At 56.1% G+C, this 125,301-nt stretch overlaps 2 protein-coding genes across 3 annotated transcripts; one reads left to right on the top strand and one right to left on the bottom strand.

The window, feature by feature from the left end:
* Nucleotides 1-40,123: 40,123 nt before the first annotated feature.
* Nucleotides 40,124-59,489, top strand: ELP4 (elongator acetyltransferase complex subunit 4). The gene is made up of 10 exons (XM_061566547.1): nt 40,124-40,334; nt 42,552-42,587; nt 43,364-43,485; nt 46,438-46,557; nt 47,219-47,361; nt 47,592-47,679; nt 48,097-48,333; nt 49,383-49,494; nt 50,345-50,451; nt 58,628-59,489. The coding sequence occupies exons 1-10, from the start codon at nt 40,124-40,126 to the stop codon at nt 58,730-58,732; spliced, it is 1,281 nt and encodes a 426-aa protein (XP_061422531.1). The 3' UTR covers nt 58,733-59,489.
* A 2,004-nt stretch (nt 59,490-61,493) lies between these two features.
* On the bottom strand, nt 61,494-102,820 carry LOC133351377 (paired box protein Pax-6-like). 2 transcript variants are annotated; one of them, XM_061566524.1, is made up of 11 exons: nt 102,429-102,820; nt 83,304-83,404; nt 77,956-78,086; nt 71,761-71,976; nt 70,902-71,049; nt 70,040-70,228; nt 68,720-68,802; nt 67,357-67,546; nt 65,893-65,990; nt 64,299-64,437; nt 61,494-63,998 (listed from the first exon to the last, which is right to left on the bottom strand). In XM_061566524.1, the coding sequence occupies exons 2-11, from the start codon at nt 83,326-83,328 to the stop codon at nt 63,913-63,915; spliced, it is 1,305 nt and encodes a 434-aa protein (XP_061422508.1). In that variant the 5' UTR covers nt 83,329-83,404; nt 102,429-102,820; the 3' UTR covers nt 61,494-63,912. The 2 variants fall into 2 exon arrangements, with proteins under 2 accessions (XP_061422508.1, XP_061422506.1); XM_061566522.1 differs by lacking the exons at nt 70,902-71,049; nt 71,761-71,976; nt 77,956-78,086; nt 83,304-83,404; nt 102,429-102,820 and having other exon boundaries at nt 67,267-67,546; nt 70,040-70,181.
* Nucleotides 102,821-125,301: the final 22,481 nt, after the last annotated feature.

The following is a 125,301-nucleotide window of genomic DNA, read 5'->3' as shown; positions in this document are numbered from 1 at the left end:
GAAAAGCCAGAGGACCCGGAGAAAAAATCCACGCGACCACGGGGAGAGCGACACGCAGACTCTAAATACAGCAGCAGCCGCAGGCGCCAGGGGAGGTAGTTAATATCTCGTAGCCACCGTTGCACCCCGGGATGAGGTTGTATAGAATCACCACAACCCTGCCAGCCAGGCCGCTAAGAGAGCCTCGCATGTGACGACTCGACACGCGGAGCTCGGGGCCTGGCAGCAGACCGCCTACCCCACGATCAGTGTCAGCTTATTGTGAAGCAATCTTTGAGCTCGGAAGCTCTTGAATCGGGTTCCATCAACAAAAGCATCGGTTCCCTGGCAAACACAACCCACGCCGCTGCTACAACAAACGAGGCTTCAGTAAGCCCGACTGCTGATGAGACACGGGACATCGAATCTAGTCCAGAGTTTTGCTTGTGGTGCACTTCTATAGAAGGCCGTATGGCTGATGAGATGTGTCAAAATGTACTTTCGTCTTTTTTTATATATATAATATGTAAGGCGGGACAGATGTGGGAAGGAGGCGAGTGTCGTCTGCTTATTCAGTCGGGGTCGGGTGAGGGTCGGGGTCGGGTGAGAGTCAGGGTCGGGGTTCTGTGATGAACACGGTTGGGAAAACTGCGCTCATGGCTGTCGCAGACGGCAGAGAGAATCGAGGAGACATCTACCATGCCATAGCTCTATGAAGAAGGGCCATTTCCCGAAACGTCGCCTGTTAAAGACAGTATGTGTCTTTCAATACGGGACTTGTGCTGAACCGTCAGTCTCGTTGGCGGGTCCCGGTTTGTGATGACGGCGCCACCTCGTGGCTGTGAGACCACCGCCGCTGCGGCGCTCCATCCTCCTCCTCCATCCTCCTCCTCCTCCTCCATCCTCTCACGCCAGGGCCCCGGGCTCGCTGACCCCGGAACAGCGAGCATCAACAACGAGCACATCAACAGCGAGCACATCAACAGCGAGCACATCAACAACGAGCACATCAACAGTGATCAAGTCATTGGACTACGGAGGAGCGGTGGCGCAGTGGTTAGCGCGCTGAACCCGGCGACCTTGACTTCGAGTCGCAGCCACGGCTCTCATCAGTGGCGAATATTCTAACCGGGTGCTTCCGCCCAGCCCCGCTTCGAACGATGCTCAAACGCAACCGACTTTCCAATGGGAACCACACAGAGGCCATCAGCATCGTCATCATGTAAACCAGCAGAGACCAGCGTTGTGAAGTATGGTTAAACAACCACCCATGACCGACACGGCGTGTGGCTGGATGCCTTCATCCAGCAGTGGATTGACAACGGGCTCTTTACATTGCCTATTCGTTGTACTAATGGTGTGGAAAGCACGCGGGCAGATCGTGTAAATAAAATATGCGTCGTACACCCCCCTCCACCCGACACAGCCAGCTAATAAAGTTGTCACGTGGTGGATAAACGTGCCGATGTATTACTGCGTCAGCACTCCACGGGCAATGTTGGCGAGCTGGTCTATCCAGCAGTGGATTGACCCTGGCCGCTGCTGCTGCTGATCGTGCCCCCCGTCCACACGCGGCTCTGCACGGAGGAGGCGCCGCGAGGGGGCGCTGCGACCTCGCGCACGCAGCGCCACGCGACCAACAACCACAGCCTCACCCTCACCACAGCCTCACCACACCCTCACCACCCCACCACAGCCTTACCACCCCCTCACCACACCCTCACCACAGCCTCACCACAGCCTCCTCACACCACCTCACCACCTCACCACACCCTCACCACACCACCACAGCCTCACCACACCCTCACCACACCCTCACCACAGCCTTACCACAGCCTCACCACACCACCACACACCCTCGTCACATCCTCACCACACCACCTCACCCTAACAACACCCTCACCACACCCTCACCACACCCTCACCACAGCCTCACCACACCCTAACCACACCCTCACCACAGCCTCGCCTCACCCTAACCACACCCTCACCACACCACCTGACCACACCACCTGACCCTCACCACACCCTCACCACAGTCTCACCACACCCTAAACCACACCCTCACCACACCCTAACAACACCACCTCACCACACCACCTCACCCTAACCACACCCTCACCACACCCTCAGCCACACCGTCACCACAGCCTCAACACAGCCTCACAACGATCCCCACGCCCGAACCCTTCCCGAACCACGACTCTAACCCAGACCCCATCTCTCCCCCCACACAGTGTCCCGCATCTCAACCCTCCATCCTGACCGCAGCCCTGAACCTGACCTTCACCATCACCTAACCCCCACTCTAACCACGACCCTGGCCCTAACCCTGACCCAAACCCTGACCCCGACCCTGACCATGACCCTGACCCTACCAATCCAAACACTATCCAGGCTCGAAACTGCTGAGCTTCCGAGATCTGACGAGATCGGGCGAATTCCCACCACGCTTCGACCGCCTTTGTCTCCGCAGTGCGAGCTGCGCCGCACGGAGCCAGCCGCGCTAATGGGAGGCGCGGGGAAGGACAACAACAACAACAACAAGCAGCAGTTCTACAGAAACGAGTCGTCAATCTAACCAGCTCCCGGTGTAAGGCTGAGTCGACCTAGGGGGAGGACCTGGGCCGGATCAGATATCACTCGCCACTGATGTTAGCCGTGGCCGGAAATTGGACTCGGATAGTAGTGCGCTAACCACTGCGCCACCGCTCCCAATACACATAACACGCGTGTGTACAAAAAAAGACTAAGAGCCCGTATAGCCTCAACAGACCGCTGGGGCAAGTGCTGCTAGCGAGCACCTAATAATGCCGGCAGCACCACGCCCGGCCGCCTTTGTCTCCCCAGTGATGATGTTTACGCACCCCACCAAATGTCTATTTCATGCTGAGTCGACCTAGGGGAGGCCCAGAATCGCCCCAGATATTCGCCACCGATTTTGGCCGTGAGAGGAAATCGACATCGGTTCGCCGGGTTCATAGCACAGGTGCAGCGCTAACCAGTGCCCCACCGCTCTCACACACACAGCAACAAAGACACACGTGGTCACGCACCCAGACACGGATGTTTGACGCACACGTTTACTCACGCACACGGGGATCACAGCTCACCTGTGTAGAACAAACACCTGAGAAGGGGGCGAGGCGTGGAGGGAGGATGGGGCGGGGGATGAGAAAGGAGGAGGTAGGATGGAAGGAGATTCTGCAGATCAGTGGATAAGAAATAAAGAGGGATGGAGGAAGTTGGAGGATGGAGGAGGTGGAGGAAGTTGGAGGAGGTTGGAGGAGGTTGGAGGAGGATGGAGGAGGATGGAGGAGGATGGAGGAGGTTGGAGGAGGATGGAGGAGGTTGGAGGAGGATGGAGGAGGTTGGAGGAGGTTGAGGAGGATGGAGGAGGTTGGAGGAGGATGGAGGAGGTTGGAGGAGGATGGAGGAGGTTGGAGGAGGTTGAGGAGGATGGAGGAGGTTGGAGGAGGATGGAGGAGGATGGAGGAGGTTGGAGGAGGTTGGAGGAGGATGGAGGAGGTTGGAGGAGGATGGAGGAGGTTGGAGGAGGATGGAGGAGGATGGAGGAGGTTGGAGGAGGATGGAGGAGGTTGGAGGAGGATGGAGGAGGTTGGAGGAGGTTGAGGAGGATGGAGGAGGTTGGAGGAGGATGGAGGAGGATGGAGGAGGTTGGAGGAGGTTGGAGGAGGATGGAGGAGGATGGAGGAGGTTGAGGAGGATGGAGGAGGTTGGAGGAAGTTGGAGGAGGTTGGAGGAGGTTGGAGGAGGATGGAGGAGGATGGAGGAGGATGGAGGAGGATGGAGGAGGTTGGAGGAGGATGGAGGAGGTTGGAGGAGGATGGAGGAGGTTGGAGGAGGTTGGAGGAGGATGGAGGAGGATGGAGGAGGATGGAGGAGGTTGGAGGAGGATGGAGGAGGTTGGAGGAGGTTGGAGGAGGATGGAGGAGGATGGAGGAGGTTGAGGAGGATGGAGGAGGTTGGAGGAAGTTGGAGGAGGTTGGAGGAGGTTGGAGGAGGATGGAGGAGGATGGAGGAGGATGGAGGAGGATGGAGGAGGTTGGAGGAGGATGGAGGAGGTTGGAGGAGGATGGAGGAGGTTGGAGGAGGTTGGAGGAGGATGGAGGAGGATGGAGGAGGTTGGAGGAGGTTGGAGGAGGATGGAGGAGGATGGAGGAGGATGGAGGAGGTTGGAGGAGGTTGAGGAGGATGGAGGAGGTTGGAGGAGGATGGAGGAGGATGGAGGAGGTTGGAGGAGGATGGAGGAGGTTGGAGGAGGATGGAGGAGGTGGAGGAGGAGGAGGTTGGAGGAGGATGGAGGAGGATGGAGGAGGTTGGAGGAGGATGGAGGAGGTTGGAGGAGGATGGAGGAGGTTGGAGGAGGATGGAGGAGGATGGAGGAGGTGGAGGAGGATGGAGGAGGATGGAGGAGGTTGGAGGAGGATGGAGGAGGATGGAGGAGGATGGAGGAGGTTGGAGGGATGGAGGAGGATGGAGGAGGTTGGAGGAGGATGGAGGAGGATGGAGGAGGATGGAGGAGGATGGAGGAGGATGGAGGAGGATGGAGGAGGGTGGAGGAGGATGGAGGAAGTTGGAGGAGGTGGAGGAGGATGGAGGAGGTTGGAGGAGGTTGGAGGAGGATGGAGGAGGATGGAGGAGGTTGGAGGAGGATGGAGGAGGATGGAGGAGGATGGAGGAGGATGGAGGAGGATGGAGGAGATGGAGGAGGTTGGAGGAGGATGGAGGAGGTTGGAGGAGGATGGAGGAGGATGGAGGAGGATGGAGGAGGATGGAGGAGGATGGAGGAGGATGGAGGAGGTTGGAGGAGGATGGAGGAGGATGGAGGAGGTTGGAGGAGGATGGAGGAGGATGGAGGAGGATGGAGGAGGTTGGAGGAGGATGGAGGAGGTTGGAGGAGGTTGGAGGAGGATGGAGGAGGATGGAGGAGGTTGGAGGAGGTTGAGGAGGATGGAGGAGGTTGGAGGAGGATGGAGGAGGATGGAGGAGGTTGGAGGAGGTTGAGGAGGTGGAGGAGGTTGGAGGAGGATGGAGGAGGATGGAGGAGGTTGGAGGAGGTTGGAGGAGGTTGGAGGAGGTTGGAGGAGGTTGAGGAGGATGGAGGAGGATGGAGGAGGTTGGAGGATGGAGGAGGAGGTTGGAGGAGGATGGAGGAGGTTGGGAGGTGAGGAGGATGGAGGAGGATGGAGGAGGATGGAGGAGGATGGAGGAGGTTGGGAGGAGGTTGAGGAGGATGGAGGAGGATGGGGAGGATGGAGGAGGTGGAGGAGGTTGGAGGAGGTTGGAGGAGGATGGAGGAGGATGGAGGAGGTTGGAGGATGGAGGAGGAGGAGGAGGATGGAGGAGGTTGGAGGAGGATGGAGGAGGTTGGAGGAGGATGGAGGAGGATTGGAGGAGGTTGGAGGAGGATGGAGGAGGATGGAGGAGGTTGGAGGAGGTTGGAGGAGGATGGAGGAGGATGGAGGAGGATGGAGGAGGGTGGAGGAGGTTGAGGAGGATGGAGGAGGTTGGAGGAGGATGGAGGAGGATGGAGGAGGTTGGAGGAGGATGGAGGAGGTTGGAGGAGGATGGAGGAGGTTGGAGGAGGTTGAGGAGGATGGAGGAGGTTGGAGGAGGATGGAGGAGGATGGAGGAGGTTGGAGGAGGATGGAGGAGGATGGAGGAGGATGGAGGAGGTTGGAGGAGGATGGAGGAGGTTGGAGGAGGTTGGAGGAGGATGGAGGAGGATGGAGGAGGATGGAGGAGGATGGAGGAGGATGGAGGAGGATGGAGGAGGTTGGAGGAGGTTGGAGGAGGTTGGAGGAGGATGGAGGAGGATGGAGGAGGTTGGAGGAGGTTGAGGAGGATGGAGGAGGTTGGAGGAGGATGGAGGAGGATGGAGGAGGTTGGAGGAGGTTGAGGAGGTTGGAGGAGGTTGGAGGAGGTTGGAGGAGGTTGGAGGAGGTTGAGGAGGATGGAGGAGGATGGAGGAGGTTGGAGGATGGAGGAGGAGGTTGGAGGAGGATGGAGGAGGTTGAGGAGGTTGAGGAGGATGGAGGAGGATGGAGGAGGATGGAGGAGGATGGAGGAGGTTGGAGGAGGTTGAGGAGGATGGAGGAGGATGGAGGAGGATGGAGGAGGTTGGAGGAGGTTGGAGGAGGTTGGAGGAGGATGGAGGAGGATGGAGGAGGTTGGAGGATGGAGGAGGATGGAGGAGGTTGAGGAGGTTGGAGGAGGATGGAGGAGGATGGAGGATGGAGGAGGAGGTTGGAGGAGGATGGAGGAGGTTGGAGGAGGATGGAGGAGGATGGAGGAGGTTGGAGGAGGATGGAGGAGGTTGGAGGAGGTTGAGGAGGATGGAGGAGGATGGAGGAGGTTGGAGGAGGATGGAGGAGGTTGGAGGAGGTTGAGGAGGTTGAGGAGGATGGAGGAGGATGGAGGAGGTTGGAGGAGGTTGGAGGAGGATGGAGGAGGATGGAGGAGGTTGGAGGAGGATGGAGGAGGATGGAGGAGGTGGAGGAGGATGGAGGAGGATGGAAGAGGATGGAGGATGTAGGAGGAGGTTGGAGGATGGAGGAGGTTGGAGGAGGATGGAAGAGGATGGAGGAGGTTGGAAGAGGTTGGAGGAGGTTGGAGGAGGTTGGAGGAGGTTGGAGGAGGTTGGAGGAGGATGGAGGAGGTTGGAGGAGGTTGGAGGAGGTTGGAGGAGGTTGGAGGAGGTTGGAGGAGGTTGGAGGAGGATGGAAGGAGGATGGAGGAGGTTGGAGGAGGTTGGAGGATGGAGGTTGGAGGAGGATGGAGGAGGATGGAGAGGATGAGGAGGTGGAGAGGTGGAGGAGGTTGGAGGAGGTTGGAGGAGGTGGAGGAGGATTGGAGGAGGATGGAGGAGGATGGAGGAGGTTGGGGAGGATGGAGAGGTTGGAGGAGGATGGAGGAGGTTGGAGGAGGATGGAGGAGGATGGAGGAGGTTGGAGGAGGTTGGAGAGGATGGAGGAGGTTGGAGGAGGTTGGAGGAGGATGGAGGAAGTTGGAGGATTGGAGGAGGATGGAGGAGGTTGGAGGAGGTTGGAGGAGGATGGAGGAGGTTGGAGGAGGATGGAGGAGGTTGGAGGAGGATGGAGGAGGTGGAGGAGGTTGGAGGAGGTTGGAGGAGGTGGAGGAGGTTGGAGGAGGTTGGAGGAGGTTGGAGGAGGTTGGAGGAGGTTGGAGGAGGTTGGAGGAGGATGGAGGAGGTTGGAGGAGGTTGGAGGAGGATGGAGGAGGTTGGAGGAGGATGGAGGAGGTTGGAGGAGGATGGAGGAGGATGGAGGAGGATGGAGGAGGATGGAGGAGGTTGGAGGAGGTTGGAGGAGGTTGGAGGAGGTTGGAGGAGGTTGGAGGAGGATGGAGGAGGTTGGAGGAGGTTGGAGGAGGTTGGAGGAGGATGGAGGAGGTTGGAGGAGGTTGGAGGAGGATGGAGGATGTACATGTTATTGTTAAACACGTGATGCACCTATCCCGGCACGGGCCTCTCGCTCATTATGAAGTGGGGGGCGGGGGGGGGGGGCAGTGGTGGTGGTGAGGGCGGAGTGGGTGGGGGGGACATTAAAAGTGAAATAATTAAAAACCCAATTTCCGAGGGAGATTACGGGACACGAGATCGGGCGACCTCTCCTTCCTCGCGCGTGATTTACACGTTCCCTCCCCCTCCCCCCCCCTCCCTCTCTCTCTGTCTCTCCCCATCTCCTCCTCGTCATCTCACTCCACATCTCCTCCTCCTCATCTCTCTCCATCTCTCCCTCTCGTTTCATCTTACACCCCCCCCCCCCCTCTCTACCTCTCTCTGTGTACCCCCCCACGAGGTGAGAGTGTGCGCGTGCCGGTGACAGACACACGAGCGGCGATGCCAGAGTTCGATTCCCGCTCACGGCCAACAGCGACCGGTCCTGGGCCTCCCCTAGGTCGACTCAGCCTGTAACGAGCGGCTGCTGCGATGTGCAAACATGAGCGCCGTGGAGACGAAGGCGGCTGGGAGTGGAGCTGACCACGCCAACCCCCTCGTGCGCTCGCTGACAGCACTTGCCCCAGCAGTCCATGTAGGCTACCCGGGTGCCTTTGTCTACGTATCGCTCGCCCCCCCCCCCCCCCGTACACCCCTCTCCATCCCGCGTCCGCCCCCGCAGCCCCCCCCCCCCCCCCCCCCCCCGGTCCCCCCCCCCCTCCTCCCCCCAGCATCACCCCCCGCTGGGACGATTTGCAGCCAAATTACACGCTATTTTCCCATGAGCCATCGGGATACGGACAAATTAGCATAATTAACGTGTTTAGGTATAAACGTCCCCCCCCCCCTCTCACCTGCGCGCGGTCGTCCGTGCGCTCGTCCGCTCCGTCGCCCTGATTCAGAGTCTCCGAGTTGTGTTTTCTTCGTCTTCGCTCGCCGCCTCTCTTCTACAGCCCCCCCCCCCGCGCTTTTCCACTTAATTGCGCGTGAGACGCGGTTCGCCCCCCCCCCCCTCGCCCCCCCCTCCCCCAAATGCTCGCTCGGGATAAGCGTCTTGGCAATTTTCTGCCCCCATTAATGCATTAACATTCAGAAGTTTGGGAGTTCGGGCTCCCTCCTCCTCCTCCTCCGCCGCCGCCGTCAACATCACCGCACGCCCCATTATCCAGTCCGCGCACGAGTCCCCCGCACGGCACCCACCCCCCCTCTCCCCTACTGCGCGTTTCGTTCATCCACTCGAGTCGTTCATCCACTCGAGTCGTTCACCCGGCCGAACGACTCGAAGGGCGTCTGCTCGTCGTGCTCCCGTGTCGACCTCTCCCCGTGTTCACGCGGGACGTGCGGGAGTGGTGGAGGTGGTGGTCGACTCGGCCTCAAATGAGGACCTGGCGGGTAGTGCAAACATCGACACTGGGGAGACAAAGGCGGCCGGGCGTGGTGTTGGCCACCCACCGCCTCGGATGCCGTGCCGGCCTTCATAGGTGCTCGCTAAGAGCACTTGCCCCTACAGTCTGTTAAGGCTACTCGGGGGATCTTTGTCTTTAGTGGTGGTGGTGGTGGTAATGATTAAATTGATTCGCGCGTCGTTCGAAAAGTTGAGTTACTCGTTCCCTCGAGTCATTTACGCGCCCGAAGTGGAGTTCGTTCAGTCGAGATGGAAGCGATTCAGTCCCGAGTTGAATTCGGGTCACACCTCTCTCCCACTGCTCGAGGTCGGAATCGTGTGGGTCAAAGTCGTTCGCTTGACGTCGAGTCATTCACTTGAGTCATTCACTTGACATTGAATCGCTCACTTCAAGTGGACTCATTCTCTCGAGTCATTCAGTCGAGTCGCTCACTTGAGGTGAAGAGGTCGAGGTAATTGCTCGACTTGGCGTGGGGGGGGGGGCAGAGGGGAGCAGGGGGGGGGCGGCTCAGATGAAAGCAGCAATCAGACCTGGTCCATTAGCCCCCCCCCCATCTCCGCCCCCCCCTCCGCCCCCCCACCAGCACTCCCACTCAATGTATTCATAACACACAAAGACCCCCCCCCCCGCTGCGCAATTGACACTGTTTAAGCAAGCGCTGTTAGCGAGCACCTGTTAAGGCCACCAAGGGCGCACGTGAGGGTGGCTGTGACCAAAACACCACCACGCCCGGCCGCTTTCGTCTTCCTTAAGTGCCGTTGTTTTCACATCAAAGGGCCGCTGGCCCGAGTCCCGTTCAGGAATCACTCGCCCCTCGTGCTCATCCGTGTGGCCGGGACTCAAACGCAGATTTGTAACGCAGCGCGCTAATCACTGCACCACCGCTCTATATACACACCCACACACACAAAGACCCCCCGTACAGCCTTAAAAGACTGAAGGGGCAAGTGCTGTTAGCAAGCACCTATGAAGAAGGGAACTGCACACGAGGGGGTGCTGTGATTACTACCACGCTCGCCCGCCCGCCCGCCTTTGTCTCCCTCGTGCTGGTGATTACACAGCGCACCCGGGTACGCATTTAAGGCTGAGTCGACCTTCGGGAGGCCCAGGACCGGTTTAAACATTCGCTGCCTTCGTTATTAGACTTGAGCGGGGGTCAAGCTGGGTCTGTACCGGGTTCGTGGCGCAGAACAGCGCTAACCACTGCGCCACCACCACACTCACACGCTCACAATCACTTACACTCACTCTCACACTCGTACATACACACACACTCACACACACGTACATATTCAATTAATAACGCGCCCAGCTAAACGCGTACAATGTCCGTGTGTAATTGGCTTTTAAATTATTGCTTATTTCGGCTGCGAGCTCTCACAATAAACAAAGTGCGCGGGTCCGGGAGGGGCCCGCGTGTGTGCGTGTGTGTGTGTGCGCGTGTGTGTGTGCGCGTGTGTGTGTGCGCGTGTGTGTGTGCGCGTGTGTGCGTGTGTGCGCGTGTGTGCGTGTGTGTACGCGTGTGTGTGCGTGTGTGCCTGTGTGCGCGTGTGTGTGCGTGTGTGCGCGCGTGTGTGTGTATGCGAGCGCGCGTGTGCGCGTGTGTGTGTGCGTAGCGGTAGTTTTTATGTTCACTCCCACACTGCGTTGGGAAGACAAAGGCGGCCGTACGTGGTGCTGGCCACACCATCAGCTCTGGCCCCAGCACCCTGCCAGCGCTACGCGGGGAGCAGCGTCGTCTTCGTGGCATTCGTTCGCGCTGTGAGCCCGACCACCAGGGTTAAATTCCCGCTCACCTCAAACTACAGGTTCAGCAGATATCTGAACCGGTCGACTCAATCTCAAATGGGTACCTGGTGTGGTGTATAATAAAGATCAGCACTGGAGAGACAAAGGCGGCTGGGCGTGGTGCTGGTCATACACCTCTTCGTTTGGCGTGCGTCATAGGTGCTCGCTAACAGCACTTGCCCCAACAGTCCATTGAAGACTTTACGGGGCATCTCGGCGCGCGCCTTTGCATTGCGTACGCTCGAGTGGACGCGCGAGGAAAGTGCCGCTGCGATGGAGAACTCGAGTCGACACGCGCACCGTGTCTCTGGGAGACCCACGCCGACAAGGTGCTCGCCACACAAAGTCTTCTTTTTGTTTACTCATCCCACCAGCCACACGGCCCCGTTGGGAGTGCATCGCGACTTTGCGTTATGCGCGGTTGTGCTGGTCTCGGATTGTGCCGCTGCTTCGTGTGATGTCCAACGTTTCGCTCCACGTGTCTGGGAGCTTCTACGATAACTGAAGAGTGCGGTTTAAAATAAAAAAAAAATATTTGAGCGTTGTGAAATTATGTTCCCGAAGAAGCTGCCAGTGCGTGGAGCGAAACGTCGAATAACAGCACGCGGTCCCACGGAAAATGCGTGGGAGATCTGAGCAAAACGCATGGCCATGTTCTCCGAATTAAAATACGCGCTTACAGCAAACGTAATGGGTGCGTCTTACAAAGCGGTACGTGTGTGAGCGCGTGTGACGAGATATGTGTGTGAGATGTGTGTGAGATGTGTGTAAGATGTGTGTGAGATGTGTGTGGTAGCACTTCATTGAGACCGGGCACTGAACGTTGTGGGTGCGTCTTTCTTTCCGGAGCGCCCGATAATACGGAGAATACGGTAACCGGGTTCGAACTGCGGGTCGCCACATCGCACCTCCATCCCTCTCCACTCGTTCTGATTCGCAACCTCCATCTCTCCCTGAAGCCTCCCTCTCTCTCCTCCATCTCCTCCTCCATCCTCTCCCCATCCAGTTCGTTCTCCCCTTACTCCCCTTGCTCCCCTCTACCCCATCCATAGCCTCTGTCTCTCTCTCTCTCTTCCTCTCTCCATCAACCCCTTCTCTAATCCCTCTCCTCCCCGTCTCCTCCATCATCTCCGTCTCCTCCTCCCCCTCTACACGATAATCGCAGAGGCGTACCACCACGGCACGAGGTATAGGGGGGTGGGGGTTTGTGTGGGGTGCGAGGGGGGATGGGGGGGGAAGCCGCCTTGTAATTTGCGTCCCTTCCCCGGGCCCGCGCACCGCCAAATGCCACAGGTCTAATAACAACGCGCGCGCGCAGCAGCTTCACGCTCATTTGGATCGCCGGGCGCCTCCGCGGACAAAACAATCGGGGCCGCTCCGCGCCTTTGAAGCACCGCTAATGACCGACTCGGCAGACAGAGCGATTTACACAAAGTCTCGCTGCTACAGGGGAGGGGGCGGGGAAGATGGGGGGCGTAGATGGGTGAGAGTGTTGTTGGTGGGGGGCCGCGATAAGGGGAGGAAGGGGGGGGGGGAGATGGGGGTACGGGGCAGTCAGGCGAGAGGATCTGCGCAAAGTTTGTCCCCCGCTGAGCGCGGATAGCTGGCGAAAAATCGCGCTGTAATGTGCGCTATTACGGGATGCGTGCGGGGGGCGATGGTGTGTGTGTGTATGTGTGTGTATGTATGTATGTGTGTATGTATGTATGCCTTCGTAGGTGCTTGCTAGCAGAACTTGCCCCAACAGTCTGCCAAGGCTATACGGGGCATCTTCGTCTTTGTCGGTGCCTACAGACAGATGCTTGTGAACAACACTTGCCTTAAGAGTCCATTAAGGCTGTACGGGGGATCTTTATATCTATACCACTTTGTTGGTACCAATGGGTGCTTATGAAATGCACTTGCCCCAACAGTCTGCTGAGGCTACATGGAGGGGATCTTTGTCTTTGTGTATGCGCATGTAGGGAGGGTACCAGGAGTTGAGCAGTCAGCGCTCTGCGCTACGAACTCGGCCACCCCACTTCTAGTCCCGTTCACGGCCACCAACACCAGCGGCGAATATCTGAAGCGGCCATGGGCCTCCCCTAGGTCGACTGAACCTCAAATGAGTACCTGGTGCGGTGTGTAAACATCGCCACGAGGAAGACAAAGGTGGCCGGACGGGGTGCTGGCCTAAACAGGTGCTCGCTTACAGCACTTGCTTCATAGGCTGTTAGAGGCTTCACGGGGGACCTTTGTCTTTTTGCGGGGGATTCTTCTTATGGGGCCCGCGAGGGACAGAGGTGGGGGGGGGGGGTGAAAGGTCACGTGGCTCAGGGTGCGCGTGGCGAGCGCGGCTGGGCGAGGCTCGAGACACTGAGCCCTCGATGCTCACCGCCTGAGTTCGCGCCGCGTCGATGGTCTCAGCTTCGTTGCCAACGGCCTGTGCTGCATAGAGACCCGTAGACTCACATAGAGACCCATAGACTCACATAGAGACCCATATACTCACATAGAGACCCATAGACTCACATAGAGACCCGCAGACTCACCTATAGATACATGGACTCAAATGGAGACCCACAGACTCACATTCAGGTCCGTAGACTCACATAGAGACCCGTAGACTCACATAGAGACCCGTAGACTCACATAGAGACCCGCAGACTCACATAGAGACCCATAGACTCGCATAGAGACCCATTGACTCACATAGATACCCGTAGACTCACATAGAGACCCATTGACTCACATAGAGACCCGTAGACTCACATAGAGACCCGCAGACTCACATAGAGACCCGTAGACTCACATAGAGACCCGCAGACTCACCTAGAGATACATGGACTCAAATAGAGACACACAGACTCACATTGAGGTCCGTAGACTCACATAGAGACCCGTAGACTCACATAGAGACCCGCAGACTCACATAGAGATACATAGACTCAAAGAGAAACCCATAGACTCACGTAGTGATTAAACCGGGTTGTCACGTGTAGCGAGTTGATTATGGACTCAATCTGGTCAGCAACCACTCACATAGAGACATGCATAGACTAAATTAGTTCCGAGAACGTGCCGCGAAACGTCGGACATTAGGCTCGTAACGATTCACCCACAATCACCCCTCCACCGTCCTCCATATACCCCCCCGCCCCCAACCACGGATAGATAAATTGTATCGCGTGTTGTTCGGCATGATGTCCGACGTTTCGCTTCGCGTGCCGATGAGCTTCTTAAAAAACACATCTGAAGTTGTTCACTGAAGTTCTTCGGTTCTGCAGCTCTACCGAAAAGCCCTCGGCAGGTGGAGCGAAACGTCGGACATCGTGCCGAACAACGCATTCCGCCAACAAACGAACACACGCGCAGTGACAACCCCCCGAGAGGACATCGAACAACTCAACTGCGTTGGGATGCGCGGATGGCGCTGTGCTGGCACAGTGGTGGTGGGGGGTGGGGGGTAGGGGGTGGGTGTGCGATGCGTGGCAAGGATGAGGGGGGGGAGAGAGAGGGGGGGGTGCAGGGACGGTCGGGGGGGGGGCATGACGAGTGCTTCATTATCGGCGGCGTGCTCACGGGAACCGAGCTCCGGGGCGCGCCGCGCCGACTCGCGCCATGAAATGCCAGCGAGCATTAATTCCGCACAGATAGACAGAGCGCGGAGCGAGGGGTGGGGGGCACCGGGGGGGTGGGGGAGGGGGCAGGGAGGGATGTTATGGGGGGCGCGGGGTGGGAGAGACGGGACTGAGAGGAGGAGGAGGCCGCTGGGTTTGGAACGTGGAGTTTGGAGCGCGTCCGAGTCACGCGAGCTGCTGCGAGCGCGCGCGTCCGTGTCTGTGTGTACACGTGTTGTTGTGTGTCAGTGTCCGTGTGTGTCCGTGTGTGTCCGTGTCTGTGTGTACACGTGTTGTTGTGTGTCAGTGTCCGTGTGTGCCCGTGTGTATCCGTGTCTGTGTGTACACGTGTTGTTGTGTGTCAGTGTCCGTGTGTGTCCGTGTGTGTCCGTGTCTGTGTGTACACGTGTTGTTGTGTGTCAGTGTCCGTGTGTGTCCGTGTGGATCCGTGTCTGTGTGTACACGTGTTGTTGTGTGTCAGTGTCCGTGTGTGTCCGTGTGTGTCCGTGTCTGTGTGTACACGTGTTGTTGTGTGTCAGTGTCCGAGTGTGTCCGCTTCTGTGTGTACACGTGTCCGTGTGTGTCCGTGTCTGTGTGTACACGTGTTGTTGTGTGTCAGTGTGTTAGTGTCCGTGTCTGTGTGTGCACGCTTCTGTGTGTACACATGTTGTTGTGTGTTTGTGTGTCAGTGTCCGTGTGTGTCCGTGTCTGTGTGTACACGCTTCTGTGTGTACACGTTTTGTTGTGTGTCAGTGTGTCAGTGTCTGTGTCTGTGTGTGCACGCTTCTGTGTGTACACATGTTGTTGTGTGTTTGTGTGTCAGTGTCCGTGTCTGTGTGTACACGCTTCTGTGTGTCCACGTGTTGTTGTGTGTTTGTGTGTCAGTGTCCGTGTGTGTCCCTGTCTGTGTGTGCACGCTTCTGTGTGTACACGTGTTGTTGTGTGTTTGTGTGTCAGTGTCCGTGTGTGTCCGTGCGGAGCGGTGGCGTAGTGGTTGGCGCACTGCGCCACGAACCCAGCAACCGGGGTTCCATTCTGACTCACGGCCACCAACACAAGTGGCGAATATCTGAATCGGTCCGAGTCCTCCCCACGTCACCTCAGCCCTAAATTGACACGTGGTGCTGGCCACGCCACCCGTCGTGCGCCGAGATGTCCTTCACAGGAGCTCGCTAAAAGCACTTTCCCCAACTGTCTGTAAAGAGCACACGGGGGTCTTTGTGTGTAACCTTGTGTCCCTGTGTGTGTGTTGTGCGTGTCTGTGTGAATGTGTGTGGGGAGCGGTAATGTAGCGGTTAGCGCGCTGCGCTATGAACCTGGCGACCCGGGTTCGACTCCCGCTCACGGCTAACACCAGTGACGATTATCTGTACCGGTCCTGGGCCTCCCCTAGGTCGACTCAGCCTTAAATGAGTACCTGGTGCGGTGTGTAAACATCGCCACTAGGGACACAAAGGCGGTCGGGCGTGGTGCTGGCCACCCACCCCCTCGTTCGTGTACCGTTCCGGCCTTCATAGGTGCTCGCTAACAGCACTTGCCCCTACAGTCTGTTAAGGTTATACGGGGGATCTTTGTCTTTGTGTGTGTGTGGGTTGCAGTGTCCCCGCATGTATCCACGTGTCCCTGTGTGTCCCTGTGTGTCCCTGTGTGTCTCCATCGTCTTCATCCACGCGTCTCTCAACCCCCCGGCCCAGTGCTAATTGAGCCCCTCCCCCTTCCCCCCGCCCACAAACAAACAAACCTCAACTCCAGCACAACTCAACTCGGGAGTGAGAGCGAGGAAATGCCACGGCTCGAGTTTGTTTAGTAAATTAATAAAGACGTGAGACACATTGAAGAGGAGCGGGGCAGAGTGTTGACGAGAGAGAGTTCATACCCTCTCTTCTCGCTCTCTCTCTTCGCTCTCCTCTCTCCTCGCTCTCTCTTCTCGCTCTCTCTCTTCGCTCTCCTCTCTCCTCGCTCTCTCCTCGCTCTCTCCTCCCAGGTGGCCTCGGTTCGGCCTCATGGAACTGAATTCGTATTATTCGCCCAAACACATTTCAATTAAATTTGCCCACGAATTATTGTATGGGGGGGAGGCGAGAGAGAGGGGGCGAGAGAGGGGGGGGGGGGCGACAGAGGGGGGGCTAGCGGGGGGGGTGCTTGAGGACGAGGTGGGGGGCGATAGAGAGGGAGGGGGGCGAGAGGGGGCCGTCGTTGGATAATTCGGGAGTTGAGTTGGAGAGAGGTGCGTGTGTGTCCGTGCGTCATATCTGCTACTCGCTAACAGCACTTGTCGCAAATGTCTATTAAGGCTTTCCGGGGGATCTTTGTCTTTGTCCGTGTGTGTGTTTCCGTGTGTCTGTGTAGCGGCTATCGCGCTGCGCTACTAACCCGGCTAACCGAGTTCGATTCCCGATACCGGTTAAACTGGTGACGAATATCCGAACCGGAGTACCTGCTGCGATGTGTAAACGTCGCCACTAGGGAGACAAAGGCGGCCGGGCGTGGTGCTGGCCACCCACCTCCTCGTGTGCCGTGCCTGCCTGAGCAGGTGGTCGTGCGCTGCACTTTGCCCAATAGTCTGTTGGGGAATCTGTGTGTGTGTAGTATGTGTAGTGTGTGTAGTGTGTGTATCGTGTGTGTGTAGTGTGTGTATCGTGTGTGTGTGTAGTGTGTGTGTAGTGTGTGTAGTGTGTGTATCGTGTGTGTGTAGTGTGTGTATTGTGTGTGTGTGTAGTGTGTGTGTAGTGTGTGTGTAGTGTGTGTATCGTGTGTGTAGTGTGTGTTAATGTGTGTATTGTGTGTATTAATGGGTGTGTATCGTGTGTGTATTGTGTGGGGAGCGAAAGTGTAGCGGTTAGCGCGCTGCGCTAAGAACCCGGCGATCCGGGTTCAATTCCCGTTCACGGCCAACACCAGTGACAATTATCTGAACCGGTCCTGGGCCTCGCCTATGTCGACTCAGCCTCAAATGAGTACCTGGCGCGGTGTGTAAACATCGCCACTGGGGAGACAAAGGCGGTCGGGCGTAGTGCTGGCCACCCACCCCCTCGTGTACCGTTCCGGCCTTCATAGGTGCTCGCTAACAGCACTTGCCCCTACAGTCCGTTAAGGCTACACGAGGGATTTTTGTCATTGTGTCATTGAGTATCCCAGCGTTTTTAACGTCATAATTAAACATACAGTATATACAAAAACAAATATCCCCCTTGTAGCCTACACGTACTGCTGGGGCAAGTGCAGTTATCGAGTAACAATGAAAGCAGCCAGTATGGCAAACGAGGGGGGTCACGTGGCAGTCGCCACGTCCGGCCGCCTTTGTCTCCCCCAATACGCACCGCATCGAGGGTGACTCAGATACATCCGAACCTCGAGCGGGAATCGAACTCAGGCTTGGTAGCGCTGCGCCCCCCCCCCCCCCCCCCCCACACGCACACAGCTAAACAACCACAGAGACAAAGACCCCCCCTTGTAGCCCTCACAGATTGGCGAGGCAGGCGCTGTTTGCGAGCTCCTGTTCGGGTCGCACACGCACCACAAACCAGATAGCCGAGAGGGGTTGTTGGGGGCGGGGTTGAGGGGGGTGGGAGGGAGAGGATGCGGGTGGGGGGGGCCTGGGGGGTAGAGGATTGAGTGGGGGGGGGCTCTGAGCCCATATCCCAGGTGCGTGCCGCGACCGTGCCTAACGCGAGGTCCCCCGGGTGTGGGTGGGGGCGGGCGGGCGGCACCCCTCCCCCGCCTCCCCCCTCAGGAGATTTAAACTTTCACGAGCTTAGGAACACAAATAAAAGTAGCAAAACATTCCACCCACAGAATCTCCCTCCCTCCACTCCCTCTGCCTCCTTCTCCCCCATCCCTCCTCCTCTCCTCCTTCCTTCTCCCCTTCTAAACTCGTCCTTTCTTTCTCCTCCTCTTCCTTCTACCTGCCCCCCCCCCTCATCCCTTCCTCCTCCCCTTCCCTGCTCCCTCCCTCCCTGCTGCCCCGTGTCCCGCCTCGTTGTCCGCTCTCCCTCTCTCGCCCCAAGCAAGACGCCTCGGTCTTTCCCTGCCGGCGTTTCGAGACGACGGAGCCAATCGGAAATCTTACAGAGCAGTGGCGCGACCCCTCCTCCGTGTTGTTAGAGAACGGTCCGTGGAACAGGCTATCACGCAGCTACCTCTGAGATGCCCCGCTTACCACGTGACCTCTGATCAGCACTAGGGGGCAGCACGTGACAATACGGAGCTTTTTGTGTTCTATGAGCTGGAATTGAGCCAAATTAAGCGCAGAACCAAACGTAATGTGACGTCGTTTTTTTGTGCAGGCATTGGTGCTGCAGCTGAGACCATCAACTCACTACACTAGAGACACCACGTGAGCTTATGTGTCTCTATGTGAGTCTATGGGTCTCTATGAGAGTCTACGGGTCTCTATGAGAGTCTATGGGTCTCTATGAGAGTCTATGGGTCTCTATGTGAGTATACGGGTCTATATGCGAGTCTATAGGTCTCTATGTGAGTCTATGGGTCTCTATGAGAGTCTATGGGTCTCTATGTGAGTCTATGGGTCTCTATGCGAGTTTATGGATCTGTATGTGAGTCTATGGATATCCATGTGAGTCACTGGGTCTCTATGTGAGTCTAAGGCCTCCTGTAGTTTATAATTTTATTTTACACTACATATTAGTATATTTCGTGAAATATTGTTGATTATAGAACGGTTTGTATTTTCCTGAATAGCTCGGCATAGTGTAACTATTCATGTGCCTATTTGCAAACCTTGTAAATCAGGAAACATACGAAATTAATTCAACATGCAAACATACATGTTGTTGTTCACGAGCACGTGCAGTCGACAGTTTGCCGACCACCCTGTCTCTCCCGACTGATGTGCCATCAAGAAGGGCCATTGCCCGAAACGACGTCGCAAATTATTGACATTTATTTTAAGGCCACGGTGTTATCGACGAGCGCGTTGAGATGCGTTGGGTTGTTGTTGTTTGTTTGTTTGTTTTCTCTCCTGCTTGTGAACCGCTGTCAACGCAGCTCACGTGTCGACTCGATCACGGATCGTAAGCCTAAACACCGATGTGATCAATACATCTATTGATTACTGCGTGCCAATTAACACGAACAGCGCATCCACTCGGACTCGATCAGCCTCCACGCCAGTGAGCGCGTGGGTTGCTGAGTGTGTGGCAATGTGTGGGGAGCGGTGGCGCAGCGGTTAGCGGTCAGCGCTCCGCGCTACGAACCCAACGGTCCGAGATCGATTCCCGCTCTCGGCCAATACTAGTGACGATTATTTGAATCGATCCCAGGCCTCCCCTAGGTCGACTTAGCCTTAAATTAGTTCCTTGTGCAGTGTGTAAACATCGGAACTGGGGAGACAAAGGCGGTCGGGCGTGGTGCTGTTCACGCACCCCCTTGTGTCCCGTGCCGGCCTTCATAGGTGCTACTCGCTAACAGCACTTGCCCCAACAGTCTGTTAAGGCTACACGGGGGGTCTTTATCTGTGTGTATGCATCACAAACTTGACTTGGCGTCCGTATGACTCTCTGCGTCCGTGAGTCAGCGCGCGCGCGCCGTGGTGGGTCCGGGGTGGGGGTGGCGGGCTGGGTGTCTGTGACATCGTGGGGGGAGGGGGGGGAGGGGGGGTATTGGGTGGAGGGGGGCAGTGGAATTGTCCGAGCAGGGGCAGAGCTCCGGGTGTCCGTGTATCTAAAGATCCGTGGGGACTTGAGGAGGGAGGAGGAGGAGGAGTCGAGGGGGTGAGTGGGGTGTCCAGGCCGCAGGGTCTGCTGGCTGTGGTGGGATGGATGGGGGGGGGGGGGTGAGAGGGGGGGGGCTGTGTGTGGTGTTGATCTCCGAGGTCCGCAGGCGACGCGCCACGTATGGTCCACTTCGCTGCAGATCCATCACCCCGACGCGCGCTCACCCAGAACGGGTTCCAGCGACAGGGATATCGGGGGGAGAGGGGGGGCGCGTGTAGTGTGTGTGGGGGGGGGGGGGGGGGTGACAACGGGGTTCGGCAATAGGGGCTCGCCTCTAGGGGTCCCGTACGAGTGCTGTTATAATCATCGTCGTCATCGTCAGACATGGTCACTCCACTGCTGGATGATGGCGTTCCTTCCTCCACGCCGTTATCGCCGCCTCTTGCGACGTCAAAATCCACCGACACCTGCTGCACATGAACTGATTTAATCATCATCATCATCAACAGCAGCAAGTTCCCGTACCTGGGCAGTGTGCTCATGACCGGCTCCAGTTTGGCAGCAGAGGTCTCACTCCGAATTAGTCGAGCGGCATTATCTTTTCATGAGCTGCGTACCGCTGCTGTGCGGAAGCTACCTGGCCTGTCGCGCCACACGAAGCTCCGGCTCTTTTCAGCTACTCATACCCTCATCTTCTCTATGCTTGCGACTTGGAACATTGAGGTGTGTAAATATTAGCACCGGGGAGACAAAGGCGGACGGGCGTGTTTTTGGTCACACCACCCCCTCGTACACCCTGCCGGCCTTCATAGCTGCTCGCTAGCAGTACTTTCCCAAATAACCTACTGCAGGCTATCTGGGCGATCTTTGCCTTGTTGTGTGCAGTGCGCGTGTCTTCATACGCGAATGTCGCTGTGTAAAGGGAGCGGTGGCGCAGTGATTAGCGCACGGCGCTACAACCCTAGACCATGGGTTCGATTCCCGGCCACGGCTAACATCAGTGGCGAATATTTAAACCGCTCCTGGGCTATCCTTAGTTTGCCTAGGCCATGAAGGAAGCTTGAGTCTCTCCTAGGTCAACTCAGCCTCAAATGAGTACCTGGTGCGGTGTGTAAATCAATCAGCACGGGGGAGACAATATATTCGTGTGTGTGTTTATCTACGTGAATCGTACGTGATGTTTGGGGTGTGTGATGTGTGTGTGTGATATGTGTGAGTGTGTGTGATGTGTGTGTGTGCTCGCTAACAGCACTTGCCTCTCCAGTCTGTTAAGGCTATATGGGGGATCTTTGCTTTGAGTGTGTGATGTCTGTGTGATGTGTGTGATGTGTATGTATGAGTGTGTGTGTGATGTGTGTGTGATGTGTGTGTGAGTGTGTATGATGTGTGTGTGTGAGTGATGTGTGTGTGTGTGATGTGTGTGTGTGTTATGTGTACCCCTCGCCTCGTGCTCAGTGTGGTGCAACAAATGCGACACAAATGACGCCTCGCTCCCTCTTCGATTTCCGATTCTTCTGTCCAGCCAACAACACCCCCAGCCCCGCTCTCCATCCCCCGCTGACCTCAGCCCCTCCCCTCATCTCCTTGTTGTTGCTCCCCCCCCAACCCCCCCCCCCCCCCCTCCGTGACTCGCCTCTCCCGAATGCATCCCTCCCCAGGTTTCCCAGAAAGAGCTGTCCAGCACCCACAATCCGCCTCACCGCATGCGACCTGCCGGGCCACCAACCGTGATGGGTCGACAAGCCGAGAGGAAACTTGGGCCGTGAGTTCAACTGCCGTCCCCGGAGATCGAACCGGCGACTTTCAAGTCCTGTGCGTTAATCATGACAACACCGTGGCGCCATTCATAGACGCCACTATCCCTCGTCATCATCGTTATCATTGTCGTCCTCGCCATGACTGTCATCATCTTCATCTCTGCCATAATCATAACCATGAAGACTAAAAACATCTCTGCCACCTCCATCATCATTACCACCTTCATCATCAGTATCACCACGTTCATCACCTCCATCACCACCACCACCATCATCATCACGTACCATCACCACCACCACCTTCATCGTCATCATCACTACCATCATCACATCACCATAACTATCACCACTATCACCACCTCTATCATCACCACAACCTCCATCGTCAACATCACTACCACCATCATCATCACACCACCATCATCACCATCATCATCACACCACCTCCATCATCACCACCTCCATAATCATCATCGCCACTTCCATCATCACCACCATCATCATGCATCATTTTCCCCGTGACATTATCATTCTCTGTACAAGGCCATTATGTACCTTACACCTAATCCCAAAATTTCCCTCCCTGCCCCCCCCCCTGTAAAATTAATGCCCCCTCCAAATTGTCAAATTAACGACTCCTCACAGCAGCAGCAAAACCGCAATGAATCTAAGCGACTCCTCACTTGGTTAATATCATTTGCATGTCAATACATGCCATTTAAATCTCCACGGGGGGTCGTGGGGGGCGAGCTTGCGGGGGGGGGGGGCAACCGCACCCCCAGCAACCCCCATCATCAACAGCATCAGCAACCGACTAAGAAGCAGCACGGCAAACGAGGGGCGGAGTAGGTGACTACGGTCGAGGAGGAGGATGATGATGGAGGAGATGATGATGATGGTGATGTGAGGTTTTGGAGTGAGGACGCAGGAAGGATGTGGAGGAGGGTGGGTGGAAGTGGAGGGAGGCTGAGACGGCTTTGGTGGTGGTGGTGGGGGGTTAGGGAATTGGGGGGGGGGGGTAGTGGAAGGAGAGAATAAAATCGTTACAACTCATCAGCTCACTCGCACGCTCCGCATTGTGCGGCCGCCAATTACAGGGGACGAAGTCGCCGCGGCTCCCTCGCAGCCGCGGCGTCGCTCGCGTGCGGGGGCGCGTCTCAGCTGCCACGTGTGGGGGGGGGGGGGGTAGCAGAGTAACTCCCTGTGTGTGTGTGTGTCTGGGTTCGTGTGTGTCTGGGTGCGTGTCTGTGTGTGTGTGTGTCTGGGTGCGTGTCTGTGTGTGTATGTTTCTGGGTGCGTGTTTGTGTGTGTGTGTCTGGGTGCGAGTCTGTGTGTGTGTTTGTGTGTGTGTGTCTGGGTGCGAGTCTGTGTGTGTGTGTGTCTGGGTGCGTGTCTGTGTGCGTATCTGTGTGTGTGTCTGGGTGCGTGTCTGTCTGTGTGTGTCTGGGTGCGTGTCTGTGGGTCAAGTCAGTCTCAAATGAGGGCCTGGTGCGGTGTTTAAACATCGCCGCTAGGAAGACAAAGGTGGCCGGGCGTGGTGCTGCCGTTCCGGCGGTCTTAGGTAATCGCTAACAGCACTTTCCCCAACAGTTTGTTAAGGCTATACGGGGGATCTTTGTATCTGTCTTGCAGTACGAACTCGCCGACCCGAGTTCGATTCTCGCTCACGGCCACCAACAACAACACCAGTGACAGGGATTATCTAAACGGGTCCCGGGCCTCCGCTTGGTATTTAAACTGGGGAGACAAAGGCGGCCGGGCGTGTTGCTTGCTCACAGCACTTGCCCAAATAGCCTCGTACATCTTTCGGGGGATCTTTGTCTGCGTTGTCTGTTTAATTAATTCGCAGCTGTTCCGCATCGTGGCAATGATTGGGGGGGCTGAGCAACAGATACCCCGGCGAGACCAAACAAACCCCCAAACAGCGACCTTCTCAGGGGGCTCGGGTCCCCTTTGTGTCGGGCTCAGAGACAGCGGCGGAGGCTGGACACCAACTCCGATGAGAGGTGAAGTGAAGCGGAGGAGACGGGGGAGGGAGACGGGGGAGGGAGACGGGGGGAGATCACAACGCGGAGAAGACGATCGATCGGGGATGCGAAATTACACCCCCCCTCAACCCCCCCCTCAACCCCCCCCCTCACCCCCCCTCAACCCCCCTCAACCCCCCTCAACCCCCCCCAAACAACCCGGCCCGAGCGCTCCACATCATCACAACACGCACAACGGAAACAAAGATCCCCCAGGTAGCCTTCAATAGACTGCAAGGGGCAAGTGCTGGTCGCGAGCAGCATCTCTAAAGGCCGGCGCGGCACGAGGAGGGTGCTCAGTGGCGAACACCGCGGCGCCCGGCCGCCTTTGTCTCCCGGGTGCTGATGTTTGCACACAGCACCAGCTACTACTCATTGAAGGGGAGGCCCAGGACTGAGGCAGATTTTCGCTGCCACTGCTGTTGGTAGCCGTGAGCGGGAATCGAACGCGGGTCGCCGTTGGGTTCGTAACGCAGCGCGCTAACCACTGCGCCACCACTCCAGCAGGCGTGTACACGCGCACACACCTGCAGCGGTAGGCACATGGGCGAACAAAGACACGCGACAACATGTCACTGTGTCACGTCTGCGCCCTATCGCCCGCAACGCGTCCGGTCTCGACATGAAAGATGTGCTGAGGCTGCATCGTGCTCGGATGGGCGACTCCCCATCGCACAGACAGGCTGCGGTGAGCAGTGCAGACTCATCTGTTGTTGTACTATCCTCCTATGCTACCACATCTATGACTCCCCCGAGTTCACCAAACGGCGTGCTGTGCAGCGTGGTGAAATATGGTCAACTCACCCCGCCCCCCACGACCCGCACCGCGTAGAGGCTGGTGGGAGGGGGGGGGGGGTTGGTGGGAAACAATCATCCAGCAGTGGATCGACAACGTCACTGTGCATTCCCATTGCTTCGTCGACGTTGTGCCACGTGACGTGACCCCTCGGCACTGCCCGAGCTGGGACACCGGGGGCTCGAACCGTGGCGACGTGGAGAGAGCAGGAGGAGGAGGGGGGGTCGGGAGGGGCTGTGCGGGTCACGGAGACTCGCGATCAGTGGCCACGTGCGCCTGGCGAGCGACGAAGGTTGGGGGGGGTGGGGGGTTAGAGTTCGGGGTAGGGCCGCACTTACAAGCGCGTCTGATTGGTTAGTCGGTTATGGTTAGGTAGATGGGTAGAGATTGCGGTAGTGGTTGGTTGGAAAGTCAGGGAGGGTTACGCGTCGAACGAGTTGGTTCGGGGTAGAGCTGGTACTCGTGTCTGGTAACTGAGAGGTAGGGTTAGGGGTAGGGTTAGGGATAGGGTTAGGGGTAGGGTTATAGTTTGATTGGCTCACGCAGCTTTGCTCCTAAACTTGTGGCTCCTCCTGCCCCACGGCCTCGAGATTCTCAACAGCGGCTCCACAATTTATCTCCATCTCCCTCGCCTCCCTCCCTCTCCCCCGCTCCCTCCCCCGTGGCTCCTGGCGAAGCGGAGGGGCTCACCCAGAGCCCCGCGTGATCTATACGCGGAGAAGAGAAAGAGAGGGGGGTGGAAGAGGACACGCAGAATAAGATAGCTCACGGCTCCACTCTTCCCCCGCTCTCCCCTCGCTCCCCCCCAGAACTCCGCTCTCCTCACTCCTCCCTGGCTCCTGTCGCCCTCTCCTATGTTTGCCATGTCTCTCGCTCCCTTTTTTTACGATCAGAGGAAACAAGAAGATGCTCGGTGTAGTCGGCACTTTGCGTCGTTCATCATTTCGTTTTTTTAATGCTTTGCTATATGTAACCCCCCCCCCCCCCACCTTTTTAAATAAAAGATGTAACTCTCTCTCTCTCCCGCTCGCTCTTCCCTCTTTCACTCCCTTCACTTTCTACACTCTCTTTCGTCTTCTGTTCGCTACCCCTGTCACTCTCCCCCTTGTCCCTAACTCGCTCTTCCAATCGTGTTTCAATCCCCGCGTCCTCTTGCATCCTCTCTCCAATGTCCTGCTCTATCAGTCGTCCGCTCTCTCTCTCGCCATCTCTCAAATATCTTGCAGATCTCGCTCTCCCTTCTCTCTCTTGTTTGTTCTCTCTCTGTCTCGCTCTCCCTTCTCTCTCTTGTTTGTTCTCTCTCTGTCTCGCTCGTCTTTCCCATCTTACTTTCCTCTCCCTCCTTGCCCTGCCCCCCCCCCCCCCGCTCGCCCCCGCCCCCCGCCCGTGCAAGGCGCGGGGTCACTGGACACGCGCCGCGTCCCTGCAAATGTCACCGCCTCGCGCTCTTGGGCCCGGGTCGCGACGTCGCCCGACGCGGAGCCGAGAGGGGCCACTGATGCCCTATCCCCCCGCCCCCGATCCCCTCGGCCCCCATCCCCCCGGCCCCCATCCCCCCGTGCCCCCATCCCCTCGGCCCCCATCCCCCCGTGCCCCCCATCCCCGATTACGGCGAGGTAGACTGGACATGGTACATGAAGTCGAGGCGGGGTGGGGGGGGGGATCCGTGGAGACTGAACTGTAAATGCGCATGAGATCCACACGCAGTGAGGATTTGGGATTAATTAGAGATTCTAATGGGGGTCTGGGAGGGGGGGGGGGCTGCCACCCACTCCCTCCATGGACGTCAGTCGCTCCCAGCACCCCCACGAACTGTTGGAGGACGCAGCCTCGACGCAGCAGCAGCAGCTGGTGGTGGTGGTGGTGCTGCTGGTGGTGGTGGTGCTGCTGGTGGTGGTGGTGCTGCTGGTGGTGGTGGTGATGCTGCTGGTGGTGGTGGTGCTGCTGGTGGTGGTGGTGCTGCTGGTGGTGGTGCTGCTGGTGGTGGTGGTGCTGCTGGTGGTGGTGAGACAGCGAGGATGGCCGTGGCAGGCCGTGCCGACTGCGTCACGAGAAAGACCTTTCGCAGTAGTTGAGCGTAGCGCCAACGGCCCAAAGCGGCCAGCAACAAGCAGCGCTGCCGATGTTGTAATAAACTATAAGAGCGTAGCACGGGTGGAATTGAGCGAGGCCATTGTTGTTGTTGTGAGAGCTTGAGGGGGAAAGAGATGATGAGAGGAGGGAATTACAGAGTGGAGCGGAGCGAGGGTATACGCAAAACGAGACACGAGGTGGCCTGCAGTGCAGTGAGCGAGTGGTTGAGTGAGTGAGCGAGTGGTTGAGTGGGTGGATGTGTGGGTGGGTGAGCGGGTGGTCGTGTGAGTGAGCGAGTGGTTGAGTGGGTGGATGTGTGGGTGGGTGAGCGGGTGGTCGTGTGAGTGAGCGAGTGGTTGAGTGGGTGGATTTGTGGGTGGGTGAGCGGGTGGTCGTGTGAGTGAGCGAGTGGTTGAGTGGGTGGATGTGTGGGTGGGTGAGCGAGTGGTTGAGTGAGTGAGCGAGTGGTTGAGTGGGTGAATGTGTGGTTGGGTGAGCGAGTGGTTGAGTGAGTGAGCGAGTGGTTAAGTGGGTGGATGTGTGGGTGGGTGAGTGATTAGGTGAATAAGTGGATGGATGAGTAAGTGAGTTGCTGTGACCTGCAGTATGGTGGTGGTTGGACACGTTGGTGGAGGTTAAGATGAAGCACGCTCTCCTGGGTTAACCGGCGAAATGATCACAGCGGCGATCCGAGCGCGTGCGAGCGTCAGTGGGAGCCTGGTGATGGTGACAGCCGCCGCTAGAGGGCGCCGTTGCATCAATTCGGTTCCATTCTCCATCCTTGCGCACGATGGCAGCAGAAGCAGCAGCAGCGAACTGGTGCCGGTGCCAGATGCCCAACGTGAAGGTTCCGCTGCTGCTGCTGCTCCCCACGACGAGAGGGCTTCAGCAGAGAGAGAGAGTTCACGGAGTGTCGCTGTTGTTCCACCTCCTCCGTTGAAGGCGCGCAGACCACAGTGTGGGTTTACTCTGCGGTCCAGCGTGGGTTTACTCTGCGGGATGCATGGCCACAGCCGCGCCATTGCGGCTAGTGTCTTGAAGGGGATGTGCGCATCGGCCTGTTGATGATGTTGATGATGGTTCCACCTGTGTCTCTTGGGAGGAGTGTCAAAGCCAGGACGAGGTGCGATGCTGTTTCGCTCTCGAGCGACAAGGTGTTCATTCCATAATCGGTTGCGCTGAGTGGCAGCGGGAGGGACGTCCTCCACTCTCCACGCCGCGTTCCCAGTTCCCCGAGATGTCATCATCGTCGTCGATCACTTCCAGTGCTAACACCACTAGTGCCAATATCATGAACGTCAACATCTTCACGATATTCACCTCTATTGATCATCGTGAATGACGCCACCAATTGAATCATCAATACGGCAATCATTATCATCATTACTACCATCACACATACACTTATCATCATCATCATCTCCACCACCAATGCCATCATTATCACTACCACTGTTAGCTGTACGCATTAGCAAAACAATCATCATAATTAACTTCATCATTATTACCACCACCACTGCCATCACTCCCGACTACAACAATCACCCTCCCCCATCTCCCCCCTCCCCCTCCCCCGGTGACGCGGGACTCTGGGAGCCTCCGGGGTTTGCACGCACGCCCGATCTGCGCTCCGAGTTAATTGGCGGAGACGTTAATTAAGATTAATCACGTAATTCCGCACGCGGCGGGCGCGGACACCGCTAACGAGGATTTGGGGGGGCCTCTGGGGCCCGAGAAAGGGGGGCAGCAGGGAGGAGGAGAAGGAGGGGGGCATGTCACTGGGGACCCCGACTTGGTGATGTTTGTTCCAAGCCGCCGCGAGGGTTCCTCTCCCGCCGCGCGAGGTATTCAGCCTCCCGCTCGACCCTTCACCTTTGGCGCCGTGGAAGCCGCGACTCCCACTGCCCCCACTCACGCCTCTCCCCGCCACGTTCTCTCCACTGCTGCCTTTTCCCTCGCTGCGCTTTCAACTCGGGCGGATTCCATCCCGCAGAGCGCGCGCGATGTTTGACCTCAAAGTCAAATCGTCGTCACCCTCTTCTGTTTGTTTTATTTTCGTTTAGAAACGTCGAGAGCGATTCCCTCCTCCACCGCCGTGCTTGGCAGCCCTCTTCAGCATCCTCGCCATGCACCACGTGACCGCCGGAGGTGGGCCGCGCCTAATCGATGCAGGTCGGTATCGAACTCGCGTCTCACCAACTCAACACATTCGCCGATTACATTCTGTGGCTCTAAAAGGAAACGGAAAATAATATTCGACGTTTCGGACGTTCACCCTTTCTACATCACCACCTTAAAGAAGAAAGCCGCAAAGAAGGCCTTTGCCCGAAACATCTCCGATTATATTTGTTTCCTTTCAGAGCCACGCAGTCGTGTTGTTGACGAGTGTGCTGTCTGTGTTGCTGTTGTGCGTGTTGTTGACGAGTGTGTTGTTGTGTGTGTTGCTGTTGTGTGTGTTGCTGTTGTCTGTGTTGCTGTTGTATGTGTTGTTGATGAGTGTGCTGTTGTGTGTGTTGCTGTTGTCTGTGTTGTTGACGAGTGTGCTGTTGTGTGTGTTGCTGTTGTCGACTTTGTTGGTGTTGACTGTGCTTGTGCACCATTGCCAACGCAGCATCGCCAGATCATATCTCTGCTTATTATAGAACTCGGACGCATGACGTTTCATCACAAACTAGACGAGCAATGTCCCCTTCCCGTGTCTGCCTCTCCACGGGGGGGGGGCACCTTGACACGGCCATCGTGAACCCACTGGGACTGAGTCCCCTCCCCACCTCCCCCTCCTTCTCCCCTCGGGGCGAAGGGGAGGAGTGGGGAGGGGGTGAAGAGGCGGGGGTGTTGTAAGATTGGGGGGGGGGGCACGTTACAATCAATTAGCCGCGTGTTCTCTTCACGGGGTACACGACAACAGCAGCAGCAGCAGCCTCACGCCCATCGCCCCCGGGCAGTGCTAATGGGACGAGCGCCCCTCCGGGGTGGGTTCATCACGGCCAAGTCAGGGCCACTGAGCCCGCGCCGCTCGCGAGAAGCCTGGGTTGCAGTCCGGGTCTCAGCCGCGCGTCTGTGGTGGACCCGGGGGTTTCGTGCGTGGCGGGGATGGGTGAGAGGTGAGAGATAGGAGGGATACGAGGGTTGGGTGGGGGGGATGTGAGTTATGGTGGCGATGCGAGTGATGGGGTGGGAGGTGTGTGTGTGATGGGGATGGATGGGAGGAACGGGATGAGGAGGCATGGGAGTGGAAGGTGGTAATGGGGAGGAACGAGAGCGGTGGGGAGGGATGGAAGCAATGGGGAGGGATGAGATGGTTGCGGAGGGACGAGAGGGATGCTGTGGGAGTCATTGGCTGCTGTTCCCGCTGCTGTAATTGGCTGTTTGAAGCGGCGCGGCGCATAACAGAGACATTGATGAAAGCGTCAACCCCGATCAGCGCGGAGCACTCACACACGGGGCCTGTAGCGCGCGCGTGCGTCTGCCTCGAGGTCTGTGTGTATGTGTGTGTATGTGTGTGTGTACACGCGTTGGCACAGTAGGGGGCACAGGTGGTGCATCAGCCAGTCATCTCGGTCATCTCGGTCAGTCGACCCGTGGCACCTGCTGGGTCTGCCCCGTGACCTCCTGCCAGCGGGCTTTCGACACTTCACGTGGCCTCAAGGTGCACTTGGCCTGGCACAAGCATCGTGGTGACGTCACCGCCACTTAGTGGCGAATGGCGGTTGTTGTTGTTGTTGTTGTACACGCGTGCGTGTAGGTGAGTGTGTGCGCACGTGTGTGGAGGTCTGTGTGTGTGTGTAGCGCTTAGCGCGCTGTACTACGAACCTGGCGACCCGAGTTCGATTCTCGCTCACGACCAACACCAATAACGATTATCTGAACCGGTCCTGGGCCTCCCCTAGGTCGACTCAGCCTCGAATGGGTATCCGGTGCAGTGTGTAAACATCGCGACTGGGGAGACAAAGGCGGCCGGGCGTGGTGCTGGCCACCCATCCTTTTGTGTGCCGTTCTGGCCTTAATATGTGCTCGCTAACAGAACTTCTCAGTGCTGACGGTGGGTAAGAGTACTTATTTAAGGCTGAGTCGATCTAGGGAATGCCCATAGCCAGTCTAGATATTCAGAGCCACGATATTTTTTAGCCGTGAGCGAGAAGCGCTAACCGCTCCACCACCGCACCCTACAACAATTGCACACAGACATGAACTTACCTCACTCAATCACGAGATTGGGATAACATTACTCAGCGTGTTGTACCACTGATCCCGTCACCTCCTCAGCCCCTACATTCCCCCACCCCCTCCGAGTATACAGGCATCTCTAATTAACTCTAATTAACTCCCAATCAACAAGTCGAAGTCTCTGCCCATCGCTAACATCTGCTTGGAGCTGTCCCTGGTCCCCGAGTGATAATTCGCGTGATAGGAGGAATTGGGGGTGGGGGCAGGGGGTGGGGAAGGGGGAGGTATAGGGGGTGGGGGGGGTCCCATCAATTACTGGGATCCCTCCCACGGGGTATGGAGAACCCCCGTGTGATCCCCCCGGTGGAGTACAGATCGGATATGCATACATATCAAACCGGGATTAATCAGAGCTTCCCAGCTTATTACAAGGCGGCGAACGGACGCAGAGACACGCACACGTGAACACACACACACACGACAAGACAAAGAGCTCCTTATAGCCTTCAACAGATTGTCGGGGCAAGTGCTGGTAGCGAGTGGCACCCATGAAGGCCGGCACGGCACACGAGAGGGTGGGTGGGTGGCCAGTACCACGCCTAGCCGCCTTTGTCTCCCGAGTGGCGATTTTTACACATCGTACCAGGTACTCATTTGAGACTGAGTCGACCTAGGGGAGGACCAGGACCGGTTCAGATAATTGTCACTGCGCCATACACATGCATGGACATACACACGCAAACACATATACAATATATACACACACACGTGTACATGCACAAAGACAAAGATCCCCCATCACACATTTGTGGCAAGTGCAAATGATGTCGGTCAACGCGCCCCCGAGGAAGTGACGTGGCAGAACCACGCCCGGCCGTCTTTGTTTCCCGAGTGCGGTGACGGTGGTAATGTTGTTGTTGATGGTTGTGTTCGTTGTGGTTGTGGTAATATTGGTGGTGGGGTAGTGGCACAGAGATGTTGCTTTGGTATGTGGGGTTGGGGTCAATGTGTGTGTGGCCCCTCTTCCCACCCCCGCCACCACCTCTACACTGCATGGTGATGGAGTGGGAAATGAATATGGTGAATTGTGACATTGTAGTGATGCTGGTGGTGTTTGTGATGTAGTGTAGCGGTACGCGCGCTGCGCCTGGCGACCCGAGTTCGATTCTGGCTGCTCACGGCCACCAACACCAACTGAGTGTGTGAACATCGCCACCGGGGAGACAAAGGCGGCCGAGCGCGGTACTGGCCACCCACCCCCTCGTGTGACGTGCCGGCCGTCATAGGTGCTCGCCAACAGCACACGCCCCCCCCCCCCCTACAGTTTATTTAGGCTACACGGGGCATCTTTGTCTTTGGTGGTGATGTACTCAGTGGCAGTGGTGCAAAGAGGTGTCTGGAGTGCAGGTGAATGGTTGTGCCCCCCCTACCCCTCCCCGCACTCAAACATATCCCCCACAGCCCCCCTCCTCTCCACCCCCCACCGCCACACGCCCTCTATGGTGATTTAGAGACGTGATTATGGTGAATGGCAACAGAACCCCAGAGTAAACCGCGGTGCTCGCGGATTAACTCCACAATTACTCGGCCCGACACTCATCGCGACCCCCCGCCCGTCCTCACAAGCAGCAGTAATACCCCCCCCCCCCCACTTTAATACAAACACCCCCTGCCAACCTCCTCCTCCTCCACACACACACACGCCCCCCCCCACCCTCAAAGTGATTCATCTGCGCTCTCCGTCTCTCATCTTTACCGCGTGCGGCGCGGCCTCGGTTCGGAGTTGAAGGCCGCGCGAGTGAACGCGGCTCTCGGCGCTCTGTGGGACGGATCAGCACCGGCAAAGTTCACCGGCAAAGTTCACCGGCAAAGTTCACCGGCAAAGTTCACCGGCAAAGTTCACCGGCAAAGTTCACCGGACGGGTCCCGGCGAGGCTGCCCCTGCTGACGAGACAGCGGACATCGACCATGCCAGCAACAGTTCACAGCATCGCGATGTTAATGCAGACGAGGTGATTGTGCAGCAGTGTGGTTTTGATTGATAGTGTCGTGACGAATATGGAGTCACTCCGGCGCTTAGCGCCAGCTCAGACGAACTACGCGTGCTAGAGTCTCTCTCTGGCACCAGGGTGTGTATGCCATGGAGGGGGGCCCGAGGGGGGCGAGCGGGACACGTGACATGCAGTCGAGAACCTTCTGGTAGGATCCAGAAGGGGGCGTTGCCGTGGGCGGAGCCAGGCCTCGCTCAGGCGCATAGAAGGGAGGTCCCGAGAGCCGGTACGGGCTGTTGTCTGGAATCAACCCGCCGTGCTACGCTCGGCTCGTGGGTCAGGCAGTAGGTTACCTACCTAACCGGGTCACGCAGTACGTTACTGACTGACCAGTGATGTAGTTACCCCGTTGTGGTCTTAGTTACACGTGGTAGTCACCACCTATGTTGTTATCCCGTACGTGTATGCAGTTACCCTTTGGGGGTGTAGCAGTGTGTGTCTCCGTGGGACCCACTACGATAGTGAAGGTTTTTGGGGTCAGATCGTGTAAGTAAACATGCGTCGTACCCCTCCACCACCCGACACAGCCAGGAAGGTTTGCCAGGTTCGTCACGTAACAAACCTTGTCGGGTGGTGGAGGTTTACGACACATTTATACTTACGCGATCTAACCCAAGCACCGTTATTATTAATGATATTGGTCGCGAAGCCTGCTACGTGGTCACGTGGTTTTGATTGTCCACGGGTTTCGTCCGCAACTGTTTCCTTAAAATAAGCATGTACAGAACGTCGCCTGCCACGTGTAACATGTGCGTGGTGGGCGACGTTTGGGGCATTGGCCCTTCTTCATGAATCGTGGCATTTCACTGCGAGAATAACTATTCACTCGCCAATGTAAAAGTGTAAATACAATGTGAAATGTAATTGTCGTCAGGCCCTATGGTGCAGAGCGCGGCCCCCACCATTATCACCCACTAGGTCTCTCTGGCCTCTCAGTGTATGTGCTATGAAGAAGGGCCATTGCCCGAAACGTCGTCGATTACATTTGTTTTATTTCAAGGCCACGGTGTTATTGACGGATGTGTAGGGTTGTGTTATGTAACTGTGCCTGTGCACCACTGCCAACGCAGCAGCAGCATCAGCAGCAATAGCAGCAGCAGCAGCAGATTCTGTGGTTAAACATCCGGCAGTTCACCCGGCATTGGTTCAAGCGAGCCTGACTGCTGATGAGACACTGAGCGGCGAAACCAGCTGTCGCCTATTTTCACGTGGAGGGACAGATACGAGAAGGAGGCGTAGTGGTGTCAACTTCGTTAATTTGTTACTCATGTGTCCAGGTTGTTCTGAGAGCCTGGGCGATGGTTAAAGTGTGGCGAGTGGCGCGAGTGCGGTGAGTGCCAGGCCGCTTCCCACGGATGAGGAGAGCGATGCTCAGACTCCCAGAGCCGGGTCGTGGCTATGCACGCGGCTGCTGTAATCCAGCAGTAGGGATACAGCAATGAGGGTAGGTGGATTACCGTTCACAGATATTGTGAAACTCCCTTCTCGTGGGCGTTGAGGGGACGCCGTTCCCTGGCGAGCTCGGAGAAGGCGGTACAGCAAAGTGAACTAATCCCCATCTGTTTCCATGTGTACGAGTATAGAGTGTTGCCCCCTCGCGCGCAGGGCGTGGGGTTTCTCCGCGTGTTCCGGTTTCCTCTTCTCACGTGAATAGTAATAAACACGATTCATGAATTCACTGAAACATCTTACAAATAGAAACAGCCCAATGTAGCAGCAGCAGCAGCAGCAGCAAAAGGGCCCTCTTGAACAAGAGTCCTGCGACTCCGTGTGTCTCTCTGGATAAGTAAATCATATTATCATCATGGCATAGAGGCCCATGAGCTGACAGAGACACACAGACACACAGCGTATTGGATAGTCGGCGATGTAATCAGCCAAGGTCAGTCCACTGCTGGATGAAGGCCTCCCACCACGATCCATCTGGCGCCTGCGCACGAGCCCATTCCATCGCTCCATCTCTTCTCGGGCACGTCCCCCCCCTCCCCCTTGCCTGCCACTCCGTCACCAGTCTCGACCAGCGGGCACCATCCCTGCGGGCAGTGACGCGTCCTGCCCAGAGCTCCACTCACCTTCGTCACCGGTCAACGAGATGCCACGAGCTCCTCTCTCTCTCTCTCCGTGCACGTACAAGCGTGCGCACCTACACGCTCCGGTGCACAACTTTGCGGGCTCCGCGCGCCCTCCGTGCCGCGGTGTTTCACGTCCTCGTGTCTGCTCCGCGTCGCGGCGACACCGGGAAGGTGTCACAACAGGCCATTCGTGAGCACGGTTTTTCTTCCACGCTGTCATTATTATTCTTGTTAATGAACACTGCTGCTCGAGACCGAATCGCATCAATTGGAACCCCGCCAGGAGTCGATTTATATCCAAAACATTAAATACAAAAAATAAGATCAAATTATCAGCCCGCATGAATGACTCTCCCCTGCCATCGCCCCCCCAACACCCTAACACCCCCCGCCCCCTCCCCCAACCCCCCAACCCCCCCAACCCCCCACAACTCGACATGATCCGACCACATATGCAAGTGTTGGGGCAGCTGCAGCGGCAGCGGCAGCCGTGTTAATCCCCCCGCGTTAGCGGCGGCTGAACGCGCGATCCGTGATGACTCGGAGTCTCAAGGTCCCAAAGTCCCCCCCCCACCTCTCCCCTCCCCCCATTCACCCCCCCGCCCCGTGCTCCCGCCCGCCGGCCCGGCCCCTCCACAGGCACGGGCAGCGAGGCCCCCCAGGTCCCCATCGCCACGCGGGGTGGCGCAGTGGCAACACCTTGCGCCTCTCCTCCGTGTGTTGGGGGGGTCGATGTGCTCCCCCTGTTCTGCACGGGTTTCCTGCGGGTTCTCCTGATCCCTCATCCCGCAGCTAAAGCCACACACACACGCGTGCAGTGTCATTGGAATTGGCCCAAAGCATCTCAGTGCCGAGAGATTACCTGCAGATTATTCAATTGGCGTTAAAGAGCAGCGACAACTCGACAGGATCCTCCTGAAGAAGAGTCTTGAGACTCAGCGAGGCTTTCCTGAGTAAACAAGCAGAAATAAACAACAACAACAACACACACAGACGGACGGACTCACAGAGATACATACACACCGTTACATACGCATTGACGGACATATACACAAGACAGAGAACACATCATACACACACAAGAGACACCACATGAACACGGGTATTGTCAAACGATTTCGGCGCTCGTGCGAAAGCACAAACAACGAATGAACACATTCATCGATAACATTGCCAGCATATTCGAACAATATTTAATAGGCGACGTTTCGAGCAATGTCCCTTCTTCATAGCAGAGAACAGTCCAGACAGAGGCTCGCAGGGATACATACATTCAGACAAAAACAAAGACCCCCCTATAGCCTTAACAGACTATTGGAGCAAGTGCTGTTAGCGAGCACGACACACGAGGGGGTGGGTGGCCAGCACCACGCCCGGCTGCCTTTGTCACCCCAATGGCGATGTATACACATCGCACCAGGTACTAATTTTAGGCTGAGTCGACCTAGGTGATGCCTAGGCACGGTTCAGATAATTCTCACTGATGTTGGCGGCCGTGAGCGGGAATCGAACTCGGGTCGCGGGTTCGTAGCGCAGCGTAGCGTTTGCAGCTACGCGACCGCTCCCCCTAAACATGCAGACACAGACAGACATACACACAGACACACATGTAGACCTCGCTTGAACCACAACTCCCACCGCTCCTCCCCACTACACAACCACAACTCCCACCCCTCCTGTGCCACTGCGCAGCCACGACTCCCTCTAAGCCGGCACGCATCTCCGCCCATCACAGTGTGGGGAGATTAAAGCGCGGATCGCCCCCCCCCCCCCCTACCGCCGCGCTCTGTACCCCCCCCCCCCCAGCTCCACCGCATCAGCAGCTGCTGCTGCTCTAGAGATGGGAGATGGAAGTTTGGGGGGGGGGTGTGGGGGGCCGTGCCAGATGCCCGAGCGGATGGGAGACGCAGCGAAGCGCGCGCGCGCTCCCGCTCAGCCAGATGTTTGATATAAGCGGCGCGTCTCTGTGCGTCTCCCACCCTCCCTCCTCTCCCTGCAACCCCCTCGCTCCCTGCACCACTCCCTCCCCCTCTCCTCACCACTCTCTCTCCATGCACCCCGCCCCCACTCCCCATCCCTCCCTCTTCCCTGTAACCCCCCCCCTCCCCTTGTATCCCCCACTATCTTCCTATCTTTCTGTTTCCATCTCTCACTACCTGCATCCCTCCATCTCTCCCGCAATGTCTCCCTGCATCTCTCTCTCTCTTCCTCTTTCTCTCTCTCCGTCCTCTTCTTCCCTATTTGGCTGCATCTCATTCTCCCTGCGTCCTTCCGTTACTCCCGGAATCTCGCTTATAACCACCACCACTACCACCACATTCCACACACACACACGCCAATGGTATGTGCAGTGAGCGGCCATCAAGTTTGCCGGATTTGGTTGTGCAATGCCATAACCACTGTCCCACCGCCCCATAGCCCTGCCACATAGCCCTGCCCCATAGCCCTGCCACATAGCCCTGCCCCATAGCCCTGTCACATAGCCCTGCCACATAGCCCTGCCACATAGCCCTGCCACATAGCCCTGCCCCATAGCCCTGCCACATAGCCCTGGCCACATAGCCCTGCCCTGTGCCCTTGCCCAGAGCCCTTGCCCTGCCCCGAGCCATGACCTTGCCACCCATCCCACCAACCTTGCAGACTCAAACGATGCGCTTCGCTTTAGCAGCCCCGTGGGTGCATGTACCCACTGTCAGGCTCGCGTGAACCGATGCTGCCGGTGAACTTGGCTGATGTGTCCGGGCGAGCCTCGTCTCTGCTTCATGTGGCTCCCGGTTCGTGCAAGCTTCATCAAAACACCACCACCAGCAGCAGCAGCAGTCGGTAACGCACTACATTCTAGGTAGCAAATGCAGCTGATACCGGCCCGTGTGGCGAAACGTCGGACATCATGCCATCTTGATTGCAATTTTAACTTAGCCGGATGGCAGTGGTGGTGGCTACGCTGCACGTGGCTGCCGTAATGACCCAGCGCTGCGTGTGGAGGCAGCAGCAGCAGCAGCAGCAGCGAGGGTTGGTGGAGCACCGTTGACAGACGTCGTGAAACTCCCTTCTACCCGTGGGCGTCGAGGGGGAGCCGTGCCCTGGCTCGCCAGGAGACGGCGGCACAGCGAAGTGCGGACTCTGTGTACGGGGGGGCCAGTCGCGTGCGGTCAGGGGAGGCAGGGGAGGCAGAGCCTCTCACCTTTCATACTCAAATGAAAATAGCCGTCACGAAAAGTCACAAAATATTATAATCATGAAATAAAAATTAAGATTTATCCACTGATCTGTGTTATAAATGTACTTTCTGCATGATTCCAATATTTTTTTCGTCAAAATCGCCAAATTTGCGGAGTTCCGCTGCAGGGAGAGACGAGAGGCGATGAGGCAGAGACGAGCTCAGCCTCCCCCCTCGGGCACTGGGTGGTGCGCGGGCAACAAGCGCGTGCCTGTGACTATCTCTCTGTGTGTGTGTCGCCAATGTAATGTCCGTAGACCCCTTCATTACGTGTCCTCGCCTTCCATAGTCCAGGTAACGTGTATAAAGATATTTAGGCTCGCTGGCCTCGTCATAAAACTGCAATGAAAAGCACCAGGGGAGGCAGCTATCACGTCTGCCTCACTGAGGGGGCGTGTCTCAGCCAGTGCCTCCCCAGCCATTGACTTCACCGCACGTCACTGACGGGGATATAGTGTTCCCCCCTCGCACGCGTGTAATGGTTGTGGGTTCGCGTTCACGACAGCATTCTTTCGTATAAACAATATACGAGGGCTTCCTATGTATGTATATTGAACTTCTTTCGTACCGTACGTAGCCGACCGTTATAATCGGAGGTGCGGGGGAAGGACACCAAACTAAACACAACAAGAAGCAGTTCTAGAGAAATGAGCATTTAATAGAGACGCTTGAAACGCGCTTTAGCTGCGGTGTCTTCTGCATATCGGAAGGAAGAGCGTTCCAGACGGCCGCAGAAGCGCACCGCCGGCTTTTGTTCGATGGCTGAGCCAGAAGCCGCCGCCGCTGCGGTGCTGCTGCACTTTCATCACCAGCTGCAAGTCCACGCTGCTGCTGCTGCTGCACCTTCATCACCAGCTGCAAGGTGACGGTGCTGCTGCTGCACCTTCACCAGCGAGCAAGTTCACGCTGCGGTGCTGCTGCACTTTCATCACCAGCTGCAAGTCCACGCTGCTGCTGCTACTGCACTTTCATCACCAGCTGCAAGTCCACGCTGCTGCTGCTACTGCACTTTCATCACCAGCTGCAAGTCCACGCTGCTGCTGCTACTGCACTTTCATCACCAGATGCAAGTCCACGCTGCTGCTGCTACTGCACTTTCATCACCAGCTGCAAGTCCACGCTGCTGCTGCTACTGCACTTTCATCACCAGCTGCAAGTCCACGCTGCTGCTGCTACTGCACTTTCATCACCAGATGCAAGTCCACGCTGCTGCTGCTACTGCACTTTCATCACCAGCTGCAAGTCCACGCTGCTGCTGCTACTGCACTTTCATCACCAGCTGCAAGTCCACGCTGCTGCTGCTACTGCACTTTCATCACCAGCTGCAAGTTCACGGTGCTGCTGCTGCACCTTCATCACCAGCTGCAAGTTCACGGTGCTGCTGCTGCACTTTCATCACCAGCTGCAAGTCCACGCTGCTGCTGCTGCACATTCATCACCAGCTGCAAGTTCACGCTGCTGCTGCTGCACTTTCATCACCAGCTGCAAGTTCACGCTGCTGCTGCTGCACCTTCATCACCAGCTGCAAGGTGACGGTGCTGCTGCTGCACCTTCACCAGCTGCAAGGTGACGGTGCTGCTGCTGCACCTTCATCACCAGCTGCAAGTTCACGGTGCTGCTGCTGCACCTTCATCACCAGCTGCAAGTTCGCGCTGCTGCACCTTCATCACCAGCTGCAAGTTCACGCTGCTGCTGCTGCTGTTGCACCTTCACCAGCTGCAAGGTGACGGTGCTGCTGCTGCTGCTGCACCTTCATCACCAGGTCACCAGGCGGCTCCTGTGTTTCACGAGTGGCAAGCACTCTGTGAGTAACGAGTGGTAATGGCGCTAATAAACATTGTTTCTGTTGAAGGAGTGCCGTGTTGTCATTTGCGACATCTCTCTACGTTTTGTCAGAAATATAAAAAACAATGTTTCACAGAGTAACAACTCTGACTCCGACTGGCGAGATCTCGCGAGACTCTACCAGATCTCGCGAGACTCTGCGAGATTAACCCCCCCCCTCGCCTCTCCTCCCCCGCCCAACCAACATGGCCGCGCCCAGCGCCACGAGTTTTCGGCGTGGAGCGCGCGTGGAGTCGGGGGGGCCCGGGGGGCGTGGGGGGCCCGGGGGGCGCGTGGAGTCGGGGGGGCCCGTGGGGCGTGGGGGGCTCGGGGGGGCTCTGCGCGGGACGCGGCCCTGCGGGTCCCGCTCCCAGCTGCTCGTGTCAACAGGCATCCCCTCGCTCGACTCCGCGCTGGGTCAGTCCCCGCGTCTCATCTCCCGTGTTCCTCTATCTCGTGGATCGAGTCCCCGTGTCTCTGTGGAGTCCCCGTGTCTGTGTCACCCTGTCCAGTGTCTCGTGGATTGAGTCCCCGTGTCTGAGTCATCGTGTCTGTGTCACCCTGTCCCGTGTCTCGTGCCCGGTGTCTGCAGCCTGTTCCGTGGCTGGAGTGCTGTCCCCCGTGTCCCGTCCGGAGTTTCTTGTCTCCCGCGTGTCTCGTTTCATTGATGCCGATGTCTGTAATCGGTCACCCGTTGAATGGCGCAGTATCCCGGTACATCATTGAATCGCGTGTTCTCTCTGGCTGTACAAGTCTTCTCTCAAGTCAATCCCAAACACGCGGCCTCCACTAACACCACACCCACCACTACGGGCACACCCCCAATGCCAGTACGATTACTACTAGTGACACAAACTATCATCACATCACATCATTACATTATTATTGCATTATCATCAGCGATTCATCCTTTTTCATTCATCCGTTACCAGCAGAGCTGAATCTCAGAACGCTGCTCTGAGACATGTTGTAAAAATTATATTTGCATTGTTATTTTGGTTACAACCATGTTCACATAGTACTGTATGTGGTATGCTAAATTATTACGGATATGATAGGCGTACATTGTGGTCGAGTGGTAGTGCCTTATGTCAATAATCACTTCTCCAAGACGGCCAGCCTGGCAGTATTCTGGAAAATATGAAGTGAGAAATGAAATTTGGAGCCCTGAACATCATCGTTCATTCTTGTTCATCACCACCATCCGCATCGTGAACACCACCAACCACCACCACTCTGTGTAATTGTACTGCAAGCACGGTTTGTAATCGCGTGCAGAAAAATGAAGATGGTTTTATTATCACACACAGGCGACGATGTCGACGTTCGGCCAAACCGGTCAAGTCGAGAGGTCTTTTTCAATTCCTCGGTGACAATAACAAAGACACCGGCGGCCTCCCTCCCTCCCCCGTCAGTCGTAATTAACCTGTCGTTGCTCTGTGTAAGTTCACCGAAGCGGTGAAATCTGAAGCTACAATTCCACAGAGCTCCTTACGCTGGACGGGAGACGCACTCGGACAGCTCAATCACGGCGGGCAGTGGCGCGTCGTGCGGCCGCCGTGCGGACACGCGACAAATTAGCCATGTAACGATCCAACCCCCTCAACCCCCTTGCCAAAAGACAAAGATCCCCCGTGTAGCCTTAACACACTGTTAGGGGCAAGTGCCGTTAACAAGTAGCGCCTATATAGGAGGACATGGCGCACGAGGGGGTGGGTGGCCAGCACCACGCCCGGTCGCCTTTGTCTCCCCAGTGGCAATGGTTAAACACCGCACCCGGTACTCATTTGAGGCTGAGTCGACCTAGAGGAGGCCTAGGACCGTTTCAGATAATCGTCACCGGTGTTGGCCGTGAACTGGAATCGAACTCGGGTGGTCGGGTTCGTAGCGCAGCGCGCTAACCACTACACCACCGCTCCCCCCCCCATCCCACACACGAGCCACCGCCACAACGAGAATCATTCTCCGCGGCGCGTTGTTCAGCACGAAGTCCGGCGTTTCGCCCCACGTGCCAAAAGCTTCATAAACCGAACTCATCGGCTCACTTTCTCCCTCGATTCTGTCGAATGGCCCTGCTGCTGCTGCTACTGATGCTTGATGGAGGGCAAGACGATGTCTCGTGTATTACCATCGGCTGTTTATTAACACAACGTCACCCGGCCTACATCGAGCACCAGTAGCTGCCTGCGATTGCTGCAGAATCGATCGAGGGAGTGATGAGCCACTTCTGTTCGGTTCCTGAAGAAGCTCCCAGAACGTGTCGTGAAACGTTGGACATGGCGCCTAACACGCTGGCCACAGCAACCCCCACGTGCGTCGCTCCGGCCTTCGTTGGCGCTCGCTTACAACACTTGCCCCGACGGCCTGCGTGCGGTTTGTGTTTAACTTAACTCGTCGCAGAGCACAGTCACAGACCCAACGTGTCCAGGGGCCAGCAACAAACAGCACTGCCAAGGTTGTGACAGATGAGCGTTTGTTGCATTGAGCACTGTTGTCTGTTGTAAGGGGTTTGGGGGAAGCAGGCGATGGGAGGGAATTCCAGAGTTGAGTCCAAGCTGTCGGATACGCGCGGAATCGTTACGATTGTCAGCAGGAGTGGCAGCCCTCGTGTGTTGATGTTTGTGTCCGTTGCAGGTGGCGGGCTGGCGCTGGGGTCGCTGCTACTCATCGGTACGTGGGTGAAGGTTCGCCTCCCGGTCGTGGCGCGTGGCCGGCGTGTCGTAGCGGCGGAGGTGGGGGGTGGACGCGTGGTTTTTAGATCGCGGATGAATCACTCGGATCAAGTGGACAGAGAGTAGCCTCAAGCGCAGTTTAGCTTCACAGTTTGGTTTATGCTGCTTTGTTGTGTGTGTGGTGTATATTCTCTATTGATTTTGAACAGTTTATTTGGTCTATAATTTATTCCTTAGTGAGTGGGTCAGTGAGTGGATGGATTTGTGAGTGGGTGGGTGAATGGGTGAGTGGGTGTCTGAGTGAGTTGGTGGGTGCATGGGTTAATGAGTGGTAATTGAGTGAGGGGAATGGCTGAGTGAGAGGGTGTTTGTGTGAGTGGATGGGTGAATGAGTGGTGATCGAGTGAGTGGGTGAGTGGTTGACTGGCTGAGTGAGTAGGTGGTGGGTGAGTGAGTGGTGAGTGTGTATGTTGTATATTTTGCATTGTTTCAATTTACTGAGTAAAAATCTGAAATATCCCCGTGTTTTGGCACCCCGCGCTGTACTGATGAAGAGCGCAATGATTGATAATATTGTTGGTGATGATGATGATGACACTGATGATAGTGATGATGATAGTAATGACTCAGATGATAATAAAACTGATGACGATTTTGGCAATGACTCAACTGATGATAACTGATGAGGATGCCGATGAAGCTTGCGATGCTGATGATGCTGATGACGATGGCTGATGCTTCTGATGATGCCCGTGCGTGGTGGTGCCGCTTTAGAGGAGGATGCTTTTGGGAGTTTCGCTCGCCACATCCTCCGCTGCTTCCTCGCCCAGGGGATCGCATCGGGTCATGACCTCTACGTGGCCTCCGCCGACACTCACCCCGATGACATCATCCAGGTGAGGGAGCGGGTGAGAGAGGGGATGAGAGCAGGTGAGAGGGTGAGAGAGAGGGCATGAGAGTGAGAGTATGTGAGAGTATGCCGGTGCGGGTGAGAGCGTGCGGGTGAGAGCGGGTGAGAGCGGGTGAGTGCGTGTGGGAGAGAGCGTGCGAGAGAGAACTGGTGAGAGCGTGCGGGAGAGAACGGGAGAGAGCGTGCGGGAGAGAGCGTGCGGGAGAGAGCGTGCGGGGGGAGGGTGCAGGTGCAGGTGGTGCGTTGTGGAGGGGTGGCAGCGTGCGATGGGTGGCGCTGTTTCACCAAACACCAGCACCGCCAACAATATCACCAACCCCATCCCTCATCCAGCTCCCGACCACGAACCCCCCCGCCCTAACCCCAACGCTATCCCCCAACAAGCCTCAGGGTCACTCTGGCAAATGAGACTCCCGTCCCGGTCCCTTGAGGTCTCACCCGGTTCAACAAAACCCACTTGAACCTTGAGCACACTCTGTCCTCCACCCTACTGCCGCAAACCTCTTGCAGCCTCATCCTGAACTCTGTCCCACAGCCTTCGCCCCGACACTAACCCCCAGGACCTCACCCTCTCGCTCATCGCCGCCCTCCGTCTCCGCACCCCGGTTCCTCAGGCTGGGAACGGGCGCTCCCCCACCCACCCCCCCACCCGGTTTCCCGGCACGTTGCTCATCGCGCTGCGCTTGACTCGCGGGTTGTAAGCGAACCGACGGGCAGTGTTTGGGTATACGTGTGGCGATCCGCAGACGATCCCGTCGTGAGTTAGAGTCAGGGTCGCTCTCATCTCCGTCTCACTTGTTCTCGCTTGCTCCCTCTCCCCCTCTCTCTCTGCACTCTCTCCCCCTCTCTCTCTGCACTCTCTCCCCCTCTCTCTCTGCACTCTCTCCCCCTCTCTCTCTGCACTCTCTCCCCCTCTCTCTCTGCACTCTCTCCCCCTCTCTCTCTGCACTCTCTCCCCCTCTCTCTTTGCACTCTCTCCCCCTCTCTCTCTGCACTCTCTCCCCCTCTCTCTCTGCACTCTCTCCCCCTCTCTCTCTGCACTCTCTCCCCCTCTCTCTCTGCACTCTCTCCCCCTCTCTCTTTGCACTCTCTCCCCCTCTCTCTTTGCACTCTCTCCCCCTCTCTCTCTGCACTCTCTCCCCCTCTCTCTCTGCACTCTCTCCCCCTCTCTCTCTGCACTCTCTCCCCCTCTCTCTCTGCACTCTCTCCCCCTCTCTCTCTGCACTCTCTCCCCCTCTCTCTCTGCACTCTCTCCCCCTCTCTCTCTGCACTCTCTCCCCCTCTCTCTCTGCACTCTCTCCCCCTCTCTCTCTGCACTCTCTCCCCCTCTCTCTCTGCACTCTCTCCCCCTCTCTCTCTGCACTCTCTCCCCCTCTCTCTCTGCACTCTCTCCCCCTCTCTCTCTGCACTCTCTCCCCCTCTCTCTCTGCACTCTCTCCCCCTCTCTCTCTGCACTCTCTCCCCCTCTCTCTCTGCACTCTCTCCCCCTCTCTCTCTGCACTCTCTCCCCCTCTCTCTCTGCACTCTCTCCCCCTCTCTCTCTGCACTCTCTCCCCCTCTCTCTCTGCACTCTCTCCCCCTCTCTCTCTGCACTCTCTCCTCTCTCTCACGCACATGCTCCCTCTCACCTTCACACTTTCTTTCTCTCCCTCCCTCCCTTTCACCGTCCCCTTTGTTGTTTCTGGATTGCCGTGTCCGAATTTCATTTGCAGGAGCGAAAATCTAATTGTGGCAGTGGAATTGGAGTTGGTGGAGTTTGTGAAGTTGGTGGTGGTGCAGTTGGTGGCATTGGTGGTGGTGGTGGCTATGCATGCATCCACGCCCCGTGCCGCCCGACAGTCTCCCACCCCGTGTTTGCTCAGATGAGACCTCAGGCTCTCTGACCACGACTTAATGGCCAATTAGCCCGGCAGTGACAATGGTGGCGGCAGCAACGGCGGTGGCGGCCCGGTCACGGTAACCCGAGCCAACCCGCGAGCGCCGTTGTCCCGCGGTAACGAGGTTCCGCGGTAACGAGGTTCCGTGGTAACGAGGTTACGGCGCTCGGGTCGGGTTCCACCGTCACCCTCGCTGCACGGAGCCGTGGTCCATCCACTGCTGGATGACGGCCTCCTCCACCCCCTGCCCCACCAAGTCGTCGCCGTCACTCACGGCTTCCCGCGATGCAACGAATCGTTTAGTTCCCGCACGCCAGTTGATTTCATTCATCGCTCCATCTCAATGGGGGTGGAGGTGGGGACGTCCCCTGGAATGTTTCCCCTCCTCCAGCTGACGTTCCGTCATTCGTCTTCATCTGCAGGCCACCATCCACGCCGTGATGCTTCCTGTCCAGGCCCCACTCACTGTCTCGAACAGTCTGGGATCACCGCTTGTAGCGTGCATCCGTGTGTCCTCTTCTCTGTGTGTCTCTCTCTTGGTATCCAATGGCAAGCGTTCGTCTTGCCACGCACCTCTGCGCACTTTTCTTCCGTGGTGCTTGGAGGTGGTGCCGCGTGTGTGGTCCCCGCGTCACTGCGGGTGGCAACGCACACCGATTAACCCTTCGCACGCATGCACACACACACACACGCACACACACACGCACACACACACGCACGCACCATTCACCTGTCCCTCTGTACTCGTGCCGTTGTTCACCGCGTCGGTGGGCCTTGACTCAGCGGTGAAATATCTCGTCTCGTTTCATCCGCTTATGAGAAGAGTCACTCAAGAGTTGATTCCTCTTAGCCACGTGGTGTTTTTTAATCCGGAATATATGGCGACACCTGGCACACCACATCCAGTATTCCTTTCACCGTGGGCTGCGGGTGATTGATAGTCACCTGCCACCTGTGAGGGTCCGCCGGGCGCCCGGAGAATATCCGGAGAGAAACGAGGCCCTGGCTGCTGGGTCACAGGAGTGACCTCCCCCCCTCCCCCCACACCCCCTGGGCGGCAGGAGCTACCGGCCCCCGTGCTGGATGAGCCCCCTGCGGGTCGCGGGGGTCCCTGCGGGAGAGCGAGCGACGCGGAGGGCATGGAGATCGCGTGGAGATACCAGAACATGCCCAAAGTGGAGGTGAGCGCATTGGTGCCTCACCAACTCTGTGCGAGTGGGAGAGCAGGAGAGTGGGTGAGTGAGTGGGTGGGTGAGTGAGTGAGTGAATCAGTGGGTGAGTGAGTGGGTGAGTGAGTGGGTGAGTGAGTGTGTCCATCTGCTACAGCAGAGGTGTAGGACATGTTCAACAGGACCTACGTTATTGCTTTATTGACCTGGTCAAGGCCGTGGATGGTACCCTCATGAGGCCGCAGCTCTGGGTGGTTCTTCCTGCTCTTAGGGGCCCCTGGCCCTCTGTTGACGATCATCCCGAACCTTCACGATGGTGGGCAGGCCCGTGGTCAAGATCGGCCTCTGTCGAGGAGGCTCACGAAGGATGCTTCTGGGCAGTGGCAGGCGAGGTGCACTTTTGAGGTTCATGGGAAGTTGGAGGGGATTTCCCTCTGGCACCGGTCCGTGGTTGGCTCGTGTTGGACCCCGGCTGCTTGACGTTGCGCACTCCCAGCAGGCCGTGTGGCCGATGGGACGTGTGAAACAAACGTGCGCATCGCTTCTGAAGAGGAGTGATGTGTGTGGGCTTGGATGTGAATTGACGGCGTGGCGCGTGTGCCGCGCTGGGCGGGGGCGGTTGAGCGGTCGGGGCGGATCTGCAACTTTGTGCTGCGCCCTTCCGTTGACGCAGACTGCGCCGGCTGCGGGCGCCGCTCTGGGCCAGAGCTTTGACCTTTCACGCACCATGGGGGCGGAGCTCCGAGCTGGGGCACGCGTGCACACCTTCCACCTGCCCGCTCACCCGCCGCTCACCCACACCACTACCCCCCACGGGTGAGACACTCGCCCGACGCTCACCACGTCGACGGACGGTGTCGGACGTCACTTGACTTGCGCGAGATTGCTGTTGTTGTAGTCGAAGCCTGGGGAGGGGAGGCGATGATGGCAAGAGAGGGGATTCCAAAGTGCATCACTGCAGTGTGTATGGATAGTTGCGTGTCGACACGTGCGTCGACACGCGTGTGCTTGCGTGTTGACACGCGTGTGGTTGCGTGTGGCGGCAGGGTGGATGCGGTGCCCGGGTACTCCGCTCTGCTCCGCTCGCTGGCGCACGTCACCCAGGACCCCGCGTACGACCTCTCACCCCCGCAGGTGTGCACCCTTGATGGTCCGCGTCGCCACTCTCACCCGTGGTCTATCCACAGCTGGATGTCACAGGACTCCCCATGTTTCAACGTTCTGCCCCCACCGCTGACAACACCACCACCATCATCAACACTATCGCCACCACCATCATCACTATCGCCACCACCACCATCTCCACCGCCACCTCCACCATCTCCACCGCCACCCCCACCATCTCCACCACCATCTCCACCACCACCTCCACAACCGCCACTGCCACCGTCATCACCAACACCAGCACCACCACAACCACCAAAACCATCACCGCCGCCACTACCCTATGTTGGTGGTGGGGATTGTTTGACCATACTTCACCATCGTGTTCACGATGATACGTGTGCGCGCGCGTGCGTGTGTGTGTTTTTGCCTGCACGCCCCCATTAGCCCCTCACCCCAGCCCCCAACCCCCCGGCCGCCCCCCCCCTGCGCCGCGTGCTGCGTGCGTCACTGCCGTCCCTGGGGGGGGCGGCGTGGGGGGACGACTCGACAAGCGGCCCCCTCCCCTCGCGGGGCCCCCCCCGCAGCAACGCGGCGCTCCCCCGCCTCCTCCTGGCGCTCCGCTCGCTCCTCCGCTCGTCGCTGTGTGTGGCGGTCGCCACCGTGCCAGCTCACCTGGGCCAGGTGAGTGGGGGGGGGGAGAGGGGGAGAAGGGGGGAGGGGATGGGGGGGGCGAGGGCCATGGTAACGACACTGTACAATTACACAGGTGAGAGCGGGGAGAGGAGTCGGGGTGGGTGGGGAGAGACGGGGAGAGACGGGGAGAGACGGGGGAGGGACGGGGGAGAGACGGGGGAGAGAGAGCGGCGTCACGCTCGATGGCGCGCGGTGAGAGGAACAAACACGTGGAGACGCGGAGGAGACGCCACCGTCCCCTCGCCCTGTTTGTGTTTCCGCCGCGCGTGCGCGTGAGTGAATGTGTACGAGTGTTCGTGTGTGTGTCGCTAAGTGTGTGTACTTAACACGCGCCCGCGTCTGCGTGTTCCGCGTCCGCATGATTAACCCCGCGACGGCCGCTGCCCCGCGCTGCAGCCCACACGTTCCGCTCTCCTGTCTTGTCGCTACGCACCGCACGCGCTGCGTACGTAGCCGGGTTGCGTGAGAACATCCTCCCATCGACCCGTCCTCCCATCAGCTGCACGCCCTCCCATCCTCTCGGTGGGCGCTAACCGCTGCACCACCGCTCCCCACGTGCACACGATCCGATTCGACCGCTCTGCGATGGATGTTCCTCCCTCCCACTGGACCTCATCACCACCTCCGATGTTCTCTCAATGTCCTTACGTGTGTGTGTGTCCATGTGTATATCCGAATGTACGTCTGTGTGTGTGTGCGTGTGAGTGTGTGTGGGGAGCGGTAGTGTAGCGGTTAGCGTGCTGCGCTATGAACCCGGCGGCCCGAGTTCGATTCCCGCTTACAGCCAACACCGGTGATGAGTATTTGAACCGGTTCTGGGCCTTCCCTAGGTCGACTCGGCCCTCAAATGAGTACCGGGTGCGGTGTGTAAACATCGCCACTGGGGAGATAAAGGCGGCCTAGCGTGGTGCTGGCAGCCCACCCCTCGTGTGCTGTGCCGGCCTTCATAGTTGCTCACGAACAGCACTTTCCCCAACGGTCTGTTAAGGCTACATGGGGGATCATTGTCTTTGTGTGTCTGTGCGTGTGCGGTGCAGGACGACGCCTGGCTGCGCCGCGTGGAGCGAGCGAGCGACTCGGTGCTCCGGCTCGAGTCGTTCGCCGGCTCCCCCCGCGGTGACGTCCACCCCCTCTACCGCGAGCACCACGGTGAGAGAACACGCGGGGTGGGGGGGTGCCCGTGCGTTTGGGGAGTGCGTGACGTGGGTGCCCGTGCGTTTGGGGAGTGCGTGACGTGGGTGCCCGTGCGTTTGGGGAGTGCGTGACGTGGACGCCCGTGCGTTTGGGGAGTGCGTGACATGGACGCCCGTGCGTTTGGGGAGTGCGTGACGTGGACGCCCGTGCGTTTGGGGAGTGCGTGACGTGGACGCCCGTGCGTTTGGGGAGTGCGTGACGTGGGTGCCCGTGCGTTTGCGGAGTGCGTGACATGGACGCCCGTGCGTTTGGGGAGTGCGTGACATGGACGCCCGTGCGTTTGGGGAGTGCGTGACGTGGGTGCCCGTGCGTTTGCGGAGTGCGTGACATGGACGCCCGTGCGTTTGGGGAGTGCGTGACGTGGACGCCCGTGCGTTTGGGGAGTGCATGACGTGGACGCCCGTGCGTTTGGGGAGTGCGTGACGTGGACGCCCGTGCGTTTGGGGAGTGCGTGACGTGGGTGCCCGTGCGTTTGGGGAGTGCGTGACATGGACGCCCGTGCGTTTGGGGAGTGCGTGACGTGGACGCCCATGCGTTTGGGGAGTGCGTGACGTGGACGCCCGTGCGTTTGGGGAGTGCGTGACGTGGACGCCCGTGCGTTTGGGGAGTGCGTGACGTGGACGCCCGTGCGTTTGGGGAGTGCGTGACGTGGGTGCCCGTGCGTTTGGGGAGTGCGTGACGTGGGTGCCCGTGCGTTTGGGGAGTGCGTGACGTGGGCACCCGTCTGTTTGGGGAGTGCGTGACGTGGGTGCCCGTGCGTTTGGGGAGTGCGTGACGTGAGCGCCCGTGCGTTTGGGGAGTGCAGGCCTGCTGCACGTGGTGCGAGCTCCGCGCTTGAACTCGCTCACGACGGCACTCGTAGACTCCCACGACCTCGCCTTCCGAGTGCGGCGGCGCCGGTTCCTCGTCGAGGTGACGCGCACACACTCGCGCACAAAGACAAATCTCCTCGTGTAGCCTTGACCGACTGTTGGGGCAAGTGCTGTTAGCGAGTAGGACCTATGAAGGCCGGTACGGCACACAGGGAGGTGAGTGGCCAGCGACACGCCTGCCCGACTGCCTTTTGTCACCCCACGTCCGCTTTAGATATTCGCCGGCGACGTTAACCGTGGACGGGAATCGAACCCGAGTGGCCGGGTTGACGGCACCGTGCGGTAGCCGCTGCCTTGTGCACCCCGCGGTGTGACAGGCCTCGCCACGGCTAGTCCCTCGCTTGGAGGGCCCGTCCACCAGCAGTGGCGTGAGCGGGCTCTTGCAGGGCTGCACCTTTAACTTGCTCATCATATATATACATACCATATCACTGTAATATGTATCACGTGAATTAATCTAAATGGTCAAACATCACATTGCAAAACCCTCTTGAAAATGGGTCTTGAGACTCATTGAAGCGTTGCTTTTAATTTGAGTCCTTAATTAAGCAGAGACACAGCCACAGATACAAAGGTCTGGCTGGGCCGCAACAGCAGAGGGTGGGTGGTGGGGGTGGTGAGGGAGGGGTGAGCGGGGGGGGTGAGTGCTGCGTAGAGAAATGTGTCCTAATGAGAGTGACGAATCACCCTCCTCCCACACGCACCAACAAAGCGTCATCATCTCCCCTCCCTCTCCCCTCCTCCCTTCCCTCTCCCCTCTCCCTTCCTCTCCCTCCCTCTCTCCTCTCCCTGCCTCTCCACTCCCTCTCCCCTCCCTCTCCCCTCCCTCTCCCCTCCCTCTCCCTGCCTCTCCCCTCTCTCTCCCATTTCTCTCCCCTGCCTCTCCCCTCCCTCTCCCCTCCCTCTCCCCTCCCTCTCCCCTCCCTCTCCCCTCCCTCTCCCCTCTCCCTCCCTCTCCCTCCCTCTCCCCGCCTCTCCCCTCCCTCGTTCTTACCTCATCCTCCTGACAACGAGTCTCAAGACTCGTTGCCAGGAGGGTGCTGCTACGCTGGGATGTTTGAGCCATGAGCAGCAACGGGGTCTGGTGGCTTCGTGTGGCCAGGGACCCGAAGAACATGGAGATAACCCAGCAACACGCTGCTGCATAGGAGGAGGGGCAGTCCCCCATTGCTCCGCTATGCATGCACCCGCTTGCTGTACTGTCACTTCTTGGCCACTCCGCAGCCCCAAGCCTCCATCACAGCTTTCCCCAGGTGGACTCCCATCCAAGAGCTGTCGCACAGGCTCAGCGCCTGCTTAGCTTCCCAGATCCAGGCGAGATGGTGGGGTGCATTGTGGGTGGTGTTTGGTCACAGACCCCTGGCCTACCCCCCCCCTTCCTCCTCCTCGACCCCCCTTTGCTCCCCCTTTTGTGTTCCTGGACGTTCCTTTGTATCCCTCGAGAGGGAGGGTGGTGGTGGTGGGGGGGGGATGGTAACGCCTCTGTGAGTGTGTGCGGTGAGACTGGGGGTTGGGGCTTGGTTAGGGGGTAGGGTTTGGGGGTGAGACTGGGGTTAGTCAGGGTCTGCTGGGATTAGGGGACACGGACGTTGATGAGTTTATTTAGGGGTCTTAAGACCCCCCTAAAGGGACGCAGGAATTAGTGTTAGCGCACACGCATACAAAGACGAGGATCCCCCATGGAGCCTTCAACATACTGATGGGACAGTAACTGTTAGCGAGCACCTATTAAGGCCGACACAGCACGGGGCACAAGGGGGTGTTGTGGCCAGCACCAGTCCCAGCCGCCTTTGTCTCCCCAGTGCTGATCTTTACACACGGCATGCACCAGGTACCCATTTAAGGCTGAGTCCACCTAGCGGAGGCCCACAACTGGTTCAGATATTCACCACTGATGTTGGTCGTGAGCCGGAATCGGAATCGAAACCGGGCCGCCGTGTTTGTCTCAGTGCGCGCTCACCGCTGCGCCACCGCTCCCCACGTGTTCCGGCAAGCACTCGCACACACGATCCGATTTCACCGCTCCACTCCGGCGTTCGCGTCGACTGCCACCGATGCTCTCTCAAAGGTCAAAGGTTAAAGCTGCCCTGCTCAGGCGATCGGAGGGGTGAAGCTCATTTGAAGCAATTGCGGAAATTCCACATTCCCATGCACAGGGCCGGTATGTCCATAGGATGACCTGTGTGGGGGTATCCCCCTCCAAGCCTCCTCACCGCCCCCCCCCCTTACGGTGCAGGGGGGGGGGGTGACGAGGAGGAGGGATGAGAAATGTCGGGGAGATCGTGGAGACAGACAGAGACACACACAGGGAGACACAGACAGGGAGACACAGAGAGACACAGACAGGGAGACACAGACAGGGAGACACGGACAGGGAGACACAGACAGAGAGACAGACAGGGAGACACAGACAGGGAGACACAGACAGGGAGACACAGACAGGGAGACACGGACAGGGAGACACGGACAGGGAGACACAGACAGGGAGACACAGACAGGGAGACACAGACAGGGAGACACAGACAGGGAGACACAGACAGAGAGACGGAGATAGGGTAAGAGGAAATGAGAGACAGAGACAGGGAGAGACAGAAGGACAGGCAGATGGGGAGACAGGGGAGACAGGGAGGCAGGAGGAGTGTAAATGTTTGTGCTCTGTAAAGTCCCAAAGGGGGAGGTGTAATTGACCCCCTCCCCCTGTGATGAGCTGTGTGCTCACTAAAGTGTTAATTAATTAGCGGGAAGACAAGCGGGGTTAATGGGGCACGGCGTGACCCACACCTCCTCTCCCCGCCCACCACGCACCCGCCCCCTCCACCACCTCCACCACCATCACCGCTAACACCACCCACAGTACAACCAGCTCCACCACCAACACCATCACCACCAACATGACCATCAGCATCACCATTAACACCACCAGTACCACCAACACCATCACCACCAACACCACCAACATTACCACCAGCACCACCACTAACAACACCACCAACACCTGCACCATCACCCATATCACCAACCCACGACCACCACCATAACCCCCAACACCACCATCACCGCTATTACCACACCCACGACCACCACCAACACCACCAACACTAGCACCATCACCGCTATCACCACACCCACGACCACCACCCCTCGCCCCCAGCACGCCGTCTTTGTTCCCCTTGGAGTGCCGAGGCCATCGCTCACTCGCGCCGCTCACGCACTGCCACCATTGTCAGTGTTCCCACGCCTGTCTCGTGGAGACACGCCGTTCCCCTGTCGCCCTGTGTCCATGTCCCCCTGTCTCCCTTTGCTCTCATTTCACCATCACCAACATCACCAACATCACCATCTCTCTCATCCGTCTCAACAGCAACGCTCCCCTCCACAACTCTCCCTCCCCCCGTCGTGATCACACCGCCGCCCATCCTGCGACCTCATCACCCCACGGGCCACCCCTCTACCCCCTAACCCCAACCAGGACCCCGACTCATCCCCGTGAGCTCACCCCGTGCAACGGGCGAGTCCGTTTGGGCAGCGGGCAGAGCGGAGACTCTGGGGGATTACCCTCTGGGGGTGGGGGGGGGGGATCAGTAGGGGGGAGGGGTCGGGGGAGTGGGCGACACGCTTGATCCCCATGTTTAACCCGGATTTGCAACCCCCCCCCCACCCACCTACTCATTATTTTTAAAACCCTAAACCAGCCCCCCACTCCCAGCCCCCCACGCCCAGCCCCCCACGCCCAGCCCCCCACGCCCAGCCCCCCACACCCAGCCCCCCACGCCCAGCCCCCCACTCCCAGCCCCCCACGCGTGGCGCTGCCGCCGCCGCCCCTACCGCCACGCCGTAATTGGCCAGAGACTGTGGTTGGGGGGCCGCGTCGCCTGCTACGGATTACCGGTCGGCGTGGAGAATTGGGAATTTGTGGCATGGTGGCGCGACGGTGGTGGCGCGGTGGTTGTGGTGGTTGTGGTGGTTGTGGTGGTTGTGGTGATTGTGGTGGTTGTGGTGATTGTGGTGGTTGTGGTGGTTGATGTGCAGTGGTGGTTTCTGGTGGTGGTGGTTGTGGTGGTGGTGGTTGTGTTTGTGGTGGTTGGTGTGCGGTGGTGGTTTCTGGTGGTGGTGATTGTGGTGGTGGTGGTGTCGGAATCAGTTTTCAGACTGCAGGAGGAATCCTATGAGCTGTGACGCTCTTTTTCGCAGATGTTCGGTAGGGGCGTGTCAGCGTGTGACGTGGTGGTGGTGTGTCACGTTTCGGTGTGTGATGTGGTGGTGTATAACATGGCGGTGTGCGGTGTGTGATGTGGTGGTGTGTGCCGTGGCGATGTGTGGTGTGTACCACGCTGTGTTGTCCTCTCTTCAACGGGCCGCACACCGCCGTACTGCGTAGGGGTTGCTGGGGGTGGGAAGGGGGTCACGGAGGTGACGAAACGGGGGGAGGGGGGCAAGCCCACAGCCGCCCCGCTGACTCGCGGATGTCGGGGACCGGCATCGGCGTGCACCACCGGCACCACCACCGGCACCCAGACAGCACCCAGACGGCACCCAGATGGCACCACCGGCACCACCGGCACGCTCGCCAGCGGTACGGGAACGCAGCAGCTCACACGGCGAGCCGATGGCCGCTGCGTGCGTGTGCGTGCGTGCGTGTGCGTACGTGTGCGGTCATGCTGGTGGTTAGTGCACCGCACTACGAACCCAGCCACCCAAGTCCTGGGCCTCCCCTAGGTCGACTCGGCTTCAAATGAGTACCTGGTGCGGCCACCCACCCCCTCGTGTGCCGTGCCGGCCTTTATAGGTGTGCGCTAACAGCACTTGCCCCAACAGTCTGTTAAGGATGGGGGATTTTTGTGTGTGTCGGTGGCCGTGTGTGTGTGTCTGTGTGTCGGTGGCTGTGTGTGTGTGTGTCGGTGGCTGTGTGTGTGTGTCGGTGGCTGTGTGTGTGTGTGTCGGTGGCTGTGTGTGTGTGTGTAGGTGGCTGTGTGTGTGTGTAGGTGGCTGTGTGTGTGTGTGTCGGTGGCTGTGTGTGTGTGTGTGTCGGTGGCTGTGTGTGTGTGTGTGTAGGTGGCTGTGTGTGTGTGTGTCGGTGGCTGTGTGCGTGTGTGTCGGTGCCTGTGTGTGTGTGTGTGTTGGTGGCTGTGCGTGCGTTGCCAGGGGCCTCCGCCTGTCACTATCCCACGCCGCGGCCCTGATTCGGCATGCGGCGGCTGTCACAGCAAATTGCTCCCCAGCGCAAACGTCCCCCCCCCCCGCCCCCCGTCCTGTCACCCCCCCCCCCAAACCATCACCACCACCCAGAGCAACGTCGCCTCTCTCTCTCTCGCTCCCACACGCCACCACCCCCGTCCGGTGACCATTGACACCACGACCTCCATGTCCAATACCCACCGTCACCATTCGGCAACATCCTCCGCCATCGCCCACGACCATCGCCCGCCGCCGTCGTCGTCACGACCACCTCGACTTTCCCGCTCCTGCGCGTGAACCGATCCCGTCGCTCCGTCCTTTGGCTGCCATTCTGCCGTTGTCCTCGTCCCCCCCCGGGCCTTGTCCGCGACGCGTGCGGCCCCCGCGCGTTCCCAGGGTCGCGGCTCCCGTTCGCGTTCCCCGCCGCGCGTGGCCCCCGCTCCGTCGCCACATCTAATTCCCGGCGTGCGCATCTCCACGCTTCCCTGCTCGCTTCTCGGCTCTCGTTTCCGCGTTCTTCCTCGGCGTTGTCTTCGTCCTCCCACCGTCGCCTGTCATCCTCTTCCTGTCTATAAATAACTTTTTATTTGCCCAGGTAAGGCCCACTGAACTACGTGGTTCTTTTTCAGAAGCGACCTCTGGCTATCACGAACGAACATTTGGCCGCTATGAACGAAATTTATATCGGCCAAATGTTCTTAACGCGTGGTGTTGATTCTAAATGTGGAGGGAAAATCCGTAGGACTCGGAGAAAAATCACGTGACCACGGGGAGAGCGAGAGAAACGCACAAACTCCAAATTTACAGCAGGTGTCGTCAGGGTCGAGATCGAAGCCACGACCTCCTGTATACCAGGCGAGGGAGTTGACATCTCCTAGCCACCGCGTTTCAACGCCGTGGTCCCCGGAGCCGGCCCGGCGTTCGCTCCGACCGGGCGACCGCCGGGAGTCCGCGCGTCGTGAACTCCGCCCCCGTCGACCCTGAGCCCCCACGAGGGGGCCGCCCGCCCCGTCCCCGCTCCCCCCGGCGCTGTCCGCCACGGCTCCTTCCCATTGGCCGGCTGGAGGTCGGGCACGCCGATTGGGAACATTCCGCCGATTCTCGTGATCCGGTTCGGGCTTTGACAAAGCACTCCGTCGTCCCGCCGCTCCTGCACCGCCACCGCCATCACCTCCGTCATCGTTGTTACTTTCATTGTTTTGTTGGGGGTAGATGAAGGGGGGTGAGGGGAGGCCGGTGGGAGGGGGGGGGCGCCCCTAATGACTCGGCTCCGAGCCCCGCGTCGCTGAGCCGTGCACTCATCGCAGTAATTGATCGGCGGCTGTGTTGGCCGCTGTGTTGGCTGCTGTGTGCGTGAGTGTGTGGTTGTGCGAGTGAGTGTGTGGTTGTGCGAGTGAGTGTGTGTGTGTGTGTGGTTGTGCGAGTGTGTGTGTGTGGTTGTGCGAGTGAGTGTGTGTGTGTGTGTGGTTGTGCGATTGAGTGTGTGTGTGCATGGTTGTGCGAGTGTGTGTGGTTGTATGAGTGTGTGTGTGTGGTTGTACGAGTGTGCGTGTGTGTGTGGTTGTACGAGTGTGTGTGTGTGTGTGTGGTTGTATGAGTGTGTGTGTGGTTGTACGAGTGTGTGTGTGTGTGTGTGGTTGTATGAGTGTGTGTGTGTGTGGAGAGCGGTAGCGTAACGGTTAGCGCTTGTACTACGAACCCGGCCACCCGAGTTCGATTCTCCTGCACGGCCAACACCAGCAACGATTCTCTGAATCGGTTCTGGATTTCTCCTAGGTCGACTCAGCCAAAAATGAATACCTGGTGCGATGCTTAAACATTGCCGCTGAGGAGACAAAGGCGGCTAGGCGTGGTGCTGGCCACCCACCCACCCTCCTGTGTGCTGTGCCGGCCTTCATGGGTGCCACTCGCTACCAGCACTTGCCCCAACAGTCTGCTACGGCTCCCTGGAGTGTCTTTGTCTTTGTGTGTACTCGACCCCCCTCCCACCCCACCCACCCCTCCCCTCTGTCCTCTCCGTGTTTGTTTGTCACTAATCCACTTTGTCTCCCAGCAGTTCCCATTAGAGCGCTATTCCCTGACGCCGCCACGCGTTAATATTATTATTAGTGATGCTGGTGCTGGTGGGGTATTTCGCAGCGGTGATACACACGCACACACACGCGCGCACACACACGCGCGCACACACATGGACGCACAGGCTCGCGCGTGTGTGTGTCTACGTGTGTGTCTCTACGTGTGTGTCTACGTGTGTGTCTACGTGTGTGTCTGTACGTGTGTGTCTACGTGTGTGTCTACCTGTGTGTCTACCTGTGTGTCTGTACGTGTGTCTCGACGTGTCAGCGTTTTGCATGTGTCTGTGTGAGGAGCGGTGACGCAGTGGTTAGCGCACTGCGCTCCAAGCCCGACGGCCGGAGTTCAGTGTGCGCTTGCCGCCAATAACGGTGGTGAATATTTGAAACGGTTACGGGCCTCCCCTAGGTCGACTCGGACTTAAACGAGTACCTGGTGCGGTGTGTAAACGTGAGCACTGGGGAGACAAATGCGGCCGGGCGTGGTACCGTGCCGTCCTTCATGCATGCGTGTTGAACTTCTTTTGCACCGTACGTAGCCAATCGTGCTAGTCATAGGTACTGCTGGCTAACAGCACTTGCCCCGCCAGCCTGTGTAGGCTACATGGGGGATCTTTGCCTGTTGTGTATGTGTCTAACAATCCTGCCTGTGTGCCTGCCTGTCTTTACCTGCTTGGTTACCTGTCTGTATCTGTCTGTGTCTGCCTGTCTCACTGTGTCTGCTGCTTCCCTCCATCTCTATAATCTGCTTGCCTCTCTGTCCGCTTGCCTGCCTGTGTTCCTGCCTGTCTGCCTGTGTTCCTGCCTGTCTGCCGCTTTGTACATCTCTCTGTCTGCCTGTCCCATCTCTCTGTCTGCACGTTTGTCTGTCTCTCAACCTGTCTGCCTGTCTGTCTGTCTCTCAACCTGTCTGTCTGTCTGCCCCCACCCCCTCTGGACCCCCCCCCCCCTCCTTCCCACCCCCCATAGAAGCTGCATCTGCCCCCGGATCTCTCGGACACCGCGAACCGCTCTGGCCCCAACGCCTCGGCCTGTGGGGGGGGGGCCACCACAACATCCAGCCTGGATTTCTGACTTTCTGGATTCTGGATTCTCAGGAAATGGATTCTGCAACAAGGGATTCTTGGATGATCATGGATTCTTGGATGATCATGGAGTCTTGATCCCAGATGGGGATTCTCAGATCCCAGATCCTGAATCTCAGGTTCTGGGATCCTGGATCCTGCATTGTATTGTGGGGGATTTCAGAGCTGTTGTTATCTGGAGAACATTTACAGATATAAGGATACACCACGTGAGGTTGTGCACGGCTTGCTGCTGACGGGAGTTCATGGGACAGACCCAATTGTTATGGGTTGACTGACTGAGATGACAGATGCACCACCTGTGCTCTGTACTGTAGCAACTTGCTGCGTTTTAGCCGCCCGGCACTCCGTTGTTGTGAGCATCGATCATCTGCCCTCCGCTGTTGTTGGAGGGCGACTGCCTCCAACTGCCCAGTAGCAGCGTCCTTCACGAGCCTCCTCCACAGAGGCCGATCTTGACACCGCTGGTACCAGTCATCGGCAAGTCCACTCGGCTCCACATCCTCCTGTACCGCATCACTCCATCTCTTCTCCGGCCCGTGCCAAGTGCCCGTTTAGCCCCCTCGATCCGGGCAAACAGAAACTGCTTGGGCGTGCGGTGGGGATTTAACCGGGGACACTCCGTGCGTCGACAGCACGTTCCAGTGAGAGATGCAGCCACGGAAGCTGCTCGCGATCGAGGTGTCATGAGGTATGGCGAGGTGTCACGTGACGAGTGTTTACCTTGTAAAGAGATGATGACAACAGCTCGGCATGTGTACGCATTGCTGCTGGTGAGCTGTGTGGTGAGCTGTGTGTGGTGAGCTTTGTGTGGTGAGCTGTGTGTGGTGAGCTGTGTGTGGTGAGCTTTGTGTGGTGAGTTGTGTGTGGCGAGTTTTGAACGGGTGCCAGTGAACTGTGCGGTCACTCTGAGGCTGACGCACATGCGGACCCACACAAACACCCCGATATGCACACACACTCATCCACGTACGCACCCCCACACATCAACACCACACAGCACACACTCAGCCACACCACACACACAGCCACATAACACACACCGCACCCACCACAACAACTGCCATTCGCCACTAAGTGGCGGTGATGTCACCACGATGCTTGTGCCAGGCCATGTGCACCTTGAGGCCACGTGAAGTGTAGAACGCTCGCTGGCAGGAGGTCACGGGGCAGACCCAGGTGCCATGGGTCGACTGACCGAGATGACTGGCTGATGCACCACCTGTGCCCCCTACTGTGCCAACTTGCTGTGCTTTAGCCACCCGGCGCTCTGCTCGTTGTTGTGAGCGTCGCTTCTCCACCCACCACACACCCACCACACACACCCCCACACACACCCACACACACACACCCACACACACACCCACCACACCCACCCACCACACACACCCACCACACACACACACCACACACCCACCACACACCCACCACACCCACACACCACACACACCCACACACACCCACACACACCCACACACACCCACACACACCCACACACACCCACCACACACCCACACACACCCACACACACACCCACACACACCCACCACACACACCCACCACACACCCACACACACCCACCACACACACCCACACACACACCCATCCACACACGCGCGTCCGAGTGGGACCGGGCGACTCAGAGAAGTCACAGGGCGCGAGGCTGGAGGAAGCCGATGTGGAGTCTTTATTTGTGTTTCATTATAAACGGTCGGACAGACAGCGCGGGGGGGGGGGGGGTGACGGGGAGCATGGGGAGAGGGGGGGGGGGTATTTACACGGTGACTCGCGACTGGGGGTCAGATACAAGAGAGGTGGGGGGGGGGGGGTACCAGGATCGAGGACTCCACGGGGCGGGGGGGGGGGGGTCCACGAATCCCAGTCGCTGCTCCACTCAATCCAGCCCGACCCCCCCCCCCTCCCTCTACTACGAGGAATGGAATAGCCCAGATCCTGCCTACGTTGATGGCCATGGCCCGTTTCATTGCGCAGTGCAGCCACAAGCCGAGGGGAGGGAGGGGGGTTGAGGGGAGGGAGGGGGGCCGGCGGGGGGTCACATCCGAGCGACAAAGTTGCGCAATGAGCCTGCTCTCTAGACCGCGCGATCGCGATGAATCGCCCTCGGCCGCTTTGTTCGCGTCCGAGCGAGGAGTTGCGCAACGTGGGGCATGGGACGGGGGGGGGGGGGTCGCCTGCGGAGTCGTGAGGGGCCAATCGGCGGTGGAGGCGGGCGCGGGGTTCGCGGCCCGGGAGAGACGAGGAGCGCGAGCCACTCGTGGACTCGTGTCCGGAATCCAAAGTCGCGGCGCAGCCCTGAAATGTCTCGCTCAAGCCACTGCTGGCAGAAGGGACCTCCAGCCACGGAGGAATCCCCAGAGGAGCCCCCCCCCCCCCCCCCCCCCCCCTTGGGAGATGTTTGGCATCCTCTGCCACGCCGGCAAAATGTCTTGGAAGAGGTGGAAGGTCGACCACTCGTCCCCCACCACGCGCGTCCCCCACCACACTCGTCCCCCACCACACTCGTCCCCCACCACACTCGTCCCCCACCACACTCGTCCCCCACCACACTCGTCCCCCACCACACTCGTCCCCCACCACACTCGTCCCCCACCACACTCGTCCCCCACCACACTCGTCCCCCACCACACTCGTCCCCCACCACACTCGTCCCCCACCATGCGCGACCAGCCGGTCGACTGAACGACCCACGTGCACTCGGGCGCGCCAATCGGAGCATTCGTTACGTCGCGACTGTTACCGGTAACCGGTTTCTGGCTTTCTAAACCGGTAACAGATTCAGAAACACGAGCGGTTTGCAGGTGATCGCCGTTCGCGTAGGGCCGGTCACGTTTCAGGGCGACGATGCAACTCCCACGCCACTGAAGCCCGCGAAGCCAAGGGGGAGGGGTGGGGGTTGATTTTCTATCCGTTCTCGAGTCGCCCACACCTCGAGGCTTCTTCTTGTTGCGTGGCAGAGGTTCGCGGTTGGAATGGAGCGGGACGCCCTGGTTATCGCCCGAACGTGACGACGGCTACAGGCGTCATTTCGCAGCAGTCGGCCATTGTGTGACCGGCCTCATGATTCCAGATTTGGCAAATTCGACAATTATCCCGCAAATTGTTTACTCGATTGGGATTACAAATTCCGCCGCAACCATCGCCTCCCGGCAGCAGCAGGGGCGGCGAGTGGGGTCAGGCCCCAGGCGCCTCTTGCACAACGAGACTCCGATGCAGCTGACCTCTCCCCTGGCTCCACAGAACCGACTTGCGACCTCCTCATCGCGGGGGTCGGGGGTGGCTGTTTCGTGCGAGCGAGCGTTTGCTGCGCGCTGCACCGATGCGTGGACTTTGTAGCTGCCCGCAACAGGCTGTGTACGTACCCCGAGGCTGTCCTGAAATTCGCCTGAAGGTTTTGACTCGTTTTGTTTCGGGCCCTTTGGAGTAAGGGAGCGATGGTGAGAGATCAGCTCGTGGTGCGGTCAGGCTCAGGCGCCGGCCGGGTTTACATCACGTGACCCCGGCCTTCATCCAGCAGTGCATTGTTCACGGCTGATGATGATTTTTGTTTTCAATTGGCCTCATGACTCGTCGGTCGTGCCAACCCGATCTGGCTCCTTGCAATCTACGATCAAAAAAACACGTGAAGGCGCAGCCCTGCAATTGCTCGCTCACGCCACTGCCGGCAGATGAGGGCTCCAACAGAGGGAGCTACAGGGAGCCTCTCCAACACGACCTCGTTATCGCAGACGACGACGATGAGGTCGCGTTGAGATGGCGCGATTTTCATCTCCGGCCGCGTGGCTCGGCGAGCGGCTCGCGAGTTCGACTCCTCGTGGGTGGGACCCGACGAGGAGTCGAACTCGGGTCGACTCGGCCCACGGTCCCTTGGCTCGCGCGGGCTGCTCACGCGGGCTGGGATGCCTCGGCCACGCGAGACGTCCAGTTGGAGGATTTCCCGTCGCATGGCCGTGACACCGACAGCACAGTTGGGATCGAATTTTGGGGAGGAATTTACGAATTGCAGCCCGATCATCATCATCACCATAATCACCACTCCGCCGCGATATCCTCGCTATCGTGATGACAGAAGTGATTGAGGAGTTTGTGGAGAAGAGTGACCCCCGGGTGTTGGCGACTTGACTTGGAGTCGGGACGAGGGTGGGGCGGGCGAGAGGGAACGCGGGGAGAGGATTTCGTTTTGTTTCACAATTTTATTTTTTCGTTTATGGAAACGTGGAGCGGGAGTAAGAGGGTCACGGGAGGGAGGGAGGGGGGGTCATGGATGGATGGGTTCGACTCGAGGGCAGGGTTTGAGTTGTCGTGACCAAGCGAGTAACACGGGACACACACACTCGGGACGAATATTAATTAATAATATGAATAATTATAGTAATTACAGATAACCCACACGTTTAACTGCTGTGGAAACGATGATGACGTCATTACGCCACGAGAGACCTCCAACCCCCCCCCCCCCACGCACCACCAGGCCACTGCATGTGGCATTGCTCGTGCCAATGGCATCTGGCAATGCCAGACTGCTGATGAGACCCAGAAAGTCGAAACCGGTCCGCAGTTTGGCCAAACAGATGCTGCTGCTGGGGCTGTCGGCGGCCTCAGCCGTGTGAGTGGAGACGGAGCAAGGCTCCTGCCGAGGTTGGCTCCCACAGCCACGCACCGTCACGGGGTTCTCGCCCCGTGACGCTGGTGGCCACACTGGCGAGTCGAGCGAACGCACATATTGTTGTAATGTTTATAATTTGTACCTCGTCGGTTTTTGTTGCTGTACAAGTAGCAGTGTATACTTCGTCTCTTCCCAATTAATTTATTCCGCTTTTCTATTTGCTATCCGATGATTACAATACCCAGATCAGATGATTGGGGAATTGATTTTTACTTGGGCTGATTGGTAAGTGGGGGGGACGGGGGGCGGGGTTAATCGCGTTGGGGGTGGGGTCACGTCAGGTCAGTTTGACCCCGACAGGGATTGCGAACCCTGACCCCACAATTGGGTCCGGAGGCGGTCGGGGGGGTTCAGTAGTTTGGGGGTTCAAGGCGGGTGGGAGGGGTGATCGGGGGGGGGGGGTACCCCACCCCGCCCCTCCTCCACCCCGCCCCTCCTCCACCCCTTCCTCCCCCCACCGCCCATCGCAGGAGAGAGGCGGCGCGCTACTGTAGACGCGGCCAGTATTGGGGGAGATCCGGGTCAGTACCAGGCACCTGCACGGGAACCGAGACCCCCGGGGAGATGAGCCCTGTAAGGGGGGGGAGGGAGCAGGGGGGGGGGGGTGCCGGGGGAGGGCGATGGGAGTCAGGGGGGATAAGGGGAGGGGGCGGGCGAGTTTCAGCAAAACATTGCCGGCAAATATTCCCTACCGCCCACACACACACACCCTCGCAACACACCCCACTGCGACAGTGGCTGGGTGTCGTGTGCCAGTGCGAGTGTGTGTCTGGGTGCCAGTGTGTGTCTGTGTGTCAGTGTGTCAGTGTGCCAGTGTGCCAGTGTGTCAGTGTGTCAGTGTGTACGCGCGCGTGCCCGCGTGCCCGCTCACCCGTGGAGGAGGGCCCCGTGCCCATGTGGCCCGCCTGCATGTGTGGCGGCGTGTACGTATCGTAGGCGCGCGAGGACGACACGGCGGGGTTGGAGGGCAGCATGCACGAGTAGGAGGCCGTCTGCGTGCCCACGCCGGGCTGGGCGCGGAGGCGCGCCGCGCGGTCCCAGTCACACACCAGCCGCGCGGCCGTGGCGACGGGGCACACGGGCACACGCACGGACACGGGCACGGACACACGCACGGACACGGGCACGCGCACGGACACACGGGCACACGCACGGACACACGCACGGACACACGCACACACAATCATAGCCTTAACGCGCTCATCATAGTGGACATTCTTATACAAATTGTCAGTCGTGGGTCTGTGGGTCTCTGGCTCCGCCCCTGTGCATCTGTGTCTCTCCCTGCTCCGTGTCTCCTTGTTACTCTCGCTCCATCTTCCTCTGCCTCCCCCTACCCCGTTTATCTTTGGATCCCCGTGTCTCCCAGTATACCAGCGTCTCCGTGTCCCCCCGTGTCTCCCCGTGTCTCCAAGTGTATCTGTGTGTCTCCGTGTCCCCCTGCCTGGCCTTGTATCTCTCTGTGTCTCCGTCTCTCCCTGTGTCTCCAAGTGTCTCCGTGTTTCTCCAAGTGTCTCTGTGTGTCTCCGTATCTCCCTGCCTGGCCTTGTATCTCTCTGTGTCTCCGTCTCTCCCTGTGTCTCCAAGTGTCTCCGTGTTTCTCCAAGTGTCTCTGTGTGTCTCCGTATCTCCCTGCCTGGCCTTGTATCTCTCTGTGTCTCCGTCTCTCCCTGTGTCTCCAAGTGTCTCCGTGTTTCTCCAAGTGTCTCTGTGTGTCTCCGTATCTCCCTGCCTGGCCTTGTATCTCTCTGTGTCTCCGTCTCTCCCTGTGTCTCCAAGTGTCTCCGTGTTTCTCCAAGTGTATCTGTGTGTCTCCGTATCTCCCTGCCTGGCCTTGTATCTCTCTGTGTCTCCGTCTCTCCCTGTGTCTCCAAGTGTCTCCGTGTTTCTCCAAGTGTCTCTGTGTGTCTCCGTATCTCCCTGCCTGGCCTTGTATCTCTCTGTGTCTCCGTCTCTCCCTGTGTCTCCAAGTGTCTCCGTGTTTCTCCAAGTGTCTCTGTGTGTCTCCGTATCTCCCTGCCTGGCCTTGTATCTCTCTGTGTCTCCGTCTCTCCCTGTGTCTCCAAGTGTCTCCGTGTTTCTCCAAGTGTCTCTGTGTGTCTCCGTATCTCCCTGCCTGGCCTTGTATCTCTCTGTGTCTCCGTCTCTCCCTGTGTCTCCAAGTGTCTCCGTGTTTCTCCAAGTGTCTCTGTGTGTCTCCGTATCTCCCTGCCTGGCCTTGTATCTCTCTGTGTCTCCGTCTCTCCCTGTGTCTCCAAGTGTCTCCGTGTTTCTCCAAGTGTCTCTGTGTGTCTCCGTATCTCCCTGCCTGGCCTTGTATCTCTCTGTGTCTCCGTCTCTCCCTGTGTCTCCAAGTGTCTCCGTGTTTCTCCAAGTGTCTCTGTGTGTCTCCGTATCTCCCTGCCTGGCCTTGTATCTCTCTGTGTCTCCGTCTCTCCCCGTGTCTCCGTGTCTCTGTGTCTCACCTGCACGGGGAGGTTCCCCGCCATGCTGAAGCTGGGCATGGAGGGTAGAGCCCCGTACGAGCCCCCTAGCATCGAGTCGCTGCGGCCCAGCATCGCGCCTTGGGGAGCACGGGGGGGGGGGGCACGGGGGGGGGTCGAGAGATTCAGGCGTGGGGCGAAGCCGCGTGGCCGTGACTCACGCAGCCGCGGAGCGAGCCGACGAAGCGGGGGCGGCGGGAGGGGGACATGAAAACGAACGGAGGCGGCGATGCCCGTCGTCTCGTAGAACTGGGCCACTATCACGCAGATATACGCACCGGCACACTGCTACACCCACTGGCACACGGGTACACCCACTGGTAACCGCACTGGTACACGCACTGCTACACGCACTGCTACATCCACTGGCACACTCACTGGCACACTGCTACACCCACTGGCACACGGGTACACCCACTGGTAACCGCACTGGTACACGCACTGCTACACGCACTGCTACATCCACTGGCACACTCACTGGCACACTGCTACACCCACTGGCACACGGGTACACCCACTGGTAACCGCCCTGGTACACGCACTGCTACACGCACTGGCACACTGCTACACCCACTGGCACACGGGTACACCCACTGGTAACCGCACTGGTACACGCACTGCTACACGCACTGCTACATCCACTGGCACACTCACTGGCACACTGCTACACCCACTGGCACACGGGTACACCCACTGGTAACCGCACTGGTACACGCACTGCTACACGCACTGCTACATCCACTGGCACACTCACTGGCACACTGCTACACCCACTGGTAACCGCCCTGGTACACGCACTGCTACACGCACTGCTACACCCACTGGCACACTCGCTGGCACACTGCTACACCCACTGACACACGGGTACACGCACTGGCACACTGGTACACGCACTGCTACACGCACTGCTACACCCACTGGCACACCCGCTGGCACACTCGCTGGCACACGGGTACACCCACTGGTAACCGCACTGGTACACTGGTACACGCACTGACACACTGGCACACTGGTACACCCACTGGCACACTGGCACACGCATTGGCACACTGGTACACGCACTGCTACACGCACTGCTACACCCACTGGCACACTCGCTGGCACACGGGTACACCCACTGGTAACCGCACTGGTACACTGGTACACGCACTGACACACTGGCACACTGGTACACCCACTGGCACACTGGCACACGCACTGCTACACGCGCTGCTACACGCGCTGGCACACGGGTACACGGGTGACACGCACGACACGCACTCACTGGCACGCGGACTCGGTGAAGGGATCGTGATGGAGTTGGTTATGAGGTGTGGTGATGATGGCGTGGGCGTCACGGTGGAGGTGACGATCGACCTTGATGATGGAGGCTGTGGTGGAGGGCGTCGTGAAGGAGGTGGAGCGTCGTGGACGAGGTGGGGGAGTGGGGAGAGCGGGTGGGGGTACCGGGAGCCGCGGGCTGCGCCAGGGGCTGGTAGACCCCCGCGCTGAAGTTGCTGCTGATGGGGATGTGGCTGCTCGAGGGCACCCCTCCCCCGGCCCCCGCGGGACCCCCTCCCCCCGCTCCCCCCTGCCGCCTCTGATTGCGCAACTTCTCCTCGCGCCTCCACTTGGCGCGGCGGTTAGAGAACCACACCTGTGTGGTGAGAGACACGTGTGGTGTGAGACACACGTGTGGTGAGAGACACGCGTGTGGTGTGAGACACAGCGTGTGGTGAGAGACACGCGTGTGGTGTGAGACACACGTGTGTTGTGAGACACACGTGGTGTGTGAGACACACGTGTGGTGTGAGACACACGTGTGGTGTGAGACACACGTGTGGTGTGAGACACACGTGGTGTGTGAGACACGCGTGTGGTGTGAGACACGCGTGTGGTGTGAGACACGCGTGTGGTGTGAGACACGCGTGTGGTGAGAGACACGCGTGTGGTGTGAGACACGTGTGGTGTGAGACACACGTGGTGTGTGAGACACACGTGTGGTGTGAGACACACGTGTGGTGTGAGACACACGTGTGGTGTGAGACACACGTGTGGTGTGAGACACACGTGTGGTGAGAGACACACGTGGTGTGTGAGACACACGTGGTGTGAGACACACGTGTGGTGTGAGACACACGTGTGGTGTGAGACACGTGGTGTGAGAGGCACTCCTTTGTGGTGTGAGACACAATCTCATCTACACCAGGCGCTTGCCACGTTGCTTTCCCAACCTCCAAGTTGCCTCCCCCATCCTGCCAAATCCTCCCCCATCCTCCCCCATCCTCCCCCATCTTGCCCCCCCGCACCACTCGCCTGCCACGTTCCCTTCCGGACCCCTGCACGGCTTCTCCTGTCTCGCCACGGGATTCCCGGCATCCACTTGAGCTCAATTCCCAAGGACTGTCCCTGCCCACCCGCTGGGGCTGTGGCGCAAACAGCGACAGGGGCACCGCTGTGCAGCCTCCACACAGGTGTAGGTCACGTGCCACCCCGACAACAACCCCCCACTCCCCCTCTCGAGCCCCCACCCTCGCCTGTCCATGGCCCCTCGCTCGGCTCTGCCTGGCTGCCCTCTGCCGTCTACGCGCCAGCTCGGCCCTGGGACGAGGATCCTCCAGCTGGACACCGAGAGACTCTCCCGGGCCGAGGAGACATCGCAGCGAGACACTCGCCACGCGGTTACCTGGCTTGGCCACGCGGCTGTGGAATTGTCGTTCTTGTTCTGCATCGACATCGGCCGTACGACAGCAGAAGACGAAGACCTGTCCCCCCCACCCTCCCCCACCCCTCCCCCACCCCTCCCTCACCTACTCCCCCCCCACCTCACCTGGATGCGCGCCTCAGGGAGGTCTATTTTCGAGGCGAGTCGCTCCCGCGCGAACACGTCTGGGTAGTGAGTCCTCTCGAACTCTGCACCCACACAACAACAACAACCACCACCACATAGACACTGAAACAACTACGGCAACCACAACAGCAACCACCGCAACAGTGTGAATTCAACGCGAAGCACTCGGGGTTGATTGGTGACTCAGCAATCACCGATTCACTCCGGCGCCTCGCTCAATCACCGGACGCCAGTTACCCCCTTGTCACTCTTCTATCGCTACTGCTGCCATGGTGACTGCTCCCTTGAGAGCGTCACTCACCGATTCCTCCACCCGTTTTGAGGAGTCACCCACTCACCCACCCAATCACCCACCCATTCACTCACCGACCCGCTCATTCACCCACTCATTCACTCACCAACCACTCACCCACCACTCACCCACGCACCCACTCACTCACACAAACACTCATTCACTCGCCACACCGCAGTTCCCCTCACTTATCTTCTGCTTCTTCCCACGCATTGCTCCAATCGAGTTGTCCGCGTGGTGAACGATTATGGTTTAACAATTGGCAATATACCTACAGGGTATAACCCAAAATAAACAAACGATGAAACTAATTATGAATCATTTGACAGCGATGTTTGTCGCTGGCCGTTTGACGTTTTAGGCCAGGCACACAAAGACAAAGATCCGCTGTATAGCCTTGTCCGACTGTTGGGGCAAGTGCTGTTCGCGAGTCCCTATGAAGGCCGGCTCGGCTCACGAGGGGGTGGGTAGGTGGCCAAAACCAAGACCGGTCGCCTTTGTCTCCCTAGTGGCGATGTCTACACACCTCACCAGGTACTCAGTTGAAGGCTAAGTCGACCTAGGGCAGGCCCAGGACCAGTTCAGATAATCGTCACTCGTGTTGACCGGGAGCGAGAATCGAACTTGGGTTCGTAGCGCAGCGCGCTAACCGCTGTATTACCGCTCCCCACACAATCACACACACGTACACCACTCACACACTTGCACAACCACTCATTACATCCTCACCGCTACCCTACCGCACACACACACGCAGTCTCGCACACGCACACGTGCACACGGACACGGACACGCGCACACACGCACCCACACGTGCACACGGACACGCGCACACACGCGCGCGCACACACACACGGGCACACACACACGCAGTCTCGCACACGCACACGTGCACACGGACACGGACACGCGCAGACACGCAAGCACACGTGCACACGGACACGCGCACACACGCGCGCGCACACACACACGCGCACACACGCGCGCGCACGCTCTTCACTCCCCACCTTTCTCGAGCGCCTCGATCTGCTCCGGGGTGAACGAGGTGCGGTTCCTCTGCAGCTTCCTCTTCAGCTGCAGCCGCATCTGGGCCTCCTCCGAGTCGTCGCTCGCGGAACTCGCAGCTCCGTTCTCGCCCCCCCCGCCAGCCCCGCCCCCCGCCGAGCCCACCCCGCCAGCCCCGCCCCCCGCGGAGCCTCCCCCACCGGCCCCGCCCCCCAGCTTGTGCGACTGAACGCATCCGTCTGCACGCGCGGTGAGCGGTGGCGCGGCGGTTAGCGCACCGCGCTCGAACCCCGCGACCCGAATTCGATTTCCGCTCGCGGCCAACAAACGGTGACGAGGGGGGGGGTGCGGGGGGGTGCGGGGGGTGCGGGGGTGCGGGGGGTGCGGGGGGGTGCAGTGTCAAGGCGGCGTCCAGATGGAGTCGAGGTTGGGGGCAAGGTGGAGTCGAGACAGAGTCGAGACAGAGTCGAGGTGCAGTGGAGTTAAGAGTCGAGGTTGAGTCCAAGGGGAGTCAATTACGGGGGGGTAGGAGGGGGGGGAGTAGGAGGGGGTGAGTAGGAGGGGGGGCGGAGTAGGAGGGGGGGAGTAGGAGGGGGGGGAGTAGGAGGGGGTGAGTAGGAGGGGGGGAGTAGGAGGGAGTGAGTAGGAGGGGGTGAGTAGGAGGGGGTGAGTAGGAGGGGGTGAGTAGGAGGGGGGGCGGAGTAGGAGGGGGGGAGTAGGAGGGGGGTGAGTAGGAGGGGGTGAGTAGGAGGGGGTGAGTAGGAGGGGGTGAGTAGGAGGGGGGGGGAGTAGGAGGGGGGGAGTAGGAGGGGGGAGTAGGAGGGGTGTAGAAGGAGGGGGGCACCGTACCTGCTGAGAGGGGGCTGCCGGGGTACCAGGCGGACCGCGCCGCCCACTCGGCCCCCCCTTGCCCCCCGTTGAGCAGCCGCAGTTTGTCGTAGACGCCGTCGGTGCCCCCCATTCCCTGCTTCTCGCTCGCCAGGTTGCGCAGCACCCGGTTGATGGAGGAGACCTGTGCGGGCGAGAGACGCGCGCGCTGTGGCGGCGACTCCTCTGCCACTGGGAATGCTTCGCTCGGTTGCTCATGGAGCCATCGGCTCGCCAACTCGGACAGTCACTCGCTCGTCCGCTCGCCCTCACGCTCATCCGCACCTACTCACCTGCTCACTCACCCCAATCACTCACTCACGCTCACTCGCCCACTCAGTTGCCCAGACGCTCACCGATCCACGCACGCACTCACTCCATCCCCTAACCCCCTAACTCCTACTCATGCTACCCCCCACACCTCCCCCCACCCTCCCCACCACTCACGCTGGGGATGTTGTCGCTGACCCCCCCCCCACCTACCCCCACCTCCCCCCACCTCCCCCCCACCCTCCCCACCACTCAAGCTGGGGATGTTGTCGCTGACCCCCCCCACACCTCCCCCCACACCTCCCCCCACACCTCCCCCCACTCACGCTGGGGATGTTGTCGCTGACCCCCCCACACCTCCCCCCACCCTCCCCACCACTCATGCTGCTGAAGTCGTCGCTGATCCCCCCCCCCCCACACCTCCCCCCACACCTCCCCCCACCCTCCCCACCACTCACGCTGGGGATGTTGTCGCTGACCCCCCCACACCTCCCCCCACCCTCCCCACTACTCACGCTGGGGATGTTGTCGCTGATCCCCCCCCCACACCTCCCCCCACCCTCCCCCCACCCTCCCCACCACTCACGCTGGGGATGTTGTCGCTGGTGCAAACCCCGTCGGAGAGGAGGCGGTCGCGGATCTCCCACGCGAAGATGGAGGGGCACTCCCGCTTGTACTGCGCGATCTTCCCCACCACCTCGGGCGTGGCCACGCGCGGCTTGCTGCCGCCGATGGCTCGCGGGCGGATGGAGCCCGTCTCGTAGTAGCGGCCCAGGATCTTGCTCACGCAGCCGTTGGACACCTGCACTCGAGAGGAGCGCTGCTGCGTTAAACAGCGGGCGACAACGGGCGCGCTCACTCCCTCCTCCCGCACCCTCGCTCACCTCGTCAGCAGCAGCAGCAGTAACAACAGCAGCAGCAGCAATAACAACATCAGCAGCAGCAATAACAACATCAGCAGCAGCAATAACAACATCATCAGCAGCAATAACAACATCAGCAGCAGCAATAACTTCAACAGCAGCAGCAGCAATATCAAAATCAGCAGCAGCAATAACTTCAACAGCAGCAGCAATAACAACATCAGCAGCAGCAATAACAACAACAGCAGCAGCAATAACAACATCAGCAGCAGCAATAACAACATCAGCAGCAGCAGCAATAACAACATCATCAGCAGCAGTGGCGGCGGTAGCGACAACCTCATCAGCAGCAAACTCATTACCAGCAGCAGCAACCTCATTACCAGCAACAGTAACATCATCATCAGTAGCATCAGCAGTAACTTCACTAGTAACTTCATCATCAGCAGCAGTAACATCATCATCAGTAGCATCAGCAGTAACCTCATCATCATCATCAGCAGCTACTTCATCATCATTAGAAGCAGCAGCAAACTTGTCATCATCAGTAGCATCAGCAGCACAACTCCACAATCATCATGATCAGCAGCAGCAGCTACATCATCATTATCAGCAGCAACTTTATCAGCAACAGTCGTCTCATCATCGGCGTGGTTATGTTGTCGTCATTGTCATCATCATTATCAATCAACATCCTCAATCATCGTCAACCTTTTCCATCATCATCACCTCCTCAATCATCATCGTCGTCAAGTCATCATCAACCTCCTGCAACACCTCCACCAACACCACCACTACCACCTCCACCAACACCACCACTACCACCTCCACCAACACCACCACTACCACCACTACCACCTCCACCAACACCACCACCTCCACCAACACCAACACCACCACGTCCACCAACACCACCACCTCCACCAACACCACCACTACCACCTCCACCACCACCACCACCACCACCACGTCCACCAACACCACCACTACCATCTCCACCAACACCACCACCACCTCCACCAACACCACCAACACCACCACTACCACCAACACCACCACCACGTCCACCAACACCACCTCCACTATTCCGCTCGACCACTTTGCTTCTCAAAAACCATGCCGAGTCATCCCAGGACGCATCGTTAACATCATCATCATTAGCATCATCATCATTAACATCATCATCATTAACATTATCATAATTAACATCATCATCATTAACATCATTACCATGAGTCAAGTTTAATCCACTGCTGGATGAAGGCCTCCCTAACCCGTTGCCACCGCTTACGATCCCGCGATGTAACAATTACAATCCACCCGGCATCTGCGCGCGAGCGGACATCACCGCTCCATCTCCCAGGCGGACTTCCTCCTCTCGGACGCGTGTCCCTGCGCGTGGCTGCCACTCCGTAATCAGTCTCGACCACGGTGACGCGTTCTGCCTGAGCCCCACTCACTGTCAGTGCCTCTCCACGTACACACAGACAAAGACCCCCCTGGTAGCCTACGTATGCTGTTGGGGGAAGTGTTATTAGCAAGAACCGATCAGGGTTTGGTGGTGGCACACGAAGGGCCAGAACGACGCCCGACTGCCTTTGTCTCCCCACTACTGGGTTCGTAGCGCAGGGAAGTGACCACTCTTGTCACCGTTCCTCGCACACTCACCGCGGTGTATTAGACAAAGACAAAGATCCCCCGTGTCGCCTGCGCAGACTGTTGGAGCAAGAGCTGTGAGCGAGCGGCATCGATGAAGGCTGACACGTGGCTGATGTTTACACACCGCATCAGGGACAGTACTCATTTAAGGCTGAGTCGACCGAAAGGCTTAGTTGGTACATACGGAATACACACTAATATACAAAGACGTATACACATACATTACACACGTATCTACACATACAATACACACACGCACACATCATATACAACACACAAACTCGCTACGAATACGCGCTACCAGTAACCGCAATAGAAAAACAGAACATAAAAGCACACAGTTACAGTTTTGCCGCACATGAACGTGACATTATGTTTCTAACTGAGGAGTTGAAGGTAGTTGCCACAACAGGTGAGTGAAGGTAGTTGACACAACAGGTGAGTGAAGGTAGTTGCCACAACAGGTGAGTGAAGGTAGTTGACAGGTGAGTGAAGGTAGTTGACAGGTGAGTGAAGGTAGTTGACAGGTGAGTGAAGGTAGTTGCCACAACAGGTGAGTGAAGGTAGTTGACAAGGTGAGTGAAGGTAGTTTCCACAACAGGTGAGTGAAGGTAGTTGACAGGTGAGTGAAGGTAGTTGCCACAACAGGTGAGTGAAGGTAGTTGACAGGTGAGTGAAGGTAGTTGACAGGTGAGTGAAGGTAGTTGCCACAACAGGTGAGTGAAGGTAGTTGACACAACAGGTGAGTGAAGGTAGTTGACACAACAGGTGAGTTAAGGTAGTTGACAGGTGAGTGAAGGTAGTTGCCACAACAGGTGAGTGAAGGTAGTTGACACAACAGGTGAGTGAAGGTAGTTGCCACAACAGGTGAGTGTAGGTAGTTGACAGGTGAGTGAAGGTAGTTGACACAACAGGTGAGTGAAGGTAGTTGACAGGTGAGTGAAGGTAGTTGACAGGTGAGTGAAGGTAGTTGCCACAACAGGTGAGTGAAGGTAGTTGACACAACAGGTGAGTGAAGGTAGTTGACACAACAGGTGAGTTAAGGTAGTTGACAGGTGAGTGTAGGTAGTTGACACAACAGGTGAGTGTAGGTAGTTGACACAACAGGTGAGTGAAGGTAGTTGACAGGTGAGTGAAGGTAGTTGCCACAACAGATGAGTGAAGGTAGTTGACACAACAGGTGAGTGTAGGTAGTTGCCACAACAGGTGAGTGTAGGTAGTTGACAGGTGAGTGAAGGTAGTTGCCACAACAGGTGAGTGAAGGTAGTTGACAGGTGAGTGTAGGTAGTTGCCACAACAGGTGAGTGAAGGTAGTTAACAGGTGAGTGAAGGTAGTTGACACAACAGGTGAGTGAAGGTAGTTGACACAACAGGTGAGTGTAGGTAGTTGACACAACAGGTGAGTGAAGGTAGTTGCCACAACAGGTGAGTGTAGGTAGTTGACAGGTGAGTGAAGGTAGTTGACAGGTGAGTGAAGGTAGTTAACAGGTGAGTGAAGGTAGTTGCCACAACAGGTGAGTGAAGGTAGTTGCCACAACAGGTGAGTGTAGGTAGTTGACACAACAGGTGAGTGAAGGTAGTTGCCACAACAGGTGAGTGAAGGTAGTTGACAGGTGAGTGAAGGTAGTTGACAGGTGAGTGAAGGTAGTTGCCACAACAGGTGAGTGAAGGTAGTTGACAGGTGAGTGAAGGTAGTTGCCACAACAGGTGAGTGAAGGTAGTTGACAGGTGAGTGAAGGTAGTTGACAGGTGAGTTAAGGTAGTTGCCACAACAGGTGAGTGAAGGTAGTTGACAGGTGAGTGAAGGTAGTTGACAGGTGAGTGAAGGTAGTTGACAGGTGAGTGAAGGTAGTTGACACAACAGGTGAGTGAAGGTAGTTGACAGGTGAGTGAAGGTAGTTGACAGGTGAGTGGGTATCGCACTGGACGTGCGCTGCCGCGAGCCGCCGTGCCGTTTGTTGCCAATCCGCGCGCGTTCGTCACCAAAACAAAGATATACCCCACGAGGGTCACCGGGTTCCTCCTCACTTTCAGAGCGGTTCATCGATTCGAAAACGGTTACCGGTTTACTGGATATCGTTTACCACCACTAATCCACACGCATACACAGCACACAGAGACAAAGATCCCCCTACAGCCTCGACAGACACATTCATACGCACGTAAATACACAAACGTACACGTATAAATACACATATATACGGTAAGTACACAATTAGATACATATGCATCCACACGCAAACATACACGCATATTATATACTACACATATACATAATATTCACGTACATTACACACGACGATATATACACACACATATAGACACACACACGTACACACACACACACATATATACACACACATATACACACACACATAGCATAGACACACACACATATATACACACACACATAGCATAGACACACACACATAGACACACACACATAGACACACACACATAGACACACACACATATACACACACACATATACACACACACATATACACACACACATATACACACACACATATACACACACACATATACACACACACATATATACACACACACATAGCATAGACACACACACATATCATAGACACACACACATAGCATAGACACACACACATATACACACACACATACACACACACACATAGACACACACACATAGACACACACACATATACACACACACATATACACACACACATATACACACACACATAGACACACACACATATACACACACACATATATACACACACACACATAGACACACACACATATACACACACACATAGACACACACACATATATACACACACATAGACACACACACATATATACACACACACACATATACACACACACATATATACACACACACACATATACACACACACATATATACATAAACTGATTCCGTCAATCCAAGACCCGCGGCGTTCCTCCTTAATTTACGCGCGTCGCGTTCACTAAACCATCACTCGTAACCGTTTTGCAGAATCGGTTAACGGTTCACGTCTTTCTGTACCGCTAACCGTTTCCAGTGGAACCGGAGTAACGAACGCGCTCGATTTGAGAAACGCGCCCCCATTGTTTCAACTCCCGTGCCCTCTGTGGTGACGAGTCCAGTGGCGCTGCTGCTGCTGCTGCAGCTGCTGCTGCTGCTGCCACCGCCGCCGTGGCGAGCACACGGCTCCACCACGGCTACCATCAGTGGCGAGTTCCATGTCAACCTGAGCCTCCACTCGCTCCACTCGGCCTGGCCTGAGCACAAAGGCGACCGGGCGTGGTGCTGGTTTCCGCACCTCCGAGTAGCAGGGTTGGGCTATGTACGGTGCGAAAGAAGTCCAACACACATACCCCCCTCGTGTCCCGTGCCGGCCTTCATGGGAGCTACTCGCTCACAGCACTTGCCCCAGCAGGCAATGAGCGCTTACTTGTGGAAGGAAACGGGAGCAACCCCACGCGTGGGGAGAGGCGACGCTCAACAGCACGCAGAGCGAACAGTTGAGGCCACGTTTGCTGCTGCGCTGCCCTTCCCTGGCGAGCCGGGGAAGGGCACCCTCCTCGAGGCCCACGGGAATGAGTTGAGTCTCGCCACAGCTGCGCGTGTGTGCGGTGAACCACCAACCCTCGCTACTGCCTCCACAGCCCTGGACTGCCGCGAGCCGCGTGGGGCACACCCTGCACCGCCGCGCCGCGACCACTGAACGGGTCGGTGACGATGAGGAGTCGCGAGGTTTTACGATGCGACGCTTCCATTCGGTTCTCCCAACAACAGCCACTGGTGGGGGAACGAGACTGCAACCTTGCGAGCGCATGGTCTCACGGCGATGATGGCGATTATAACAATTATGATGTCGCATCGATGATGATGATGGTGGTGGTGGTGATGGTGATGATGGTGCTGATGCTGATGATGGTGATCGGGATGGTGATGATAGTGATGATGGTGATCGGGATGGTGATGATGGTGCTGATGCTGATGCTTATGATCACGGTGCCGATGATGATGGTTATGGTGATGATGGTGATAGGGATGGTGTTACATCGGAGATATTGGTGGTGATGATTATGCTTATGATCATGGTGATTGTGGTGATGATGATGATGATGGTGCTGATGCTCATGATGATGTTTATAATCATGGTGCCGATGATGATGGTTCCGATGATGATGGTGCTGCTGCTGATGATGGTGCTGCTGCTGCTGATGATGATAGTGATGGTTGTGGCGATGTCGCGGCGCACCTGCAGGATGCGGGAGATGTCGCAGGGCCGCGCGCCGCTGTGCGCTAACTCGACGATCTTCTGGCGGATGGAGTCGGGGAGCGGCCGCCCGTTGACGAACACTCCTCCCAGCTGGTTCACGCCGCTGTGGCCTGTCAGGCCCGGGGGGGGGGGCGGTGGTGGTGATGGGGGTAGAGAGGTGTGGGATGATGAGATCGCAGAATCGGTGATCGCGGTGGCGATGGTGGGGTGGAGGTTGCGGATGGTGAGATGTTGAAAGCGAATGAAAGCGATGATGATGTAAGGGAGGAAAGGAGGTAAGATATAAATCATCATCATCGTTACCATTCGGGCTCAGGGCCGCTCCAAGTTCATATTCGGGTTGGGTTTATGATTGGTGTTGGGTGAGAGTCGGGGTTAGGGTGAGGGTCGGGGTTAGGGTGAGAGTCGGGGTGAGAGTCGGGGTGAGGGTGAGGGTCGGGGTTAGGGTGAGAGTCGGGGTTAGGGTGAGAGTCGGGGTGAGGGTGAGGGTCGGAGTTAGGGTGAGAGTCGGGGTGAGTGTCGGGGTGAGGGTGAGAGTCGGGGTGAGGGTGAGAGTCGGGGTGAGGGTGAGAGTCGGGGTTAGGGTGAGGGTCGGGGTGAGAGTCGGGGTGAGGGTGAGAGTCGGGGTTAGGGTGAGAGTCGGGGTGAGAGTCGGGGTGAGGGTGAGGGTCGGGGTTAGAGTGAAAGTCGGGGTTAGGGTGAGAGTCGGGGTGAGTGTGAGGGTCGGTGTTAGGGTGAGAGTCGGGGTTAGGGTGAGAGTCGGGGTGAGGGTCGGGGTGAGGGTGAGAGTCGGGGTTAGGGTGAGAGTCGGGGTGAGGGTGAGAGTCGGGGTTAGGGTGAGAGTCGGGGTGAGGGTGAGAGTCGGGGTGAGGGTCGGGGTGAGGGTGAGAGTCGGGGTTAGGGTGAGAGTCGGGGTGAGGGTGAGAGTCGGGGTTAGGGTGAGAGTCGGGGTGAGGGTGAGGGTCGGAGTTAGGGTGAGAGTCGGGGTGAGAGTCGGGGTGAGGGTGAGAGTCGGGGTGAGAGTCGGGGTGAGGGTGAGGGTCGGGGTGAGGGTGAGAGTCGGGGTTAGGGTGTTAGCGTCAATGCCCCCCGCCCCGCCTCGCTCTCCCCGCCCCCACCGCGCGTCCAGACGATGATAACGATGTAGTGACGCGCGTTAATTACTTCCGCTAATTAACGAAGGGACTCCGCTCGTCACGGGGGGGGGGGGTATGTGGGGCTTAAGAGAGGGGAAGTAAGGGGGGGGGGTGTGTGGGGGCAGCGGGGGAGGGGTCTGCACCCCTCTCGCCGCGGCCCCTCGCCGCCTCGTCACGGCGCGAGGCGGCTGAACGATGCCGCTGGTGACAGCTGATTGAGACTGATGATGCTGATGATGGGTATCGAGATGATGCTGATGATGGGTATCGAGATGATGCTGATGATGGGTATCGAGATGATGCTGATGATGGGTATCGAGATGATGCTGATGATGGGTATCGAGATGATGCTGATGATGAGATGATCCGTATCAAGATAATACTGATATGGATAAGGCGAGACTGATGACGTTAATAAGATGATGATGATGGCAGTGGTGAGCATATGATGATGGCGATGGTTAAATGATGACGATGTTGGCGAGATGATGGTGATGGTGTTGGTGAGATGATGGTGTTGGTGAGATGAAGATGATGTTGGTGAGATGATGGTGTTGGTGAGATGATAATAGTACTGGTGAGATGATGGTGTTGGTGAGATGATAATAGTACTGGTGAGATGACGATGACTCTGGGTCCAGGGTCGAGGTCACGAGGCGGTCAAACTCGAGTCTCACTGAACGCGTCCCCCCTCTCTCTCCCCCTCTCTCTCCCCCTCTCTCTCCCCTCTCTCTCCCCCTCTCTCGCTCTCCCTTCCTCTTAACCACTGCCATCTCCCGCTTTCTGCCTCGCTCCTCCACCTCACGCTCACCCCTCTCTCTCCCTCCCTCACCTTTTTCACATTTCTCTACCATAATTACCACTCTCACCACACCGCCTCTCCTCACCTCTCTCTCTCTCTCTCTCCTCATCCCCCTCACCCACCTCTTCCTCATCTATCTTACTTCCTCCTCACTCTCTCTCCCTTCGCACACCTCGCCCACATCACCTCTCTCCGGGTTCCTCTCCCGCAGTGGCCTCACTCCATCTCCCACCTCAGCCCCCGTCTCACCTCTACCTCGCCCGCATCATCACCACCACCTCCATCATCATCTCTGCACCTCTCGCTCGCTCCCTCTGCTGCGCTCGTGCGCGCGCGCGACTTTTATATCGGCACAAGGAGGAGGAGGAGGTTTGTAGTAGCAGCAGCAGGAGGAGGAGGAGGGAGGAGGAGGGAGGAGTAGTCACGGCTAAAGGACGCAAATGATCAGGTCTCGTGACGCGATGTCACGCGCCCAGTGCCGACTTGAGGCTAATTTTTGCAAATGGAGACCCGCGTCTGGGCGCGTCAGATCCAGCGGCTCGGAAGCCCCGTGGCGAGCGCCGGCAGAGGCAGAGCCGCCAGGTCCATTCTCATCTCCCATTAGCGCCTCTCTCTCTCTCTCGCCCTCTCTCTCTCGCCCTCTCTCTCTCGCCCTCTCTCTCTCTCTCGCCCTCTCGCTCTCTCGTTCGCTCTCCCCGTCTCTCCGTCCCCCCCCGCACCCCGCGTGCGCTCTCGTATAACACAATGCAGTGTGCGTGTGTGTGCGCGTGGTTCGCGCGTGTCGTGCCGACTTGCGGTGCTGCTCGCTCACAGCACTTGCCCCAACAGTCTGTTGAAGTCTACACGGGGATTGGAGGACGCTGCTGGGACAGTTAGAGGCAGTCGCCCTCTCGCAACAACGCGCGAGGCGCCGGGCGGATAAAATACATGAAGATGGCACAGGAGGGATCACAGTGGCGCCTATGCCAGTCATGTCAGTCAACCCCTGGCAGTCAGATCTGCCCCGTGACCTCATGCAAGGGACGTTTCCACACTTCACGTGACGGCCTCAAAGTGCGCCTAGCCTGGCACAAATGTCGTGGTGGTCACCGCCACACTGTGAATACACCTGTGAGTGTGAGTACACGTGTGAGTACACGTGTGAGTGTAAGTAAACGAGTGAGTGTAAGTACACGTGTGAGTCCACGTGTGAGTGTAAGTGTGAGTACACGTGTGAGTGTGAATACACGTGTGAGTGTGAGTAGTACACGTGTGAGTGTGAATAATACACGTGTTCGTGTGAGTACACGTGTGAGTCCACGTGTGAGTAAAGGTACACGTGTGAGTACACGTGTGAGTCCACGTGTGAGTGTAAGTGTGAGTACACGTGTGAGTCCACGAGTGAGTGTGAGTACACGTGTGAGTTTGAATACACGAGTGAGTGTGAATACACGTGTGAGTAAAGGTACACGTGTGAGTCCACGTGTGAGTGTGAGTACACGTGTGAGTCCACGTGTGAGTGTAAGTAAACGAGTGAGTGTAAGTACACGTGTGAGTCCACGTGTAAGTGTAAGTGTGAGTACACGTGTGAGTGTGAATACACGTGTGAGTGTGAGTAGTACACGTGTGAGTGTGAGTAATACACGTGTTCGTGTGAGTACACGTGTGAGTGTAAGTAGTACACGTGTGAGTCCACGTGTGAGTGTAAGTAGTACACGTGTGAGTCCACGTGTGAGTAAAGGTACACGTGTGAGTCCACGTGTGAGTGTAAGTGTGAGTGTGAATACACGTGTGAGTCAACGTGCTCTCACTGTTGTTCATGGCGCGCGCAGGAGCCGGCGCGGTGAGGTCGGGGTCACGTGCTCTCCTCACGGCTCACCTGGGCACAGACACGTGACAGGAGACTCAGCACCACGGCTCACCCTCCCTCCCCACCCACCTCGTTCCCTGCCCCCCTCACGCCTTCCCTACTCCACGTTCCAATGATGCGGTTGATGGTTCTACCAGTGTCTGGGAGGAGGGGGAGGTGGAGGAGGAGGAGGGTCAATATCAAAGCCAGGAGCTGCGATGTTTGGGTCACTAGTGCGGCGGTCATTCCGGACGTCCGCGCTCTTCAGCTCTGTTCGCAGGCAGCAGCAGGATCAGCAGCAGCATCATCAGCAGCAGCAGCATAACCAGCAGCATCAGCAGAATCAACAACAGCATCAGCAGCATAATCAGCAGCAGCATCATCAGCATCAGCAGCAGCTTCATTATCATCATTATCATCAGCAGCAGCGGCATCAGCGGCATCAGCAGCAGCTTCATTATCATCATCAGCAGCAGCATCAGCGGCATTAGCAGCAGCTTCATTATCATCATCAGCAGCATCAGCATCAGCGGCATCAGCAGCAGCTTCATTATCATCATCATCAGCAGCAGCATCAGCAGCAGCGGCGTTCCACCGGATCTGAGTGGCGAGCTTCTAGCGACGGTGACAGCAGCGCGATCCTAGAAGGGGGCGCGGGAGACGGCATCCTCCTCCTCATCCTCCTCCTCATCATCATCCTCCTCCTCATCATCATCCTCCTCATCCTCCTCCTCCCCCTCCTCATCATCATCCTCCCCCTCCTCCTCATCCTCCTCATCCTTCTCCTCCTCCTCCTCCCCCTCCTCCTCCTCCTCATCCTCATCATCCTCCTCCTCTTCCCCCTCCTCCTCGTCGCCGTGGCCCTCAGCTGCTCGGCGTCTTCACGTCACCTTAAACCACTGCGGACAGCGCCACCTGGGCGAGATCGACGTTTCGCTACCCCCCCCCACCACCACCCCGAATGTGCGCGCCGCGGCCACGGGGGGTGCGCGGCGCGAGAAGACCGCGGGCACGCGGGGCACGCGGGGCAGGAGGAGCAGGAGGAGCAGGAGGAGGAGGCCGGTGATGGAAGTCGCCTGCAGCGAACTCGCCCCCTAATTGCGGCGCCTTCTCCGCCGATTTAAAAAAGAATCTATTCACGCGTGAAGAAGAGGAGTCGGGGGCGCAGGGGCGGGGCCCGTGTGGAGGGGGGGGGGTGATGCTTGGGGGTAACGGGCGGCGTTTGAGTAAACGTGTAAACACCTCCTTCACGCATCCCCCCCCCCCCCCCCCGAGTGGCAGGGGGAGGGGGGGGTAGCAGTGATTTTTCTCAATTTCGCTGCCGATCTTCGCGAACTCCCAACGACTCCCGGCCGCGGCTGACGCGAGTGGCGATGGTTACGAAGATGTTGGCGATGATGAGAAAGGGATAAACCTCCTCTGAGGCCCCCCTCGCCTCTCACTCCCTGCCCCCTTCGTCCCATTGGGGCATGCCCCCCCCCTCCCCGCTAGCAGCACGTGTGTCCCGTGAGATGCCAGACTTGGGTTCGACACTGGGTGCCGGGACCACGTGACCGCTCACCTGCACGAGACGTGACGCCGCGCATGCCTCTCCCGCGAGCCGGTGTCCACCTGTGTCCACCTGTGTCCACCTGTGTCCACCTGTGTCCCCCTGGGCCCTACCTACCTGCCGGACACACACACACGTGCACAAACATTGACATACACCTACACATATATCTGTGTTCACCTGCGGGATATTCATACACACATACACATGAACACACACATTTTACACACTTACACACTTTCACATTCACAAATACATACAAAGCCTTGACATACTGTTGGGGCAAGTGCGGTTAGCGCGCACCTATGAAGGCCGACACAGCGCAATAGGTGGTGGCCAACACCACGCCCGGCCGCCTTTGTCTCCCCAATGCTGATGCTTACACACCAGCTGAAAGTTGTCGAGTCGACGTCGGGGATGCTGAGAACAAGTGTGCATGTACACGTGTGCATGTACACGTGTGCACGTGCATGTACACGTGTGCACGTACATGTACACGTGTGCACGAACACGGGTGTACGAACACGTGTGCTAGAACACATGTGTACGAACACGCGTGCATGAACACGTGTACATGACCACGCAGCGACGTCCCGAAAGCCCACGCTAAGTGAGTGTGGGCAGCGTCGCGCTGAGCGCACCGCGCTACGAGCCCGGAGACGCGAGTTCGATTCCCGCTCACGACCGATAACGACACCAGTGGCGATTGTCTGAAGCGGTCCGCGTTGTGTCACCCGGCGCTGTGTGTTGCTGTTGTGTCTGTACCACGTGTGGTGTCACCGCGTGCTGGGGCTATGTAAACCCGTGTTGTGTCACCACGCGTTGTGTTGTCGCTGTGCTTGCTGTTGTGTCAGTAGCACGAGGAGTAGGAGAATACACTTAACTGGGACGCGAATGTAGGGCGCGGCGTCAATTATTCATCACACACAGACACACACACAGACACACACACAGACACACACACACAGACACACACACAGACACACACACAGACACACACACACAGAGACACACACACAGACACACACACAGACACACACACAGACACACAACAACAACCGCCATTCGCCACTAAGTGGCGGTGACGTCACCACGGCGCTTGTGCCAGGCCATGTGCACATTGAGGCCACGTGAAGTGTCGAACGCCCGCTGGCAGGAGGTCACACACAGACATACACACAGAGACACACACAGAGACACATACAGACACACATACAGACACACACACAGACACATAGAAACACAGACAGACACACACACCGTCGCACACACACACAGATACACACTCGTGTGTCTGTGTGTCTGTGTGTGTGGGGGGGGGGGGGTGGTGGTGTAGCGGTTAGCGCGCTGCGCTACGAACCCGCTCACGGCCAACACCAGTGACGATTATCTGAAACGGTCCTGGACCTCCCCGAGGTCGACTCAGCCTCAAATGAGTACCTGGTGCGGTGTGTAAACATCGCCGCTGGGGAGACAAAGACAGTCGGGCGTGGTGCTTGCCACCCCCCCCCCCCCCCTCGTGTGACGTGCCGGCCTTCATAGTTGCGCATTGCCCCAACAGTCTGTCGCGGCTATACGGGGAGATCTTTGTCTGTGTGTGTGTCTGTGTGTCTGTGTGTGTGTCTGTGTGTCTGTGTGTGTCTGTGTGTGTGTGTCTGTGTGTCTGTGCGTGTGTGTGTCTGTGTGTGTGTCTGTATGTGTGTGTTTCTCTCTTTGTATCTGTATATACCTGTGTGTCTATATATCTGTGTGTGTGTCTGTGTGTGTGTGTCTGTGTCTGTGTGTCTGTGTGTGTCTGTGTGTGTGTGTCTGTGTGTGTGTCTGTGTTTCTCTCTTTGTATCTGTATATACCTGTGTGACTGTGTGTCTGTGTGTGTGTGTGTACATCTGCGTGTGTGTGTCTGTGTGTGTGTCTGTCTGTGTGTGTGCCCGCGTCACACCGCTGTGCGCGCTGCGCGTGTGATTTGCCTCATTAGGACATTAGCGCACAGCCCAGCGCGCAGAGAAAGAGTCCCCCGGGGACGCGGGGCCACCCCTCCCCTCGCCGCCTTCCTCACCCCCACCCCGTCACCTGGCCTCCTTGCCCCCCACCCCCTCCCCTCGCCTCCTTGCCCCCCCCCCACCCCCTCGGGCACGGGACCCGGAGCAGCGACACCGGGTCGAGTCGGTGGCAGTACAGAAACTCCGTTACCTCCCTCCCTCCTCCACTCTCTACCATGTACCCTACTCCACTCTCTACCATGTACTCTGTCTCTCTCTCGCTCTCCTCCACTCTCCCATTACCTCCCTCCCCTGTACTCTTACTTGTCTCTCTCTTTAACTCTCTCCTATACCCCACTCATATTATCCCGTGTCCGTCATCTCTCCTCTCTCTCTCTCCCATCATCTCTACTCTCTCACCCTCCCATCATCTCTCCTGGTTCCTCCCTTCCTCTGTGTCTCATCTTCCCCTCTCCCACGTGTTTCTCTCTCTGCTTTACTCAGCACTCCTATCTCTGCATCTCCTCTTTCTCACACTCTCCTGTATCAAACTCTCCCTTCCCACTCTCCCTTCGCTTTCCAAAACGATTTCCTCTCTCTACGAACCCTCCACTCTCCCCGTGTCTTCCTTCCTTTCTCTCTCTTTATTCCCTAGCCCCTATCCCCGTCTCCCCCCCCCCCCCCCCATCTATTCTCTCCACGTGCACCCCCCCCCCCGTCCCTTTCTCCCTCTGTCTCCTCTTTATGTCCCTCCGCTCTCTCTTTGTACCTCTCTGTCACCCCCCGCTCTACCCCCCCCCCGTCGCCATCTCTCCCACACCCCCCCCCCCACTCTCTCTCCATCTCTCCTCGCTCTCTCCCCTCTCTCCCGCGCACGCGTCCTCCCGTCTCTCTGTGTCGGCGTCTCGCTCCTCCAGTCCTCAACTCTCTGCCACTTGACTTCTCTTGACTCCTCTAAACGCTTCCCAAACAGCGGCGGGACGTGCGCTGGGGGACGGGGGCGGTGCCGGGGTAGGGTGCGGGGCGGGGGGAGGTGGGTGGGTGGGGGGAGGGGCTCGGGAAAGAAAAGCCGAGTGGGGAATGCGCTTCTCCATCAATACGCGCGCCGTCCCCGCGTCAATGCGCAGTGAAGCGACAAGTGGGGGCAGAGGGGGTGGGGGGGATGGGGGGTAGGGGGGCGGGATAATGGGAGCAATGGGTTGATATAGGAGTGTGGGAGGAATTGGGCTGCGTGGGGGGAGGGGCTGGGGGGAGAGGTGTCCACTCACCCGCTAATCGCGATGTTCGCGACACTCGAGGGCGCGGTGTGAATGGGCCGGCCGCGGTGATACAGGGCGAGCGCTCGCGTGAACACTCGCTCAGACGCACAGGCGCACGAACGCTGACGTACGTACACGGGTACATGAACACTCACAAACACACAACAACAACAGCCGCAGTTCGCCACTAAGTTGCAGTGACGTCACCACGGCGCCTGTGCCATGCTAGGTGCACTTTGAGGCTCGCTGGCAGGAGGTCACGGGGCAGACCCGAGTGCTATTTGTTGTTTGAATGAGATGGCTGGCAAATACACCAACAGCGCTCCCAACTGTGCCAACTTGCAGCGCTTAAGGCGCCCAGCGTTGTTGTGAGCGTCACTCCTCTGCCCTCCGTTGTTGTTGGAGGGTGACTGCCTCCAACTGCCCAGTAGCGTCCTTCACGAGCCTCCTCCACAGATGCCGATCTTGACACCGCTGGTACCAGTCATCGGCAAGTCCACTCAGCTCCACATCCTCCCGTACAGCATCACTCCATCTCTTCTCTAGCCCGTGTCGTGCCCGTTTAGCCCCCTTTATGCGGCCAAACAGAAGCTGCTTGGGCATGCGGTGGCTGGGCATGTGGGATACATGACCCAGCCAACGCAACCTTGCCTGCCTGGAGGAGCTCCAGATCTTTCAAGGATTTGTGAGCTCCTCACACAATCCAGCCTGGTTAAACCCGGGATGAATCGTTGGCAGGCCAACCTAAATGTTTATAACCGTCGCAGATGTTCCTTCAGAGGGGTCCACGAGTCGCAAGCATAGAGATGAGAGTGCATAACTGTGGCCGAGAAGTCCGTGCGCTTCGTGCAGAGCGACAGGCCAGGGTAGCTTCCACGCAGCAACGTTACCAATCTGATAAAAAAAAGATAATGCCGCATGACTGATTCGGAATGAGGCCTCTTCTGCTAAACAGGAACCGGTCATAAACGCACTGCCGACAAAACCACATCAACACACTCACACTCATATACACACGGGTGCATGGGCACATTCACTATTATACACATACACAGGTATTTGAACACGCAAACTTATAAACACAGGAGTGTATAAAAACTAAGATCGCCAGCACAGCCTTAACACAATTGTTGGGCAAGTGATGTTAGCGAGCGCCTGTGCGCATCGCACCAGGCACTTGTTTGAGACTGAGTCGACCTATGGACGCTCGTCACACCACCCGTGTTGGTCTTCATTTGTGCTGTCGACTCCATCACTTGCCCCAATAGTCTGTGAAGGCTATACGGTGAACCATTGTCTTTGTGTGAGCTAGCACTGTGTGTAGCACAGGTGGTGCGTCTGCCAGTCATTTCCGTTAGTGAACCCATGGCACCTGCTGGGCCTGTCCCGTGACCTCCTTCTGGCAGCAGAGAACCTCTCATACTCTACGTGGCCTCTACGTGCACCTCGCACTTCGTGGCGAGCGAGCGAGGTGGTGAGTGTGTGGGGAATCTGATGAGGGAGTGGCCAGGCGTGGTGCTGGCCACTAACAGCACTTGCCCCAACAGTCTATTAAGGCTACACGAGGGATCGTTGTACGTGTGAGTGGTTGGGTGGGTGGGTGAGTGGGTGAGTGTGTTGTTGTGAGCTGCAGTGGGTGGGTGGTGGATAAGACGACACAGTGTGAGCGCAGACACAGTCATCAACGTGGTTGGCGGATGGAAACATGGGAACCAGCTTTGCCCATACTGTACATTTGGTTGTAGGAATCAACGAGTGACATTCACGGGAACGGTAACCATGGCAGGAGCGATGGACGAGTGATGAGGATGCGACTCGCCTACGGTGAGTGAGCGACTGAGTGCCGAGTCATCAATTATCCAACCAGCGCTCTATGGGATGGGGCAGTGGCGTGGCCTGGCCGTATCGCATTCCTCGCTTCTTGCAGAGGTTCGCGGCTCGACCCGAGCGGCCGCCCTGGTGAATACTCTAATAAGAGTAGTAGCAGTAACAATAATAATAACAACACTCCTCCATGCCGGCTGCGTCACAGTGGACGTTAAATATCCGGTAACGTAATTCACAAGACGATAGGCCATTACGTGCTGGCATCAGGATCCGAATTTGCGAAATCCTAAAACTACGCCGGACATCACACATTTGGGATCACACACACAGACACACACACCGACACACATCCACACAGACACACAGCCACACAGTAGCAGCAGCAGCAGCAGCGACCATAGCCACGTTACTGGCAGCGGACCCATCCCCCAGGAGGTCCCTCTGGCGACGGAGACTCGTACCCTGGTCTCTCGACTTCCTCCCACCCTGGCGACACAACACACTTCACGGTGAGCAACGCGGTGGAGGGGACGGCGATTGGCGCCCTCGCTCTCTCTCTCGCTCGCTCGCTTCCTCCCCACGGCGGCGTGAGCTTCCTGGACGCGATGGCTCCGCGTCTCACCGAGAGATGGAGCACACGTGTCCACATGGGGGGTGACATCGCCCAGGTAAATGTAAAGGAGAAGCCCGCAAGTTCTTGCTGAGCCCCGTTCTGCTGACGCTGGTACGAGGGGAGCCCTAGAGAACCCCTCTACAGAGTTACATCGGCCTACTCTTCCACGCTCTGCCAACAGGTAGGAGTACCCATACTTTACCCCACCACACGCTACTTGCCGACCACAGACTCACTGTGGGGCAGAGGTGTTGGGGGGGGGGTGTAAAGGAACTGGCATCATTGTTTTAACTGCCGCGCCAGGAGATCGAACGTACGACTTCTGTGGTGCGAGTCCACTGCGCTGCTGCCACTCCACCACCACCGTGGCGAGCTAGGACCCTATTCGACCACGGCTACCGTCAGTGGCGAGTGCTTTGTAAATCTGAGTCTCCACTCGGTCCACTCAGCCTCAAGTGAGAACGCCTCACGTCCTGTGTTAAGCATGAGCCCTGCGGAGACAAAGGCGGCCGGGCGTGGTGATGGCCACCCATCCCACTGTGGCAGAATCGTGAATGTTGGACACAGCGATGGAGTCAGGTCGCGGTTTGGTGAATTCGTGGAGAGACGCGCGCGTGGAATGACACCGAGAGGCAGCAGGAGGAGTAGGGGCTCGTGGCCCAGGCCGTGAGAAGCGAGTGGGGTCGGGAGGGCGGGGGCCTGACGCGCCACGGCTACACGGGATGACGACGACGACGACGGAGAGGGCCCCGATGGTCAAGAACGGTGACGGAGCGCGTCCCAGAGTGGGACACCTCCGCCGACGAGAAATGGAACCCGCCCGTGTGTGGAGGTGCCGGTGGGTCTGTGCGTGGCGGGGTCGCGAGAGACTGAGCCGCCTTGGGGAGGCTGCATCCAGCAGTGGACTGGCCGTGGCTGCCAATGGAGCAGGGGGTGGGGGTGGGGGGGCAGGGGGTGGGGGCAGGGGTGGGGGGCAGGGGGTGGGGGCAGGGGTGGGGGGCAGGGGTGGGGGGCAGGGGGTGGGGGCAGGGGTGGGGGGCAGGGGGGCAGGGGGCGATGATTAATCAAAGTTGTCCCTGCACCTAGTAAGTCGACAGCTACAACTGTGCAATAGTCACTCACTCACACAATAGTCACTCACTCACACAATAGTCACTCGCACATTCACACTCACAACACACACTCACACACACACTCCCATAACTCACACACTCTCTCAACACACACTCACAACACACACACACTCACCACACTCTCACAACACACACTCACAACACACACCACACACACACTCTCACTCACTCAATAGTCACTCACACAACACACTCACCACACACTCATAACACACACACACCACACACACACAACACACACACAACACACACACAACACACACACCACACACTCACAACACACACACACACTCACCATACACACAACACACACACACAACACACACTCACCACACTCTCACAACACACACCACACAACACACACACCCACAACACACACCCACACAACACACACCCACACAACACACATACACCACACACTCAACACACACACACCACACACTCACAACACACACACACCATACACTCACAACACACACACACCATACACTCACAACACACACAACACATTCACACACCACACACTCACAACACACACACAACACACACACACAACACACACACTCACCACACACTCTAGAACATCATTCACGCTACACTCTTCTTGTGAAGGATTCCACATTCACCCCCCCCCACCCACCGGGAGGAGGGGGAGGCGGCACCCTCTGAGCCCCTTCGCACGGACGACAACGAGGGGGAGGGGGAGGAGGAGGAGGGGGGAGGAGGAGGGGGGAGGGGGAGGAGGAGGAGGGGGGAGGAGGAGGGGGGAGGAGGAGGGGGGAGGGGGAGGAGGAGGGGGGAGGGGGAGGAGGAGGAGGGGGGAGGAGGAGGGGGGAGGAGGAGGGGGAGGAGGAGGGGGGAGGAGGGGGTGGAGGGGGGGAGAGACTCGTGACGCGTTCTCAAGGCGTGTTATTATTATTATTGTCACGTGTTTATTCTCGAGGGCAGTACAGCAACATCTCACGTTGTACTGTACGTCTGTGCTCCCCTCTCCTATCCTCCCCGCCCTCACCAACCCGTACTGACCGGTGTGGTGAAGTATAGTCAAATAACAACCAGCCCTCCTCCCCGCCCCCTCCAGGACCTCCATCCAGCAGTGGAGTGACGGTGGCCGATGGTTGTTATTGTTGTGTTTTTCACACAGTTGCTGCTGAGCACAGGCCCAACATTCGCAGCGGCCAGTAACAAACATCCCCATCGAGTTGAAAGACGAAGCGTGTAACACCTTGTGTCTTGAGTTGTAACACCTTGTGTCTTGAGGTGTAACACCTTGTGTCTTGAGTTGTAACACCTTGTGTCTTGAGTTGTAACACCTTGTGTCTTGAGTGGTAACACCTTGTGTCTTGAGTTGTAACACCTTGTGTCTTGAGTTGTAACACCTTGTGTCTTGAGTTGTAACACCTTGTGTCTTGAGTTGTAACACCTTGTGTCTTGAGGTGTAACAACGTGTGTCTTGAGTTGTAACACCTTGTGTCTTGAGTTGTAACACCTTGTGTCTTGAGTTGTAACACCTTGTGTCTTGAGTTGTAACAACTTGTGTCTTGAGTGGTAACACCTTGTGTCTTGAGGTGTAACACCTTGTGTCTTGAGTAGTAACACCTTGTGTCTTGAGTAGTAACACCTTGTGTCTTGAGGTGTAACACCTTGTGTCTTGAGTGGTAACAACTTGTGTCTTGAGTTGTAACACCTTGTGTCTTGAGTTGTAACACCTTGTGTCTTGAGTTGTAACACCTTGTGTCTTGAGGTGTAACAACGTGTGTCTTGAGTTGTGACACCTTGTGTCTTGAGTTGTAACACCTTGTGTCTTGAGTTGTAACACCTTGTGTCTTGAGTTGTAACACCTTGTGTCTTGAGTTGTAACACCTTGTGTCTTGAGGTGTAACAACGTGTGTCTTGAGTTGTAACACCTTGTGTCTTGAGTTGTAACACCTTGTGTCTTGAGTTGTAACACCTTGTCTTGAGTTGTAACACCTTGTGTCTTGAGTTGTAACACCTTGTGTCTTGAGTTGTAACACCTTGTGTCTTGAGTTGTAACACCTTGTGTCTTGAGTTGTAACACCTTGTGTCTTGAGTTGTAACACCTTGTGTCTTGAGTTGTAACACCTTGTGTCTTGAGTTGTAACACCTTGTGTCTTGAGTGGTAACACCTTGTGTCTTGAGTGGTAACACCTTGTGTCTTGAGTTGTAACACCTTGTGTCTTGAGTGGTAACACCTTGTGTCTTGAGTTGTAACACCTTGTGTCTTGAGTTGTAACACCTTGTGTCTTGAGTGGTAACACCTTGTGTCTTGAGTGGTAACACCTTGTGTCTTGAGTTGTAACACCTTGTGTCTTGAGTGGTAACACCTTGTCTTGAGTTGTAACACCTTGTGTCTTGAGTTGTAACACCTTGTGTCTTGAGGTGTAACACCTTGTGTCTTGAGTTGTAACACCTTGTGTCTTGAGTTGTAACAACTTGTGTCTTGAGTTGTAACACCTTGTCTTGAGTTGTAACAACTTGTCTTGAGTGGAGCTAACTTGGTATGGTGGCGAGGGCTTGGGGAGAGAAGAGGCGGTGGTGGTGATGGTGATGATGGTGGTGGTGGTGATGGTGGTGATGATGGTGGTGGTGGTGATGATGGTGGTGATGATGGTGGTGATGATGGTGGTGGTGGTGAGTGGAGGGCATTCCAGAGTGGAGCGGTGCGAGGGGAGAAGCGGACTGAGAAGTGAGGTGAGCTGCGGTGTGGTGAGTCAGTGGGTGGGTGAGTGGGTGAGTGTGTTGTTGTGATCTGCAGTGTGGTGGTGGTGATGGTTGAAAACCGTGTGGTGGATGAGACGACACAGTGTAGACCAATGAGTGAAGTTCACGGGAAGAGTGACCATGGGAGTCGTAATCGTAGCGGTGGACGAGTGACAGGGAGGCGACTGACGGCCGTGGGACGAGTGCTCACACGATTTCTGTCCAGTGGGCTTCTCGGTGATTTACAGGAAGAGCTGGAATGGCATTTCTAGCCACGTGGACCTGGATTCTCGACCCGTCTTCTGGGCAACTCTCCCCAGTGCTGCTGCTGCTGCTGATGATGATGATGCTGATGATGATGCTGCTTGCTGCTGCTGCCACTGATGATGATGATGCTGCTACTACTGATGATGCTGCTGCTGCTGATGATGATTGCATAAGCGACGAGTTGTCGCCAAAATATGGGACGGGAAACAACTCTCATCACGAAGTGGAGCCGGTGCCACAGCCGTTGACGACAGCGTGGGGCGACTGTTTGTGGGTGCGTGTGCGTGCGTGCGTGTGCGTGTGTGGGTGTGTATGCGTGTGTGTGTGCGTGTGTGTGCGTGTGAGTGTGCGTGTGAGTGTGTGTGTGCGTGTGTGTGCGTGTGCGTGCGTGCGTGTGCGTGTGTGTGTGCGTGTGAGTGTGGGTGTGTGGGTGTGTGTGTGCGTGCGTGTGCGTGTGTGTGTGCGTGCGTGCGTGTGCGTGCGTGCGTGTGTATGCGTGCATGAACCCTGCCACCAACTTCGATTCCCGCTCACGGCCAATAAACGTGGACGATTATCTGAACCGGGCCCGAGCCTCCTCTAGGTCAACTCAACCTCAAATGAGTACCAAGTGCAGTGTGTAAACATCAGCACTGGGGAGACAAAGGTGGCCGGGCGTGGTGCTGGCTACCCACCGCCTCGTGTACCGTGCCGGCCTTCATCGGTGCTCGCTCAAAGCACTTTCCCCAAAAGTACGTGGAGGCTATATGGGGGATCTTCGTCTGTGTGTGTACGTACGTGTGGGTTATATTTGTATTTATTTATTTAAATCACGGTCGCTGAGCACATGCCCCGAAAGAAAAGGGCGCAAAGCGGCCGAGCGGCCAGCAACAATGAGCACGGCAAAGTTGAGACTGCAACGAGAACAAACCCGAGCGCACGCAACTCGGGGTCGGCGCACGCGCCACGCCGAGTGGGAGATCGTCACTGAAGGAGCCCCCCCCCACGCCCCCCCCCACGCCCCCCCCCAACTGGGCCCCCCCAGCCCCCGCCCCTCCGGAGCCCCCGTGCACCCTGCTCCAAGTCTAGCGCTCCACAATAGCCATTGATTGTAGAGAGAGAGTGTGTGTGAAAGTGTGTGTGAGAGTGTGTGTGAAAGTGTGTGTGTGAAAGAGTGTGTGTGAGAGTGTGTGTGTGAGTAGTGAGTATGTGAGAGTGTGTGTGAGAGTGTGTGTGTGTGAAAGTGTGTGAGAGTGTGTGTGTAAGTATGTGTGTGAGTGTGTTAAAGTGTGTGTGAGAGTGTGTGTGTGTGTGAGAAAGTGTGTGAGAGTGTGTGTGTGAGTATGTGTGAGAGTGTGTGTGTGAAAGTGTGTGAGAGTGTGAGTGTGTGAGTGTGTGTGAGAGAGTGTGTGTGTTAAAGTGTGTGTAAGAGTGTGTTAAAGTGTGTGTGAAAGTGTGTGAGAGTGTGTGTGTTAAATTGTGTGTGAGAGTGTGTGGGGAGTGCTAGTGTAGCTGTTAGCGCGCTGCGCTATAAACCCGGCGACCCGGTTTCGATTCCCGCTCACGGCCAACACCAGTGACCATTTTTTGAACCAGTCCGGGGCCTCCCCTAGGTCGACTCAGCCTCAAATGAGTACCTGGTGCGGTGTGTAAACATCGCCACTGGGAAGACAAAGGCGGTCGGGCGTGGTGCTGGCCATCCACACCCTCGTGTGCCGTGCCGGCCTTCATATGTGCTACTCGCTACAACAGCACTTGCTTCAACAGTCTGCCCAGGCTATACGGGGAATCTTTGTCTTTGTGTGGGTGCTCTCATGCGCACGCGATGTACGGGTCGTGTGCACGCAACCACAGGGCGCGCGATGGTGGTGATGGTGAGGATGGTGGTGATGGTGATGATGGTGGTGATGGTGATGATGGTGGTGATGGTGAGGATGGTGGTGATGGTGAGGATGGTGGTGATGGTGAGGATGGTGGTGATGGTGGTGATAGTGATGATGGATGCATGCAGTTTTGTAATAATCATCATCACCACCACCATCATTCTCTACGCACTGTCTGCATGAAGGCCTGCCCATCATCATGACGATCGGTGGTATATCCACTGCTGGATGAGGGCCTTTCCTGTCCCAGTGGGGCAAAGTGAATAAGCCGGCACTCTGGAACTCAGAGTTCAGCTCAGACGAGACGGACCCCGGCGACCGTTGCCAGGGTGACGCGCAGAGTTAAATAAATAAATAATCGTTCACTCCCCTGGACCCGATCTGCCGGAGCGGCAGTCGCCATCTCTGGGGTGCACCAGAGATGCAGTGGAGCTTGGGACGGGGCGAGGGGCGGGGCTGGGAGGGGGGGAGCGAGCTGGGGGGCGGGGTGCGGGGGGGGAGGGGCGGGGGGCGGGGGGTGCGTGCATGAACAGTTCGCATGGAAACGTCAGTCGGGCGGGGATAACGTCTCGCCCCCCCCCTCTCCCTTCCCTCTCTCCCCGCCCCCCTCTCTCCCCGCTCTCCCCTCCTCTCTCTCCCCCCCTCTCTCTCCCCCCCTCTCTCTCTCCCCGCTCTCTCCGCCCCCCCTCTCTCTCTCCCCGCTCTCTCCGCCCCCCCCTCTCTCTCCCCGCCCCCCCCCCTCTCCCCCCCTCTCTTTCCCTGCCCTCCTCCCCCGCACACTCACCACGAGCGTGGTCTCCAGTCATACAGAGCAAACACACACATATAAAGATCTCCCGGGTAGCCTAACATAGGCTGCTGGGGCAAGTGCTGATAGCAATGGTAACCAAGAGAACCGCGCTCGGCCACCTTTGTCTCCCCAGTGTTTGATGTCAACGCAAAGTTCCAGGTCGATGGTTCGATAGAGGAGAGGTACGGAACGGGTTGGATGTCACTCGCCACTGATGTTGACCGCGCGCGGGAATCGAACCCGGCCAGCCGGGTTAGTCGTGGCGCAGGGCGCTAACCGCAGCGCCACCGCTCCCACGCACACAACCACACACAGCCATACGAAAAGACAACAGCATATGCACAACCACACAACCACTCACAAACACACAACCACACAAACACACAACCGCAAACACACAACCACTCACAAACACACAACCACACAAACACACAACCACAAACACACAACCACTCACAAACACACAACCACACAAACACACAAACACAAACACACAACCACTCACAAACACACAAACACAACCACAAACACACAAACACACAACCACACAAACACACAAACACACAAACACACAACCACAAACACACAACCACACAACCGCACAAACACACAACCACACAAACACACAACCACTCACAAACACACAAACACAACCACAAACACACAAACACACAACCACACAAACACACAACCACACAAACACACAACCACACAACCACACAAACACACAACCACACAAACACACAACCACAAACACACAAACACACAACCACACAAACACACAAACACAAACACACAACCACTCACAAACACACAAACACAACCACAAACACACAAACACACAACCACACAAACACACAAACACACAAACACACAAACACACAACCACACAACCGCACAAACACACAACCACACAAACACACATCCACACAAACACACAACCACACAAACACACAACCACAAACACACAAACACACAACCGCACAAACACACAACCACACAAACACACAACCACAAACACACAAACACACAACCGCACAAACACAACCACACAAACACACAAACACACAAACACACATCCACACAAACACACAACCGCACAAACACACAACCACACAAAACACAACCACAAACACACAAACACACAACCGCACAAACACACAACCACACAAAACACAACCACAAACACACAACCACACAACCGCACAAACACACAACCACACAAACACACACAACCACACAATTACCCCGGCCATTTTAACAAGGAGCGCGGATTCGAGTGTCAATCACCGCCGCTGCTTCTGCTGCCGCTACTGCTGCGAACGCTCGAGATCAAACACAATACAACATCACGGGTCGCCATCCATCCACTGCTAGATGAAGCCCTCCCTCGCCCTCCACGCCGCCTCCTCCCACGACTGCAACGCACCCAGCCGGCACCTGGGCGCTCGATCTGATGTCACCGTCGCTCCGTGAAGCGAACCGAATTCCCAGCTCTCTCTCTCTCCCTCTCCCACCTCTCTCTCTCTCTCTCACCGAATGCCCATCGCTCTCGCGTGTCTGGCTCGAGTTGTTGCCGCCTGACCCTCTCCTGCCCACCGCGTGGCCCCGCCAGCCCGTCGTGCATCGTGCTCACACATCCAGGCAGTGTCCAGGCTCAATGCTGCTTAGCTTGCGAGCTGTGGCACAGCAGGCGACGCGTTCACGGTGAGTGAGCGAGTCAGCGAGTGCGATGATTCCGTTCACGGTCAACATCAGCGACGAATATTTGAATATCCATGTCCTGGGCCTCCCCCAGGTTGATTCAGCCCTCAATGAGTACCCGGTGCGGTGTGTAAACATCAGCACCCCTGGGGAGACAAAGGCGGCCGTGCGTGGTGCTGGCCACCTACCCCCTCGCGTGCCGTGCCGGCTTTCATTGGTACTACTCGCTAACAGCACTTTCCCCAACAGTCCGTGAAGGCTACCCGGGGGATCTTTGTTTGAGTGAGTGAGTTCAGTGGCCACTGAGCGAGCCGACTCTGTGTGATATCGGATCCGTGCCGCGTGTTGCTTGCTCGGCACCTTGTCCGACGTTTCACAACGCGTGCTTTTGGCGTCTAGGTCTCTTAGGTGACGGGGCAAACGAGTCGCTTGGTTATTATTTAAATCTCTCGTGGAAACTCTCCTCTTCGACTTGACATTTACCTCCCCAGTTATGGCCGTTCGCTCTCCTCCCGTTTAGATTTCGCTGCTTTCCATGCGCCATGCGCGTCGCATTGTGATCTCATTGTGATCGAGGACCACGCGAGGCGTCTGAACGCGCGGCCACGAGTGTCGTGGCGCTGTCATCGAGCCGCGCGTTTGCCGCGAAAGTACAAACGGCACGGCGGCTCACGTCACCACTGGCACCCCTCGCTGTCTCAGCTGCGAGGTAGCGGCGCAGCCCTGCAAGGTCCCGGCGCGCGCCACTGCCGGTGCTGGCGGAAGGGCCCGCGACGAGACGAGCGGGAAGGGATGCGATGAGTTACCCACACTATGCCCCACCACCACCACCACCACACGTGACCTGCCTGTCATAGACGAACGGCTGGGTGGACAGAGAGAGGCTGCCAGGGTTTGTTGTTGTTGTTATTGTTGTTGTTATTGTTGTTGTTAAGAGACTTGCCGCAGTATTTCACCTGCCGCACCGGGAGATGGCAGCGGCTGTCCCGCTGTTTTGTCTTCGGTGACGAGCAGTATCCAAATACACACGCGGACCTTCTTCACTTCATCACCGAGTCGTAATAATAGCATCGTGTACACAGCAAATAAACACTGCAAATGCAACAGTACATATACTTACACATGTACACACATATAGTATAGCAAATCTACTGACGCACACACAAAGATCCCCCATATAGCTTTGCACAGACTGTTGGGGCAAGTGCTTTTAGCGAGCAACTATGAAGGCCGGCACGGCACACGAAGAGGTGGGTGGCCAGAACCACGCCCGGCCGCCTTTGTCTCCCCAGTGGCGATGTATACACATCGCACCAGGTACTCAATTGTGGCTGAGTCGACCTAGGAGAGACCGTTTCAGATAACCGTCACTGGTGGTGGTGGCCGCGAGCGAGAATCGAACTCGGGACGCCGGGTTCGAAGCACAGCGCGCTAACCACTGCGCCACCGCTCACCCAATTATGTACTGTATCTACACACACACACGTGTACACACACACGTGTACACACACACGTACATAAATACACTCTTTTCGATATACACGAGTATGTTATATTCTGAACATATCTCAATACACACACACATATATATAGCATGAATAAGCACAAGTAACTATATATATACGCGCGCCCATACATATACAAACATACGGTATATGTATACAATATATTATGCATATGCGAGTGTTGTTCGAATCGGTTTTTGCGTAACCGGTAACCGCATGAAAAACGGTTCGAACCGGTTAAAGTGTTTTTTTTGTTTGCCGCACGTGTAGAGATGTCTATAGCAATGAACACCGCGCGTTTCGCATACACAACCGGACTTGACAACCAGACGGAGATCGCAGATTCGATTCCATCTCCCGACGCGGCAGTTAAAAAAATGCAACAAAAAACCACGTGGGCCTCAGTTTCTTAACGCGACGCGTGGACACGCAATCGGAGGTCGCCGCACTCCGTCTCGCAGGCTCCCACTCGCGCAGAGGCAAAGATCCCCCGGGTAGCCTTCAGCAGACTGTTGGGGCAAGGCGCTTTAAGCGAGGAGCGCCGATAAAGGCTGGCACGGCACACGAGGTGGTGGGTGGTCGGCGTCACGCCCGACCGCCTTTGTCTCCCTCGTGGCGCTGTTTACGCACGCCGCTCGTTTAAGGCCGAGTCGACATAGAGAAGGCCCAGGACCGGCTCGTATAATCGTCGCTGGTGTTGGCCGTCAGTGGGAGTCAAACTCGGTTTGCCGTCGGTTCGTAACGCAGCCTAACCACTGCGCCACCACTCGCCACGCATATACAACACACGCGTGTACGTTCGGGATGTTAAACCGGTGACCGCTAAACCGGTAACCGTTTCGAGTTACGATCGCCAGCAACCGCACAAACGGCACGGCGAGCCGAGTCACCGAGGTGGATGTTGCGACTGGTATCGCCAGACTGGTAAACTGCTTCATGTTTCACTCTTATTTAACGATAATGGAAAATAAAAGCCGATTCTAAACTACCCCATAAACAATACATGTCCACATGCTTTCCCAAAGCACACAAACACACTGTGTGTGCTTTAGAGAGCGTGTGTTGAACTTCTTTCGCACCGTACGTAGCCAATTGTGCTACTCGGATGTACGAACACACTCTAACGCACACGCTCTCGTACACACACCAACACACACTCACACTCTAAAACTTACACACTCTAACCCACTCGCTCTCGCAAACACACCAACACACACACTCTAAAACTTACACACTCTAACCCACACTCTCCCGCAAACACACCAACACACACTCACACTCTAAAACTTACACACTCTAACCCACACGCTCCCGTACACACACCAACACACACTCACACTCTAAAACTTACACACTCTAACCCACACGCTCCCGCAAACACACCAACACACACTCACACTCTAAAACTTACACACTCTAACCCACTCGCTCTCGTACACACACCAACACACACTCACACTCTAAAACTTACACACTCTAACCCACTCGCTCTCCGCAAACACACCAACACACACTCACACTCTAAAACTTACACACTCTAACCCACACGCTCTCGTACACAACCAACACACACTCACACTCTAAAACTTACACACTCTAACCCACTCGCTCTCGTACACACACCAACACACACTCACACTCTAAAACTTACACACTCTAACCCACTCGCTCTCGTACACACACCAACACACACTCACACTCTAAAACTTACACACTCTAACCCACTCGCTCTCGTACACACACCAACACACACTCACACTCTAAAACTTACACACTCTAACCCACACGCTCTCGTACACACACCAACACACACTCACACTCTAAAACTTACACACTCTAACCCACTCGCTCTCGTACACACACCAACACACACTCACACTCTAAAACTTACACACTCTAACCCACTCGCTCTCGTACACACACCAACACACACTCACACTCTAAAACTTACACACTCTAACCCACACGCTCTCGTACACACACCAACACACACTCACACTCTAAAACTTACACACTCTAACCCACTCGCTCTCGCAAACACACCAACACACACTCACACTCTAAAACTTACACACTCTAACCCACTCGCTCTCGTACACACACCAACACACACTCACACTCTAAAACTTACACACTCTAACCCACTCGCTCTCGTACACACACCAACACACACTCACACTCTAAAACTTACACACTCTAACCCACTCGCTCTCGTACACACACCAACACACACTCACACTCTAAAACTTACACACTCTAACCCACACGCTCTCGTACACACACCAACACACACTCACACTCTAAAACTTACACACTCTAACCCACTCGCTCTCGTACACACACCAACACACACTCACACTCTAAAACTTACACACTCTAACCCACACGCTCTCGTACACACACCAACACACACTCACACTCTAAAACTTACACACTCTAACCCACACGCTCTCGTACACACACCAACACACACTCACACTCTAAAACTTACACGCTCAACGCGCGCGCTCACACCAATACACGTGCATGCATCTCACACACGCGCACGTGTGAGTGCAATTTCTTAATATACAAAGACAAAGGTTCCCCGTGTAGCCTTGACAGACTGCTGTGGCGAGTGCTGTTAGCGAGCACCTATGAAGGCCGTCACGGCACACGAGGGGGTGGGTGGCCAGCACCACGCCCGGCCGCCTTTGTCTCCCGAGTAGCGATGTTTACACAACGCGCCAAGTGCTCATTTAAGGCTGAGTCGACTCAAGGGAAGCCCCGTACCGGTAATGATGTAAGCCGTGGTGCGCTAATTACAACACCACCGCTCCCCACGATGATGGGTACACATACTCACTCAATGACTCACACACTGACTCACACTGACTCACACTCACACACTGACTCACACTCACACACGAAACACTCAGCCACACTCTCACACACTCACGCAAAACTACACTCCTGTACTCACACGTGCACACACTCTGTCACGCACACTCACACGTATACATACACACCCATACACACATCGATATCGACAAAAACAAAGATCCCCGTATAGCCTTAACACACACACTGACATACACACTCACACATTTACACACTCTGACACACTCACACATTGACACACCGACACGCTCACAACACTGACACGCGCTTGCACTCGCGGCTGTAAACGCGGATACACACGCGAGAGAGAGAGCGAGAGAGAGACGAGAGAGAGAGAGCGAGAGAGCGATGAGAGAGAGTCCAAAAAAGAGAGATTCGCGCCTCCAGCGAACACGCGCCCATCCGGAGCGCGCGCGTGGAGAGAGCACAAGGGGAGAGCGACAGGGATCAGAGAGGCGAAGGGGAGAGCGCGAGACGGGGCGAGTGGAGAGCGTGCACCGGCGAGCCAATCGAGAGTGAAGGGAGAGTTAAGCGAGTCAAGGGAGAGAGAGAGAGGAGGGGTAAGTGAGAGTTGGGTAACTAACTCACTCACTCACCCGGAGCGGCTCTCCTCCGGCTCCCCGCGCCTCGCGTGCCGTGCCCGAGTCGCGGCGAGTCGCACCAGACGAGAGTCCTCGGCAGGCATCAATGCCCCGCGACCAGCGCTCGCGAGCGCTCCCTGACGCACGCCAATACTCGGCTCAATACGTTACACGGGTTAGAAAATGAAGCCAATGTTGACTATATGTAATTATACAAGTGGAGGGTTTTTGTTATTAAACAACTGGAGTTTCTCAAACTCTAGCGGTCGGGTGCGCCTCGAGAGGGGTGTTGTGCTACTGGTGAGCAGATCATGGTGGTGATGGTGGTGGTGATGGTGGTGGTGATGGTGGTGGTGGTGCACTCTCGGCGCTCTACTCTGTTCCTCACCCACCGAACTCTCCCCTCCTCTCACTCTCTCCACGACTACCACTGCACCACCACGCGCTCTCTCCTCCTCTCCCTCCCCGTACTCTTCCCCCTCTCCCTCCCCCCACTCCCCTCTCTCAGTCCTCCCCCCCTCTCCACCTCTCAGTCCTCCCCCCCTCTCCACCTCTCTCCTCTCTCTCTGTCCTCCGCCCCGTGTCTCGCAGCGCCCCACGCGTACAGCTGGGAGCGCGGACTTGGAAAACAAACAGCAACAAATAACAACAACAACAAGCCACGCACAACACGACTGCAGAGACAAAACACTTCCCACGCTGCAACCACGAGGAGTCGCGCTGTTAGGAGTCGTCAACACAGTGGAAGTGATGGTGGTGGTGGTGGTGATGCTGCTGCTGATGATGATGGTAATGCCGACGGTGACGATGGTGCGGATGATGGTGATGATGATAATGACGACTCAATGATTCAATTGGATTGCACACATTAGCAAAATCATCGTCTCCCTACTGCGAAAACTCGGCAGGACCCTCGTGAAAATAGTCACGAGACTCAGAGAATCTCTCCTGGGTGAACACGAGCAGGCTCACATTGGCAACAAGATGATGACCGGTGCCGCTGACGACAATGATCGCGATGCTGATCACGACGGCGACAATGATGGCACTGATGGTGGTGATGATGGTGATGATGGTGATGATGGTGGTGATGATGATGATGGTGATGATGGTGATGGTGATGATGGTGATGGTGGTGATGATGGTGGTGGTGATGATGGTGATGATGGTGATGATGGTGATGATGGTGGTGATGGTGATGATATTCTTAGGTGTTTTCGGTAAAGTCACGTAGGTAAAACATCAAAATTAATAAAAATAATAAAATAAAAATAAAGATCACTTGATGCAGCTGATCTGGCTGTGACTGTCCCACCTGATGACGGAGACTTGTGTTGCCTCCGAAACGTCGTGATCTTTATTTTTATTTTATTATTTTTATTAATTTTGATGTTTTACCTACGTGACTTTACCGAAAACACCTAAGAATATGATTCCTTGCAGTCACGAAAGCTTCAAGTCTAGATGGTGATGATGGTGATGATGATGGTGGTGATGATGGTGGTGATGATGGTGGTGATGATGGTGATGGTGGTGGTGGTGATGATGGTGGTGGTGGTGATGATGGTGATGATGGTGGTGATGGTGATGATGGTGATGATGGTGATGATTGTGATGATGATGGTGATGATGGTGATGATGGTGATGATGGTGGTGGTGGTGATGATGGTGATGATGGTGGTGATGGTGATGATGGTGATGGTGATGATGATGGTGATGATGGTGGTGATGATGGTGATGATGGTGATGATGGTGGTGATGAGCCGCGCCAGGCCACGCCCCTCAAGCGGCACCAGCCCCCCGCGCACACAGACAAAGTTCCCCCGTATAGCATCAACAGACTGGCTGGGGCAAGTGCGGTTACAGCACAGAATGCTTCTCCTCAGGGTAACAGGCTAACTCTGGCTGTCGCCTGATGATGCTGGTTGTAATTATCGGCGAAACGTCGTACTCGACTTGTAGATGTTGTGGGTTTACTCTCCAACACACAACTGGTGAACTAGTAACGAACTGGCGCATTTTTGTTTACGTGATAAACTTTACTAATTGGCTGTGTCGGGTGGTGGAGGGTTTAACGACACAACATTTATATTTCCGTGATCTAACCCAAGAACCTCTATTATGGTGCTACTCCTACATGACTGAGTCGACCTGGGGATGCCCAGGACCGGTTCAGATATACATCGGTCACCTATCGCACGTACACACACACAAACCTACACACACACACCTACACACACGTACACCCACACACACGTACACACACGTACACACACACACCTACACACACGTACACCTACACACACACGTACACACACGTACACACACACACCTACACACACGTACACACACACCTACACACACGTACACACACCTACACACACGTACACACGCACACCTACACACACACGCACATACCTACACACACGTACACACACACCTACACACACGTACACACGCACACCTACACACACATGCACATACCTACACACACCTACACACACGTGCACACACACGTACACCTACGCACCTACACACACGTACACACACACCTACACACACGTATACACACATATAACAAACACATACGCACACACATACATAGAGGTGCGGATACGCACAAATAAAGACAAAAATTCCGCAACCACGGCCAACATCAGCAGTGATCATATGATCTGTCCTGGGCCCCCACTACGTCGATTCAGCCATAAGTGAGTTACAGGTGGGGTGTATAAACAATAAAAATCATCACTGGGGAGACGAAGGCGGCCGGGGGACAGTGCTTCTTGTCACATCACCCGCTCCTACATGGGAGGTGCTACTCGCTCACAGCACTTGCCCCAGCAGCCTTTACAGGCTACACGGGGCAGCTTTGTTGGTGCCTGATATCAGCCTCGTCACGGACCCTGACACACACGCGACCCCCCCCCCCCCCATTGCCCCCCCACCGCCCCTCGCTGCTCTGTCGTGGAAGAGGAAGCCGCCGTGGGTGGGGGGCAGGGGCTTGAACCTGGATGCGTGGCGTTAGAACGTTCTAACACCCCCCTCGTGTTCTAACTCCCCCTCGTGTTCTAACTCCCCCTCGTGTTCTAACTCCCCCTCGTGTTCTAACTCCCACCTCGTGTTCTAACTCCCCCCTCGTGTTCTAACTCCCTCCTCGTGTTCTAACTCCCCCTCGTGTTCTAACTCCCCCTCGTGTTCTAACTCCTCCTCGTGTTCTAACTCCCTCCTCGTGTTCTAACTCCCCCTCGTGTTCTAACTCCCCCCTCGTGTTCTAACTCCCCCTCGTGTTCTAACTCCCCCTCGTGTTCTAACTCCTCCTCGTGTTCTAACTCCCTCCTCGTGTTCTAACTCCCCCTCGTGTTCTAACTCCCCCCTCGTGTTCTAACTCCCCCCTCGTGTTCTAACTCCCCCTCGTGTTCTAACTCCCCCCTCGTGTTCTAACTCCCCCTCGTGTTCTAACTCCCCCTCGTGTTCTAACTCCCCCCTCGTGTTCTAACTCCCCCTCGTGTTCTAACTCCCCCTCGTGTTCTAACTCCCCCTCGTGTTCTAACTCCTCCTCGTGTTCTAACTCCCTCCTCGTGTTCTAACTCCCCCTCGTGTTCTAACTCCCCCTCGTGTTCTAACTCCCCCCTCGTGTTCTAACTCCCCCCTCGTGTTCTAACTCCCTCCTCGTGTTCTAACTCCCCCTCGTGTTCTAACTCCTCCTCGTGTTCTAACTCCCTCCTCGTGTTCTAACTCCCCCTCGTGTTCTAACTCCCCCCTCGTGTTCTAACTCCCCCCTCGTGTTCTAACTCCCCCTCGTGTTCTAACTCCCCCCTCGTGTTCTAACTCCCCCTCGTGTTCTAACTCCCCCTCGTGTTCTAACTCCCCCCTCGTGTTCTAACTCCCCCCTCGTGTTCTAACTCCCCCCTCGTGTTCTAACTCCCCCTCGTGTTCTAACTCCCTCCTCGTGTTCTAACACCCCCCTCGTGTTCTAACTCCCCCCTCGTGTTCTAACTCCCCCCTCGTGTTCTAACTCCCCCCTCGTGTTCTAACTCCCCCTCGTGTTCTAACTCCCCCCTCGTGTTCTAACTCCCCCTCGTTTTCTAACTCCCCCCTCGTGTTCTAATCCCCCCTCGTGTTCTAACTCCCCCCTCGTGTTCTAACTCCACCCTCGTGTTCTAACTCCCCCCTCGTGTTCTAACTCCCCCCTCGTGTTCTAACTCCCTCCTCGTGTTCTAACTCCCCCTCGTGTTCTAACTCCTCCTCGTGTTCTAACTCCCTCCTCGTGTTCTAACTCCCCCTCGTGTTCTAACTCCCCCCTCGTGTTCTAACTCCCTCCTCGTGTTCTAACTCCCTCCTCGTGTTCTAACTCCCCCTCGTGTTCTAACACCCACCTCGTGTTCTAACTCCCCCCTCGTGTTCTAACTCCCCCTCGTGTTCTAACTCCCCCCTCGTGTTCTAACTCCCCCTCGTGTTCTAACTCCCCCTCGTGTTCTAACTCCCTCCTCGTGTTCTAACTCCCCCTCGTGTTCTAACTCCCCCCTCGTGTTCTAACTCCCCCCTCCCTCGTGTTCTAACACCCATCTCGTATTCTAACTCCCCCCTCGTGTTCTAACTTCCCCCTCGTGTTCTAACTCCCCCCTCGTGTTCTAACTCCCCCCTCGTGTTCTAACTTCCCCCTCCTGTTCTAACTCCCCCCTCGTGTTCTAACTCCCCCCTCGTGTTCTAACTCCCCCCTCGTGTTCTAACTCCCCCCTCCCTCGTGTTCTAACACCCATCTCGTATTCTAACTCCCCCCTCGTGTTCTAACTTCCCCCTCCTGTTCTAACTCCCTCCTCATGTTCTAACTCCCCCCTCGTGTTCTAACTCCCCCCCCCCGTGTTCTAACTCTGTGCGGGTTCTAACGCGGACCGGGTGAGTACGGCGCTGGACTGTGGATGGGCGTCACAGGTATTGCTGAGATCACGGGTCGAGGTGATGGTGATGGTGAGTGTGATGGTGAGTGTGGTGGTGAGTGTGGTGGCGAGTGTGGTGGTGAGTGTGGTGGTGAGTGTGATGGTGAGTGTGGTGGTGAGTATGAGGGTATAGTGGAGGGTGAGTGTGATGGTGAATGTGAGTGTGGTGGTCAGTGTGGTGGTGAGTGTGAGGGTCAGTGTGAGGGTGATGGTGAGTGTGGTGGTGAGTATGGTGGTGAGTGTGAGATGTCAGGGTATGGGACTTGATTTTTGGGTTTGATGTGATGATATTGATAAATGCTGGTGATGATGGCGATGTGATGATATTGATATATGATGGTGATGATGGCGATGTGATGACAATTCCCACCACCTTCACGATGATACCCGTGCGAAGTTTGACCACCACGAGCATCATCAACATCACCCACATCATCATCACAACCACCACCACGGGCTTAGCCATTAGCACCATCACCATCATCAACATCATCACCATCATCACAACCACCACCAAGGGCTTAGCCATGGGCAGCAGCACCATCACCATCACCCACATCACCATCATCATCACACCCACCACCACGGGCTTAGCCATTAGCAGCAGCACCATCACCCACATCATCACCATCATCACAACCACCACCACAGGCTTAGCCATCGGCAGCATCACCATCACCATCATCACCATCATCACAACCACCACCACGGGCTTAGCCATGAGCAGCAGACCCCCCCAAACCCTCTCGCCCCCCCTCCCCGGCATAATACCAGAATCTGACCCCCACCCTCTAACCCCCCCCCCCACCACACACACAACCCGCTCCGTCCCACGCAACCAGACATCGCTCTCTCTCTCTCTCTCTGTCTCGTGCTCTCTCGCGGTGTGACACACACACACACACACAGGTGTAGACACACCTGTGTGTGTGTGTGTCACACAGACTCACACCCCTTCACCCAGCCCCATCACCCACCACCCCTACACCCAGCTCCATCACCACCCCTACACCCAGCCCCATCACCACCCCTACACCCAGCCCCACCACTACCTCTACACCCAGCCCCACCACCACCCCGACACCCATCACCACCCCTACACCCACCACCACCCTTACACCCATCACCACCCCTACACCCACCACCACCCCTACACCCACCACCACCCCTACACCCATCACCACCCCTACACCCACCACCACCCCTACACCCACCATCACCCCTACACCCAGCCCCACCACCACCCCGACACCCATCACCACCCCTACACCCACCACCACCCTTACACCCATCACCACCCCTACACCCACCACCACCCCTACACCCACCACCACCCCTACACCCATCACCACCCCTACACCCACCACCACCCCTACACCCATCACCACCCCTACACCCACCACCACCCCTACACCTACCACCACCCCTACACCCACCACCACCCCTACACCCAGCCCCACCACCACCCCTACACCCATCACCACCCCTACACCCACCACCACCCCTACACCCACCACCACCCCTACACCCACCACCACCCCTACACCCAGCCCCACCACCACCCCGACACCCATCACCACCCCTACACCCACCACCACCCTTATACCCATCACCACCCCTACACCCACCACCACCCCTACACCCACCACCACCCCTACACCCATCACCACCCCTACACCCACCACCACCCCTACACCCATCACCACCCCTACACCCACCACCACCCCTACACCCACCACCACCCCTACACCCATCACCACCCCTACACCCACCACCACCCCTACACCCATCACCACCCCTACACCCACCACCACCCCTACACCCACCACCACCCCTACACCCAGCCCCACCACCACCCCGACACCCATCACCACCCCTACACCCACCACCACCCTTACACCCATCACCACCCCTACACCCACCACCACCCCTACACCCACCACCACCCCTACACCCATCACCACCCCTACACCCACCACCACCCCTACACCCATCACCACCCCTACACCCACCACCACCCCTACACCTACCACCACCCCTACACCCAGCACATCAGAGAGAGAGAGATGGGGAGTGTGTAAATGCCCTCAAAGGTTGAAGGCAAAGTCCCCCGTGCGTGCAGCCTACCCAGGCTCTGGGCGCGAGGGTTGTTAGCGAGCCCCTATTAAGGCCGCCACGGCGCACGATCGCGGCGGGGCGTGGCGCTGAACGATCGTCTGCAAACGATGCGATGCTCATGTTCATGCAGAGGACCAAGTGTTCATTTAAGGCTGAGTCGACCAAGTGGACGCCCGGTATACGTTCAGACACCACTCGCCACTGATGTTAGCCGTGGCCCGGATGAGAATGCAGGTCACTCGATTCGTACCGCAGTGCGCTAACCGCTGCACCACCGCTCCGCGTACAAAGACAAAGATCCCCCGTGCATCATCACAGATTGTTGGGGCAAGTGCGATTGGCGAGCGCCTATTAAGAATGTAACGGCGCATCGCGCCCGGCCGCCTTTGTCTCCCCATTGCTGACGTTTACACACCGCACCAAGTACTCATTTGAGGCTGAGTTGATCTAGGCGAGGCTCTGGAGCGGTTCATGTAATCGTCACCTGTGTTGGCCGTGAGCGGGAGTCAAACTCGGGCCTCCCACACCCAATAGATAGGCGATCGTGATGAGTTTGTGTAGATCCTACAAGCGCTAGTCTTTGTTTAATTTCCTCACCATCACCATTCATCAGCCACAGTCAATACACCGCTGGATGAAGGCCACCCCGAGCAGCAAGCCCCTCTCACGCTGCTGCAATGTAACGACACATCCAGCGCCTGCCAAACTAAATGATTCATTCGATCGCTCCGTCTCCACGTGAGCGGTTCGGTTCGTGTCTCGGGGCGGGCTGGGCCCGGAGGTCCGCGCCGCTCTCCGCGTCGCGCTGGACACAATCGCACGGGCTTCTCCGGCAGCGGTGGACCGAGTAATTCGCCTTCAGCTGAGTGTGACGATGCAGCCCAGAGAAAGCGGGCGGTGCGTCACGTGACACATTCACACGCAATTACACACAGACACGCACGCACGCACGCAGAGATAAAGATCCCCGTGTAGCTTTAGCGGACTGTTGGGGCAAGTGCCGTTAGCGAGTAGCACCTTATGAAAGCCGGCACGGCACACGATGGGGTGGGTGGACAGCACCGCGCTCGACCGCCTTTGTCTCCCTCGTGGCGATGTTGACACATCGCTCCAGGTACTCATTTAGGGCTGAGTCGACATAGGAAAGGCCCAGGACATATTCAAATATTCGTCACTGATGTTAACCACTACACCACCGCTCCCCAATTAACAAGATGCAGTACACACACACACAATTACACACACACACACACTTACACACACACTTACACACACACACAATTACACACACACAATTACATACACACACAATTACACACACACACTTACACACACACAATTACACACACACAATTACACACACACAATCACACACACACAATTACACACGCACAAAATCACACACACACAATTACACACACACACAATTACACACACACACACAATTACACACGCACAATTACACACACAATTACACACACACAATTACACACACACACAATCACACACACACAATTACACGCGCACAATTACACACACAATTACACACACACAATTACACACACACACACAAAATCACACACACACACAATTACACACACACACACAATAACACACACACACACAATTACACACGCACTATTACACACACAATGACACACACAACTACACACAATTACACACACACAATTACACACACACACAATTACACACACACACAATTGCACACACACACAATTACACACATACAAAATCACACACACACAATTACACACACACACAATTGCACACACACACAATTACACACACACAATTACACACGCACAATTACACACACACAATTACACACGCACACAATCACACACACACACAATTACACACACAGACAATTACACACGCAATTATAGTAGTGTGTATATAGTTGTGTATAGTTGTGTATAGTTGTGTATATAGTTGTGTGTAAAGTTACGTATATAGTTGCGTGTATAGTTGTGTATATAGTAGTGTGTATAATTGTGTATATAGTAGTGTATAGTTGTGTGTGTATTGTGTATATCGTTGTGTATATATTTGCGTGTATAGTTGTGTATATAGTTATGTATAGGTGTGTGCATAGTTGTGTATATAATTGTGTGCATAGTTGGGTATATAGTTGTGAATAGTTGTGTATATAGTTGGGTATATAGTTGTGTATAGTTGTGTATAGTTGTGTATAGTTGTGTATATAGTGGTGTGTATATTATGTATATAGGTATGTGTATATGTTTGTGTGTATAATTGTGTATATATTTGTATGTGTATTTGTGTATATCGTAGTGTGTGTATATAGTTGTATTTTATTGTGTATATAGTAGTGTATAGTTGTGTATTTAATTGTGCATTTAATTGTGTATATAGTAGTGTATAGTTGTGTATATATAGTTGCGTAGCGGTGAGTGGGCTGTGCGACCCGAGTTCAATTTCCGCCCACGACCACCCCCAGTGACGAATATCTGAATATGTCCTGGGCCTCCCCTAGGTCGACTCAGCCTCAAATGAGTACCTGGTGCGGTGTGTAAAAATCATCGCCACTGGAGAGACAAAGGCGGCCGTGCGCGGTGTTGCCCATCCATCCCATCACGCGCCGTGCCGGCCTTCATTGGGGCTCGCCAACAGCACTTGCCCCTACAGCCTGTGCAGGCTACGCACGGCGCGTCTGTAGTACTGTGTGCGGTGTTACCAGCAGCCATGGGCAATCCACTGCTGGATGAACGACTCCTTCCCTGTCACTCCTCCAGTCGTCATTTTACATCGCAAACTCGTTGTGCTCTGCTTATTGTGTATTGTATACACGAGTAATAAATATTAAATGTTGTGTATATTGTATACTTTATGTATATATTGTGTGTATTGTGTGTGTAATGTAAATTGTATGTATTGTACATTGTGTATACACTGTCAATTGTGCGTGTGTATTTATATTGTGTGTATTGTACGTATACTGTGTATATAGTGCGTATATGTGTATGGTATGTATGGTATAGTTGTGTTTGTATATTGTGTATATATGGTATGTGGTGTGCATGATATATAACGAATATCGCATGTTGTGCGTATTGCATATTTTGTGTATTATGTGTAAAGTGTTGTGTGTAGTGTGTATATTGTATGCATGCATTATATATATATATAGCATGCATATTGTATGAATATTAAATATTTACAATGTGTATATTATACACACTCCCGTTAACCGAATAGAAACCGGTTAATAACGGTTTGCCGCCCATCTGGAAGAGGCTTCGTGAGCCGTGACCACCACGCGAAGGCCGCGGCCGTCGTCATCCCGGAGTAGAAGAGGAGACCAAGCGCGCTCTCGCAGCCGCCTCTAGTGGAGGCCTTCCGCCAGCAGTGCGGCGTGAGCGAGCAGTTGCAGTGCTGCCCCTTCGCCTGTGTCGGCACTGAGGCCGTCGTGACGTTTGTGCGCGCGGCGCGCGCTAATTCACTTCATTCGAAACGCCACTTGAAATGGTTACCGGTTCGTAACTTTAGAAACTGGTAATCAATTGCAAAAACGTTTAACAATGCCGGTCCACGTCGTCCATTGTCCGCGTGTCTGTGTGGAGAGCGGTGGCGCAGCGGTTAGCGCGCTGCGCTGCGAACCTGGAAGAGACGCGAGTTCCAATCCCGCTCACGACCAATCAGAGTGGCGGCAAATATCTGAACCGTGTATGGGCCTCCCCTAGGTCGACTCGGCCTTAAATGAGTACCTGGTGTGGTGTAAAAAACAAACATCGCCACTGGGAAGAACAAAGGCGGCCGAGCGTGCTGCTGGCCACCCACCCCCTCTAGGTGTGCCACAGTGCCGGCCTTCATGGGTGCTGCTCGCTACCAGCACTTGCCCCAACAATGTTTCCGGCTATACAGGGGATCTTTGTCTTTATCTTTATATGCTGTGTGCACATGTATGGTACGTGTCGATGTGTCTGTTGCTGTAGGGTAAATGCAGGTGTGTGTGTACACACAACACACTGTGTGTGAGTGGTCTGTGTGTGTACACACAGCATACTGTGTGTACACACAACATACTGTGTGTGTACACACAACGTACTGTGTGTGAGTGGTCTGTGTGTGTACACACAGCATACTGTGTGCCAGTGGTCTGTGTGTGTACACACAACATACTGTGTGTACACACAACATACTGTGTGTGTACACACAACATACTGTGTGTGAGTGGTCTGTGTGTGTACACACAACACACTGTGTGTGAGTGGTCTGTGTGTGTCACCATCACACACGCGGCACGACAGCCGCAGTCTCCGCGCGGCTTTGCGTCTGTTGCTCTGCAGATGTCGAGGTGCGCTGCGAACCGGTTACCCGTTTTCCCCGTTCTGTCATGCGGTTACCGGTACATTCAAACACAATGACCGCGTGTTTTAATGACTCTGGTCTCGAGTGTGTCACGTGTCATGTGTGCATGCCGTGACGTTACCTTGTGCATATTGTGTGTCGTGTGTACATAATGTACACGTGTGTGCTATGTGCGGTGTGTGTGTGGATGATGCATATTGTGTAATTTTACGAAAAGTGTATTTATATTGCCCGTATTTATTTTATAGTGTACACCGTGCGTGTTTCTTGTGCATATTGTGTTACTAGATATGTAGTGTTGTGTATAGTTTGTGTAATGTGTATAGCATGTATAATGTGTATATTGTCTACGTGTACCCTGTGTATTGTGCATAATGTACAGCGTGTATTATGTACGGAATGTACAATGTATGTTGTGTATAATGTGAAGTAAATGTAGCGTATTACGTGTATATGGTGTATTGTGTGTATGCATATAATATAGTGTGTATTGTATATAGTGCACGATGTATGTAGTAGATTGTGTATAGTATATTGTGTATAGTGTATATATTATGTATATTGTTTAAATATTGTGTATAGTGTGTATAATTGTGTTTAGTGTGGTTTATATTGTGTATCTCGTTTAGGGTGTGCATTGTGCATGTTTTGTGTACAATGTGAATGATATGTATCGTGTATATAATATATTGTGTGTGTATTGTGTGCATTGTTTATTGTATATGAATAATATATATGTGTATATTGTATATTGTGTGTATTGTGCATCGAGGTTACATTGTGTCAATTATCTGTGTATATTGTATATTGTGTGTATTGTACCTATTGTGTATATATATGTACCGTGTATGGTATTATAGTGTATTGCGTATTTTGTATATGGTGTGCATTTTATATTGTTTGCACATTGTGTATATTGCATGGTTAGGATATACCGTGCATTATATATTGTCTATATTATATATAGAATGCGTATTGTGTAAATTGTGTATGTTTGATATTGTGTATGATATGTGTATTGTGTACATTCGATGTATTGTGTATTTTTGTATTTTATGTATTGCGTAGACTGGGCATTTTATATCATGTGCACAGTGTGTAACTATAGTGTATATTGTATTTATGTATTATTGTGTATACTGTATATACTGGGTATTGTGTCTATGAATGTATTGTATATACTGTGTGCAATATATTGTGTGTACACGATGTGCATTGTATCTATGTATGTGGTGTGTATATTGTGCGCGTTGTGTATATTATATAGTATAGTGTATTGTGCGTATTCTGTGTAGTGTGCGCATTGAGTGTTGTGTGTATAATGTATGTAATGCGTATTGTGTGTATTGTATGTATCATGCATATTATGTATGTTGTATATATTGTGTGTGTGTTTTGCCGGGCATGTTGTGTAATTATGTTTCCCACGTATAATGTACATATTGTGTATATTCTGTACAATGTGTATCGTGTGCGTATTGTGATAATTGTGTACATTACGTATGTTATACGGTGTATATTGTGTGTACGATGTATAGTGTGTGTTGTGTGTATTCTGTATACTAAGCGTGTTGTATTTATTGTATGTATTGTGTGTTGTGTGCATTGCATGTGTTGTGTGTATTGTGTATATTATGTGTGCTGTGTGTATTGTGTATATTAAACGTGTTCGTGTGTGTTGTGTACATTGTGCGTGTTGTGTGTATTGTATATATTGTGTGTGTTGTGTACATTGCGTATATTGTGTATATTGTGTATATTGTGTGTGTATATTGTATGTGTTGTGTGTATTGTGTGTGTTATGTGTATTGTGTATATTGGGTGTGCTGTGTGTATTGTGTATATTGTGTGTTGTGTATGTTGTGTTGTTGTGTGTATTGTGTATATTGTGTGTGTTGTGTGTATTGCGTGTGTTGTGTGGTGTGTGTATTGCGTGTGTTGTGTGTATTGTGTATATTGTGTATGCTGTGTGTATTGTGTATATTGTGTGTTGTGAATATTGTGTATGATGTGTGTATTGTGTATATTGTGTGTATTGTGTGTACTGTGTATGCTGTGGATATTGTGTATACTGTGTGTGTTGTGTATATTGTGTATATTGTGTGTGTTGTGTTCACGAGGCTGTGCGCCGCATTGGGGGTCATCATCTCGGTATCTCGCGAATCTCAGCGCACGCCGGCCTCCGCGGGGTAGACACGGGGGGGGGGACACGGGGGGGACACGGGGGGGACACGGGGGAGACACGGGGGGGCACGGGGAGACACGGGGGGACGCGGGGAGACACGGGGGGGCACGGGGGAGACACGGGGGGGGGCACGGGGAGACACGGAGAGACACGGGGGAGACACGGGGGAGACACGGGGAGACACGGGGGAGACACGGGGGAGACACAGGGAGACACGGGGGAGACACGGGGGGACGCGGGGAGACACGGGGGAGACACGGGGGGGACACGGGGGAGACACGGGGAGACACGGGGGAGACACGGGGGGACGCGGGGAGACACGGGGGAGACACGGGGGGGACACGGGGGAGACACAGGGAGACACGGGGGAGACACGGGGGGACGCGGGGAGACACGGGGGAGACACGGGGGGGACATGGGGGAGACACGGGGGAGACACGGGGGAGACACGGGGGGGGGGGCACGGAGAGACACGAGGAGACACGGGGGAGATACGGGGGAGACACGGGGGAGACACGGGGGAGACACGGGGGGGGGGGCACGGAGAGACACGAGGAGACACGGGGGAGATACGGGGGAGACACGGGGGAGACACGGGGGAGACACGGGGGGGGGGGGACGGGGAGACACGAGGAGACAAGGGCGTCGCTCGCCGAGCCGTGTTTGTTCTTCGCTCCATACATAATTCACATGTAACAAGCATGTCACATGTTCCACTCATGTCACACCCCCGTCTGTCTCTCCCTTTGTCCGCCCCGACGTCGCCCTGCCTGCTCGCCCGCGTGTCCCGTCGCCCTCCCGTCTGGCTGTGTGCGTGTCCGTCTCTCTGTCCGTCCGACTGTCGTCAATGTGTCCGCCCGTATCTGCCTGCGTGAGTGTCTGTCCGTGTCCGTCTCTCTGTCCGCCCGTATCTGCCTGCGTGAGTGTCTGTCAGTGTCCGTCTCTCTGTCCGCCCGTCTCTGTCTGCGTTATCAATGTTCATGGCGGTATTCAACCCCAACCTCTGACCGTGGCTTTGCGCGCGGCATCGCTTTGATATCCGATCCATCCGCATACAAATAAGCACGCCTGCAACAATGACAACAACATATACATACCAAATCATAGTATTAATACATTAATAATTGATAATTATTCGCAAATAAACTCACGGACAGGTGCAGTAGACAACGCCAATCCAGTTGCAATGAGCAGCGCACCGCAGTGATGAAACCGGTTATAACCGTAACCGTATATTATCGTTTGGACGCTCGCGGATAATGGTTGTTGCTGCTGTTGCTTGCAGATACTCATCTTCAGCAGCAGTAGCCGGCCATGGTCAAGCCACTGCTGGACGGATACTCGTCATCACGAGTCATAAGAATACAAATGCGATATTATCCAAATTTGACATTGTAGAAATATATACACAATAATACACACAATAATACACACACAATAATACACAATGATACACACACAATGATACACAATAACACAATACAATGATACCCAGGCAATAATACCCAGGCAATAATACCCACACAATGATACACCATGACACAAAGAAAGTCACACACACACACACAACAGCAATACACACGCACACAGGAACACGACCAACACACCAATCACAGACGGCATTGCCATTCGAGCTGCTTCACCGCCGAGAGGAGCGAGGACCGGGCAGGGCGATGGTCGAGACCGATCACGGAGCGGCAGCCACGGAGGGAACGCATCCGAGGGGCACCGCCTCCGGGGAGACGGAGCGACGTTGTAAACCGCTGGTGGATTGGAAGCGTGGGAGATGACGAGCGCGGTGCGAGCACCGTCGTCCAGCAGTGGAATGACCGCGGCTGCTGCTGCTGCTGCTGGATGTAACAAGTGACTGCCTCCCCACGCCGTGTCCGCGTGACCATACTTCACCACGCTGGTCACCGTGCGGGTTGGTGAAGGGGTCCCGGGAACATTCACACTGCGGGGAATTGAACTCGGGGCCCGGCGAGTTGATAGCGCAGCGCGCTGCTAACCGCTGCGCCACCACTCCACCTTGACACAAGAACATTTACACCATAGAGACAAAGATCCCCGTGTAGCCTTAACAGACTGTTGGGGCAAGAGCTGTTAGCTCGCACCACCTGTGAATGCTGCCACGGCACACGAGGGCGGCCAGCACCACGGCCGACCGCCTTTGTTCCCGAGTGGCAATGTTCACTATCACACCGCGTCAAAGCGTGCGCATATACACAATACACACGCTACACAATGTACACTCTGCACATTCCAAATTATATACGCACACTGCATGCACACGCTGCACAATAGCGTAGTGTGTAAGTATATACATACACACGGTATTGTGTATGTGTGTATAGTGTGTATGTGTATATACATAGTGTGTGTGTGTATAGTGTGCATTGTTTATTGTATATGAATAATATATATGTGTATATTGTATATTGTGTGTATTGTGCATCGAGGTTACATTGTGTCAATTATCTGTGTATATTGTATATTGTGTGTATTGTACCTATTGTGTATATATATGTACCGTGTATGGTATTATAGTGTATTGCGTATTTTGTATATGGTGTGCATTTTATATTGTTTGCACATTGTGTATATTGCATGGTTAGGATATACCGTGCATTATATATTGTCTATATTATATATAGAATGCGTATTGTGTAAATTGTGTATGTTTGATATTGTGTATGATATGTGTATTGTGTACATTCGATGTATTGTGTATTTTTGTATTTTATGTATTGCGTAGACTGGGCATTTTATATCATGTGCACAGTGTGTAACTATAGTGTATATTGTATTATGTATTATTGTGTATACTGTATATACTGGGTATTGTGTCTATGAATGTATTGTATATACTGTGTGCAATATATTGTGTGTACACGATGTGCATTGTATCTATGTATGTGGTGTGTATATTGTGCGCGTTGTGTATATTATATAGTATAGTGTATTGTGCGTATTCTGTGTAGTGTGCGCATTGAGTGTTGTGTGTATAATGTATGTAATGCGTATTGTGTGTATTGTATGTATCATGCATATTATGTATGTTGTATATATTGTGTGTGTGTTTTGCCGGGCATGTTGTGTAATTATGTTTCCCACGTATAATGTACATATTGTGTATATTCTGTACAATGTGTATCGTGTGCGTATTGTGATAATTGTGTACATTACGTATGTTATACGGTGTATATTGTGTGTACGATGTATAGTGTGTGTTGTGTGTATTCTGTATACTAAGCGTGTTGTATTTATTGTATGTATTGTGTGTTGTGTGCATTGCATGTGTTGTGTGTATTGTGTATATTATGTGTGCTGTGTGTATTGTGTATATTAAACGTGTTCGTGTGTGTTGTGTACATTGTGCGTGTTGTGTGTATTGTATATATTGTGTGTGTTGTGTACATTGCGTATATTGTGTATATTGTGTATATTGTGTGTGTATATTGTATGTGTTGTGTGTATTGTGTGTGTTATGTGTATTGTGTGTATTGTGTGTGCTGTGTGTATTGTGTATATTGTGTGTTGTGTATGTTGTGTTGTTGTGTGTATTGTGTATATTGTGTGTGTTGTGTGTATTGCGTGTGTTGTGTGGTGTGTGTATTGCGTGTGTTGTGTGTATTGTGTATATTGTGTATGCTGTGTGTATTGTGTATATTGTGTGTTGTGAATATTGTGTATTATGTGTGTATTGTGTATATTGTGTGTATTGTGTGTACTGTGTATGCTGTGGATATTGTGTATACTGTGTGTGTTGTGTATATTGTGTATATTGTGTGTGTTGTGTTCACGAGGCTGTGCGCCGCATTGGGGGTCATCATCTCGGTATCTCGCGAATCTCAGCGCACGCCGGCCTCCGCGGGGTAGACACGGGGGGGGGGACACGGGGGGGACACGGGGGGGACACGGGGGAGACACGGGGGGGCACGGGGAGACACGGGGGGACGCGGGGAGACACGGGGGGGCACGGGGGAGACACGGGGGGGGGCACGGGGAGACACGGAGAGACACGGGGGAGACACGGGGGAGACACGGGGAGACACGGGGGAGACACGGGGGAGACACAGGGAGACACGGGGGAGACACGGGGGGACGCGGGGAGACACGGGGGAGACACGGGGGGGACACGGGGGAGACACGGGGAGACACGGGGGAGACACGGGGGGACGCGGGGAGACACGGGGGAGACACGGGGGGGACACGGGGGAGACACAGGGAGACACGGGGGAGACACGGGGGGACGCGGGGAGACACGGGGGAGACACGGGGGGGACATGGGGGAGACACGGGGGAGACACGGGGGAGACACGGGGGGGGGGGCACGGAGAGACACGAGGAGACACGGGGGAGATACGGGGGAGACACGGGGGAGACACGGGGGAGACACGGGGGGGGGGGCACGGAGAGACACGAGGAGACACGGGGAGATACGGGGGAGACACGGGGGAGACACGGGGAGACACGGGGGGGGGGGGACGGGGAGACACGAGGAGACAAGGGCGTCGCTCGCCGAGCCGTGTTTGTTCTTCGCTCCATACATAATTCACATGTAACAAGCATGTCACATGTTCCACTCATGTCACACCCCCGTCTGTCTCTCCCTTTGTCCGCCCCGACGTCGCCCTGCCTGCTCGCCCGCGTGTCCCGTCGCCCTCCCGTCTGGCTGTGTGCGTGTCCGTCTCTCTGTCCGTCCGACTGTCGTCAATGTGTCCGCCCGTATCTGCCTGCGTGAGTGTCTGTCCGTGTCCGTCTCTCTGTCCGCCCGTATCTGCCTGCGTGAGTGTCTGTCAGTGTCCGTCTCTCTGTCCGCCCGTCTCTGTCTGCGTTATCAATGTTCATGGCGGTATTCAACCCCAACCTCTGACCGTGGCTTTGCGCGCGGCATCGCTTTGATATCCGATCCATCCGCATACAAATAAGCACGCCTGCAACAATGACAACAACATATACATACCAAATCATAGTATTAATACATTAATAATTGATAATTATTCGCAAATAAACTCACGGACAGGTGCAGTAGACAACGCCAATCCAGTTGCAATGAGCAGCGCACCGCAGTGATGAAACCGGTTATAACCGTAACCGTATATTATCGTTTGGACGCTCGCGGATAATGGTGATTGTTGTTGCTGCTGTTGCTTGCAGATACTCATCTTCAGCAGCAGTAGCCGGCCATGGTCAAGCCACTGCTGGACGGATACTCGTCATCACGAGTCATAAGAATACAAATGCGATATTATCCAAATTTGACATTGTAGAAATATATACACAATAATACACACAATAATACACACACAATAATACACAATGATACACACACAATGATACACAATAACACAATACAATGATACCCAGGCAATAATACCCATGCAATAATACCCACACAATGATACACCATGACACAAAGAAAGTCACACACACACACACAACAGCAATACACACGCACACAGGAACACGACCAACACACCAATCACAGACGGCATTGCCATTCGAGCTGCTTCACCGCCGAGAGGAGCGAGGACCGGGCAGGGCGATGGTCGAGACCGATCACGGAGCGGCAGCCACGGAGGGAACGCATCCGAGGGGCACCGCCTCCGGGGAGACGGAGCGACGTTGTAAACCGCTGGTGGATTGGGAGCGTGGGAGATGACGAGCGCGGTGCGAGCACCGTCGTCCAGCAGTGGAATGACCGCGGCTGCTGCTGCTGCTGCTGGATGTAACAAGTGACTGCCTCCCCACGCCGTGTCCGCGTGACCATACTTCACCACGCTGGTCACCGTGCGGGTTGGTGAAGGGGTCCCGGGAACATTCACACTGCGGGGAATTGAACTCGGGGCCCGGCGAGTTGATAGCGCAGCGCGCTGCTAACCGCTGCGCCACCACTCCACCTTGACACAAGAACATTTACACCATAGAGACAAAGATCCCCGTGTAGCCTTAACAGACTGTTGGGGCAAGAGCTGTTAGCTCGCACCACCTGTGAATGCTGCCACGGCACACGAGGGCGGCCAGCACCACGGCCGACCGCCTTTGTTCCCGAGTGGCAATGTTCACTATCACACCGCGTCAAAGCGTGCGCATATACACAATACACACGCTACACAATGTACACTCTGCACATTCCAAATTATATACGCACACTGCATGCACACGCTGCACAATAGCGTAGTGTGTAAGTATATACATACACACGGTATTGTGTATGTGTGTATAGTGTGTATGTGTATATACATAGTGTGTGTGTGTATAGTGTGTGTGTGTATAGTGTGTGTGTGGTAGTGTGTGTGTACACACACACACCACCACATACACACGAGACAAAAGACAAAGATCCTCCGTATAGCCTTCAACAGACTATTAGGGCAAGTGCTGTTTGCGAGCACCTATGAATGACGGCACGCGACAGGAGGGGGCGGGTGGCCAACACCACGCCCGGCCGCCTTTGTCTCCCCAGTTCCCGATGTTGTTTCCACACCGCACGGAAGTACGTACTCATTTAAGGCTGAGTCGACCTAGGGGGAGACGCAGGACCCGTTCAGTCATTCGCCACCGACGTTGACTGTGAGCGGGAATCCAACTCGGGTCTCTGCGGGGGTCGTAGCGCGGTGCGCTAACCACTGCGCCACCGCTCCCCACACACGCACACGTAACACTCACCACGCACACGCAGATCACGACCCACACTCGTGTTCATGTCACACACGTGGCTGTGGGATCATTTTCATTCCCTCCCTCCCACAGTCCCTAAACCCACTATTCTAAACGCACTGTTCCACCGGAACCCGTGCTGAGTCAGATGTCACAGTGCACTCGACATCCAGAATCCGGGTCTCGCCGGCTCGACTCGATCTCCGGGCGCGGCATTTGAAACAACGTGGCAAGTTTCTTAGATCAATGAAACTACGGCCCCTCCACCGCCTCCCTGTGCCACCCATGCGAGTCGCGCGGTGCGGTACGGTGTGGGCGACTCGTGCCTCTCTCCCCGAGGCATCTGGACGGAAGAGGAGGCCAACATTCCCTGCTTCTCGTGCGGAGGCTTCTTCCACCAGCAGGCACGCGGAGGGGCAGTTGCAGGACCGCGCCTTTGCCTCTGTGCGACGAGAAAGCCCGCGGTGTCTGTCTGCGCCGCCTCTCGCCGTCCGTTATCCATGCTGAGCGACTCTGATTTGATCTCGGAGCGCACGCTTCAAGGCTGTTGTTGTGATACGGTCACGTTATTATATTCGAGAGAAAAGTCACGTACCGCACTGCGCTACGGCCACCAACATCATCACCACGAGCAGCCCCCCCACCCCGCGGTGTGCCACAGTGCCGGACACCACAGGTACTGCTCGCTAGCAGCACTTGCCCCAACAGTCTCCTCAGGCTACACGGGGGATCTTTGTCTTTGTGTGTCGTAATACAGTCGACAAAGAGAGGGAGTGTGTTCTCGTGTATGAGGCCGTGTGTGTGTAAATTATTATTTTGAGTAAATATTTATGTTTTAGTGTTAGGAAGAGAATAGTTATTCATATTTGTGCGTCTGGTGTAATATATCTGATGTTTGTATGTATGTATTATATATGTTAGATTTGACGCCGCTCATACAATGAATCACGTTATGCATATCACGCATTGTGTAATCATGATTGTTGTATGTACTCAATATTATGCATCGTTACATTGAAATGATGTATGATATGCCTTGTGCATACGATCGTGTTGTGCGTGTGTGTATAATTGTGTGCATCATACTGCACAAGGATTTCATGATTACACACGAACACAGATTCCCACACAAAGACAAAGGTCTCCCCTATAGCCTTGGCAGACTGGTGGGGCAAGTGGTGTTAGCGAGTGCCTATGAAGGTCGGCATGGCACGCGAGAGGGTAGGTGGTCAACACCACGCCCGGCCGCCTTTGTCTCCCTAGTACTGATGATGTTTACACACCGCACCAAATACTAATTTAAGGTTGAGTCGACCCAGGGGCGGCCCGGGACTTGGTTTAGATAACCGCTGTTGTTTTTTATGGCGAACACACAGAGACACACACAGACACACACTCACACATACACTCACACATACACTCACACATAGACACACACTCACACACCGACACACACATTCACACACACATAAAAACACTCACACACACATTCACACACACAGACACACACTCACACATACACACACTCACACACAGACACACACCACACACAGGCGGGGTGTTGTGTTGCGTGTTTGACACAATTATATTGACACCACGACTGAGTGACACAATGACTGTCGCGGACACGCGGTCAAATCGACGCGATCCCGTTGTTGTTGTTGTTGTTGATTGTGGATATTTATTGTTGTTGTTTGTCTATTTGTGTTGATGCTTATCGTTTTAGCTATTGTTTATTTTTGCGGTCATTTATAGTTGCGGTTGTGGTTTTGATTATTATTGTAGACATTTAATATTAATATTATTGTTGTTGTAGTTGTGTGTGTTTATTGTTTATTAACGATGTCGTTATTTGTCGTTGGGGTTGTCGCGCTCATACGTTGTCGCGCCCTGTCGCGCTACATTCGTGACAGCCGCGGTCGCGTCGCGATTCCGTTGCAGTTAATCACCGACTGCCTGAATTAACCATCCACTCAATCAGCGAATGACTCCTCGACTCACGTGAACGAATGGGTGAGTTTTCAGAGATCACAGTCCGATGCCGCGAGGCCGGGACCTCCGACATGAACTGCTGGTTCCATTCCGGGTCTAATGGTCTGTGCAGTGCCGCCGCTGCTGCTGCTGCTGCTGATGATGCTGCTGATGATGATTCTCCTGCTGATAACAAATGATTCTGTGCCGCTGCTGCTGCTGCTGCTGATTCTCCTGCTGATAACAAATGATTATGTGCTGCTGCTGCTGCTGATGATGATGATTCTCCTGCTGATAACAAATGATTCTGTGCTGCTGCTGCTGCTGCTGCTGATTCTCCTGCTGATAACAAATGATTCTGTGCTGCTGCTGCTGCTGCTGCTGCTGATTCTCCTGCTGATAACAAATGATGCTGTGCTGCTGCTGCTGCTGCATTGGCAGTGGTGCACAGCCAACAAAAACCACACGCAACGCATTCCGTGTCCATGACAACATCGCGTGTGTGACATTTCACGGAAATAAATACATCGTATGCGACGTTTCGGGAAAGGACCCTTCTTCATCATGTGCGTGTGCTATGCAGAAGGGTCATTGTCCGAATCGTCGCCCGTTATATATTCTTCCTTTTACAGCCACAGTGTTATTTACTGTTGCCGAT

The sequence above is a fragment of the Lethenteron reissneri genome, chromosome 37 (assembly GCF_015708825.2).
Source record: "Lethenteron reissneri isolate LAM-NWPU_2019-01 chromosome 37, ASM1570882v1, whole genome shotgun sequence".
NCBI lineage: Eukaryota > Metazoa > Chordata > Hyperoartia > Petromyzontiformes > Petromyzontidae > Lethenteron > Lethenteron reissneri.
This window is presented reverse-complemented; position numbering and strand designations above follow the sequence as displayed.

Coding starts and splice junctions, on each gene's coding strand:
- LOC133351377 (XM_061566524.1), bottom strand. CDS start 83,328: ATGCGCGGCGTCACGTCTCGTGCAG. Junction 67,547..68,719: donor TCCCTGAGGCGCGCATCCAG/GTGAGGTGGGGG, acceptor CTCACCACACAG/GTGTGGTTCTCTAACCGCCG. Junction 64,438..65,892: donor CGGGGAACCTCCCCGTGCAG/GTGAGACACAGA, acceptor CTCCGCGCCCAG/CCCGGCGTGGGCACGCAGAC.
- ELP4 (XM_061566547.1), top strand. CDS start 40,124: ATGGCCGCGCCCAGCGCCACGAGTTTTCGGCGTGGAGCGCGCGTGGAG. Junction 42,588..43,363: donor GGGGTCGCTGCTACTCATCG/GTACGTGGGTGA, acceptor GTGCCGCTTTAG/AGGAGGATGCTTTTGGGAGT. Junction 50,452..58,627: donor GGCGCCGGTTCCTCGTCGAG/GTGACGCGCACA, acceptor CACCCCCCATAG/AAGCTGCATCTGCCCCCGGA.